Source organism: Rhineura floridana, chromosome 3 (genome assembly GCF_030035675.1).
Source record: "Rhineura floridana isolate rRhiFlo1 chromosome 3, rRhiFlo1.hap2, whole genome shotgun sequence".
In the NCBI taxonomy this organism is placed as follows: Eukaryota; Metazoa; Chordata; class Lepidosauria; order Squamata; family Rhineuridae; genus Rhineura; species Rhineura floridana.
In genome coordinates this window covers 123002050-123122641 of record NC_084482.1, presented here as the reverse complement: position 1 = coordinate 123122641, position 120592 = coordinate 123002050, and the positions used below count along the sequence as shown (strand labels likewise).

The 120592-nt window shown below is 43.5% G+C and overlaps 5 protein-coding genes, 1 long non-coding RNA gene and 1 pseudogene across 9 annotated transcripts; 2 read left to right on the top strand and 5 right to left on the bottom strand.

The window, feature by feature from the left end:
• Nucleotides 1–33057: 33057 nt before the first annotated feature.
• LOC133380414 (rab11 family-interacting protein 2-like) lies at nt 33058–42828 on the top strand. Its single transcript, XM_061617641.1, has 5 exons — nt 33058–33107; nt 34133–34501; nt 36542–36752; nt 38265–38367; nt 42380–42828. The coding sequence occupies exons 1-5, from the start codon at nt 33058–33060 to the stop codon at nt 42826–42828; spliced, it is 1182 nt and encodes a 393-aa protein (XP_061473625.1).
• Nucleotides 41876–51158, bottom strand: B4GALT7 (beta-1,4-galactosyltransferase 7). 2 transcript variants are annotated; one of them, XM_061617643.1, is made up of 6 exons: nt 50934–51158; nt 49384–49734; nt 46397–46622; nt 46035–46118; nt 45733–45837; nt 41887–43994 (listed from the first exon to the last, which is right to left on the bottom strand). In XM_061617643.1, exons 1-6 carry the CDS (start codon nt 50981–50983, stop codon nt 43839–43841), a joined length of 972 nt encoding a protein of 323 aa, XP_061473627.1. In that variant the 5' UTR covers nt 50984–51158; the 3' UTR covers nt 41887–43838. The 2 variants fall into 2 exon arrangements, with proteins under 2 accessions (XP_061473629.1, XP_061473627.1); XM_061617645.1 differs by lacking the exon at nt 50934–51158 and having other exon boundaries at nt 41876–43994; nt 49374–49706.
• A 280-nt stretch (nt 51159–51438) lies between these two features.
• Nucleotides 51439–57318, bottom strand: TMED9 (transmembrane p24 trafficking protein 9). The gene is made up of 5 exons (XM_061617646.1): nt 57069–57318; nt 56039–56139; nt 54983–55108; nt 54702–54848; nt 51439–54199 (listed from the first exon to the last, which is right to left on the bottom strand). Exons 1-5 carry the CDS (start codon nt 57220–57222, stop codon nt 54050–54052), a joined length of 678 nt encoding a protein of 225 aa, XP_061473630.1. The 5' UTR covers nt 57223–57318; the 3' UTR covers nt 51439–54049.
• Nucleotides 57319–65740: 8422 nt separating this feature from the next.
• On the bottom strand, nt 65741–71071 carry LMAN2 (lectin, mannose binding 2). Its single transcript, XM_061617642.1, has 8 exons — nt 70821–71071; nt 70170–70288; nt 69901–70018; nt 68874–68953; nt 68526–68687; nt 68029–68143; nt 67677–67796; nt 65741–66699 (listed from the first exon to the last, which is right to left on the bottom strand). Exons 1-8 carry the CDS (start codon nt 71008–71010, stop codon nt 66539–66541), a joined length of 1065 nt encoding a protein of 354 aa, XP_061473626.1. The 5' UTR covers nt 71011–71071; the 3' UTR covers nt 65741–66538.
• LOC133380420 (uncharacterized) lies at nt 70972–94805 on the top strand. 3 transcript variants are annotated; one of them, XR_009761439.1, is made up of 4 exons: nt 70972–71094; nt 88599–88710; nt 91665–91752; nt 93469–94805. It is a non-coding gene; the product is annotated as an uncharacterized LOC133380420 (long non-coding RNA). The 3 variants fall into 3 exon arrangements; XR_009761440.1 differs by lacking the exon at nt 70972–71094 and adding an exon at nt 71152–71254; XR_009761441.1 differs by lacking the exon at nt 70972–71094 and adding an exon at nt 73865–74025.
• LOC133380418 (ADP-ribosylation factor-like protein 3) lies at nt 74189–87412 on the bottom strand. The gene is made up of 5 exons (XM_061617647.1): nt 87310–87412; nt 86368–86479; nt 79835–79951; nt 77188–77373; nt 74189–77032 (listed from the first exon to the last, which is right to left on the bottom strand). Coding segments are annotated over exons 1-4 (363 nt in total). The 5' UTR covers nt 87312–87412; the 3' UTR covers nt 74189–77032; nt 77188–77241.
• On the bottom strand, nt 91080–116533 carry LOC133380419 (uncharacterized; annotated as a pseudogene).
• Between the last annotated feature and the right edge of the window lie 4059 nt (nt 116534–120592).

Genomic DNA, 120592 nt, shown 5'->3' with positions numbered 1-120592 from the left:
TGTCGGAAAAGGGATGAGAACAAAGAACCCCCAGACAGCTGGCCAAATCACAACCGGAGCGGGACTCCATATAACTTTTCAGATGAGAGCGGCGGCTAGCAGCGACTCACCATGATTGCTGCCTGCATCTTGATCCCGGGCTAGACGGCATTAGACTCCATTCCGCTATCTCCTCTTGCAGCCCCTCAGTTAGATCTTCGTTCCCTCGCTGAGATTTGAAACACCCCACTGTAGGCAAGCAGCCCGGGAGTCTCTGGCTGCGCCGCTGGGGCGGAGACAAAATCCGGTCTGGATTGCCCCAGCATCTGCGCCTACCCACGTATAGTGAAGGAAGCAGCGGCGCTCGCTATGCTGCGGCAAGAGCAATGGCAAAGCGCGGCCTGGACTTCACATCCTTTAACTAGACTCGGGCCTTCCAAATAAAGATGAAGGGAGTTGGGGAGGCTGCATCCTACGGTGTTCAGTGGACATTTACATTGGGTGTAGCCCCACTGAGTCAGGTAAGATTACACCTGCACAAGTGGCTAAATTGTCCCTTGAAAGCAAGAAAAATTACAACTTCTGAGTGCAAAACCATTAAACACAACAGGAAGCAAGTATGGATCTGTGACATCAAAAGCAAACGATTACAGCCAGGACCCATCACTTTGAAAAGATCAGAGGGGTGGTGGTTGTTGCCAACGATAAAGCTCTTTGGGGGGGGCAATTAAAAACTGGAAATTGATCTTCCTAAAATATAAATTATAGCACTTTGAACATAATATGTTTGCAAGGTCGGGTTCAAGGCTGGTTCACTCCAGAAGTTATGTAGTGTGACTGATCTTGCCCTTCATGGTTTTCATTTTTAAAACTGTATGCAACACACAAGAATACAGGTGTTTGATAATATAACACCTATGCAGTATTTAACAAGTGTGGTCCAATAGATAGTATTTAAATTTGAATCTGGGTCCATGAGTGCTTGAAACCATAACTTAAATTATATACTCAAGATAATAAACTTCACCACATTGCTGTTCTGTATCTTCAAGTTCACCATCTGTAAGTTAGGAATAAGGGTAGTTTAATCCTCAGAGTTGTTATAAGTGCTTCTCACTAATCATACTTTGTAATGATAAAGAATATGGTGTCAAAATGCTATATGGGATTTGTTTTGGGTTTGCTTCACTGAACTTTAACAACACTGATCAGATTTATTTCTTTTGAGTTTTTTCCCTTATTTATTTAAATACTGATAAGCTGCCAAGTCCACTCAAGGTAGGTAAACAAAATGCAAGCATAAAAATACAATAAAGCAATATTAAAAAAAATACAACCCTCTAACAATACATTCAAATATAATTCAGCCAGTATAAAAAACAGAGCCACATCTGCCAGAGCCACATCACTTGCCGGAGCCACATCAATAAAACCAACAACAACCCAGCAGTACCCTAACTATCCCTAGGGTTCAGGATATATAACCTTATATTTTAAGAATAAATTTTATAGAGAAGGAGAAAAAACACTGAATGTGGTCAGCTTACAGAGCAATGATCTCTCTCCTACATGACTCAGATCTCCCCATCACCTAAGAGAGGCTGAAGAACACAAAAGAGAAATAACAAAATTAATCAAAAGAAGTAGAAAGACTTGAAAGTATAAGTAGAAATAAGGGGGAACTGTGTGATGAAGGCAGCCATGAGGTAGTTTTTTAAAAAAATCAAAGCATGAAATTAAACTCTATAATCCGTATAAATCTTACAAATACAAGCTGAAATTGCAAAACACTGTCAGTGTTAGTCCTTGTATTAACTTAACCCTAGCCATTAAAATCCAATATGTGCCCTCTCCCCAAAGGTGCTACAACCTCTCTGGAAGATGTTCAGGCCTGGAGAGAGAAATCTGTTCTTGTAGAACAGCCATAATGATGCAGGGGAGGTGGTTGCTTCAGGTGGAAGATTGTGGGGTTCCATGATAAGAAAGCAAACTTACTATATTTAACCACTATAGGGCAGCTTTTAGATCATCTGTATTAAGTACTCCAATGCCTTGGACCACCTCTGAGATCAGAAATGAGACTTCTTCCCGGTTAAACAGGATATTTTCCTTTCCATTCCAGCAAATGTACATTAGTCACAATACCATTGGCACAAATGTCATTGTCAGAGGTACTGACAGCATACTAGCAAGCTACTTTCATGGGCTCCTGTTAGGAGGAAGGGTGGGATAGAAATCTAATCAAATAAATAAATGACTCCCTGAGAATGCTTCTGCATAACACAGAAGAGCCACAATCCATGTCTCTGAGATGCATAATAGCATAGATGTATGGAAATCCACCTTAAACTGGACACACATCAATGCACTTTGGCCAATCTTGGAGTAGCTATACTATCAGAAAATAGGTCCCCCAGTACATTGTTTTGTTGTTGCTGCTGTTTTACCATACATTTTAACTTTGAGCCTCTGAAATGATAAATAAAATCTGAAGTGGATTCCTTAAGACAGACTATACATTGCATGCATGATTGCATTTAATAGATCTGTGGTATTTTTTTTTTAAAAGAGCTGCCATGAGGGGCCAGATTAGAATTAGGACCATGGCACACAAGGAAGGGCTTTAATGTTTTTCCCCTCTCCTGTGCCACAATCCCAATGAAAATTGCCCCCCAAAAGTTGCTACTTGGTCCGGGAGGGAAGATGACAGAGCTGCTGAATGTTTGAACCCTGCTGCAGGCTACTCTTTTTACTGGTGAGTCGGTATATGCAGTGGGGGGGGGGAGGACCTTTGCTGGGCATGACACATTGGTGAGGAGCCATTCTCAGAAGCCAGATTCATCTTTGGTAAGTCTACCCAAGCTGACTCCACTCCTGCATTTGCTGTTGCCCAGCCTGACTTTGTCAGGAAGGCATGTTGTGATTTTAATCTGCACAGCTGAAGCCCAGCTGCCCCCTCCTCCTCAGCCATGAGATCCCACAGTTGTTACCTTTTGACTATAATTCTTTCCTCATTTCCAGCTGTTAAAGCACATTAAAGAGGCTAAAAATATACTAAACACTCCCCTGATGTGACAGCATTGCTTTACATGGAAAAGTAATTGCCACCAGGATGGTATGTGATCATGAGTTGGAGGAGAGGCATCAACTAGATGCTGGCAATCGGAGAACCCCTGCCCTGGAAGCAAAAAGAAAAATGTGGGGAAACTGTATTGTTCTGATAGACAGAATGCCGCAGCTACACTGGGGCTTGTGGGCGATGAGGTAGTTTGAAATTAGAGGGTAAGAAAGTACTGCTATCACCTGATTTAATTATTGTCCTTTGCAGCAAGCAGGATAAATTTTGATACCAGAGCCCAGCCATATCAGCAGTTCCAAAATCTGACAGCCAAATCCACAGGGTTAAGAGGGACTTGGCAACAAAGTGACAGAACACCCACAGAAGTCAAGCTGGATATCCCAAAAGAACCGTGTGCCTTGGCCCCTCTGTAGGCGCCTGCGATTCCCACACATGGTACATGAGGCAAATTTCACAATGGATAATATTACATGCTCCCCACTTTCCTGAACACTGAGAAGTTCAGGACTAGTGTTAACATGCTCTAGTTTCTTTTGGATGAAAGAACACTGGAGGCTTATGGTGTCTTTGTAATAATTGCTTATTTTCAAATATACAGTTGAGCATATTGGAAGTTAATGGGATCATGTCACAAGTAGCACAGTATCTGATCTATCTTGCCTCAGATACCTTTGTTTCTGTCCAAAGGCTATACTCGGCAAAACCTGCTAATTCTCTCTAAATGTAAATGTACTGCCTTCAAGTAAATTCTGACTTATGTTGACCCTAAAACTGCAAAACTGGCTCCAGACTGTTTCTCTGTCCTCTCCTACTAACTGGTATGTGTGACAACCCCCAAACTCTGATTACTATTTCATTCCAAAGGCTGAAAGATTCCCAGCTGAGAAGGAACATTATTATTTTTTTCCAGAGGGGTAGCCATGTTAGTCTCTTGCAGCAAAAACATAAGAGTCTTGCAGCATCTTAAAGACTGACTAGCTCTCTCTCTCTCTCTCTTCTCTCTCTCTCTCTCTCTCTCTTCTCTCTCTCTCTCTCTCTCTCTCTCTCTCTCTCTCTCTCACACACACACACACACACACACACACACACACACACACACACACAGAGAGAGAGAGAGAGGAGAGAGAGAGAGAAAGAGAGAGAGAGAGAGAGAGAGAGAGAGAGAGAGAATACTATAATACATTTGTTACTCTTTAAGGTGCCACAAGATTCTTTTATTATTTTAAGTCCCTTGCTACTCAATTGCTCAATGATAGCCCTATTCACAGTATAATTCAGACTATATATATATCAGCACCATAAAAGAGCACTGAAGTCTCCCATCATATTCTATAGACCAGGAAATATAATTGTCTTTTTAGTTTTTGAAATCTGCCCCCCCCAGATGTCTCTTAAAATAAGGCATAACTCAAAATTCTAAGAGGTGCTAGCCTCTTATTTTTATAGAAAAGACTGTCTCATAATTTGCCTTTTATTATATGTTGCTTATTAAGAACCTAACTACATAAAATGAGCCCTGCTGGATCAAATCAAAGCTCCATCTAGTCCAGCATCCTGTTTTCACTGTGCCCAGCCAAATGCCTGTGGGAAGCCCACAAGCAGGACCCAAGTGGAACAGCAGCTCTCCCCATTTGTGATTCCCAGCAACTGGTATACAGGGGCATACTGTTTATTTTTCCAAAAACACAGCTCTCAGTCCTTTATTCTTCAAAGTGGATAACATGTTTCAATGGGTTTGACACATCCAGAAGCATGTGTACATGTATGTGTTCAAATATTATCATGTAGCCCAATAGCTGTGTGCAGAAATAGATAGTTCCTGACATTTATACCATATTTTAAAATTCCCTCGGAATCGTGGGTTTTGAGAATAGGGTGTTTTGTCTACAGTTATAATAGTCTGGCATTCATAGGGAACAGACTGTCATCAGGCTGAATCAGTGTGGGGGGATTTGCCAAAATTAAGGACAAAGAAAAGGGAACTCCTCTGTCTCTGCCATTGTGATTATGAGTAAGGGCCAAACTAGACATTATCTCAGTGAACGTATGATCCTCCTCTCAACTGCATTTGCTGACATAATGGAGAAATGCACGTGTAAGGAGCATTTATTTACAAGGGAGGATCAGTGGGCAGGAGGAAGGAGTGCTTAACTTCTCCCACACCCACCAAATCTGTCCATAGGAGACTTTTCCCCAGCCTTTCTTCAAAACCCAGCTGAAAGGTGGAGGGGTGGGATGACTAAAAACTGCCAGGGTCAATTTGTTGGGAATCATCTGTAGGCAGAGGAAGGGTAAAGCTCCTCCTTAGCACCCCTCTCCTTAGCTTTACAAGAGCAATATGGGGGTGGGAGCCTCGTGATTCCCTCATAACATCTGGTTTGGCCCTGGTTTGGTTTGAGAGATGCAGTGATAGATCATGGGGGCAGTGGAGATTACATGGTTGAGATCCCTTCCCGCTCCATACTTTTGTGTTTTCACTGAATAAAGATGATGATTGTGGGGCCAGAGGGATCACTGGGTAGAAGTAAAGGAATGCTTCTAGCCCACAGAAAGTACCAATTTCCACTAAGAGATGCAATTATTATTAGGAATGGGATAAAACTTTCTTTCTTCTATACTTCAGTTTTCTGAGCACTTTGCCTTGTACCTTGGTTCTCTTGAGGGGTTCATTCCAGGACAGGTTACTGAGTAAGAGTTAGTCATGGTTCTGCGATGTTGTTCCATGCCCACACAACCAGGATCTCTGCTTCCAGACACAGGGCCAACTGTAAAGGTATGTCCCTGAGTTTACCTACAACAGTATTTGTTTCTAAGTAGGGATGGGCAAATATGTCAGATTTGGTATCAGTTTCTCATCTTCGCACTCTTAAGTTCAGTTTTCCACATTTCTGCAGCAGTTTACAATTTTTTTAAAGTCCTCATGAACATTCATCAGCATTTTAGTGCAAATTTTTCCTAATATACACATTTTTGTATGCAATTTTGTACTAGTATATACATTTCTGCAAGGTAATTTCCCTAAGTTTAGTGTGTCATTTTCATGAATATATGCATTTATATTATTTGGCTGGAGAACTGCATTGCAAAATTCAGAGAAGTGCAAATTTTGAAGGATATCTGTGTTTTCATTTGCACATTGTTTTGGAAAGTGCAAATTATGCAAGTTCACCTTTAAATATGAATTGAATCAAATTTCCCCCATTCCTATTTCTAAGTGGCCAATTTGCAGGCCAGTCTCCCTTATTTCCACTTCAGTGGTCAGAATTACCTTGCCCATCCGTATAGCAATATTATCTGCAATCCACATTGCAATATAATATTTGTTTCCCTGATCCCCAAATCCTCATCCTGTTCCATGCATGTATACAATTTGAAAGCCATAAAATGAACAGCCCAGTCAGAGAGCATAGATCAAATTGTTGCAACAGGGAACATTCTGTTTCTGTATAATTAACCCTTAGAAGAACTGTTGTTCTGTAGATGCTCAGTCCTGCCAGGACTTGCCAGTTACATAGCCCTGCAGCTAACACAACAGCTCCTTAATATATATCACTGAGAGTCAGATTGTGAAACCCACTGAAGTCAATAACAGGAAACAGAATTGGCCAAAGATGAAACATTTTGACTGCGTGAAGCATCCCAAATTCCCAGCCATTTGCAGGTCAGAGTCTGGAAAGTTGCCTGGGATTCCAGCTCTGACTCTCTGATGTAATAGTTCCAGCACTGCTTGAACTGCAGTGTTATTCTGAGCAATTGTAGGCTCAAAATAATGCAACCACAGGGGGCTTCCTGCAGGATTCTTCTCCGCTTCAATAGATTATTCTCTCAACACAAAGCTGAACACTCTTCCCCCCCCCCCCAATCTTGGCCATGGAGAATAAGCGGGTGGGTTGATAACAGCCCTGTAATCCCAATCAGCGGTGGCAGAATCTCAAGATGTCAAGAGGCTTTTCAAATAGCTCTGATACTGCTGCAAAAGGTCAGGCTTTGAAGATTGCCCTCAAATCATTGATTTAAACAGGTGTGCAGGGCTATATCAGGGCCTGCCAGCCCAATATAATTTGCTACTTGAAGTAAAGGGCAAAATGGTATTCTCCCCTTCACTCCAATTCTACATACAGAAAATGACCAGAGTGGCAGTTGAATCTTACTTAACACTGTTAATGGGACATCATCCTTCAGCACACCTTAGGAAAGCAAGCTATCTTCAGAGGACAGGCCATGCAGCACACACAGCACTGTCCCCAAACACTTTGCCACCAAGCAGCCCCTAGCATCTGCTCCCTCAGGTGGCTGCCTCACTCTGTCTAATAGTAGGCCAGGCCCTGGGCTATATCCTAATATTTGCAGGCAGTAATTTCAGGGTGCATTCAGACTGTCATTGTTTTCATGTGGGATTTAGTCGCATACCGGCACGTTTAGGTTGCATAATTATAGTTTGGGAGGTCTTGTGCAACAAACCCAGTTCCCCAAAATACTTTTTATTATAAGAAAGTCACGGGAAAATGCATTGGAAAGTGTGAGATAACACTTGCTTTGACAAAACATTACCTAACCACCCCACAAACAAATCAGAACAAAAAGGCATATTAAATAGTCAGTGTTGTCTAATCTCCTTGCAAACAAATCATAATGGATGTTCAATAAACAGATTGTCTTGAAGCATAAGTGTTTTGCACCAAATAAGACACTTTCAGCCTCCCACATATAAATGGAAAAGTCAGTGATGGCCAGATACAGTGCTTCCTTTGAGAACTATTGTTGGGGATGCTCTAGCCAGGAGTGGCTGGTGGAGTGGGACAATGCTGCAGATCTGGCCTCCTAGCAGCAGCAGTACTGCTGCTAACGGATAGGGCAGGGAAGAGCAGTGTCAAGGTAGTGGTAATGCGGATACACTGGTGGAGTCAATCTGGTGCAGGCTGCTGGTGCACCCATGCCAACCTTACTGCCACCCTGGCTCAGCCCTCTCCATCCTATTAAGTGGCAGCAATGCCACTGCTTGGAGGCCAGCTACACCAAGGTGCACTGCCCCACTGGGCATTCCTAACTCTAACTCTGGACTCCCTGACTAGATGGCCCACAAGTTACTCTCCAATTCTTATTATTATAGTTGTCCTAAAGCAGTGATATTACAACCTAATCCTTTACTCAAAGTGAGTTATTTCAAAATCCATAGTAAATATGCTCACAATTGTTGTTATGCAGCATGATCCAATGCATGTTTACTCTGAAGTAAATCCCACTACTGAGTTCATTGAAACATACTCCCAGGTAGATGTGTCAGATTATAGCCTTACTTTCATTTGTTGGTGTAGTTGGGAAGGACTATGGCACATCAGTTGGCTATGGCCATTGTAACTAGTGTAGGTTCTATTCATATTGGGGTAGTTTATCTACACTAAGAACATAAGAGCATAAGAAGAGCCTGCTGGATCAGGCCAGTGGCCCATCTAGTCCAGCATCCTGTTCTCACAGTGGCCAACCAGGTGCCTGGGGGAAGCCCGCAAGCAGGACCCGAGTGCAAGAACACTCTCCCCTCCTGAGGCTTCCGGCAACTGGTTTTCAGAAGCATGCTGCCTCTGACTAGGGTGGCAGAGCACAGCCATCATGGCTAGTAGCCATTGATAGCCCTGTCCTCCATGAATTTGTCTAATCTTCTTTTAAAGCCGTCCAAGCTGGTGGCCATTACTGCATCTTGTGGGAGCACTCAACCAGATGCATCAAATACTTTTAGATTTTATCAGTTCTTCTTCTCCTATGCAGAGAGCTAGATTCAGGCCAACTATAAGTCCCAGGGAATTTGGAGATCTAAGATCAATACTGTTTAAATGAAAAATAGAAGTAAATCTAATTTGTAAAACTCATTATTTAGAAAAAGAAATAAGTGGGTAGTTTTAGAACTGGAATCACCTGTTCACCACCTGAAGGTACACAAGAATTGCCATGTTTGCGTGCCTATCTGCCAGGTTTGCAATGTGATTCCAAGAACCTAATTCTTCAAAGCACACATATTTGGGCAGACATATAACTAAATTTGACTTGGCAAACCCTTTTCCTGCTCCGCCATTCCATTATGTGAATGAGACATGACACAATTAATGGCTCTGAGTCAGCCTTGCTCCCTCCTAGCCACATTCTGGTTTTAGTTCCTTTCCGTCCCCTCCCCAGCTGTCACAGGCTCATGAAGCTGGGATCGGGGGCGTGTTGTCAGGGAGCCTCCTGGCTGGGTGTGATGGTTACACCTGGGAGGGATGCCAACAACATCGAAGTTCAATTCAAAACAGGAACCCAGGCAAAGCACCTTCTGGCTTAGTAATTACATGCTGTGCTCCTAACACATGCTCTGCATTGGGTGTGTTCTCCTCCAGCTACACATGCTCCAAACCTCTTCTCAACCTTCCCGCATTCCCAGCCCTCCTATGTATTCCCAAGCATACACATCAGCCCTGACCTATAACCCTCCTCCTCATGGGGAAAGGACTGTGGCAGAGCATCTGCTTTTCGTGAAGAAGGTCCCAAGTTCAGTCCACAGCATCTCCAGGTGCAGCAGGGAGAGAGCCCTGCCTGAAACCCCAGAGGGCCACTGCCAGTCACTGGAGACAATACCGAGCGACACAGACTGATGGTCTGACTCAGCATAAGGCAGCTTTGTATATTCCTATTCCTAACCTTCACCCTCCAAAATATAATTTTTTAAACTGTTTTTATTTGTTTTTTAACATGGAATCAGAGGGCATCCACATTATATTTAACAAATGAGAACAGTATTAATGGGGGGGGGACAACAAAAGACAAGAAGATACAAAATAGATTCATGTCCATATATATTGAGGATCCAGCACTGTAAACACAATAGTCACCAAATCAAAGCATTTCCATTAGCCATGTTTGGAGGGGGAGTGGGTTGATCTGCCGATCAGTTGCAAAATCTATTTGAAGCTGAATTCTTTAAAAAGTATGCACTCGAAACTGCTCCCACCAGGTTTTACCGTAAAAAGGGGCAGGATTTGACTAGCATCATGTGCCCCTGTTTTCAGAAGAAAGAGGTGGAGATGCACTGTAACCAGCAGAAGAGTAACTGTGTTTCTACCCCACGTCCAGGCCACAGGTTTACAATGATTTTTTCCCATTTTGTTTTACAGCATTCAACCCAATGTAATCAGCCAAAGCTTCCCATGAGTGGCTAAAGGCTTATGGTTGCCTTCTTTCTTACATGCATAAAAAAATAACACAATACTATGTTTCATGAATTTTTTTGCAAAATACAATCTTAAACCTTTATTCCTTTGAAGTTCCCTTCTGTCATACCAGCTCACTCTTGACTAGTGGTGTCCTTTCCCAACACTGTCCATGTAGGTGGTTTTCTAACAAACACAAGTCCCATGTGGTATCTAACATGGTGCCCTCTCATGTTGGACTCCAACTCCCATCAGTGCCACTCAGTGTGACCAATGGTCAGGGATGGTGGGAGATGTAGTCCAGCAACATCTGGAGGGCATCACTCAACTCTTCTCAATGTAATTTCTATCATATATTTTGGTAACCAATGCTATTATTAACATCTGTGCACTTTTCCCCACATATACACTTTCCCAAATCTTGATGCATAGACAATTTCCTTCTGTCGTGTTACCTTTCTACACTCTCCTTAATCTTCTTAGATTTCCAATAAAAGTTACTAGCTCCATAGATGTGTGCACCTACTCTGGGTGCCACAAATCAAGTCTACAGTAGAAAATATGGTACCACTCCAGTGCATATTGCTACAGGCACAAGCCCTGAGATCTGGTGTAAGTTTACCTCTGATCACCTGAGCACAGAGCAAGAGAGAGAAACAGAAGTGCAGGCCTAGCTCTGGGTCCTTCTCTTCCTGTCCAGCTATAGTACAAACTCCTGTTGGATAGCCATCTAAGCAAGTGGTATAATGAGTTACTATACCGCAAAGCACAGATAAGCCTGGTGCTATGCACTGATAGGAATTAGGAACTTGTGGCTCTCCAGATGTTGCTCGGTTACAACTCCCAGGTGTCATTCACACTGCACATTTATTCCACTATTATTCCACTTGAAACAGCCATGGCTCCCCTCAAATAATCTTAGGAAGTGTAGTTTGTGAAGGGTGCTAAGAGTTGTTAGGAAACTCCTATTCTCCTCACAGAGCTACAATTCCTTGAGTGGTTCAACAATCAATCCACTTTCCCAGGGAACTCTGGGAATTGCAGGCCTGTGAGGTGAACAGGGGTCTCCTAACAACTTTCAGCACCCTTCACAAACTACACTTCCCAGGATTCTTTAGGGGAAGCCATGACTAGGGTTGCCATATTCCAGTTCCACAAATCCAGGCAGGCTGATTTGCATATTATGCAAATTATTTGCATATTAATATTTGGATTGTCCAGTTGTTTTGTTTTTGTGCCTAGGAATTACCACCAAAAACTGGGGAAAGATGTGAGAAATCTTTTTTTAAAAAAAAACTTAACATTTTCAACCTTAAATGCCTAGACTCCAGTTTCCAACACTATGGAATATTGATTGATTGATGAAGAGGATTTATATCCTGCCCTTCTGCTGTTAAAAACAGAGCTCAGGACAGCTTACAAATATAATAACAACAATAAAAATACACAATCAATATAAAAACATAATAAAACCACAAAATAGCAACAAACATAAAGTAAGTCAGGGCAGCAGTACGGTTAACCATTACATATACGATATATTTCACAGATGTGGTGGGTGGAGAAAAACAAGAAGCCAAAATGTTAGGAAAAGGAGTCTTTCACACCACATGCTCAGTTCTAAATACTGTTGCAGCAAGTTTTACAAGTTCCTCCAGTATTCCATTGGTGCAGACACTCAGACATTCAAAGTATCTGTATGTTTCTTAGGTTTTATAAAAGCAGAGCTTTGCTTAACTCAAAATTTCTTCTCCCTTTGATCAACCACATCTACACAGGTTTCACCTCCATACTCAAAATGAAACTGGGCCTGGAAGTGTGCAACAACCCCACACATACCTTGCTAATTAGAGTACCAATGCCAGGATGTCTGTCTTATCGACTACTCTTCTGTTCCCCCCACCACCACCGGGCATCATGAAAGACCCAGTCCTGGGCTCAGAAAGAAAATAAATATCTGGTCCTCTTCAAAGTACTGATAAGACTCTCATTTTAATTAAAATAATAATTATAAGTTCTTGCTCTTATCACAAATGGGAGTTAATTATCTTGCATATGCTGCTGTTGCTTCTATGGCTGTAACGGAGTGAGGTTAAAGATAAGTGAAATGCAATAGGAAAACAACAACATAAAAGGCAGTAACACTTTCCTAAATGTAATACCATACCAACCACAACAAGATTCCTATGAGTAAGGCAGAAGCAAGTCCCAGTGTATTTAGTGGGGCTTACTCAAACAGGGACAGAACTGCAACCTCAAGTGATAAGCAACTTCATTCACACAACCCAAAATTCCGAATCATGCCACTTTACGCTGTTTTGCAACTGTTTATACTTGTTTTTATGGTTATTGGATTTTAAATGGCTTTATTTCTTGTTGTGAGCTTCCTTGGTTTCCAACCCTACCTCACAGGGTTGTTGGAAAGACTACACACACACACTGCAGATGTATAAATACATACAGCCCATATAATAGTTTATTGTCAAACCAGTTGGTCATCGCAGAAAAATCAGTATCAGTTTTTAAAAAATCAGTATTAGTTTCCTACAGAATAAAAACTGTAATACCTAAGTAAGCCCTGCCTACTTGCTTTAAAATAGGACTGGAGGGGGGACAGAAATAGTTAGAACACAAACACAATTCTTTTTTACATTCACTCCAAAGTCCCATTGATTTTCAACACATTCATAACCATGTCTACTCAAAAGTAAGTCCTATTGAATTCAATTTACTCTGGGCATATGGGATTAGCAATGCTTTTACCCCCACAAAAGCAAGTATTGGGAAGGTTTTCAAAACACTGCCCAGGATCTAACTCCTGCACACAAGAGGGGAAAAAACTGAAATGTATATACTTACCCAATTTATGAGATTTTCAGATAAACGGAGGGAAACCACCATTTTCTGGCATTGCAATGAGGTTTTCTAGACACTGCCACAGGTCAACCAAACACTTCACTGATTGGCTGCAATCCTGAATGGGCGGGGTTAAAGCTACGAAGTGCTACAGTAGTTTAAAAAAAGATTTAACAGTCGGGGGGCAGCTGACATTTTTATGTATATCTCGAGAACTGGACCACCTAGAAACTTAATTTTTTTTTAATTAAAGTTGAGAATCCAGGCCACCTAAGGGGCTAACCGGGCGCCAGGTGGCATACAAAGAATCCGGGTAAAATCTGGCTAACCGGGCAATATGGCAACCCTAGCCATGACTGTTTCAAGTGGAATAATAGTGAAATAAATGTACAGTGTGAATGCAACCCCAAAATCTCTGATCACTGGCCATGCCAACTCAGGCTGACAGGAGCTGGGAGTTCCTCCTTTATTTTTTCTTTCCACTCCTACACCAGTCCTGTGTTTGTCCATCTTTTTAGTTTGTAAGCCTGAGAACAACGCCTGACACACACCGTCTTAATTAATGTGAGTCACTTTGGAAAGCAATAATTGTTTGAAAAGCAGTGTAAAAGCATAGTAGCTAAATAAGTATATAGCATCTGGAGGAGAGCCACAGGTTCTCCACCACTGCCTTACAAAAACACCCTGGTTAAAAAGCTGGTTTATGTAGGTCATAACATCCTCACGAAACCTCAGTGCAGAGGCCAGTCAAGGCAAAGGAGTTAATTTGGCTGCAGGCCTGCTGCCTCCCCATGATTCCCAACTGCCAAAATTAAACTTCTATGAGAGCGGAGGTAGCAGAAGCAGCTGCTCATCATCTCACAGTGCACTTGACACATCGGCACAACATGCTTCAGTTTTCACTTCACAGTGACACACAGCGGAAAGAGCTGAATGAGGGAGCCACGGTACTAATGACAAAATGAACCTACACAACCACATCTTTTATTTTTCTGACACAAAGAGCACCATCCCTCCTCTACCTGCCCTCACAAAAGCACTCAGAGAGTCACACCAGTGTTTTCGCCTTGTCTTGCTAGTCTCTCATCACAGTATTCTTAGGATGCCCGATCATTTTGCTGTCTATGTGGTGCAGGTTAGCAGTATCTTCAGTTTCCTCACCAGCTGAGAATCTGGCCATGGATTTCATCTCATGGGATTAAGTAACACAGCCACAGTGTCTTGTGGGGAATTTGAAAGGTGCCTACCTCTGGAAGGAGTATAAGCCCCATCTCTATTAACCTGATGCTATTGGATAATTATGTTAAATCAGAGGTGGGTAGGCTGTGGGCTTTAGGGATCTGCTTTGGGTTTTTACTAGATCCCTAATGTCCACTGACTAGAGCCAGATGCAAAGTGGTGGCTCATGGGGTACAGCTAATTACCTACTACATCTCATGCTGTAATTAACTCTATTTTGCATGTATGAATTGCATTTAAGTTATTATAGAATACAGATCAGTAATTCTAACAGCCTAAATGAGGGGGAGCCTTTTTATTATTTCTGTTTTTAAATAATTGGGAATCAGAAACCCTGGTGAGCAAAGAATGCAAACCTGCTGGCTGCAGGGGTGTATTTCTCCAGCGCATTCCCTAAGGGAACATTCTGGCAAAGCAGTGCCCAGCAGGATTGAACCCTTTGCTCACCAGCTGGTAAGTGGAGGGTTCAGTCCTGCTAGCTGCAGGGGTTTGCTTTGCTAGTGTGTTCCCTGCAGTTCATTCCAAGCTCTAGTCTTTGCACACATTTCCATATGATGTCCTGAACCAGGAGTTACCAACATGGCGCCTGCAGCCAGTATTTCCTATGGTGCTCACAGAAGGTCTCAGTATATATCCCCTGAAAGATCCACAATATATAAGGGACTGTTTACTGTTCCTGCTCAGTTGCTGTTTGCACTGCTTAGCCTCTTCTATACTGAACACCTCCCTTAATCATGCCCACATTTTATTGGATGCCAGAATTGGACAACCACCCTCCTTTCCCTTCTGGACCAGGGAGAAGTGCAAAAAGAGCTTTTATCTGTAAGCGAGTGTGGCAGTAGCTGATATAGATGTCTTTTTTCCATTGTTAGGGGTGGCTGATGGGGTGGGTGGGTGTCCTGACTCTTTTTCTTCTCTTTTAGATGTGAAAGCCTTTTTGTGGGATGCCACACACACACACACCAAGGCAGCCATTTTGTGTTTGGCACCCATGGCACTTTCTGAAAACTCCAGATGTGCCCACTGACCCCAAAAGGTTGGCAACCTGTCTCCTGAACTGTCTTTATTTTTTTCTTTTCTTTTTTAACAGCATCTCTTGGGTCTCCTATTCCTCTTTTCTCAGCTCTTAATTGTACAGTTTTATGGAACAGGTTCTCCAGTGTGTTTAGAGACCAAGTTTTCAGGACATTGATAAATGTTACAAACACACTCTCCAGGGACAGCTACACTCTACTTCAGAAAATATATCATGGGAAGGTGTGCAAAAAAGAGGGCAGTGTCTCCTGCATCCACTCAGTAGCTACTGTGCTTTCATTGTTTTTATCAGCAGCAGTATCTGGTGGCCAGGTGAAAAGGGGATGGGGAGATTCCTGCACCTTGTCATAGTTGTGTAGAACAGGGGATATCAACAGGTGTGCTGTGCATTATAAGCCACGCCTGTCTGAATGCCCTGTTCTACACAGCTGTTAAAGGTGCAGGAATGTCCTCTTTTTCACCTGGCCACCTTAGGTACATCAACAAATCAATCCAAGTGGGTTGTTACTTCTACTCCACAACTTCAGACAGGACTGACTTTGAAGAATATCAGCCACTTCCTATATCTGGGTGGCTTGTTTAGTGCAAACATGCTACTGTTTGGGCATCTAAGCTAACTGAACAGGGCCTACCTGTTTCTGCCATGGTGTCACATGGTTGGGCACAGAAACATCTACTGCATCTTTTTTTATAAATTTCTGTTACTATTAATGTATAATATAAATTCCTTCATAAGCTCAGTTCTTGCTTAGTGTAATGTGATCTACAAAGAAAGAGTTGCCCTTAATATTGCTTAGAGTTGTAGCTGGTGAAGAATGTAGCAGCCTACATCTCAACCATCAGGCTGCTGGGAGCACATTATATCACCAGTGATCTGTAGCCAACATGCTGCTTGTAATCTCCAAAATTCTAAACAAGCATGGGTCCAAAGTTCCTTTGAGGCAGCTTCTTTCCCCAGTTCCACCCATGCACCAGCCTATCATACACTGTGAAGATGAATGAGAGAAGACAAGGAATATGATGTATGCTACCAAACCCTAAAGAGAATGTGGGCTAACAAGGCCAACTCAGATAATTCTGAGGAATATAGTATCAGAGTTAGGCTTGTCTGGTGGTTACAAAGAGAAGATTGCTTTGAGATATTTTATGGGATGCAATTCATAAATAGAATTTGAAAAAACAAGATAGCCACTCTCTGGGACTACAGTGGGGACAAGAGAGGAAGACTGGAAAGGAGTGGTTTGGGTAGAGAAGAGTTTAAGTGAATATAAACAAAACAAAGCATTGGATAACTTTGGAGGGATGTAACCTAATCACAAGCCTTAGGAGAGCTGGACACTGGGCAAGGGGAGGTATGGTGTGGGAAGAGGGGCAGGCCGGGTAAGGGGGACACTGCACAGACAATCGGTGGCTATGCTGCTTGCTGGCCCCTTCACCAGCCTGAGAAATTATGGTGGTCTTATCAGTCAGCCCTCAGGTCTACTACTGCTGCTACTGAATGCCAGGTTGCCTTTAAATAAGATCTCCCTCATCCATAACTTCACTGTGGATGAGGAGGCCATCCTGGTCTGTATTACTGAGACTTGGGTGGATGTGAGGAAGATGGGATTGGTCTCATCCAGCTATGTCCACCTGTGTACTCAGTGTAGCATTGGGGCAGACTCAGGTGTTGGGGAGGAGGAGTTGCTATGGTCTATAGCAGCCTTTCCCAACCAGTGTGCCTCCAGATGTTGTTGGACCACAACTCCCATCAGCCTCAGCCGTCCAACAACATCTGGAGGCACACCGGTTGGGAAAGGCTGGTCTATAGGGATTCCATTTTCCTCCAGATTTCCTATCCACTTGAGTGTGGACCTAGGGTGTTTGTACCTGGTGATGAGTAATTGGGACAGATTAGGGATTCTGTTGGTTTACTGCTCACATCACTGCCCAGCACTCTCCCTGCCTGAGATGGTCTCAGAGGCGGTGTTGAAGACCCCCAGACTGTTAGTTCTGGGGTACTTTAACATCCACGCTGAGGTCATTAATTCTGGGTCACTGTGATGTTCCTGCTTGTAGGGTAAATATGGTAAGTGCTGTTTATATAGAAGACATATGGTAAGTGGAGTGAAAGAGGAGGGGGGAGTACATGAGCAGTAGAATGCTGGATGATTGGCTGAGCGTTTGAGTGGCTGGGAGTATAAATGGAAGAATGACAGTTGAATCTGGGTGGATGTTAGTAGGGTGGAGAAGAAGGTGTTTGGTGGATGGATGTTAGTAGGGTGGAGAAGAAGGTGTTTGGTGGTGGATGTTGGGAGTGTGGAGAAAGATGTGTTTGAGGGTGGATGTTGGGAGTGTGGAGAAAGAGGTGTTTGAGGATGGAGGTCAGGAGTGTGGCGAAAGAGGGAGTTGGAGTTCTGATTAATAATAAGTCAAGTACAAAACAGGAATAGATGAAACCATATGCTTGTGAAACATTCTAAAACTAATCTTGTTATTTCTGATATTTAATAAATACTTATTTGGTTTACCAAAGGCCTGATCCTTGGCTGGGGGATATACATACCAGGGCAAGGTAATTACCAAGGCTGAACAGAAACAGTATCTAATGGTGGCAGCGGTGAAGGGAGGAATAATAACAATTCAAGTATCCAGAGCAACCCAGAGTTGTATGCATTATCTATAAAGATACAAGGGGGTTGGGAACAGCATAAGCACGCAGTCACAAAAGTAACCAGCTAGAGAGAGACTCAGGCAAAGTCTCTGGGAGTATTGGTTATAGGACGTGACTGGTGGTGCTGCCTAGCAGGGGGATCTAGTGACATCTGTGCTAGAGCGGAGTGAGAAACCATATAAAGGACGGTCCGGACTGGTGGTATCCCTGGTGGTGCCTAGTGAAAGACAGTAGCCACAAGCAGGTGGGAACCTGACAGGGAGAACCAGGAAAGGACGTCACAGTCACCTCAGGACTTAATGGCCACAATGACAACCATGGGGCCATCCCAATATGTCATTGGCTCAACAAACATGACAGGTCACACTCTGGATCACGTGTTCTTAACTAGACAGGAAGAGAGAGATCTAAAGATGGGGGATATTAACATCAGTTCTTTTCCATGGTTGGATCATCTCCTGCTGAGTTTTAGGCTTTCAACAGAGGTGGGGTACCTATTAGGATGGTCTGCCCATGGAAACTGGTGGATCCAACTGGTTTCCAAAGGGCTCTAGGGGATTTTCTGGCTGATATGACTAGTGCTCCTGTTGAAGCCCTGGCTGATTTGTTGAATATGCAAATAGCTGAGGTTGTTGACACTATCACTTCCAACTGCCCATTTGGCTCCTTGCTATACATCAGAGCTTAGGGCAATGAAACAAGCTGGGAGACAGCTTGAACGCAAGTAGAGAAGAACTCCAGACAAATACAATTGAATACTGATGAGTGTTTATTGTGAAGCCTACTCAGTGGCTGTGAAGATGGTAAAGAAGGCATACTTTGCTGCCTCCATTACATCAATATGCAGTCCAGCAGAGCTTTTCAGGGCTGAATAAGGACTTTTACTTTCTGACTCACAGGAGGTGGTGAAACCAACAGTGGTTTGCTGTGACTTGTTTGCAAAGCATTTTGTAGGTAAAATCACTTGTATCTGCCAGGACCTTGACTCCACAGTTATAGCGGATGAGTCTTAAGATGTGACCAGAACACTGTCTTGTCCTGTTATGTTGGGTGAGTTTCAGTTAGTAAGGCATGAGAATGTGGACAAGGTGCTTGGCTTAGTTCAGGTAACCATGCTCTTGCCCCTCACCCCTCATGGCTGATAATAACTAGCAGAGAGGGCACAGCTAGCTGCGCAAAACGGAGATGATTAATGCCTCATTGCAAGAGGAGGTGATCCCTGCCTGCTTAAAGGAGGCAGTGGTTAGACCACTCATGGAGAAACCTTTCCTGAACCCAGAAGATTTAACTTACCAATCTCCCCTTTTGGGGCAAGGTCCTTGAGCATGTGGTTGTGGATCAGATCCAAGTTCTCTTGGATGAAAGTGATTTTCTGGATTCATCTCAATCAAGTTTAGGCCAGGTTTTGGAATAGAAACTGCTTTGGTCACCCTATGTGATGACCTATGTTGGGAGAGGGAGGGGGGAGTGATCCTTGATCCTTGATCTCTCAGCAGCTTTTGATACTGTGGTATTCTTCTGGAACGGTTGTCTGAGTTGGGGGTGGGTGGCACTGCTTTGCAGTTGTTCTGGTCCTATTTGGATGGCCATTTCCAGTGGGTGGTGCTTGGGGAACGCTGTTCAGCCCAATGGAACCTCCAGTGTGGGGTCCTGCAGGGTTTGATTCTTATCCTCCATGCTATTTAATATCTACATGAAACCACTGAGTGGGGTCATCCAGAGATTTGGAATACATTGTCAGCAATAGGTTGATGACACATAGCTCTACTTCTCCTTTACATCTGCAGGTGTGGTAGTGGATGTGCTAAATCGGTGTCTTGCCTTGGTAATGGACTGGATAAGAGCCAATAAACTGAAGCTTAATCCAGACAGGACTGTTAGTGGATAGTTCTCTAGACTGGATGGATGGGCTGTGGCCTCTCTGGATGGGGTTACACTCCCTCTGAAGGAGCATGTACGTAGAGTGGGGGTATTCCTAAATCCATTACTGTCACTTGAGGCTCAAGTGGCCTTGGCAGCATGAAGTGCCTTCCATCAGCTTCAACTGGTAGCCCAGCGATGTCCCTATCTGGACAGGGATAGCCTAACTTCTGTTGTCTACACTCTGGTAACCTCTACTGCAATGTGTTATATGTGGGGCTGCCTTTGAAGATGGTCCAGAAACCGCAGCTAGTGCAGAATTTGGTGGCCAGATTATTGACTAGGGTAAGTCAGTCCACACCTGTAACACCAATTTTGGCATGGCTGCACTAGCTACTAATTAGTTTCAGGGCTCAATTCAAAGTGCTGGTTTTGTCCTATAAAGCCTTATGTAGTTCAGGACCTCAATATCTCAAGGACCGCCTCGCCTCGTATAAACTGACCCAGACCCTGAGTTCATAATCAGATAGTTAGACGCAGAGCTTGGAAGATTACTTTTAAAAAGTAATAAATTACAGTTACAACTACATGGCCCAAAAAAGTAGTGATAACTGCCACAGTTACAATTGCTCTGAAAGTAACTGATTACTTTACTTTTCTTCAAAAGTAATCATTACAATTACATTTCAGTTACTTTAAAGAAAAACGCCTACAAGCTGCTGGCCTTGGCTGCTGCACATCTTAGTAGCTTGAAAGAACATTGAAAATAAACACACACATACAGAGGTAGTAGAATAATTCTTTTTATCCATAAGATAGCAATGGTGGTCTCTCCGCTGGTAAGGGAGGTGGGGAGGGAGGCAGAGGCCACTACTCAGATCTTTGCATGTCAAACCAAGTGCAACTCCCTCCCACTCAGCCAGCAAGCATAATCTCTCTCACTTAACCACCTCCCGGACACTGCCCTGCCACCAACTAAGGGACACTCACCCAAGCAAACTTTTTCCCCTGAGATGCAAAAAAATAAAAATACTGCAAATGCAGCACAGTAGCAAGAGAGGTTGGTGGAGGCCAATTTGTGTGCCAAGTGCAAACACAGTATTCGCGTGCGCACACACACACACACTCATCTTTCACCTCTACAGTTCTTTATCTGCATGCTGCTGCTGCCTCCTTCTTCTCCTTTATCCATGTTCTTGCCCTCAGGCTCCTTTTTCCCTCCATTCTTCACCACCATCCATTTTTTTAAACAATTGTTTTCTCCACTCCACCCCATCTCACTCTCCACCTCCTCCCTCATCGCTTCCTACCCACCCACAGAGCATGAGGGAAGAGCGATGCTGCACAGAAGCCCAGTTTGAGGCACATGATTTTCATCCACAAATCAGAGGAGCAGAAGACTTCCCCTGCTCCCCCCCCAAGTAATGCCCAAAAGTAATGCGGGAAACATTACATCCTCAAAAGTAATAAAATTACTCCTCGTTCTATTACAATCAAAGTGTAAAGGAATTACCCACTCGTTCCTCAAAAAAGTAATGAATTACAAGTAACGAATTACTTCCAAGCTCTGGTTAGACGCTTTGTGTGTCTCCTCCACAGGAGGCTTGGAGGGTAGCAACACGAGAATGGGCCTCTTCAGTGGTGGCCTCTTGGCTGTGGAATGCTCTCCCCAGGAAGGTACGCTTGCTGCATTCTTTATCCATCTTTAGGCACCAAGCAAAGACCTTCTTTTCACTTAGGCCTTTGACCCTTGATGTGGGCTGTTTTAGGTATTCCTTCTTATTTGGGTTGTATGTTTTAAAATCTGTTTTATATTGTATGTTATTAAATTTGTTGCAAGTCACCTAGAGACTGTTATGTATGAGGCAACTAACAAATGAAATAAATAATGATAATAACAATTATCAATCAATCAATCAAATACTGAACATACTACTATTCAAATGTTTAGAAGAAGTCATTTCTGATTGTCTGAGCAATTTGAAATAATTGAACCTACCTCAAATCATCAGTGAAATAATTTATGCAAACTCCAGGTTACCAGTTGGCAAGGTTGCTTCCAGCTCACAAACTACACCTTTCAGCCACTTACCCATCATGCGGGGGAAACAAGCAGAATATTGTCTAGAGTTCACTATTAGAGGTAGTGGTCATTTCAGTGTTCAGTGTAGAAATGGTAGAGAAAACAATACCATGTATTATATTTATTGAAAACCATGTTCTCTTATTACCTTGTGTTCCCCCACACACCCCAAAACAAAAGCAAAATGCATTTTGCAGCTTCCCAAACCTTCTTCTTAAACACATAGACTTGAAATTGAAGACAGGACTGAGTGAAGATTATTTGGATAAGGATAGCCCGGCCACAACGATCCATGATGTGTAACCTCCCATTTAGATTACTGAAACATACTGTACATGGATCTACCTCTGAAGATGGTCTGGAAGCTTCAGCTAGTGCAGAATGCTGCCACTCAGTTATTGAGTGATATGCCAAGTCAGACGTGTATTACACCCACTCTTTATGATCTGCACTGGCTACCTATTTGCTTCTGGATCCAACTGATGTTAACTTGAAAAGCTGTAAAAGCTGTAAAGCTTGAAGCCTAAATATTTGGTCTGTAAGCACACTAGTCACCAGTCCAAAGAGTTTCCCTTAGCCACATGAGTTGATCTGCTGATCAGTTGCGAAATCTGAGTGAAGCTGAATTTTTAAAAAACACACTCAGGCTGCTCCCACCAGGTTTTACAGTAAAAAGGGACAAGGTTTGACTAGCGTCATGTGCCCCCGTTTTCAGAAGAGAGAGGTGGAGACACGCTGGAACCGGCAGAACAGTGAGTGTGTTTCTACCCTTGGAAAGATCACCTCCCCCTGTATGTGCCAACACAGCTGCTGAGGTTTGTGTATGGAGTATGTTTCTCATGATCCCGCCAGCAGGTGATACTCAACAAATAGTTACCTGGGATATGCCCCTTTTGTGCTGTGGAACTCCCTGTCACAGGAGGTATGCCAGCTATCATCAGTAAAACCGTTTTGTCGTCAGTTAAAGACACACATATTCAATTAGGCTTTTGGGACCTCCCAATGCCTCAGAGAGATCAGCCTATTACAGTGGTTCCCCAAGTTTTCCCCACAGACAACTTGAAAATTGCTGAAGGTCTTGGCAGACCACTGAATATTTTTTTGCCTGTTACGGCAATTGTAATATGCTGTGCTAGGTGCTGAATTAATTGTATTTTTACTGCTTCTTTTACTTCTTATATATTTTATTGGATTCCACACAATTCAAATTGTAATACAATAAAATGCAACATGAGAAATAAAAAAGCAATTAAAATACAATAGAAATTAATATGAATATTTAATATGATGGATGTGCCATCTCCTGTTTTCAACCACAGTTCCACAGACATGCCACAGAACACCTGAATGAAGCTTGTGGACTACCGGTGGTCCATGGACCACAGTTTGGGATCCCCCAGTCTATTGCATTCTTGTATGTTTCCCCCCCCCCAACTTGTAATGCCTGCTGCTGTTCTTTTTGATCATGAATTGTGGTATTTGTGATTTAAGGTATCTTACTGGTAATTGTTATGATATTGTTGTTTTTGTTGTTGTGTAAACCACTCTGGGATTTTTTTTAATGAAGAGCAGTCCAAAAATAAAAAATGAAATTAGTTAATTAATAATTTATGTGGGTAATTCTGCTTTTGCAAAAAAAATATACATATGCTTATGTACATTTTCCCTTTATGACAGACTAAGCTCCCAGAATATGAACAATCCACTGAAGTTGTGAACACCACTCTGTTTAGGAGAATTCACATAACAGTGACTTTGTCTAATTTAATGAAGTAATCCAAGCAAATTCCCTCCTTTTGCAAGGTTGTCCTCAGAGTTAACGGCTGAGAGCAGGTGCCTTGGGAAAAGGCACCCCAATTCAGTATTGTGAGATCACAAGTGTCTTTCCCCTAAACTCATTGAAAAAATAGTAGCACGTGTACAGTTTCTATGCACAAGGAACACCTAAATAATTTCCTGTGGCTTTTGCCAGTAACGTGTCTTGTCATCCAAACGACTGTTTAATGTGCGAAAGGATCGCTTTGTGTATTTATTATTTTTCCGTGGTCCATATGACTTTGGTAATTTTCTCGGATTTTATCTCCCTAAAATCCGCGTTTGCAGTTACGGGAAAAATGCGATTTGCTTTAGGAAAGCGGGAAGCATTGGCATTACCTTTACAGCGCTCGGATGCAATCGTGCCGACTTTACTGGTGTAGGCGGCCCATGGGCGGTCCCTCCTTCATTCCCAGCCAATTGCATCTTTCTATTTCTGCGCATGTGCCTGAGTCGGGGGGGGGAAGGGGAAGCCCGCGAAAATTAAACGGTTTCTCTTCCACCATCATCACCATGAGGCTGCGGTGATAGTGGAGGCTAGATCCCCGCTGGGAGTGTTGTGTGGCTCCCCCTAAGGTAAGCGGACTTGGGAGAGCGCCAATAGGCTAGCCCTGGCGGTGCTAGGGAACTCCTTGGCCGGGCGCAGCGCCCGCTCCTCCAGAGAGCAGCCTGCCCCACAAGGGCAGTCGGAGCCCAACGGGCGCCTGGACAGGGCCGCTTGCTAGCATTCCTCCTAGGTCTGAATGCCTAAAGTCTGCAAAACTTCAAAGAAGGCTCGGAGGGGGGGAATGATGAGATGCGTGTGAAATCCGGCATTTGCGATGAATGCTCGGCTCTGCCTCCCTTTCGGCTCCACTCCAGGAGCCTGCCGGAGCTTCTCTCTACATTTCCCCCTTCTCTCTTTCCTTCTCCCTTCCCTCCCTCTGCCCGTACTCTCCTCTGTCACCACTGCACTCTCACACCCCCTCATTTCCCCTTCTTCCTCTCCCTCCTTCCCTCCCTCTCTTTCTGTCCTGCTCTTTCTCTCCATCACCATCACCAGGTCACTCCGCCTCCGTCCCTCCTCATTCGCCCTCTCCCTTAACCATTTATTCTCTCCCCCATCCTGGCCCCGCGTGTCTCCTCTCCGGGGCTCTCCCCTCGGATCCTCTCCCGATTGGCTGGTGGCCCCAAGCCCAGCGGGAATAATTTGCATACAGCTTGATCTACCTAACCCTGTGAGACAAGAGTCTGGCAAACCAGACTCTTATAATTTTGGTTATGTAGATTTATTTTCAACACACTCCTCTCTTAGAATACCTAAAGTCTAGGAAAGTAGCTTGTTGATACCACTCCTCGGACTTTTCACTGAACAAGGGGCCGAGTACTCAGTGAGATATCACTCGAAAAGTGTTCTTGCACTCGGGTCCTGCTTGCGGGCTACCCCCAGGCACCTGGTTGGCCACTGTGAGAACAGGATGCTGGACTAGATGGGCCACTGGCCTGATCCAGCAGGCTCTTCTTATGTCCTTATGAAATGTCGAGTGCTATAATGCTCTTTTGAATCAAATATAAAAAAAGGCTGTGCAAGACCTCCAAAGCATTTTTACCTTCAGCACAACCTGAATTTGATGGTATGGGATTGAATCCCACTTGAAAATAGCAGCTGCCTGGAAGTACCCACAGTGTCCTTCCATGTGTATTGTAGGATTGCTTCTATCCAGGGTGATGGTGGTGGTGGTCATAGAAGCATTCAATAGCAGAGTTGGAAGGGGCCTATAACACCATGAAGTACAACCCCCTGTGGTGTTGTCCAAATATTTCTTCTAGGCTGCTTTTCAGAACTGCAGGCTCCCTGGACATCTTGTATCTTTTTCTCAGGAAGTGAAACATACCACCAATGCTTGTAATGGTCTCTCTAAGATCTACCCAAATAGTCAGTGTTGGCTCCATATATGGTGTTTGTGTGCCTTGAGTTTGTTTGTGGCCCCTCCTCCTTGGGTGGGCCACCTTCCTTGGCACTGTCACTACTGCCCACTTGCTTTCGAACTGTGAGCATTCAGTTCCAGTGGGTCTTTTTAAGAACTCTGTAACTAAGGAATAGTGCCTGATATTCTTTTTTTCTCCTCCCTCTCCATCCCCTTTCCTTTCATGCTGTATCTTCTAGACTGCAAGCTGGAGGGAAGGGATGGACTTATCACTGATATATGCAAGCTGTTCTGAGAAGCCCCCTCCCCAAGTTTGGGGCCTGCATGGCCATCCACAGGATGATGGCAAGACAAGTGCAGGCTCCTCCTCCCCTTGTCACTCTTTTCAAGCTTTGAGAAATCCGGTGAACAAGGCACAACTGCAAGGAGGAGGAGGAGGGGCAGCAGTGGGCCCCTTACTTGGGTGTGGATCTTGGCAGATGCCTAGTGGTATTGACACCTGATGTCATCCCCCTGAATAGTACCCTTATTTCATTGTTTTGTTGTCAGTGGTGTAGTGGAGCAGGAATGTCGGAAGCTTCTCTCCAATGTTTTTAAAAGACATTCCGGTGTTCTGCTTTTTGCAGTAAATATATGTTGGAAAAGTTGCTCACTTGTCCTTCGATCTGTTTATAAACAATTAAAAATGAGCCTGACTACCATGAGAAATGGCAGGGCCTGTGTGCAACATGGTACGTTGACATGGTTCAATTTTGTATCCCCTCATCCTTCCTCCATGGAGGATTTGGAGGCACACATAGGTGTGGGTTACCCCTTTTTATCTTCATAATATCACTGGGAGGTAGGGTAGGCTCAGACAGTGATTGGCCCAAGGTTTACAAACTGGTTTAATGTATTTTCATTATTCTCTCGCCATGTCTCCAGAAGGTCGGCAACCGCATTTGAGTGCACCTGAACATGAGGCTGCTGAAGAACCATGGAGAACTTTCGGCAAGTTGTCTTTTGGGGGGATGTTTTGAACTGTGAATGATAGTTACTCGTGAAATAAAAGACTATTTATCCATGCTCAGATTTATGTCATGGATCAATGTGTGCCATCACTGTGAATAATACCTCTAACATGTAATCTTGTACACTGCACAACCCTACAGCCACCCTGTCACCAGCAGCTCGTCTGGCTGAACTGAGACGAAAGAAGCCAAAAGGAGCACGTTCAGAGACACTCCTAAGGTCAATATTGGTTGGACATTTCCTTGTACTGCGGACAGTCCGCAGCAGCTGTGTAGCGCCTGCTCAGTTTGCCATAGTTGCACAATCACAAGCTTCCTTGTGCAACACTGGCAGCTGATGGGCAACAATGCTCCTTTGCACTAGGCTTCTTGCTCAGGTCTGAACTTGTGGCAGGGCACGTAACCATATAGACACTTATTGCGCTGGTTAACTTTAGGCTGGCCCTGCAACCAAGGAGACCTGCGCAGGGGTTAGAAGGCACAGAATGTCCTTCAAGCCATTCTGTCCTCCCAACCGCACTACACACGTGCTGCTTAACGTTGCAATTGTTTGTTGCCTCAATTTATAAATAAAGAGAAACCTTTTTTTGTGTGGGGATGATTGAGGGACGCTGCTTATCCAGATGTTAGGTGTTTCAGGGGTTTTTTCCAAGCGGAAAAAAGGGCATACAGGAGTCATTGTCCTCTTTCTGCCCATGGGAGGGGTCCACAACCAAAGGTTTCACTAATTCCCTACAAAGCATTTTAATGGACCTGCATATATCACTGTTTCCAGAAAGCTGATGTCAACACTGAAGCTGTGTGTATATCTAAGAAAATTTAATATGCAGTAAAGACCCATACATTTGATTTAGCAAAAAAGCAGCAATACAAGCAAACATAAGTGGGGGGATTCTTGGCATAGAAGTCCTTTGAATCGTCCTTTTATCAGAGGGAGAGATGTAAACTGGGGATACAAGAAAGGATTTTGGATAAAAATTTGGAATTAACTATAAAGAAGGAACTCATAGTGCCAAAACAAAATATATAATAACATTGAACATATTACACAGGTGTTAATTGTAGAGCTGTTTCCCAAATTAAAAATGGTTGTCCATTATAAACTGGGCTATAGCAGCTCTATCCTCATTCCCTCAGCATGCACTCCGGTTGTCATTTCTGCAGAACTGCTGCTGGTATGCTGGCAGTTCGGCCTCGTCAGACACATGAAATACTTCAGGCAGAATATGTCCTCTGCTCTCACAAATGTTGTGTAATACCACACAGGAATTTACCACACTAACAAAGTTGTCAGCAACAGGAAGACGAGCAGCTTGACATCTCCATCTAGGTTTTAAACATCCAAATCTACTTTCCATCACATTTCTGCAGTGGTTAAACACTCTATTAAAACCCATCTTGCAGTTGTCCAGCTGTCCGCCATAGGGCTTCATCAGCCACCTGTGCATTGGGTAGGCGCATCAGCAAGGATGAGTATAGCCACCTGAACCCCCCTGATTGTTATTGTGGGGTTCCCAGGTACGAAGACCCCAGCATCGATTGCCTGATAGATTGCTGAATGCCGAAAGACAAAGGAGTAATGATTTCTCCCACTCCAACCAACCTCAATGTTTATGAAATGCCCAGTATGGTCACAAGTCCCTTGCAATAATATTGAATAAAAACCCTTGTGGTTTAAGAATTCCTCACCCTGTCAGGTGCGAGCCATTATCGGAATGTGACATCCATCTAGAACCCCAACAACCTGGGGGAATCCCATGGCCACACAGCCGTCAATTATCTGTAACAGAACAAAATCACATTATTCCTGTTGTGTATCATTGCTGTTGTGCAAATATGATATTTTAATACACTGTAGGGACCCCCCATGACTACAAATCCCCCCCCAATATTTCTGCAGATGCTGTTGGCTCTGGTTTAAGTGCAATAGCAACTACCCTTTAAGAGAAGACGACAGTTGGATAAGAATGTGGCTGGAGGAACAAGAAAAGTATGGTTTTGCTCCTCAGGGTTTGTTGGTGACATGAGAGGAAGGTGATTAAAGAGAGCCAGTGTGGTGTAGAGGTTATAGACTGCTGGAGTAAGGCTGGGTTCAACTCTCCAATCAGCCATGAACCTCCTAGAGTGGCCTCAGGCCAGTCACCTTCTCTCAGCCTATTTATTTATTATTTGATTTATATCCTAACTCCACCTTCCATAATGTCTACAGTGACTAAACCTAGAGCCTTCACCGAATGCACATAACCCTGTTCAGAGGGATGGGATTTCCTTCTGATGGGACTTCTGAAAAGGTATGCATGATATTGTGTTGTAAATGCCTCCAAACTGAAATACAGCTGCAGAATCAGGATTCCATTATTGCATAAACCAATACACAGAAACTGTCACCTGTATTCCTAGCTTCTAATAATGATGGACAGAATTAGTACTGACAAAAAAGTGTTTCCGTCCAGTTTCAATTCACAGTAACAAAGAGCAGGTGTTGAAGCCACTGTGCACAAAGTAAAAAGTAATGCCAAACATTTTTCTGTTCTAGAACTGCCCAGCTGTTTATAGCGGGTGGAGAATTTGTGGTTCTGCAGATGTTGGACTCCCATCATCCCTGACCCTTGGCCGTGTTTGCTGAGGCTGATGGGAGTTAGAATCTAACATCTGCACGGCTAGAGGTTCACTACACCTGATGTATATGGATTGTATAAGGTTGGTACCAAAATCTGCAGATAAAATAACCTTTCTGCTTCTGTGCTGGAATTGCTTTTTAACACGTTTTAAAACTTGTTTAAAAAAATGTTTTTAACCTTTTTTTTAAGATTTCTTCAAAGCTTTTCTAAAAAAGTTTTTAAAGTTGTTTTGTTTTAAAGTCTCTTTTTATGATGTTATAAAGTGTTTTTACTGCTTTTGTTTGCTGCCCTGGGCTCCTGCTGGGAGGAAGAGCGGGATATAAATCAAATAATAAATAAATAAAATGCAGCTGTCTCATGGCCTCGGCAGATAGCCTTAGCTGGCCCCCTCTCCTTCAGTCTCAGCTCCAGGTTGCAAAATGGGGATAATTATACCAGACCAAAAGGGCAGCACAAAGCTGCGGGGGGAGGAACCACACACACTCCCCATTTTGTAAATATGTGGGGTGGGGAGGGAGAAGGGAAAGCTGAGAAAAGAACATCCCCTTCCTGTGCAGGCATGATTTGAACCCAGATCCTCTTCAAAGCCTAGATGCTGAGCTCTTAGATTACACTGAGGCTCTTCAAAGTTGTCATTGATCGATCCTGAAACAAGCTGCTCGCCAGCCCCAGCAGGCATATTACAACTAAAAGAGCTTTCCAAACCCATGAGATCCTCCTAAGGTGTTTATTGGTGTGTATGGAGGCAAGGAGAATCTTCAGTTACACTCCTTTTTTGACAGCAGTGCAGGTGAGACAGGCAACAGGAGCTCTGAGGGAGCAAAATGTTGGCAACTCAAGTACACAGGGGGGAGCCAGCCCAGCTTCTCCAGATTATATATTCACTTCCCCTCAGCCTCCCCCTCCTCCTGGGCTCCTTCCCTCCATTCCCCCCCCCCGCCTCCTTCCCTTCAGCCACCATGTCCTTTTGTGACATCACAGGCAGTCCATTGCTGACAATAACAGCACAACCTCCCTCGGCCTGACAATGGTAAGGACACCTCAGCAGTGATTTATTCATTTATTATTAATATATTTGTAGCCTCATGTATACTTATGGCTTCATGTATAATGATACCAGGGAGGGGCACACTATAACACTCTGAGATTTGATCTCCCATTATCTGTTTTTGAATAAAACAAAGGACTCCACAGGAGATGAATACAAAGAAGCATTTTATTTAGAAACAAAAGCTGGCTTCTTCAAACTTTGCAGTCCTCTTTGTTGCTTTCACAGGTGGTCTCTTCCAAAACCTCGCCAGCTTCAGAGACATCCATGGAAGGAAAAACCACAGACAATGAGGGAGATGACTACCATCCAACAGCCTCACCCAGGCACCTCCACCAGCGTCCGCCTGGCAACTTCATCTGCTAGCTTCCACTTGCCAACATTCACGGGTTTCATCTATTCATGAATATCCACCGGTTTGTCACATTCACACACTTTCACCCCCCCTCGACCACATCCGAAACTCCACTCTCACACACACATACGGCCAGCCGACATCCATGAAGAACGCCAGCGGCAACATCCGCCTCTCTCTCGCCCCCCATCCATTCACATTTGTGCCCTGGCTAAAACCCACAAATATCCACCTTCCGCTAGGTCCATCACTAGACATCAGCCACCTTCAAGCCGCGATCCCACTCAGCAAGTAAACTTGCCTCATTATCGCTCCATGATGGCATCCCGCAGCCAGATGATCATCTCCTTGCATTCGCCAGTTCGCCTCCTCCAAGTGAAAGAAGACCAGGCAATGCTTTTGCCTCAGTCCACTGGCTTTCCACTTGGCCCACCTTTATATCCACTCAGCGGCCATGTGCTTTTGTGATGTCACAGGCAGTCCACAGCCCACAGCAACAGCTGGGGAGGCCTCATCATCATCATCTCTTCACACACCTCACAATTGTGGGTGTAACTCAGCTATGATTTATTTGATTGCTCTTTTAATATTAAAAAGTTGTATAGCCCACCCTTAATCTGTACTCATACTGTGCTGGGGAAGATTGTTCAGCCCAAGGATGGCCTTTCCTTGTGGGCAACGTTCTGGCGACTACATGCCAGAGGGGGGCAGGGCCAGAGACAAAAAGTAGGCATGGCCAAATGCAAGTGTGTGGGTGGAGCAACGGCAGTGACTTATCTTTGTACATTCGGCTCCATTCCAGCTATGCAAAAATCAAAGGTTTCTGCACTTTCCCATCTCTCCAGTCCACTTAAGCAACAGACCTCATCACAGTTCAAGGACACAAAAGCACTTGAGGAGGGTATGGAGCTGGGCCTATGATGGGCATGTCCTGGGAATATTCCTGAGGGCCGGGCAGAACGTGTTGGAGGGCTGCTGAGATTCCCCACATCTGTCATAACATACAATTTGAGATAAATTATATAAATATATGAATATTCATGACTTTATTTTAATGAAAACAGTCTTTGTGGTGCCAGCAGATTAATATTCTTTTAAGAAATTAAGCATTGCTGAAAAGGATTAAGGAAGCGAAGTCTGTAGTTTGATTTCACTAGGCCAGGTTCAATGTTCCTCTGTTGATATACAAAGCCCTGAACAGCTTGGATCCGGCATCATTTATGGACTGCCTGAGCCCTTCTATCCCAACTCCATCGCTGAGTTCCTCCGGAGGAGCGCTGTTAGTTGTCCTCCATGTAACAGAGGCCCTAGAAGTTGGACATTTAGTGGTGCCAGTCCCATTCTGTAGATCCACAGGGCCTTGGTTTTCCCTACAATCTCAGCAATCTTTCACCATCTTCCGATTTATATATAAATTCAGAACTTTAGCGCCCCCTAAAGTAATAGCGGTGTTACTGACAATCTGTGCTTTCACACTATGCATTGCCCCCCCTCCCCACCACCCAAGGGAGAGTAACGAAGAATAATGTGGTGCCTGTTCTTGCCTCCCACGTTCTGTGGGCATTTTATCTCAACAGTGATAATCTATTTATTGAGGATATTGTTACACTGCCTTTAAACAAAATTCAAATGTAACATTTGGATAAAGCATGTACAAACTCTCCAGATACCTGGCGATATATAATGGGTTTTGTTTTGTTTACTTTTTATATTTATTTTGTAAGAAATCATAATGTATGCAAACCAACGACCTCCAAAGCAGCGCATCTCCATTTGAATCAGGGATATTCTCAAACTTCTAAAGAAATATGGACTTTCCTTGGAAAAATCATCCGAATATGCTGGCTTAATTTATTTGTTGATTTTTTTACTTTGTTTCCTCACGTTGACAGATTTACAACTGTTTGATTTTATTATTATTATTTTAAAGATGCAATCAGCATCTCCCAAGGCAGAGACTGGGATATAAACTGTCTCTCTTGATTACTGAGTATCGCGACCAAATACAAAGGTGGACAAGCCTTTCACAACTGAAAAGACAGAAGAAGAAGAAATTTTGGCAGGTGCAGCTTCGCTAAGGTTCTGAGTAGCAAAAGGTCCCTCCACTTTAGTATCACTTTCCTAGTTTCAAAGCAATTCCCTCCGTGAGTTAAACTCCACCCACTGACCAAGAAAAACACCTGGAATCAGTAAGAGTTCTGTGAAAGATAGGGGTGGGGCTAATATTGGCCCCACCCACCCGATTGTCGACTTCAAGTTCCACATTCTTACATAGGAATTCCTTGTTTTACTCTAGATGCCATTCAGGCAGTAGCTTTGATGTCGGCTGAATTGGCTATATGGAGCTGATCGCAAACCAGGGGGTGACAAGGTCCTTGCCAGTGATCGGGTAAAGAGTTGCCCTATTTAGCTAGACAGCTAAATGTAGACTCAGTTTCCCCTCACCCTAAGGAAACCAGCTATTCTTAATTACGCTTGTACTCTAACCTTTCCTCCACCGAGTTCAGGGCAGCTCAAACGGAGTTTCCTCATGTTAACCTCACAGTAACCCTGTGATGTAGGTTAGGAAGAGATATGATCCCAAAGATGTCACACTGAGCTTCCTGTCAGAGCAGGGATTTGAAGCCACCTCTCCCTCCCTCCAAATCTAACACTACACCACACAGGTTGTCTCAGCTTGCTTCTTCTGCCCCCTCCAGAATTTAACTACCCACCCTGATGCTCTTTCCCTGTCTTGCCAGGCAGGGTCTCCCTTAGAGTCCCATTGCTCACATTGCTACTATCATCTGCTCATCGTCGTAGGAAAAAAATTGAAATGGTTTGCCTTCAAGTCGATTCCGACTTAGGGGCGACCCTATGAATAGGGTTTTCATGGTAAGTGGTATTCAGAGGGGGTTTACCATTGCCTTCCTCTGAGGCTGAGAGGCAGTGACTGGCCCAAGGTCACCCAGTGAGCTTCATGGCTGTGTGAGGATTCGAACCCTGGTCCAACACCTTAACCGCTACGCTGCACTGGCTTCTAGCCTATCATCCTAGCCTAACCTCAATTCACCAGGTAGGATAGGGTTGGGAGAGGAAGAACAGGGACAGAGGTAGAACCTTGATGTTCTTGAAGTGTGTGGTTGCTGCCCTAGATCACAAATTGCACACAGCAATGGACTCATAATTTAACCACAGCATTGTATCCACAGCATTCACTTTGTGCCTATCAATGCTTCTTTTGCCGGCTTGATGCTGCAAAAGAGAAAGCTGCCTTGCAACAGTTAGCTGTCTTACGGGCAGTGTATTGCCTTATACAGCTGTCCACCTTCCTCCTCTTCTACAGAGTAATACTACTTCCGAGCTGTTAGCTTGCATCACATGTCACAGAGATTACTCCCCTCCCTACTTTCCCCACACCCTCACTAATAAAAGGATTTGTTTTTGCAGGGTGGATGAGGAGGACACAGAAAAGGAGCAAGCATGGCACCCTACCCACCTGCAGCTGACTGTCCTGCGTGCCTCCTCCCTACGCCCAAAGGGAGCCACTGGCACTAGCAGCCCCTATGTTGTGATTCAGCTACAAAAGCAAAAATTCAGGACATCCGTGGCACTACACAGTCTAAGTCCCGAATGGCACGAAGAGTGTACATTACAGCTGCCCAGTGTGCTGGATGACTCAGAAGAGCATGGCCTCATCCTTACCGTCATGCACCAGTCCTTGCATCACTTCAACCAGTTCCTGGGCAGAGTCTGCTTGCCTCTTGCTCAACTCTTTCAGGACAAAACAAAGAGAAGAAATGAGTGAGCATTGCCAGCTAGCCCTGCATCTGCCTGGTAGTTAAGCCAGGGATAGTCAACATGGTGCATCCAGATATTGTGGACTACAACTCCCCTGCTTAGGACTGATATGAGTTGTAGTTCCAAACATCTAGAGGGCACCATGTTAGCTGTCCCAAAGTTAAGCAGAGGTTAGCTGTCTGAGCCATAGTTTGGCATCAGGCAAGGAATGTAGGAGGATGCAGTCTGGAGGTGATGGCCTTGGGTTCTCCCTGCCGTAGGAAAGCAGACAGTACCATAAGCATGAAAAATGGGGCAAAGTCTTTGAAGTGGTGCATCTTTGTACAGCAAATGTCACCCACACACACATATGATCTTGGAAGAAATCTGACTGCAAACAAAAGCAAAGCAAACACACAGTTCCCTTAAATATTGCACATAGATTAAGGGGCTATATAGAAATGGCTAATTTTGGTAAGGACTGCAATATTAGTAGGTGCTGGAAAGTGAGGTCCACCAGGAAAAACCTTCTAGCAGGCATTTGATGGATTATAATGATTTTACTATCTATTGATGGTATGTTTTTGCTGCTGTTTTATAGGCTGTTCTATGACTTTTATTGTAATGTATTGTTCTTTTGTCTGTATTTATGTTATATTATATTATATATTACACTGCTAAAATGTGTAAGTTACTTGGAGACTTCTTATGGGACAAGTGACTAATAAATAAATAAATAGCTGACTAGCAAAAGGGAGACCCTCCGTGGCGCAGAGGGGTAAGCGGCAGTAACGCAGCCGAAGCTCTGCTCACGGCCAGAGTTCGATTCCAATGGAAGGAGGAAGAGGCCGGGGAAGGAACTGGCAATCCCACCCCATATATACGGTCTGCCTAGTAAATGACGCAAGACGTCACCTTAAGAGTCAGAAACGACTCGCACTATAAGTGCGGGGACACCTTTACCTTTAGCAAAAGGGAGACATTCTGACTTCACAGCTAGCAGGGTAGTTTAGCATATTGACATTTAATAAACTTTAGTCAAGCTATTCGAGATGCCTATTCTGAAAGTATTCTCCTTCAGCAAAACCACTCAGGCACACCACTTTTAACATCTGGAGTGCAGGATAGGGGACATCTAATATGAATAAAGGCAGCTGTTCACCAAATTTTAATCTTCAGTGATGGCCTATAAGCAGGCAGGAAACCGATAGGATGAAACATCCTGCCAAGTTCTGAGAACACTACCACATATCTGCCCCGACTGGAAATTTAGAGGCGTTTCAAACTCAATAGCTAGCAAATGATCAGTTTACAACGTGATTACATTCACGCTGTGGTAAGTTACACTTGGTCAATATTCAGTCTCAATATATGGCAGGGATAGCCAACAAAGTGCCTACAGGTGTTTTGTAATACACCATCCATCTGTGCTACCCAACATGGCCAATGATCAAGGATGATGCACAGTGTAGTCCAGCAACATCTGGAGGACATCATGTTGGCTACACCTACCCTAGGGCAGGTTTCTCCAACCTGGCAGCCATCCAAATGCTTGGTACTAAAACTCCATTAGCCCCAATCAGTCCATGATGGACATTGTTGTTCAAAACAACTGGAGGGTACCAGGTTGGGGAACGCTGCCCTAGAGTGTTACATCGTAAGTGTCAATAAACATAACCTAACATCTATGTTCTACCTCCACTAACAGACGGCATGCCTCTGACTATCAGTTGCTGGAAATCACAAGTAGAAAGAGCGCTATTTCACTCTGGTTCTGCTTGTGGACTTCGCATAGAGATCTGGTTGACCACTGAGAACAGGATGCTGGACTACATGAGCTTTTGGGCTGATCCAGCAGGGTTCTTCTTATGTTCTTCATGGTACCCCACAGGACCAGGGTAGCCAATGTGGTGCCCTGCATATATTTCAGACTATAACTCTGATCATCTTGATCATTGACCAAACTGGCTTGGAACTGAAGTCCACAAGAGCTGGAGGACACCACATTGGCTATCTCTGCAGTAGAAGAACAGCGAGTTAGACCATTGCCTTATCTCTCTGCAGGTGGTTTCTACTGCAATCACGACCTGGCAAGAAGGAGAAAACAAGAGGACAGTTGCAGCTTGACATTCAGTTCTTACAGATCTCATCACAAACCAGTGAGCCAGTGTTAAACTCTCGTGGGCCCTGGGCCTTCTTCAGCAGATTCTGTGGGAGCAAGAAGGGCAGGCGATACAAGGTGTACAAGGAAGCTCCATCTCAGTCATCCAGCTTGGTATGTGAAGCAGGACAGAACCTGTCCCCGGTTTTTGAATTCTCCTGTGCAAGGGCCACAGGCAGTTTTCTGTTGAGCCAGAAGAATCTGGACACTCCTAGGCCATTTTCCACGAGTGCCTTTTAAATCCACTTTGCCTTTCCTAGAAGTATAATCTGAATGAGAAAGCAACACCAGTATACTAATTTTTATTAAATAGTTCTGTTCTGCTAACAGCTTTCAGAACTGACAGTGTTCCTAAAAAGCAAAGGGAGCCCTGTTGGCCCAACAAACACTGAACAACCTACATTAGGGTAATACGTTTATTTGGCTAATCAAAATGTCACAAAATCATGAGCAAGCTTTTCTCTTCTTCAGAACTCTTCATCAAACAGATGGTAAACAGAGCAAATAGTGGGTGGGTGGGATGTGGGGATAAAGGGATAGAGTTGGCTAGTGGCGAAGCCATGTTTGTCTGCATCTTACAAGAGTATTAAGATGAAGTGAGGGATGAGGTAGCAGACTTTCGAACAAGGCTGTGTTAAGTGCTATTTAAGCATCAGGTTGCACTGAGGCCTGTTGGGATGCAGAAACATACAATGGCTGTTCCCGTCTATGGAAACACAAAAAACAGCCATTACCCAGGTCTGTCATTCATCCTTGGATGTAACACATAGGTTCCTTTGTAAGTGTCCAATTAGAGTTCTTAATATTACTTCGGAAAAACATCTTGGTCTACACAAGTCTTAGGCTGCAGCCCTATAACCAGGGGTGTAGTCGTCCAGAGTCTCAGGGGGGTCTTAGACCCCTTATTTGTTTGGAAGCAGGGTCCCAGTAGGATCCCTACTCTCCAGCATCCTTCAAGCCAAACAGCATGAAAGGGTAGTATATTAGCCACTGAGAAGAGTCTTCTAACAAGCTTCCTTGTCCTTTCCTGCTTATTAGAGAACGCATGAATAAGGATCTCATTCTCAACCCAACAGCAAAAAAGGGGGAGGGGTGTGGCTGTGACTATCAGGAAGGGACCCTGCACTTCTGAATTTGCCACTACATTACTGCCTATACCCACTGACTTGGGGGTAAGCCCCAATGGACTCAACTGTGCTCATTACTGCCTATCAGCCTCAGAGGAAGGCAATGTAAATTGTCTCTAAATACCGCTTACCATGAAAACCCTAGTCATAGGGTCGCCATACGTCAGAATTGACTTGAAGGCAGTCCATTCCTCAAATAGAATATTGAGCAAGGCTTCATGAACAGCCACCAAAGCCCACTTTGTCCCCATTTCAAACCGTGACCGACTCTCCTCCCCTTTGCTTCTTATAAAAACTGTTCTCTGATGGGGATGAGAATGATGGAAAGACAGGGAGCATGGCCAATGTAGTACTAGCTCTTTTAAACAGTTTGATCAAACATCTCACTACAACAATCATATCTGGTTGGGATGGTAGAGTGATCCTGGTTAAAAACTACAACTGGTGTGGTTCTCATCAAGGCTGCTGCACTGACTCTGCATGCTTCTCTTTCACACAGACAAACGATGAAGATTCATCTTCCTCTAGTATGACCACTGAGTTGGAGGCCTCATCAATGAAGTCTGGACCCAAATGTGGCAGCTCCCTGCACATGGCAGCAGGTGACTGAATAAGGGAGAGGAGAAAGTGCCTTAGCTACACAAAGCAACACTGCAGACCTCACTAACTAAAGGGGGCTGAAAAAGTCCTTCCTATTATTTACCTTTTCTCGTACCCCCATGTAGACCCTATAGGCAGGAGCAGGCAAAGTGGAGCCATCCAGATGTTGTGGACCCCCATCATCCCTGGCCATTGATCCCTGGCCATTGATCATGCTGGGTGGGCCTGATAAGAGTTGGAATCCAACATCTGGAGGGCACAAGATTGCAGAAAGCTGCACTATGGGATAGTTTATCACAGGCATGCACTGGTTCCAGCCTTGCTTCAAAGAAGGAACAGGTTCAGAGGGAGGTTGCTATGAGGGATGTTCTCGCTAGATGCCAGACCCTTAAAGAAAAAGTCTTGTTCTATTTCTTTTGCATTAAGAGGGGTGGCATGGGGTGATGAAAGAATGCATGAGGGGCCATGTGGGCTAGCTCCACCCCTACTGCAGGCCACACATTGAACAACTGTGCCCCAGGAGGGATTTAATTCTAGGAACGATCTATCGTCCCCCTGATCAAAATGCTCAGGGAGACCTGGAGATGAGATATGAAATTGAGGAAGCATCCAAACTAGGAAATGTGGTAGTAATGGGTGACTTCAACTACCCGGACATAGACTGGCCGCATATGTGTTCCAGTCATGACAAAGAAGCAAAATTTCTAGATATTCTAAATGACTATTCCCTAGACCAGTTGGTCATGGAACCGACCAGAGGGACGGCAACCCTGGACTTAATCCTCAGTGGAGACCGGGACCTGGTGCGAGATGTAAGTGTTGTTGAACCGATTGGGAGCAGTCACCATAGTGCTATTAAATTAAACATACATGTAAATGGCCAATTGCCAAGAAAATCCAACACGGTCACATTTGACTTCAAAAGAGGAAACTTCACAAAAATGAGGGGATTGGTAAAAAGAAAGCTGAAAAACAAAGTCCAGAGGGTCACATCACTCAAAAATGCTTGGAAGTTGTTTAAAAACACTATATTAGAAGCTCAACTGGAGTGCATACCGCAGATCAGAAAAGGTACCGCCAGGGCCAAGAAGATGCCAGCATGGTTAACGAGCAAAGTCAAGGAAGCTCTTAGAGGCAAAAAGTCTTCCTTCAGAAAATGGAAGTCTTGTCCGAATGAAGAAAGTAAAAAAGAACACAAACTCTGGCAAAAGAAATGCAAGAAGACAATAAGGGATGCTAAAAAAGAATTTGAGGAGCACATTGCTAAGAACATAAAAACCAACAACAAAAAATTCTATAAATACATTCAAAGCAGGAGACCATCTAGGGAGACGATTGGACCCTTGGATGATAAGGGAGTCAAAGGTGTACTAAAGAACGATAAGGAGATTGCAGAGAAGCTAAATGAATTCTTTGCATCTGTCTTCACAGTGGAAGATATAGGGCAGATCCCTGAACCTGAACTAACATTTTCAGGAAGGGATTCTGAGGAACTGAGACAAATAGTGGTAACGAGAGAGGAAGTTCTAGGCTTAATGGACAATATAAAAACTGACAAATCACCGGGCCTGGATGGCATCCACCCGAGAGTTCTCAAAGAACTCAAATGTGAAATTGCTGATCTGCTAACTAAAATATGTAACTTGTCCCTCGGGTCCTCCTCCGTGCCTGAGGACTGGAAAGTGGCAAATGTAACGCCAATCTTCAAAAAGGGATCCAGAGGGGATCCCGGAAATTACAGGCCAGTTAGCTTAACTTCTGTCCCTGGAAAACTGGTAGAAAGTATTATTAAAGCTAGATTAACTAAGCACATAGAAGAACAAGCCTTGCTGAAGCAGAGCCAGCATGGCTTCTGCAAGGGAAAGTCCTGTCTCAGTAACCTACTAGAATTCTTTGAGAGTGTCAACAAGCATATAGATAGAGGTGATCCAGTGGACATAGTGTACTTAGACTTTCAAAAAGCGTTTGACAAGGTACCTCACCAAAGACTTCTGAGGAAGCTTAGCAGTCATGGAATAAGAGGAGAGGTCCTCTTGTGGATAAGGAATTGGTTAAGAAGCAGAAAGCAGAGAGTAGGAATAAACGGACAGTTCTCCCAGTGGAGGGCTGAAGAAAGTGGAGTCCCTCAAGGATCGGTATTGGGACCTGTACTTTTCAACTTGTTCATTAATGACCTAGAATTAGGAGTGAGCAGTGAAGTGGCCAAGTTTGCTGACGACACTAAATTGTTCAGGGTTGTCAAAACAAAAAGGGATTGCGAAGAGCTCCAAAAAGACCTCTCCAAACTGAGGGAATGGGCAGAAAAATGGCAAATGCAATTCAATATAAACAAGTGTAAAATTATGCATATTGGAGCAAAAAATCTTAATTTCACATATACGCTCATGGGGTCTGAACTGGCGGTGACAGACCAGGAGGGACACCTCGGGGTTGTAGTGGACAGCACGATGAAAATGTCGACCCAGTGTGCGGCAGCTGTGAAAAAGGCAAATTCCATGCTAGCGATAATTAGGAAAGGTATTGAAAATAAAACAGCTGATATCATAATGCCGTTGTATAAATCTATGGTGCGGCCGCATTTGGAATACTGTGTAAAGTTCTGGTCACCTCATCTCAAAAAGGATGTTATAGAGTTGGAAAAGGTTTAGAAGAGGGCAACCAGAATGATCAAGGGGATGGAGCGACTCCCTTATGAGGAAAGGTTGGAGCGTTTGGGACTTTTTAGTTTAGAGAAAAGGCGGGTCAGAGGAAACATGATAGAAGTGTATAAAATTATGCATGGCATTGAGAAAGTGGATAGAGAAAAGTTCTTCTCCCTCTCTCATAATAATAGAACTCATGGACATTCAAAGAAGCTGAATGTTGGAAGATTCAGGACAGACAAAAGGAAGTACTTCTTTACTCAGCGCATAGTTAAACTATGGAATTTGCTCCCACAAGACGCAGTAATGGCCACCAGCTTGGATGGCTGTAAAAGAAGATTAGACAAATTCATGGAGGACAAGGCTATCAATGGCTACTAGCCATGATGGCTGTGCTCTGCCACCCTAGTCAGAGGCAGCATGCTTCTGAAAACCAGTTGCCGGAAGCCTTAGGAGGGGAGAGTGTTCTTGCACTCGGGTCCTGCTTGCGGGCTTCCCCCAGGCACCTGGTTGGCCACTGTGAGAACAGGATGCTGGACTAGATGGGCCACTGGCCTGATCCAGCAGGCTCTTCTTATGTTCTTATGTTAACTGTGAGAAGGGTCTTGAACACAGCGACTTAGATCTCCTTCCTCCAACAAGGAATTCAGGGCCAATCAGCTCCATGCATGTATGTTGGTAGCAGGGCTAATCTATGCATCCACCTCACATACGCTTTCAACCATTAAAATCTGTACCGGAATAAGGACAAGCCAAGAGTTCCACTGTGCATATTCCACTTTTGCCCTGGTTCTTTTAGCCATAGGTAAGTGTAAATCATACTCTATGCTTACAAGGCAGAGCTCTCTCTCTCTCTCTCTGCATGCAAGTGTGTGTGTTGGTGGGGAAATATGTGCTAAGGGAACTTAGTTTTGGCACTCAGAATAAGTTATACAGATTAGTATTACTTGACTACACAATGGATTGTTTGTAAGATTTAGACAATGACTACATTAGTACAGAAGCAGACAGAGTGGGAGCCAGCACATTTAAAAGGCAAGACATCAGGGGAAGGAACAGGAAGTTGCTGAGGACACAACACTGGAACGCCTGCTGAAAGTTAGTTTTGATTTCCCTGTATCTAATGGAAGAGGGGTGTCTGATTTTAAAAAATTCAGATCCTGCACTGTGTAGTCGATTCAGGAAACAGGTTCCTTAAGACATCCACGTCTTTTATTATGAGATATTTTTTCACACAGTTCTATGATGTCACATGTACTCAAACATCATCTTCTCAGCTGCAAACAATTAAAGTAAGGTTTTGTTAAGCAGAAACTGTCTTTTAGGCCCAAAAAATCACAACTGTGTAACCCTTTGGCTCCTCCCCTTACAGCAATATCTGCTGGGAAAAAAGCTACATCCAAAACTCAGCTGCAAAAGCTCATCTCATGGGACTACAAGGAACTTTTCCCTGATGCTATGAACCTGGCAGCCAATACAGCTTATACCAGTCAGTCTGAACATCCAAGTACCTTGGAACAGTTCAGCAGCATATTTACCCAACAGCCCAAGAAAAAATCTAAGCCTCTGAAAGAGGAGAGGAATCCAGAGGCAGCAGGCATTTCTATGGAGGCTTGGCAAGCATCTCTTCCACCTCTCCATGTTGCAGGGCCCAGTGACATCCCACCACGGGCACAGACCCTTCATATGTCTACCGTGAGCCTTCAGCAGACCACCAGTACTGCCACACCCAGCTCTGCGACCAGGCACTTCCACAGATGCCGGATGCAGCTGCATAGGAGCTATCAGTTCTTTCGTAGGTGTTTTGGCCTGGGTTCCTGATGTTGGGAGTTTGACTTTGTCTCTCTCTCTCTTGATGAAGAAGACTTATTGGAATAGCCAGAGTGTACAAATGCATCATATTCAGACAATATATGGGTATGCATGTGTGGTAAGTTTCTTTAGTGTTAAGAAGGGCCAGGCAAGATCAAAGCTAATCATAGATCAGAATGGGTTTAGAGCTGGATTTTGGATTGCAGAATTAGAAAGTTGCATGGGCAGGAAAAGGGAGAAGCTGCAAATCAAAAAAACCTCCTGCTGCTTACAGCAACACCTATGTGCATGCACTCACATACACATTCTATGATATCCCTCCATGAGCCACTTGTTTTAATAGCTTTATTGGAACAAGCCAACAACTTTTACAGTCCCAAAGAGCCAAACAGCAAGATCCCTTACCTTGATGAGCTTAGGTAAGGCGGTAAGTGATGCTACTCTTTGAGCCAAAGTATGTCCACTTAGCGGGAGAACAGGTCTCTATGCATATTTCAGCATATGAGAGAAGCCAACTTCCAACAATTTCACCAATTACTGATTCTGTAAAGTCCTTTAAGTATCAGTCTGGGCAGAAAGCTCCCTCAAAGAAGTCTATAACTCTAACACACACACACACACACTCCTTTACCACATGGTGTTGCAGCCCTGCCTGATATAGCCAGGATGATTCAGCCACAGATTTGTCTCTTAGTCTCAATTTCCCCCCAGTTTGTTGAGATGTAAGTTGCCAAGTCAACATCCTTCTGAATGGCAGGCAGTGTGAACAGGGACTCAGCCCATTTTACCTTGCCAGCATCTTTGCATTCATTGTCACCTTGACTGTATCCACATGGAGGCAATGCCCTGCATATAACCTGCCACCTGATGTGGATCCTCAGCCCCTTTCTTTTAACCACTGGACCCACAGGCATCTATGCCTTGTTGTTGGTTCCTGCAGAAGAATCTGCCTTTGGAGAGTCTAACCACAATTCTAGTAACCAGCTGATGCAGCAGCGACACTATAGTTTACAGTCAGCTCAGCTGAATGCGCACCAGGGAGTCTCATTGGAGTCACATTCTAGGAAGATGTTGAGGACTGTGCAGGGAGCTCCTGCCACACTCAATCGAGTACGTGACTCCACTCTGTATTGGAGGTTAGTCAAGCCTCCATTACGGTCCACCTTGAACTGCTCCTGTGTGGAAACAAAAATGCCATGTGTCAGACACCAAGATCTACAGGAGAGCAAAATATGCCATCATAAAGAGGGTGTGAGCAAAGTTTGATTAAAAAGCCAGAAGTGAGCAAACAGGGAAGGAGGCTTAGGTGTTGCCAGGGAGCGAGTCACAGACTTAAAGCCCAGTTATTGCAAAAGGTCAGGGATGGGGGGATCTAGATTAATCATAATCAAGGGCTCTAGAATTCTGCAATTTAAAAAATCCAGAATTATGTAGTATCACAACACCAAAACTGCAATCAGAGTAAGTAATGCAAGCCTCCATAAATTCAATGACATTGCACAAATCATATTGCTTTGTTTATGGGAGACTTTTGTTCAGTTCCTTTTATGAAAAACTAGAAAGAAAAGTAGAGACACAGTTGCACCAAGCTGAGTAGGCCTGACCATTGACCAGGAGAATCCTGCCTTAGACCTTGTTTTCAGCAAAATCTGCCATTGTTTCAAAATGTTTCTCTATCACCACATAGATTTTTTTAAAAAGGAGGAAGTAGGGAAGTTGAAATACTCAAGATTCTGCTCTCAGTTCTCAATTGCACAGTCCATGCTCCACATCAATCACAGTCTGCAGATTTCATGATTATATATGATAAATGCAGTGCTTTAAAACCATGTTAAGGCTGAGCTAAAATTGGGAAAGAGAGAGATGGGAGGTATTCTGTCTTCTCTTAACATACACATACCCCTTTTCCAGTTATTATTACTAATTGGAGAGCTTTTGAGGGCATTTTTTTCATTGTAGAGTGTGTGTGCAGGAAGAAAGTGCCTCCTGGCATACGTACCAGCTGCTTGCTTTTACTATGCTATCTGGCAGTGGCTCTGTTGTGAGCTGTAGCTCTGATATCAGTTTTTTGGTCTCCAAATCACATTTCATGTAAGTAAGAGTGACAGCACTGGTTAGCTAGTCAAATTTGATTATGTGATGACAGGAGGACAACTTTAAAAGAAAAAGGTTTCGGCAAATGGATTGTGAACACCAGCAAATAGGTGTGAAAAGGAAAAACATTTGAGCCTCTTTTGTGTGACACATACACTCCCCCAAATGCTTTTTGTGTGTGACTGTAAATGTTTACACACTGGATAAAGGCTACAGTAAATGTTCACTTGCGAACATTTGGCTTAGCCCTTATCTAATACCAGGTTCTCTACAAAATTCTGCAGTTAGAATTGCAGAAATTTGCATAGGTCTACATCATCATCATCATCATTATTATTACATGCTTTGCTCACACTGCATAGGTGGATGTCATTTTTTAAATTTTGTATTTCATTTTATTTGTTGACAATTGTAAGTGAGGGAAAGTAGGAAAACATGTATATTGGGGAGAAACAGATCAGAGATGCGAAGGGGCAGTGATGCTGATTGCAAAAGACACACTCCCTGGTTTCTAATGTTAGCCATAGCCATCAGGGATAGAAATGTGCATTTTAAAGTTCAGTATTTTGAAAAAGTCAACACTGTCTGCATTTTGTAAAAAAAAATTATATTAGACCACGAGTTTCAGGTCATAGATATTTCTATGCCTTCTGATTTAATAGGTAGTCTTGCTCAATACTGTACCTCCAGGTTAAGCAGAAGCAATAATGTAGGACTTACACAGTGCTATATGGTCAGACTCTAAAAAGACAACATCTTTTTAGTTCCAAGCTCCAACTCTTCCCCCTTTCAACCATCTCCCACAGGAGAAACTCCCACCTGCTTCTGAGAAGCAATGCGCTTCTGGTCTCTCTTGCGCCAAGCTGGGTCATGCAGATGTTGGAATGTCTTATATCCACTTGTAATTCCTGAGGGCCGGAAGAGCTGAAATAAAAGAAGTTAGAGTGTGAGCCACCTGTCATTTAGGCCAGAAATCTCTGTTCAACACAGAATTCACACACCATGGCGAAGTAACATTCTTCTTTAGGAGTGAGAAAAGAGGTTTTTAGCAGCTTCAGCTCTCACTAAGAAATGGAGTCCCAAGGTCCCAAACTCCAGTTAAAACCATTCTGCATCCTCACCTGAAGTCCAGCTCCTCTAATGCGGCGATAAAATTCATCATCCTCCCGGCCCCAGCCCCAGAAGCGGTTTGACATTCCATTACACTAAAACAACAGTAAAGACACAGTTAGATCTAAAGTCATTTCCCTCCTACAAGACTTGGGACAGAGACTGTAAAATGTGCCATTATCTTTACTAAGCCATAAGTAATACTATGACCTCAAGACTCTTCATCTTCATGATTAAAGGGGAAAGGCTCATATCGAAAGACAGTTAACAGAGTATCAAGTCTAACCTTCGAAAATAACTAGCAAGGACTTTTTCCTTCTGTGGGCTGTATAAAAAAAATCTGTGAGCCTAGGAGAAATAACTTAGGCCTTACCATTCGGTAGTGCTGCTTGGTGAGCAGCAAGATGCCACCTACATAGGTGCTATAGTGATAGAGAGGGTGCAGCTCAGGCGATGCCACATGGAAAGGGCCAGCAGCTGGGAAGCTGTAGTCCAATTCCTCATTGAGAGGTAGCAAGTCCACATCGTGCATGGCAATGTAGTCTGTGTCATTGCCACTTTCGAGGAAGCCCACGTTGATCAGCGATGCTCTGTTAAACCTGCCCAAGAAACCAATGCAAGCAGATTGGACATAAGCCAGAAAATTCTACCCAGGCATGCGCAGCCACCACTTTCAAAAGTGTTCAGCAGCCCATGCATTCAGCCACTGTTTTATGATCCACACTGTCAATAGTAACTCTTCAACCCATAAGGGGTAGGTAAGGATACTCCCAGCAGGAGAGCAGAAGGAAAAGCCCAAAAGAAACTGTACAGGAAATTACATATGCACAGCAGTTTAGAACTCCACAGTAAGTCTCATGCTCAGATTCTGTAATTAGATCAAGGATGTAAATAGTATACTTATGAACAAATGACCTTATTTGTATAGGGGTGATCTCTCACTCTTACAAAATGAGGGAAATGAAGGAAGTGAGAGACAAGGGGAAGAAGTGCAATTGGTGCATAAAAGCAAAGGGGTGGATCACGGGGAGGAACAGGGAGTTTTGCAGACTGAAGCAGCCCTGCCCCTTGGAAACCCAAATCAGACTCACACTTGTTTCTGATCCTTTATCATGTACTACATATTTTCATTTTGCTATCTGCAATCATAAGGATCTGGTTTTTAAAAACACCCTAAGTATTCAGGATTTCGATGAAGTCATATTTTCTGTTACATAGTTGGGTTCTAAAGCTTAGACCATAACCAGCCTTGGGTCACTTGCACTCTACTTGCACAGTCACCAGCAGCAGGTGGTGTGAAACGCTGCTGGCAAAAACATACTTTTGTTTACTTACCTATGTCTTAGTACTGGCTCAAAGCTAGAAAACTTGAGGAGCTTCATATTGCATGTTGGAGAATGAAAAGGCATTTCTATTAGGCGTTCAACTACACTGTAGTTATTATAAACCAATAAAATAGTTTCATGTTCACATACAAAGCAGTGAGACAAAGGTTTTCTATGCTGCTGCTTTGGGTAACCTTTTCTTCATTACTCATTCCTTCAGCTCTCATATATGAATGTTATGGAGTCAACTTTACAATTAACACTGCTTGGGGAATAATTGAATTGAAAGATCATGCAAGTTTAAAAAAAGAACCATGGTTTAAAAAACTACACTATAACAAAATGTCACATGCACATGTCATTTGCCTATCATTTGCACCTTTTCCTCAGATTATGATCTGTAGAACAAATGTTTGGGAGACTGATGGGTAGAAACATATAATGTGTATATGAACTCATAGAGATGTGTGCATGTGAAGTCACCTTAAAATCTTCCAAAGCCCTGTGCAATTTCTTATTGACCATGCAAGTCTTCACCTGTTCTGTCTGGTCACTCCATCTCATGCTCCCATGACACAGTCTGAAGGCACATGATGCAGCAACCTTGCTAATGGTAAGCAGGTCTAAGTCTGGTCAGTGAGTGCCTAGATAGAAGTCTGCTGAGAATCCAGTGTAAACTGTCTTGAGCTTCACGGAAGAAAGGCAAGATAAGTGTTCCAGGGAATGGTCTGAAGACATGTGAAGCCACCAGCTAGCTTATTGGTCTTCAGCTGGTAAGCCTTGACCCCCTGCCAGGTTGCAGCCTGATCTAAGGTTGGTAGCAACAGCAGCATTACTTTTATGGTAAAGAATGAAGGGTCTCTAAATGCACATTTGGGTGAAAGGTGGGTCTCAGGTCTGAAAAAATTGAAGATTACTGAGCTAGCTGAAGCTAAGCAGGTTTGGGTCTGGTCAGTGATGGGTGACCTCCTGGGAACCACATGTATGCTGCCTTGGGTTCAATGGTGGAAGAAAGGCGGGACATAAATGTACAGAAATTAAAAAATTGCCAGCATCTGTTTACAATACCTGCTGCTAGGGATTGTATGAGGAGGGTGCACCATTCACACTTAGTGAACAGTTACAGTTATACATCTGGATTTGTTGAACAAAAGCTTGCTCCACATTAAGAGCAAGCATTTTGCATGATTGGGTCAGAATCTTGCACCAGTCCTGCATACCTGCCCTTTCTGAACACAGTCTTTCCATTGGAGGCAATCTTTATTTTATTTAGACTTTCAATTTGGCTGGGTGAATTTGCATCTATATATGTAAGTGTCATAGTGCAAATTCAACATTTGTATACATTATACAGTAAAAAAAACACAGCGCATGCAGTGCTGGAGAAGTAGAAGTCTGAAAATAAAAGGATGAGAAAGTGAAATGAGATATGAAATGAGATTTTCTGAGATTTAAGCACACTGAAGCACTCTTCACATCTTGCTTCTTTACGGTTTCAGAAAAGCAAAGTAACACTCTTATGCAAGTATATAAACATGCAAAAAATCTTGCAGTGCACTAGACAGAAAACATCTGTTCTGCTCTGTAGATGAGGAAAGAGGGAAAGCTAGAACAGGGATGGGGAACCTGTGGACCTCCAAATAACAATTCCCATTGACCCTGACCACTAGTCATCCTAGCTAAGGCTGATGGGAGTAGTGGAGGGCCACAGGTTCCTCACCCTGAGCTAGAGGAACCTTGGAAAGTTAGTTCTTATAGAATATTTGCCACTATCCAAGCATTGTTTCACTGAGATATGGATACAAGAGACTTCAGACATGATTTCCAGCTTGCACATCTCCTGGGGTTGGGAGAAATGCAAAAGTTCTATTTCAGACAATACGAAAGCCCCATGTTTCTGTTCCTTCCATATCGATATCATATCCAAAGCCACTCTGAGAAGCAAACATACCAAATCTAGGCTACAGAGTAGGTTGGAACATACAGAGGGAAAAGGAGGACTATGGGATTCACATTCACCCATACCTCACAGTACCTGTAATGATCCACCTGGTTGAGTATGAAGATATGATGGCGAATTTTCTTCCTACTGAGGAAGTGATGTAAGTGGGGCACAAATGCCAGCAGCTCTTCAAAGCGCTCCCGGAAAGGCACCAACACTGCCAGACGGTGGGTTCCCCATGATGGGTCATCAGGAAGCTGAGGTAGAGACTCAAATGTGCAGGGTTTCTGAGGCAGTGTAGCCTCAGCTCTTTGACTTCCAGCCACATCCCCTGAGCAACTATGCTGCAGCCACAACAGGGAGAGAAACCCCAGCAATAGAGCAATGAAAAAGAGTTGAAAGAGAGAGCATTTCCTGGGCAGGATGCCGAGTAGCCAGCAGAACCTGAAGCAAAATCAGAACAGGGCAAATCAACACAATGATAGACTCTCTCAAGCACAAAAGAAGGGAAGACAGATACAAACTACAACACGCTTCTATTGAGTAAGTATCATCTGTCAAGGTAGAGAGCACCACTGTGGTTGGAATTCAAGTCCCTCATTCTGTCCATGCTCCAACAGCAAGAAATTTGGCATAACACCACTACCACAATGTGAGAATAAAGTAAATAAGACTAGATGGACATGGAATGATACTAACAGTAAGCATTTGTTTAGCCCTGTTGAATTTTCGAAGTACTTCATGTACTGTTTCAGCAGTCCTTACAAACAATCCTGTGCAGTAGCTCAGTTTAATTCTTATGATGCAGATGGAGAGGGAGGCTGTTGCTGAGAAATAATGGCTTGACTAAGTTACCTAGCAAGCTTATGGATGAAGCACTTTTTAAGCCAGGAACTTCCAGCTCTTAGGTTGCAATCCTCCTGCAGGTACCTGGCAGTAAGCTCCATTAAATAGTGACGCTTACTACTGAGCAATCATGCATAGGATTAGGCTATTAGCCCGTTACACCAACTTTAAGAGCTCATCCTATCCCCCTCCTATTCATCCGAAATGGGCTCTTTACACAAGGTACATGCAATGCCTCCAAGTTACATTCTCCAACTTGGAAACCCTTTCTCCTAACTGCAAATGTGTTGCAGGTGGCTATGGGACTCTGTTGTATGTCTCAGTACACAGCCTCAGGTACTATGGTTCTAGTAAAAGGCTTGCGAGATTTGATTAGAGGAAGGGTAGGGTGGAAGCAAGGAAAGTATGCAGCCCTCTTATTCTAGGCGTCTCTCCCAGTTCGCTCTCCACAAAACGCCACCGGCACAAGCTCCCTCCCATCTTCGGTGTTCCTCTCTCTGTTCCTCCCATTCATTCCTGTAGGGGAAGTAAACTATTTGTGGAGGAAAAAGTAAGGAGATGTAATGTTACGGAGGAAGAGAAGCTTGTTTCTCATCCATTCTGTCCTAATCTTCATAGCAGCACCATTTGGAATTCAATTTCTCCATCACTGTGACAGAATGCTGGAGGATAAATATTTCAGGACTGAAGCTTAGACAGTGAGCCGTTAGGGTCCCTCGAGTGCTTCTCATCTATCACTGCCTCCGTATCTTCATAGTCCACCTCTCTCACAATTTCTTCCCCATTAGAATACTTACCCACCAACCGCTCGACGATACATAGCAGACTTGCGCCGGGACGGGAACATTCTACTGCCTTGCCGGCAAGACTCCCCACCCAGGCCACCCGGGCCACGTTGGCTTGGACACCAGGTCCGTCGACTAGAGTGCTCCTCCGGAAACGCGCTCCTTACTGGCTGTTCCGTCTAATGTTTGTTCCTAGGCGAGGACAGATACTCGTCTAAAGCTGAGACTCTCCAGTTTCCCGGCGAAAAAGGAAGGCAAGCAGTGGATCTAAGGGGACCTAGGCAGCCTATGGGAAGCTTCTAGACAGTCCAGGTTGAGTGGCTGATTAACAAGATATCCGAATTTGAGTGGGATTAAACATGAAACACACGGCCAGTTTTGGGAAAGCAATTTTATTATTTAAGGTTTAAATCGACTATAAAATCTTGAAATCTTATTACCAAAACTTTTATGTAGGTACCTTTTTGGACTTCTGAAGAAAGTGGAAGATTTTAACATGAAATAAAGCTAGCACTCATTGTTAGGAGCAAATACCATCTTTAATAATGTCTCTCTTGTTTGAATTACAGTAGGAACCAGGGCTTCCAGACAATAAAACAAATATGTGCCACTCATTAAAACTGGTCCCTCGCCCATATAGCTTTAGCCATTTAATCTCCTACTTAAAAGCTTGCAATCCTACTTTTGAGTATTTAAAATTGTTACCCAATTAAACCTTTGTTGTTGGTCACAGTGGACAGTAAGAAACATAATTTCACTTGTGCATAAGTGCATAGTCTGGGTAACTTCAGGGTGGTTGGGCTCTTGGAACTCTTTAACTGGATGGTGTAGTTAGTGACACAAACCCAAGTCATCACATATGCCACATATTTGGAAAACAAATAATAGAAGCCCCCCTTTCCAATAAACCCAGTTCAAATAGAAGCTCACCAGCATTCATTCATATAGTAAGGAATCTTCCTTCAGTCTAGAAAGTGCCTCCCAGTGAAGTTCCTTCCAGTGCTCCAAACTGTTTTGTTTTTAACTTGGCACAGTCATGTAGCTTTATCAACAACACCAGTTTAATGCCCGCAAAAAATTGCTCTGAATAGAATCCAGCACTTCAACATTTAGCAAGTTCTGCTATCCGAAAATCAAGACTCATGGCTTTCAACATGCTGGACTCCAGAGGGATCATAGTCAGATCAGACTGGATATATCCAACTCAAAACTCCTTGGCAACTTGAGGACACTCATAAGCAGTAGTACCCCCACCACCTTTTTGTAAATCCAGTAACACAACATATTCAAAGCACCAAACAAATCCTAAGATTAATTTTAGAAATTGACAGGGTGGTGCCACAGAAGTCACTGTAATTGTTCCTAGCAAGCTATAGCTCGTGCCTCTAGTAAACAATTCTGTGTTCTGCTCTGGCAACAAAAACGTTCCCTTTCACATTTAGGGAAGGGGACATTTGTACCTGCTTTCATATAAAATTAATATATTAATTAGGAAGCCAATGCTGGGCAAACAAAGCGTTAGGGATTTTACCATATCTGCATTTGCCTTGTCTACAATGTGTCAATTCCAGAAAATCCAACTCAGACAGATAACAAGGTGATTATAGGCCAAGGCAACATAGACACTTCTCTAACAGCTTATATGGAAGTAATGTTTACAAACAAAAGACAACAGCAATCAGTAACAGCCCCCTCACTTACAAAGTCAACACACAATGGCCAGGTCAGACATAACAAGCCCACACTTTCCTTACTCCTCCCCTTGGGTGTCCAGACTGATGCTTATATCCTGGCTTGTTAAACCAGCTTCCCATAACATCCAAACTGAGGCTTGTTGTAGCTTACAAGCACAATTTGTTAGAACAAACATCTCACAAAACAGGATATAAGTGTTGAAGCTGGGTGCAATGAAGGAAGGAGAAGAGGGGGAAGTAGGAGAATATGGGCACATAGTTCATTCTTGGGCACAGGGTTCAATCATGGTTTATCTATTAGTTCAAGAGTGGCCTACTTCAAATGTAACATTCTTTTTACTCTCTTCCCTCCCCCAAACTGCAATCCCAATAATTTTGGAGTTATAATCATACCATATGAATCTTTTCAATGTCCACAAATGTATTTAGCAAAACAAACCCCTAGGAGACTTGGGCTGCAAAGTTATTTGGAAGGAATTCTATTGAAATCAATGGGACTCTGAAGCGAGTAAATCAGAGTTAGGATCTGGTTGGTGGAGCAGCAGGAAAGAAGGATGTCTGCACATGTTCCTGTTATAACAGCAGTATTGTAGAACCAAGCTTGCAATCCATTAGCTCACACTAGTGGAAAACGAAGTATTTGATCTGCCAGAAGAGTATCGGCTGCATGTATACAGCAAAATTAAGTTGTTAGAAATTTAATTCTAACAAGCAACAGGAGGAAGACAAGTAAATTTCAGTACTTAGCTATCCCCAATTAGTAGCCCAGTGATTATCACATATCCCAATACAAACACACAGTGTCCCCATATTGCTCCACCAATACCAGAGCAGTTAATCACAAAATCATTCAGCATCCTATTCACATTATGAATATCAGAACAGGAGAATTGCAGGCAAAGCTTCCAAGTTTTCTTATTCAGCACTTTCCTTCTGAACAACATACTAGCGGCATTAAGAAGTCAGAGCTAGTACAAGTACAGCACAGCTGAAAACTGGCATCAGTTTCTTGGCTTTGACATTTGTGATGCTGGCTAGAGAAAAGAGTCCTGAGTGTCCTTGGGAAAAGAGTATTTTTGATGAAGGACACTCTGAGTCAGGAGAAAAGCTGCACACAGCCCCCCCCCCCCACACACAAGCTCCTCAGACAGAGCATGAGAGGCAACAAGGATGGGCAGGTCTCGACTGTCTGGAGAGAGCACAGGGTCTCAAGGGGCTGAGCTGCTGCACTGGAACCACAGCAGTCTGAGATGATTGAGGTGAGGGAGGAGAGGGATACAGGCAGAGAGAGGTAGATGACATTGAGCCCAAACAACAACCAGTCTGGTGGAAAGGACGACTGAAGAGGGAAAAGGGACCAGCGCAGGCACTGAAGGACTGGGAATGGCTTCTGTGGGAGATGCAGGCCTTTTGCTGAGAACACCATCTTTTTTTTTATACCAGCTTCTTGGCCTCAAAGAAACTTTTGAGATGCCTCATCTGCCAGACTCCGATGGCTACAAGAATGAGGGTCTGAACAATGGACCACCAGAGAACTCGTTGGTTTGTGCTCTCACTGGTTTGCCGGAAACGTTCTTCTCGCCACTGAGCAAAAAAAGAAGGGGGGAAAAGGTCAAACTTCTCCCCCTTCCCACTCATAATCAAAAGCGAAGACATTTTCTCCATGGACTGAATTGGAGCATAGCTAAATCTAGAAATCTGAGTATGCTTATCTTCATGAAATAGTAAAACAGTAAGTAATACTGGTGCGGAGGTTTCTCTATAGTATTAAATCTTAGAATGAAGCCCTTTCCCCACAAATCAGAATTGTGAGGTGTGACCATGCAGGCAGACCACATCTCTTCTCTGCTTTATAGCGCAAACAATATTACTGGAGACCTACTGAGAAACATCGGAAGCTGCCTTATGCCAAGAAAGGCTAGTTGTCCATCCAGCCCAGTATTGTCGACTGAGTGGGTGGGGATCTCTTCAGGGTGTCAGGAAGAAAGGTCATACCCATCTTCCGCTGCCTGACCCTTTCAAATGGAGCCACTAGGGACTGCAAAGCAGGTGCTCTGCCACTGAGCTACAGTCCCTCTCTTTTTACCCGCTGGTAGTTCTGCTCTTTCTGGATCTGCTCTATCTGCTCCAGGAGCTGGCGCACACGCAACTGCAGCTCACTCAGCTTGTCCTTGGCTGCAATCTCAGCATAGTCGTTGGCATGCTCCCCAACTTGGATATCAAGGTGGACCCTCTGCAATGAAATTAGAAAGAAGGACAACATTAAAACCTCTGTCCTGAAGATACCCACCAGAGCATGATGCTTCATGAACTGCCTTGTCAAATCAAGTGAGCCCAAACACAAATCCTCCACATGGATCCTCTTACCAGCATGCCTCCTGCAAACAGGGAAAACTTTGTGGAGTTGGAATGCAAGCAGATCTGATGTTCCCCAGGTGTATGTGAAGTGAAGGTGAACCTACCCTCTGAGCCATACTGTCGGGACAACACCACCTATAAAACAGAACAAAAGAGATACAAGTATAGTGCATGAGAAAAACCAGCAACCCAAAGTCATGTTTATGCTGGAGTTCCTGGTTCATATAGCTATAAACAGTTCAAGTAAGAAATATTGGGAATTGGTAGTTCCAGTGCATTGGGTTCAATACACAGGTGTTTCTGGAATTCTCTGATATGAATAACTAAACTTTATTTAGTGATTTTTGCTTTGTACCAGAAATCTTCTGGACACAGTCTTCAGGCTGTGTCTATCCCACCATTAGGTATTGCCAATCTATATACAATGATCTATTAATATGATGCATTATCAGTTCTGCGGGCCATAAAGCCATTATAAAATAAACTATAAATCCACTAAAAGAAGCCACCCTAAACAGGTAGAAGCCACCAGCAGAAAAAGATCTTCACAACCAACATTTATTGGTATTATAGGTGTGTGCCATTGTAACAAAGCAGAGGTTTTCTATGGGCCATGAGAAAAACTAAACAGCATATAGTTTGCAACACACATTATTAAAATTAATCTCTCAACAACCTTGCAACCCAGATTCATCTTTGGGGAGAAAAGAGACAGCCTACAAATAGCTTTTAATTATCCAGACTGTTCCAGAAGCATCCATGAAGTGATTGTACTTATCCTGTTCCCACACAAAAGGGAGTAATAAGAGACCACAAATACAATTCTGCTTCTTCATCTCCAATGGAGTACTTGTGTATCTGCATACAAGATGCCAGTCTATATACTAGCAGACTACAGCCAAAACAAAGGCAGTTATAGCACAACAAATGCTATAATCAAGCATTTAATCAAGGTACTTCTCATGCTCTTAAGGAAGGAAGCTTAACCAAGGTACTTCTCCTTATGCTCTTTAGCAAGAATATGATGCGGCTTCACCATACACCTGGTCCTATATAGCCATATACCTTTTCATCAGGGTCCTTCACTTCCACAAACATGCCCAGGCCTGGAGTAGCAGGAAGGTACTCTTCCCGTTGCTTATCAAACAGCTGCGTCCGGTAATTCCCTGTGATGCAGAACAGAGCAGCATGAAGGGACAGCTGGCTTTGCTTCCCATCATAACCTCCATCACCACCTTCTATATGCACATAACATCTTCTGCAGGGTTCTCATCTCTCACATCATACACTGCTCCATTGCACAGCACTCTTCCCATTCGGTAGTCCTCCTCCCTGAGTTTTTATAATCCACAGCAATCCCAGTTCATTGTACCCCAGAGCCACCTCCCTCCCCTCATTTCTGTCCAGTGCAGGGGTGTTAACCCAGGGGTTTAGTTGTGCTGGATGTGGGGCAGGGGTCTTTGACCCCTTGCTTTTTTGGGAGCAGGTTCTCAGCAGGATCCCTATATCTCCAGCATCCTGTGAGCCAATCAGCATGAAAAGGGAACATGTTAGCCACTGAGAAAAGTCTTCTAACATGCCTCCTTGTCCTTTCCTGTTGATTGGAGCCAATCGGAGAGAAAGGAGATGAGTAAGCCACTGAGAAGACTCTTTTCAGTAGCTAACACTCTCCCTTTTCATGCTTATTCGCTCCTAGGAACTTCTATTGTTAAGATCGTAAGTGGATCAGGCCAGTGGCACATCTAGTCCAGCATCCTGTTGGCACAGTAGTCAACTAGATGTCCATAGGAAGCCTACAAGCAGGACCTGAGCACAAGAGCACTCTCCCCCGCCCTACGGTTTCTGTTATTCAGAAGCACACTACCTCCAACTGTGGAGGCAAAGCCCAGCCATCGTGGCTAGTAGCAGCCGTTGTTGCTGTAGAAGGAGGAATGAACAAGGATGTCATTCTCAACCGAGGAGCAAAAAACGGGGGGGGAGAAGGGGTGTGGCTGTGACTATCATGAAGGGACTCTGCACTTCTGAATTTGCCACACCGCTACTGAATTATACAGATCCTCCCGAGCCCCACTTTCTCCCTCTCCCCCACACGCACCGATGACCATGGTCTCGTCCGGGATCTCCTCGATGAAGCACTTGCGTTCCGTCTCGCCCAGATGGAAGTAGAGACCCCACCCGGGGGAGACGATCCCGGCCACAAGCAGCATCAGATGCAAGAAAAATGTGGGGCTGTACACGGGAGCCGCCATCACGCCGCGCCTGCGTCTCACCTCTACTTCCCTTCTCAAGCCACGTAATCGCTGTAGCAAAGGACTAAGCAACGCACGGTTTCACGCAGTCGGACTACAACTCCCAGCAACCCCCTGAAAGGAAGTGGAGCAAGTATCTGCAGGCCGGGCCGTTTGTTGGAAAACCTCCCCTCCCCTCTCGTACAGTAGTAAGAGGTGCCAGTATGTCATTGGCTATGAGGAGTAGGGACGGAGAACCTGTGGTCTTTCAGATGTTTTGGACTACAACTCCTCCCGTTCCTGATCTGTGGCCGTGTTGGCGGGCGCTGATGGCGTTTGGAGTCCAACATCTGGAAGGTATCGCCTGGCTTATCTGCACCCCCATCTCCCTTGGGACACCCAGCCTCCTTGCTGCCATGAGGAATAAGGTTCTCCCTGCATTCTGGAGCAGAGACTGCAGTACCTTGTGTTAAAACTTTGTGTAGTGTGAGCTTGATTCAGCGTTTCTCAAATTCGTTTGAATACAGGAATCCTGTTCTCACTGAAGAGGTGTAAGAACAGGAAAAGAAAAACCTTTATTTGTAGGGATTATGGAGTAGGAATCCAAGGATGGAGTTGGAGCTGTCTAGCTTTGAAATGGACTGCCTTCAAGTCGATTCCGACTTATGGGCGACCCTATGAATAGGGTTTTCATGGTAAGTGGTATTCAGAGGGGGTTTACCATTGCCTCCCTCTGAGGCTAAGAGGCAGTGACTGGCCCAAGGGCACCCAGGGAGTTTCATGGCTGTGTGGGGATTCGAATCCTGGCCTCCCAGGTCGTAGTCCAACACCTTAACCACTACACCACAAATGCCTGCTTCCTCTCACAGTCCCATCTCATTACATACCAGGTTCTCCTCCGTATTCCACCATTTACCTTGCCCCACTGCCATCACTCAGTTTCCAAAAGTAGAACCCAGTTTGTAGGACTATAGGGAGCTGAAAAATGGAAATGGACTGCCTTCAAGTCGATCCCGTCTTATGGCTACCCTGTGAATAGGGTTTTCATGGTAAGTGGTATTCAGAAGGGGTTTACCACTGCCTCCCTCTGAGACTAGTCCTCCCCAGCTGGCTAGGGCCTGTCCAGCTTGCCACAGCTGCACAAACCAGCCCCTTCCTTGTCTGCAACTGCCAGCTGGGGGCAACTGGGCTTCTTGGGACTATGCAGCTTGCCCATGGCTGCACAGGTGGCAGGGCATGTAACTCCTGAGCCACTCACTGTGGGGTGATCTTTAGCTGGCCCTTTACACCCAGGAGACACAAGCGGGGATTTGAACTTACAAGACTCTGGACTCCCAGCCAGGCTCTCCTCCCCACTGTGATTGGTCCTTCTGGCTCTACAATGACTGGCAGCAACTCTCTGGGTTCCAGACTGGGGTCTCTCCTAGCCCTAGCTGAAGTTACCCAGGATTGAACCTGGGACCTTCCACATGCAAAGCAGATGTTCTGTCACTGAGCTTCAGCCCCTCCCTGAGGCAGATTTGCTAAAGGGCCCTTAGAGTTCATCTGGTTCCTCTGATGGTGACAAGCTGGCCGTACAAGTATCCTAAGTGCACCCCCGTGAGAAAACCACACAGCTGTAGCAACACAGAAATGTGCCATGGTATCAGATATCTCTGCTTCATAGAAGGATGTTATTTTTACGCTTTGGGGCTGCACAGAAGAGAAGCATATCTTCCTGCAACTACTACATACTGTATTGACAACAATCCTGTCAGACTATGTCGCCTGTTTCCCTCAGCTGAGTTTTCTAAGAACTGATGCACAAGAATGCTTTTTCCTTCTCTCCCCCACCCTTTTCCCCTTATGTGTGATTTCTTTTAGATTTTAAGCCTAAACTCAGGGATTGTCTAAAAAGTGCACTGTGCATGCTGGTCTGGAAGCCTTTTTGCTTAAAGAAAATGGTAAAAAAAATATTAAATATACAGTGCTGTGAAAAAGTATTTGCCCCATCTGATTTTCTGCCTTATAGAATCATAGAATAGTAGAGTTGGAAGGGGCCTATAAGGCCATCAAGTCCAACCCCCTGCTCAATGCAGGAATCCAAATCAAAGCATTCCCGACAGATGGCTGTCCAGCTGCCTCTTGAATGTCTCCAGTGTCGGAGAGCCCACTGCCTCTCTAGGTAATTGGCTCCATTGTCATATGGCTCTAACAGTTAGGAAGTTTTTCCTGATGTCCAGTCGAAATCTGGCTTCCTGCAACTTGAGCCCATTATTTCGTGTCCAGCACTCTGGGAGGATCGAGAAGAGATCCCAGCCCTCCTCTATGTGACAACCTTTCATGTACTTGAAGAATGCTATCATATTTCCCCTCAGTCTTCTCTTCTCCAGGCTAAACATGCCCAGTTCTTTCAGTCTCTCCTCATAGGGCTTGGTTTCCAGTCCCCTGATCGTCTTTGTTGCCCTCCTCTGAACCCGTTCCAGTTTGTCTGCATCCTTCTTTTTTTTTTTTACAATAATTTTTATTCAAATTTTCATAAAACATACAAAACAAAATCATAAAACATTCAAAGACAAAAAACAAAACAAAACAAAAATGATTAAACAAAAAAATAAAATGTTGACTTCCCATTTGTTGCAGATCAAATCAGTTGTAGGTCTACAATATATAACAATCCTGTCTCTTAAATTATATTATAAAATCACTTTCCTCCAGTAGTTATCTTAATTAATCATCAAATCTCATAAACATTACTTTATTCTTTCCACAAAAAGTCAAAGAGAGGTTTCAATTCTTTAAGAAATATATCTATCAATTTTTCTCCAAATAAACATGTCGATTAATCCATCTCGTTAATAATAATAATAATCTTATTGTCATAACCATAGTCCAAATAAACATATCGATTAATCCATCTCATCAAAATCTGTTAGGTCCAATAATTTCAATAGCCATTATTCCATTATCCATATTAATTCCATCTTCCATCTTCAATAGTCCTGTTAAGTCCAGTAATTTCAGTGTCCAATCTTCCATTATCAGTATTCCATAATAATCTTGCTGTCATAGCCATAGTCATATAATAAGAGTCTGATGGGAATTTCCTCTATCCCAAATATTTTCTTGCCATCAATTCTGAATAAGTTGCTGAAATATTGTTGTAAAGTCATATCTGTGTTCTTCTTTTTTACAAAATGCACTGGCTCATCTCTTGAGAGTTTTTCCATTGTCACATGGCTGCAGTTAATTCCATAGATTTTCTCTATATCAAGCTCCATCACGTCATTCCAGTCCAGAAGATTATCCAAGCCACTGATAACTTTATCTCTAATATCTTCATTAATTTCTTCAGAGATAACGTTAAATTCCAAACAGTAGATTTTATTTCTAATATCCATAAACTCCAGATCTTTTTCCAATTCCACATTTGTTCCAATCTCCAGGGCTTGTATCTTCCCTTTATTTTTTCTTTTCTCATCTCTGATCTCAGTCTCCTCTCTCACAGGATCCCCTATTTCTTTAAGCTCCTGCGTCATTTTGCTCAGTTCAATTTTCAGCTCCTTACTGCCCTGTCGCAGGGTTTGTTTCGTTATCTCAATCTCATCCATTATTTTCTGAAACATAATTACTTCCAGATTCTCAGCCACTTTCTTGATTGCCATTTTTAAAACCACGAAAACAAAACAAAAATAAAGAAGAACCACTTCTTATTTCAGCAACAATTGGGTTAATATTCCAGGCTTGATGACATCACAGTATAAACAGAGCAGCCTGCCTTATCTCTCTATGTTCAAGAACACAAAACAAATTTAGTTCCCAGCATCAAAACAGTTAGTGGTGTCGTGAAGAAGCAGATTCGTCAAAATAAAATAGACCAAAAAGAGAATAGTCCCAGACAATATAATGTTCCTCGGAATAGAAATCCCTCTTCTGTTTATATCTTTAGAATGCACTTCCAGGACAGCTTTTTGCAATAGAAACAGAGATAAGCTGTTAATTTCGTGAATAACAGAGAAGAGTTATAGCTCACCCAGAAGTTCTTTAAAGCTGATTCATTTGACAAATCTCTTTTTGCTGCAACAATTTAAACCAAGTAAAAAAAATAATAGAAAGAAGGGTGCTTGCCTGTTAGTCCGTTTTCTCTTTGAAGAAAAGATAAACGTATCGCATTAATCAGATAGAGCTTGTTCGGAAGTCCGTCCGGCATTGCTGGCTGGACCTTTTCTCATAAATTAATGAAATCCAATCCTCCCAACAAAAACAGGCTTTTGAGGTTGATCTCTACGTTTCTCCCTGCCCGGGAGAAATTTCATCAGTCAAAAAAAAATGTTCTGACTGATTTATATCTGAATAAGCTTCTTTTGAGGCGGGAGCCCGTCTCAAAAGCAGGCACAAGCGAAGTCACCCTTCCCGGAAGTCCGTCTGCATCCTTCTTGAAGTGCGGAGACCAGAACTGGACGCAGTATTCAAGATGAGGCCTAACCAGTGCTAAATAGAGGGGAACTAGTACTTCACGCGATTTGGAAACTATACTTCTGTTAATGCAGCCTAATATAGCATTTGCCTTTTTTGCAGCCACATTACACTGTTGGCTGATATTCAGCTTGTAATCAACGACAATTCCAAGATCCTTCTCACATGTCGTACTGCTGAGCCAAGTATCTTAGAACTGTATTTGGTTTCTTTTTCCTGAGTGTAGAACTTTGCATTTATCCCTGTTGAATTTCATTCTGTTGTTTTCAGCCCAGTGCTCCAGCCTATCAAGGTCCCTTTGAATTTTCTTTCTGTCTTCCACGGTATTAGCTATGCCCCCCAACTTTGTATCATCTGCAAATTTGATAAGCATGCTTTGTACCTCCTCATCCAAGTCATTAATAAAAATGTTAAAGAGCACTGGGCCCAGGACCGATCCCTGTGGTACCCCACTCGTTACTTCCGCCCAGTTTGAGAAGGAACCATTGATAAGCACTCTTTGAGTACGATTCTGGAGCCAACTGTGGATCCACCTAATAGTTGTTCCATCCAGCCCACATTGAGCTAGCTTGCTAATCAGAATATCATGGGCACTTTGCCAAAAGCTTTGCTGAAGTCGAGATATATTATGTCCACAGCATTCCCACAGTCTACAAGGGAGGTTACCCGATTAAAAAATGAGATGAGTTTAGTTTGGCAGGATTTGTTCTTCATAAATCCATGTTGGCTCCTAGTAATCACTGTGTTGTTTTCAAGGTGCTTACAGATTGACTGCTTTATAATATATTCCAGAGTTTTTCCAGGGATTGATGTTAGGCTGACTGGTCTGTAGTTCCCCGGTTCCTCCTTTTTGCCCTTTTTGAAGATAGGGACAACGTTAGCTCTCCTCCAGTCATCCGGCACTTCACCAGTCCTCCATGATTTCACAAAGATAATAGAGAGCGGTTCTGAGAGTTCTTCAGCCAGTTCCTTCAATACTCTAGGATGCAGTTTATTGGGCCCTGGAGATTTGAACTCGTTCAAAGTGATTAGGTATTCCTTGACCATTTGTCTATCAATCTCAAGCTCCAATCCTGCCCCTTCTACTTCATGTTTCCCGGGAGGGTCATAGACCCTTTTTTGGGAGAAGACTGAGCCAAAGTAGGAATTGAGCACTTCTGCCTTTTCTTTGTCATCTGTTATCATTTTGCCATCCTCATTGAGTAGCTGTGCCACCATTTCTTTTCTCTGTCTTTTACTATGGACATACCTGAAGAAAGCTTTTTTGTTGCTTTTAGCATCCCTTGCTAGCCTCAGCTCATTCTCATCTTTAGCCTTCCTGACACCATCCCGGCAATTCCATGATAGCTGCCTGTACTCTTCCTTTGTGGCCTGGCCTTCTTTCCACTTCTTGTATGTGTCCTTTTTTGTTTTCAGGTCAGCTCTAAGCTTTTTGTGGCTTCTTCTGCTGTTTTCCCCCTTTTTTCCTTGTTGGAATTGCTTGCCATTGCGCTTTTAGAATTTCCTTTTTTAGAAACTCCCATGCATCTTGGACTCCTTTTCTTATTAGGGTGGCTTGCCATGGAACCGTACTTACAATTGTTCTGAGTTTATTAAAATCAGCTTTCCTGAAGTCCAGGGTGCACGTATGGCTACTCTCAGCTTTCGCTTCTGTTAAAATCAAGAATTCAAGTATGGTGTGGTCACTTTCCCCCAGAGTTCCCGTAACTGCCACTTCATCCACCAAATAATCTCTATTGGTTAGAATCAAGTCCAGGATAGCTGATCCTCTGGTCGCTTCCTCCACTTTCTGTAGGATAAAGTTATCTCCAACACAAGTCAGAAATTTCTTGGAGGGGCCATGTTTGGCAGAGTGTCTCCCAACAGATATCAGGATAATTGAAGTCCCCCATTACTACTACATCATGCCTCCTCGAAACATTGTCAATTTGCTTTTCAAAAGTTACATTCTCATCTTCTCCTTGATTGGGTGGTCGGTAGTAGACTCCAAGCATCACACTTCTTGCATATTTTTGGCACTGAACGTTGTCAGATCTTGAAGCAAAACCTAATATTAGATAAAAGGGAACCTGAGTGAACAAACACAAAAATTTGATACTTATTTCATTTATTAAAGAAATTTAAGCAACACCCAATGTCCCTGTGTGAAAAAGTAATTGCCCCCTTAGACTCAAAACCTGGTTACGCCACCTTTAGCAGCAATTACTGCAACCAAACACTTCCTGTAGCACCACACATCTGCTGTGGTAGAATTTTGGCCCACTCCTCCATGCAGAACTGCTTTAACTCAGTGATATTTGTGGGTTTTCGAGCATGAACTGCTCCTTTCAGGTCCTGCCACAACATCTCAATGGGGTTTAGGCCATTCCAAAACTTTAAATTTCTTGTTCCTCAACCATTCTGACGCAGACTTGTGTGTTTTGGACCATTGTCTTGCTACATGACCCAGCTGCACTTCAGCTTTAGCTGACGGACAGATGGCCTGACATTCTGCTGTAGAATTCTCCAAGACAAAGCAGAATTCATGGTTCTTTCAATGATGGCAAGTCGTCTAGGTCCTGATGCAGCAAAGCATCCCCAAACCATGCCTCTGCCACCACCATGCTTGACTATTGGTATGAGGTTCTACATGTGGGATGCAGTGTTTGGTTTTTGCCAGACATAGCGGGGCCCATGTTCCCCAAAAAGTTACATCTTTGATTAATCTGTCAATAGAACATTGTTCCAGAACTCTTGAGGATCATCCAGGTGCTTTCTGGCAAACTCTAGACAAACATTCATGTTTTTCTTAGTGAGCAGTGGTTTCCGCCTTGCTACTCTTCCATGAATCCCATGTTTGCACAATGTCTTTCTGATGGTGGAGTCATGAACACTGACCTTGGCTGAGGTGAGAGAGGCCTGTAGATCCCTGGATGTTGTTCTGGGGTCCTTCATGACTTCCTGGATGATTTTATGCCTTTCTGTTGGAGGGATTTTGGCAGGACGGTCACTCCTGGGGAGATTCACTACTGCCCCAAACCTTCTCTGTGTGGTCAATATGGCTCTGACTGTGGTTCGGTGGAGCCCCAGAGCCTTAGATATGGCTCTGTAACCCTTTCCAAACTGATATGCATCAACAACTGTTTTCCGGAGGTGTTCAGGAATTTCTTGTGATTGTGGCATGATGTGGCTTTGGAACCTGTGTACTAGCAACTTCAATCTAATGGCAAGGGCCAAAGTTAGTCAGATTTATATTGGGCAGGACTGGCCCAAAGCAGGCCTGATTGTTTACCAAGATATTCTGGCCCTAATAATCCCTTTCATTGGATTGAGTTAATAGGGGGGCAATTACTTTTTCACACAGGGACATTAGGTGTTGCCTAACTTTCTTCAATAAATAAATGACATAAGTATCAAAATTTTGTGTTTGTTCACTCAGATTCCCTTTTCTCCAATATTAGGTTTTGGTTCAAGATCTGACAACATTCAGTGCCAAAAATATGCAACTACGCAGAAAATCAGATGGGGCAAATACTTTTCCTGGCCCTGTATCAATGGTAGAGTACACATATGCTCACAAATGCTGATAACCACTTTTTCCTGTGGTACAGAAGGCACTTCTCCTATTAGCATGATGCCATGAGCATAAAAAATTAAGTGCACATTTTTGGGCTGGTAGGTATCCTACTTTCTGGCCAGTGCCTTTAGTACATCCAGGGACCTGTATCCTTCAGTTCTGGGAATTACTCTTTGCAACTGTAGATTAGATAATGTCCCTTAGTAACTTACAGTCCGGTAAGTTTTTCAGTTGTTAAGTATGAATAATGGTTTGCTTGTGTTATTGAGGCGAACTAAAATATTGCAAAACATTCTAAACCTTAAAATGCAGTAAGACATGTGGCTTTCTTCTTATTAAACTCCCTACACACCTACATTTTTAACAGTCACTGAAGAGAATTCACCTTCTGTAGTATAAAAGGATGCATACTGAAGCCCAGCAGCTCAAGCCACAAAAGATACATCATATTAAAGGCCCCATTAGCAGCAAATGCACTTAATCCACCATTCTTAATTTATACTCCATAAAATTAAGACAAACCAGCAGTTGAGGTCAGTTTTCCACTTTTATTTCATACACCCTCTTTTTCACCTATCATCTTGCAGATGCACACACAGCTATGTGCTATGGCAAGGTATGATCCTGTCACCAGAACCACTTATTTTAGATGTTTAATTAGATGGTTCAGAGCAGGATCTGAGTCTCTGAGCAAATTTTGGCATATACTCCACAGTAACGAAAAATCAAGTCCCCACTCTCCCAAACCAATGCAATCACAGATTCCATCACCAAAGGGCGGGGAGGTCACATTTGATGGTCACCAGTTGTTTTGGTGTAAATTAGTCTCACCTGCAGCAATACAGGAAGAGCTGGTACTAAAAGGAAGTTCCAGGGCCAGTGAGACTACAAAATACATTCAGTTCAAAACATCCACCTTGAAATAGGTTTAACAGCCAGGCAAGAAAATTACCCCCAGCAGTTAGCGGGCAACCACCAAGTAGATACTAACTGGCATGCAGAGCCATGTCTCAGAGAAGGAACACTTACCACTTCTAACCGCAGTTTTATTTATTTCTTTTTTTAAAAAGGTGTTAAGAGGGGCTGATGGCTCTGAATAGCATTCAAAAAGAGAGAGAAAAAACAGCTCCCAAGTAGGGCTACACCCTACATTCCTGATTGTTTGACACAGGTTGTCTGGCTTGTGCTGCCGGGTGGGAAAAAAAGGATATGAAAATAATCCATATATTTCTCTGAAAGAGCCTTTTAGAAACCTGAGTCTATACAACTCTCCCTCCCCCATGTAAAAAATATTCCCCAAGCGCCCAGAATCTGGGCTGACTCCAACTAGTAAAATCGCTTGTTCCGCTCCTGTCGTTTCTGGAAGACCACAGCTCCCACCACAGCACAAACAATGATGCCAAGCAGAGAACACAGTAGCAATAGAAACACCTTCCACCCCGTCAAGGGCCCACTGCGGAAGTTTCCCGTTGGGTCATCCACATTATCTAAAGGAGAAAAAAAAGGTAAAAAAGTAGGATTTACAGCACACATCATCCTCTCATGCTAGACAGGGAACAAATTAATACAAACACTACGGATGCACAAAGTCTGTAGTGAGGGGCACAAGCACCACCCCTCTCCCAGCATCAGTCTGCTCTGTCCTCAACTGTCTGTGTTGAGCAGAAAGGACTGAAAGGGGCTGAACACCCTCAGAAGTCTCCCTATGATCAGGTACCCTCATGGTTTCTGATCACAAAAATGCTTCTGTGTATGCTCAGCCAAATGCTGATAAAAGCACCCTTCAGATCTTTCCACTCAATGGGGAATCATCGGAGATGGAGCAGCTGGGGGATCATTGGGGAGGCACATGCATGCCTATGCACATTTTAAAAATATTGTTACCAACTTTTCAAATATGCAACGTAGTACACATCCAAGCAATATGGGGTGTCTTTACAGGACAAAAATTATTTTGACGGCAGGAACAAGGCAACACACTGACAAAATTCTGAGCTGTGGAAGACAGCTTTTGGAGAAGTATTAATGGCACATCACAGAATTATGTCCAAAATACCAACGGGGTATAGATTTTACAAACGTCTGAGTAAACACACTGGTGTGTTTGCACAGCGATCCCAACCTGGGACCTTGGGGCGAAGGGTGGATTCGAAGTGTTCATAAAATATAAATGTTTTCTTAAAGGTTTCATTCAATCGAAGAGGACATACTTACTGGTAAGTATGTTTAGGTTTGCTGCTGCCGTCTTGAACCCCTGCACTTAGATTCCAGAGTGCTCTTTTGTACAGAATACCCAGGGTTTCATACCGGTCCTACTGGTTCAAGCTAAGAGTCAAGTACTGCTCCATCAAAGTGTATGCTGACCATTTAGCATTCCCTGAAGAGATAAGGGGATGCTTGCTCATGTGAATGAGTGATCTCCCATTTGTGGCATACAGCATTCAAAGCAGTACTAGCAACTCACCTTTCGGTGACTTCAGGAGGCTGACACTAGGCTCAATCTTTGTCCAATCAATATTTTCTTCTTCTGGTGGATGTTCTACCATCAGCTGGAACAACTTCATTGAGATGATGTCATGATTGTCTAAGAAACAAAAGGCATCAAGCTGTGATGTGGTTGTACAACCTATTTAAAATTTCATCCCATTGGGGAAGAAGGTCTCTTTAAGACCATTATAGAACTATTAATTCAAGAAGCTGACTTAAGATCCAGTAAATTGAACAGGTTCACTTTACTTAACATTGGCTCTACTTTATCTGGAAAGCCACATCTAGGCAACAGAGCCAGTTCTATCTTAATTGCAAGGAACTCTTACCAGATAGATCTCCTGTACCAGCAGAAGCACCAAAGAAATAGCCAGTGGGCAGCCGGACTCCAGCAACATCAAAGCAATTTTTCCATTCATTTTTGTCCTCCACATCAGTCATCACCTGCAAAATTAGTGTCATCTTGGATGTGAAGAACAACCCAGATTTCACTTTCCTAGCCACCTGAAAAAGCCTACAAGCACCTTATAGCTTCAATCTTGAGAAACAGCAATTGGCCAAGCCATACTATAGTGTCTGGATAGTCACTTCTGCTTTTTGTATCTCATTGGCTTCCCCAACCCAGGCCCCTTTCAAATGTTTTGAAATACAACTTTCATCGTTCATGACCACTTGTCATGTTGGCTGGGGCTAACGGGAGTTGCAACAGCATCTTGCAGCAGCAGTAGCAGTATTTACAATTCAGCCCATTCATACCAACACACCTCAAACCCACCATATGCAACCCATGAAGATACATTCAGTGTAGCGCTCAAGTACAACTTACTGTCAATCGTCCCCGAGAGTAGCGGACAGCCAAAAAAGTATCATGGTTCTGATTACGAATGTCAGCTGTGCAACCTGCCAGCTCCGTCCCACGACCATCCTTACTATGGTCATATGTCAGGGACCCGTTGTTCACCATGGCAGAGATGTACGGGAACACACGCTGCATAATAAAGAACATATGACTTAAAATCTACATGTAGTTCTTATTCTAAATATTCACAAAACAAAGACATATTTGTATATGAAAGTTCCACCTCTGTGTGTGGGACTACATTTTTGCTAGTTAATACTAAACTTGGCTTATAAGTACAAGCTGCCCTCAAAGCACATGCCTGTCATCATTTACCTCTGTAGCTTCATCATTTGGATAAGTGTCCAGGAAAATGGCCAATCCATGGAACTTATCTTTGCTGCCAAAGACAGGGCCTGAGGGAGACAAAGCAGAGTAGGGTGAATAGGGATTTGCATCCTTGCACCTTTGAACAGCCAAATCCAGCTAACCAGAACACAGATCAATCTATAGAAAGCATCATTTCAATAAAGCAAATCTGGCCAGTTTGAAGTACTTGGATGTTGCCAGCCAACACTTCAAGAAGGGAAGTATTCTTTTCAAACATTCTGCACAAATAATATAACCATGGAGAATACGCCCCAGTTTCTGGAACAGCAGTCATTCTACTCTGACATGAACTCCTATAAGAACATGTCTAGTAGATAAGGATTTAGATACAGGTCCACATTTCCCAACTCCCTTTCAAACTCAATTTCACAAACAAAAGGGGAAGATAAATAACCTATTTAAAGTTATTTTGGTGATAATTTTTGGAACAGTTATGGTTCTCTAGCAATAATTAATTGATATACAATTAAAAACTCCCAGAAAGGTGGGAAACCATGCTCATCAAACATTCTTTACTATAACAGCCTAATTATTATTATTATTTATTTATTTATTTCGTTTCATTTCTAGACCACCCATAGCTAGTAGCTCTCTGGGCGGTGTACAAAACTGGATTAAAATACAATAATATAATAAAATCAATAACACATAGCAGCAAATTAACTAACAAAATTAAACGTAAAAACACTTCAGACTGCAGTTAGGAGCTCACGACTGAACGCTTCTTCCCTCCAAATAAGCATGTCTGGCAACAAGCATAAGGCTGCAATTCTATATATACTTATTTGGAAGTAAATCTCATTGAACTCAGTAGGACTTGCTAATAAGTAAACATGCATACAGTTGGGCTGCATGCCATTATATTATGCTGGTTTCAGCAACTTTCAGAAACTGGACTTATAACTGCAGTTAGTGATAGACAGAAATTATGATAGTGTGATACCATCCTGACTACTCAAATCCGCCACAGTACCTGCGGTAAGGCGCTCCTGATTGTACCACAGGGCAAAACCATCCCCGTGCAGATTCTTCTTGCCTGTCCCATGGATCTTGAAGTGGACATGGAGCTCCCAATCCTTTAGAAAGCAGGGCTAGAAAACAAAATACAGTAGCTCTAAACACCTTTGAGAATGATTCGCAAAATCCTTTAACATGGAACACCCATGCATTTGGGTATTGTTAAGTAGGCAATATCACCTCTAGCCTCATCCTACCATTTCATTTTATGTAGAAAACACTCACCACTCTGTTCCAGATAGAGCCCTCCTTGCTGCGCTCATCAGGGGTCAGTCGAACATACTGGCTAGTCAGCATTGTGCTCCCTTGAAAATCCCAGAGGGGCATTGAACTGGAGCCAACCCCTAAAACACAGAAGATGCCATGGAAATCATAAGTTGCAAAGAAAGGCCTGTTAAACTAGGACTGAAACCACTTCACAAAAGAGGTGGGAACGGTGTTCACTTTTTCTCCCGATTCTTTGGCTACCAATCAGCGGAAACGGATCATTTGCAATAACTTGGTGGGAATTAACCCATTGACTGATAACATATTAACCAGGCAACTAGGACTTTCCTCTGAATCTATTAAAGTCTGTATATTACACAAACCAGGGCCTTCCCTCCCACTACTTCTGCTCTTCAAAGTTAAGGTGCTGTCCTGGGCACAGAGAGGTCAGGCCATTTGTCAGATGTCCTTGAGAATGTAAGTGTGCATAAAATGAGCAATACTGTCTCCGTGGTCTTTTAGTTTTCCTCTCTGTTTTGAAACATCAAAACCAAGCCCTCCCCTTAGACTAACATGGTCTGAACGTTAACCAAGTAGACTCAGGATGGAAAAGGGCTCAAGAAAGACATGAGAGAAGGGGTCAGAACAGAAGCGGCCCATTCCTCGCACCCTGGTAAGGCTTGATGAGAGAATGCTCCCTCTTCAAGTGCTCGCTGTTGCCATCTGTCAGCTCTGCAGCTCCTCGTGGCGTGGTCACAGCCAGAAAGAGCTGAAGAAAGAGCAGGGGCGATAGTACCATCCCGGGCAACAGACCCCGTAGACACAACACGGATCCGCCGCCTCCCGGACCCCCTACCATCCTACTCCCTCCTGCCCTTCTTCTTCCTGCTTCCGGTCGACCCTTAACCTGGAGGCAAACATCAAAGAAAGCGAAACCATAGATGTAAGTAACTCTATTTTTTATCTGATCTCTATGACTAAAATTCCGCCTCAAAGGCTATGGAGATAGAAGTTAAGAATAACACATGCCTTTCTGGTGCCTTTTGTTGTGGGATTCTCGCAGCGCAACGTGTCTGTATCTAAGTGGCTGGAGTGGGGTTATTGTAAGTCACTTCTCCTCAACAATTCTAACCTCCCCTGGAAATATTGATATAATACAGTAGTACAGTACAGTACTGGATACAGGTGTCGTGAGTCACTTTTTCTTAACCTCCCCTCCCTATCCCAACTACAATATGTGGATGGTAACAGTAGGCTACATAACAAGTAGGGGGTGGTGGTTGTAAACTGCTCTGTCTCACCCTAAACCCCACCTCGCCTTTGAGTATGGGAATAATAACTCTGAATTCAGAACCATGCTAGGATTGATGGTTCTGAAGGCTGCTGAGAGTTCCAGAAGAATAAGCAAGAATGCACTCCCTCAGTTCATTTCCCAACACAAGTTGTTCACATGGGGTAGCCAAGGCAATTTCTGTCCTAAAGCCAGGTTAGAGAAGCAATAATGAAAAGGGTCTTGATAATCAGTACCATCCAAGAACCCCTGCGTAGCTCAGGTGCCACCATCTTCTCCAACACCCAACGCAAATAAGGAAGATTGGTAGCTAGCTGAACTCTGAATTGGACTCTGTTTTGTTGTTGTTTCTTTAGGAAACAACTCAGTACAATCTCTTTGGGAGCCATGGGGATCCCTCCTTCCCTTAAGGAGGCATTTAACACCTCTGCTGTCATTGCTGAACAAACCAACCCCCACAAAGATCTGGGTCAAAAGTACTAGTAGCAGGCCTCACGTTTTGAGGGACCTTATTTATTAATTTATTGCATTTATATACCGCCCCATAGCCTAAGCTCTCTGGGTGGTTTACAACAATTAAAATGTTAAAAACAAATATACAAATTTTAAAAACACATTTTTAAAAAGCAATTAAAAAAATCTTAACATACTCAGCACATCTAGAATCCTATGAGTAATTGAAAGTAGCATCCAGGTCCAAAGAAATACCAGTAGTTTTATCTGCAAGGTGATCACAGCAGCTTCCTGGGGTTCCACCAATTTTCCTTCATGCCAAAGGCAGCTTCTCTCTCAAATTACAGCTTTTGTCAGGAGCATAGTGTATTAGGAAGAGGTTAACCAAAAAAACCCTCCGCCACAGTCCCAATCTGCTTCTCCCTCCTGGCTGCTATTGAAATTAAAATGACAAAAACAAAACAAAACTATGTAGCGTTAAGGCAAATGTTCCATCAGTGGAAGGATTTCTCCTTCCACAATGGAACTTTCTCTCCCTTTTCTCTCCCTCACCCCCTAAATCTGTTGTGGCTTTTCCCTTAACCCTCCAGAGCAGATTTAGGGAGAGCACAGGGTCCACATGGGAGGTGGAAAGGAAAGGGTGTAAGCCATTGCACTAGTGGTAGTCCTTGTGTGTGCACAACTATTTAGTTGAATACTGCCCCATAAGTTTAATGTAACATATTTTGGCCCTAAGGCCAGTTTTACAAGACAGGTTTAGGATTGCAGCCTAAGCCTAAACCACTGAACACAGTGGAGCTTATTTCCAACAAAATATAACTAGCATTTTGCTGATAGGTGTTTTTTGTATTTTTCACATGTGCATGAAAACTCTCAACCTATCTGTATGACACGTTTAAATGTGAATGCTTCTATGGTATTAGTAAAACTGTTCCCAGCATCTTTACGTGTGTTCATTAGGAATGGAAAGAGCTGTCAGTTTCGGTTCTCTGTTTCTCATTTTTCTAATCTTATATTCAGTTATCTGAATTTCTGCAGCAATTTGCAGTTTTTTAAAAGCTGCTCCAGCATTTTAGTGTGAAATTCTCCTAATGTGCACATTTTTGTCAGCAGTTTTGCCTAATGTACATATGTTTGCAAGCAATTTGTCATCACATAATGAATGTTTAATGTTATTTTCACTCATATTAATTTTTACGCACTTTCCCTAACATATGCATTTTGGTAAACAATGGCTGTGTTTCAGTTCTTATATTGTTTCGGGAAGTGCGAATTTGATAGACATGGCTTGAAATGTGAACTGAATTGGATGTCTTACCCATCTCTCGTGTTGGGGAAGCCGCATGTTCTAGGAAGATAACCTAGGGTGCTTCCAGATGTGGGTTTATTGTGGAATAGGTACTGCTCATGTACACAGGTTTTTCACACTATCCACATGATATCATCAAAATGCCAGCCTGTACTTCTGTTACATTTAATCCTGATGATGTCCACTTACTACAGAAAATCTAGTAAGTAAAAATAACCCATTATATATTGTAATCACTGGTGGTATGGAAGCTTAGCACATTTTTTTGAGGTGGGTTGTTTGTCACATGCGTGGTGATGCTTCGGTGGGTAGTTTATAGCCACACCCCTACTTCCATTTGCTCCTCACCAGAGAAAAACCTAGCCAGGTTTTCAGTAGGCCATGCAACACAAGTGCGCCCATTTCCACCATTTGCTGTATGCTGAAGGCATCCCAGCGTCAACAATCTAGTTCAGAGGAGCTATGCTCTCAAGATTTCAACACATGTGGAGGAATTACCTTGGAGACTGTAATCACAGTACATACATTGGACTTTGTAAAAAAAATAGTAAGTCTTGCCCAAGACCCTCCTTATCAGAATTTTGGTATAGCTAAATATCAGTCTTGGGCAAGACCTCTGTATAAAAAACAACCACAAAATGGGTGCTATCTCCTTCCCCTGAAAGCGCAAGCCTCTGTTTTTTCACATAGTGAAATATGAGAATTAGGAGCTGGTATTTGCTCTTGTGCACTTACTGTGATTTCTTCTATTTTAAAAAAACAAAAAGGTACATACTCTTGGGCTGCAATCCAGTACATGTCCAACATTTGTCTACCCAGAGGTAAGCTCCACTGAGTTCAATGGGACTCCCAGGTAAGTGTGTATTGCAGCCTTAGATGCAGAGTTCATGCCCAGAACAGGAAAAGGAAATGAAGAATGGAGTACTGACTGAGGAGAGAGGCCAGAAAACATAGCACATAAACATTCTGTCAAGGAACACCCACTAGTGTAGTCACGAAAGAGGAGAATGCCTAGCAAAATTCTAAGACTAAAAGTGAGTTTGTGGATGGTTACATGCCAATAATGCACACAGAAAAATCAGATCTGAACAATCACTTTGTGACAGTAAAGTCCCTGTCTGGAAGTACTACTAGATGCAGTGTTGTTCTGTTGCAAAAAAAAAAAAAGAGCAGACAACAAATAATGTGCAACTTTTCAGATCTTGTCTATTTGTGTGAAACACAGAAATTAAATTAAAGAAGATTATTCCAATGAAGGATATTTTTAAAAGACCATTTCCTACACTCCTTATCACATTCACAAGTTCGACATACTTTCTTTTAGCTTTATCCCATGTATGTTTACACAGAATTATCCCACTTAATTCAAGTAAATGTTTGTAGGACATTCCCATGCAGATCTTCAAGTAGAATAGAAATGAATGTGCATCAGAGAACAAGATTGTGCTTGTTGGCCCTATCTCTAACCTCCCAAACAACATGACTTCTAACGCTCAGACATGCGTGACCATGACTCTTTCCTTGTTCCCAGATGATCTTATCCATATGCCTTTCCTTTGGGTAGCTTTGAACTTTCCTCAATTCATTGCCATCCCTTATGTGTGAGTATTAGGGTTGCCAGGCTCAGGGCCTGAGACTGATCCTGTATCTTTAGCAGAAGAGAAAGTTAGCCAAGTGCAGGTGTTCTTGCAACACTGTAATGGGAAAAACCACAAGGTGGAATTCTCCCTTCCCCCTGCACAACTTTTAAAGATATCTTTAGATATCAGTCACAGGCCCTGAGCCTGGCAACCCTAGTGAGTATTTTCTTTTCAACCACAGGTTGCTTCCACACTAGTGTTGCCAAGGCATTACTTTTCTGCAATCAGTTGGAAGCAGAAATAAAAATGATGGTTCCACACAGCACTTAATATATTGTCCATAACAATCTGGCAAAGTTGTACTATATCTTCACTTAGAGGTAAGTCTGATTTAGGAAACATCTTGTTTCCCCTGCAACTATACCTTTAATGAAGAGTTTTCTCCCTGCCCCTTTCTTTTAAAATAGCTAATTAGTTGCTTCTCTAGTAGTTGGGAGACTCCTAATTTAACTTTTAATTAGTTCTTGTTCCCTTGAATGAGTTTAATTGGTTTCCTCTTTGCAGCCAGAGCAATTTCTTCTTCTAATGATTAGTACAACTACAAAATAAAAATTTAAAATGTAACGATCAATTGCTGTGGCCCCAATTAAAGGTCCTCCCCAGGAAACAAGAACTGACTCATTAAAGGCTAACAGTGCAGTCCTAATCATGTCTACTTACAAGTAAGTCCTACTGAATTTAATGGAGTTTACTCCCAGGAATTCCTTGGCCATGAGTGAGTAAGAGCAATTATTTAACCATTTGTAAATTAGCAACTGACTAAATGGATGGTAGCCTTAAAAAACCTCAGTAGCAGTTCTACAGTTGCACTAGAGCAGCAACTGCTTTTTGAGACCAACAAATTCACTATAAATCAGGACTGAAAAAAGATGGGAGGGGTATGCAGAAAACACTGGTGTGCAATGGGCTGGCATCATTGGTGGATACTCCCAAAAGAGCTGAGTTAACAAATGATGTCCAATCAGGCAAAATGGCTGGTGTGGAAGCAACCATAGTCCCTCATTTGATCCATGCATCCCAGTGCTGAAAACAACTCCATCATAGCAGTGTGAAGGATGTCCCAGTTAACCCATCTTTTGATCCACCAGTTCAGAAACTGGTACCAGCCTAGAGGCTACAGGCCACTTTACTGAAACACAACTGCCCCTGTTATGGCTCCACCTCAGGACAGGGCCTGATGGGGTTCCTAGACCAGCAAGAACATATTCATGTTTAGGGGATGCAATCTCTTTCCCTGCTCCCCCCCCCCCCGGGCAAGGATCTTCATAAGTAGAAATGCATCAGCAGGGTGGAGCTTTCATTTTCCAGTCCTGAGAAGTGGACAGCCTAAATTTTCTCTGTCCATTGTAGGTGGTTCAGGAATTGCACACATTTTCACCCCACATTTTCAGGGATTCTTTTCAGCAGCAGCAGCTCCTCTGCATCAGTTTTCCTATTGATTTTCTGGCCCCAGTTAGGAATGAAGGAAATCATATTGCTATTTAGCCTTAGAGAACTTTTACTGTCAGCACTAAATGCAAGAGAGAGTGTAAATGGAAGTGCAAGGCTGGAAGCTTTAAAATGCATTCTTGAAGTCCAGCAATGGCCAAGGGGTAGAAAAAGAGGAAGGCCAAACAAGAGATGGATTGATTCCATAAAGGAAGCCACAGACCTGAACTTACAAGATCTGAACAGGGTGGTTCATGACAGATGCTCTTAGAGGTCACTGATTCATAGGGTCGCCATAAGTCATAATCAGCACAATTTTAGGCACATAACAACAACAACAACAATGAAAGCAGTGGATGCATCTAGCATGATAGTAAGATGAGCTTATGAGAATATTGTTTTTTTGCTTTTAAGTTTGTATGGGGTAAGTTTGTATTTTCATTGTTTTGTATAGGAACATTGTCACAATTATAGATCCTAGATTATTTTCAGCATTCTAGCCTTACATCCCAAATTAGGGTATGTTTGCAGGAGGAGATCGTTGTCTACTGATTAGGTTAGGCATTTCAGAAAGCTCGGGAAATTCTTTCAGAGAAACTTCCTTTCTCATCCTGATGGATCTTCCGCTGTGAACTTTTGTGTACCACTAGGACTGAGCCTGTGGCCTCTGGAAATTCTGTAGAAATGAAACTCCATTCCTGTGCTTAACACTATCATTTTTCCAACTTGTGATCTGGCTGCAAATCCAGTTCATCCCATCCTAGAAAGACAAAAGACAGACAGTGAGCAAGAGCCCTTTGTAGGCTCTGATTCCAGCCACGAGCATCTCAATTTACCATTGTCAATGCTGACTGAAATATCCATAGACCTTTGTGACATGCCTTACTATAAAACACACCACATACCCCTCCATACCTTGACTCCTTCACCAGATAGGGCTGAGCAGGCTTGGATTTGCCATGGCCAGTCTCAATATGTGTGCAGGTTGAGCCCTTCAGCAATCTCTGCTGCAAGGGATGCTGTTGCTAAATCCTGCTTGTTAGCAAACACCAACAAAGGGACACCAGTGAGAGTCTCCTCTTCCACTAGTTCTGACAACTCCTGTGAAAAATAGAGAGAACACAATGGATTCTGAGTAGGCTCATCCAATTAAGTTACGTCGGGACGCACCCAGAGTAGTTTATTTTGGTAGCTGTAGCCATGGCATTCAAGCACAAATTGTCATCACCCCTCCCTTGAACTAGTATGTTTGAAGTACTGTGTTCAGCAAAACTCCTGTTTTGAATTGTAAGCTCCTTGGCATAGGGGTCTGTCATACGAGGGATGTGTCATACCTGTTCTTTATAAAGTGCTATGAACATAGATGGCTGCATAATAACGAGGAGGATAGTAATAATAATACGATGCTTCCATCATCCATACCTCTTGAACCCACTAAGCTGTGGAAGGTAGGGAGATGTAAGATTAAGGCATCAAGCAAGCATTGTAAACACTGGGTTCTACTTCTAGACTGTTATTATTTGACAATACGTTCACCCCTCATCACAACACACATTCCCAGATGTAAGGTGCTTTGCAGTCCAGATTACTGAGTTCCTGCTGTAGGATGGAATTATGGGATGGAAGAATGGGAGCTGTCTATCCTACCTGTTCAGTCTCCTCAAAGCGTTTTTGGTCAGCACTGTCAATAACATAGATCTGCCACAAGAAAAAGAATCACCTACTAGTCCTTGCACTATGATTCCGTTGGTCTCATCCCCTCCTACCAGCTCTTATTGATAGGCAGTGGTGGCTGGTGCCCTTTGTGACTGGTAGGGCAGAAAGCAGGGAGACTGACAGTAGGTGGAGCCAGAGCCAATGATAGGCAGCGCCAGAGCCAATCACAGCAGAGCCACCCATTAGCCTGGTTGTAAATAAGAAGACAGGCAGGTGGGAACTGGCTAAGGGCTGGCAGAGGTTGGTAGGGCAGTGCCCCATTTGCCCTAATGGACTAGCCTCCATTGTTGAGAGACAAGTAATGTTACTGGAGATTAAAGCACTTTGGTTCCTTTAAGACCACCACAGGTATGTTTTCAGACGTATAAAATCCAAATGGCACCATACACACACATTGTGGCTGTAGAAAGTAAATGAATAACTGACAATTTGCTATCCTTTGATGGTACCTTCTAAATCTGCCATCTGAGGCAGATAGTCTTAAACCGCCTAAGGGCTCCTCCAGACTGGCAGGGGTTTTGCATGTGTATTCTGCAGCTCGTCATTGATGCAATAATTGGGATGGATTTATGGAGGAGTATCCATACATCATTCCACTTTATTAGTTGTATTGTGATGCTTGTTCAGTGTTACCATCTGAAAGTGCCTCTTGTGCTATAGCCTAACAAAAGCCGGACAAAAAAACCCTGGAATTCATGGTATGAAAAGTTACAGGATTTCAGGAAGCTACGGAACATGCACAGATTGGAAACAAAGCAGTATACAGTATTTGCCCCAAAATGTTTGTCGATGCAAACAGTGTTGCAAGTGGGATTGCCTATAAATGCCCCAATATCATTATGAGCACAAGTTGTCATGAATGCACAATAGAAAGGATGTCTGGAGGAGCCCTAATACTGGGGCTAGCTTTATCCTAGGTTTCACTGTAGCCTGCTTGGTTCCTGCAGAAAAAAATCTACAAAGGCAGCTTCAGGGGATGAGCCCTGTGATGTCCTTATATGTTAAAAACTGTAAATATGGTAAGTGCGGGTTTATATAGGGAAGTGAATTGAGTAAGAGGGGGGAGTACATGGGCTAGAATGCGGGAGAATGTTGGATGATTATTGGCTGAGGGTTTGAATGGCTGAAGGTATAAAGGAGAGGATGACAGTTGAGTTGGGGAGGTTGGTTGGGAGAGTTGAGAGGAGAGTGATTGGAAAGGAGTTGAAGTGGGAGGCAGTTGGGATTGAGTTGACAGAGTTCTGAGGGAGGTTTGGATTCCATTAGGCTGATATTTGGACAGAATATATATAACTGGAAACATAAGAGTGACACTATATGAAACCATATGCTTGTTAAACATTCCTAAAGTAATCTTATTTCCTAGTGTTATCAAATAAATACTTTTATTGGTTTACCAAAAGCCTGATTGTTGGCTGGGGATATACAGACCAGAAGGGAGGGCAGGGTAATTACCAAGGCTGAAGGGAAACTGTATCATATGGTGGCAGCGGTGAAGGGAGATATTGTAACTACGTCAAGTATCCAGAGCAACCTAGGATTGTATGCTTTACAGACAAAGATACAAGGGGGTTGTGGACAGCAAGGACACCCAGACACAAAGTAACAAGCTATAGAGAGACTGAGACAAAGTCTCTAGCAGTATTGTTTACAGGGAGTGGCTGGTGGTGCTGCCTAGCAGTGGGATCTTGAGAGATCTGTGCTAGAGCGGAGTGAGAAAAAATAAAAACGATGATCCTGACTGGTGGTGTCCTGAGGTGGTGCGTAGTGAAAGGCGGTAGCCACAAGCAGGTGGGAACCTGACAGGTGGAGCCAAAGGTGGGATCGTCACAAGCCCCATGCTCACCAGCATGTCTGTGCTGCGCAGGTATTTCTTCCAGTAGGCCCGGATGGCCCGCTGTCCTCCTATGTCCCAAATGTTGAGCCTGAAGCCATGAGCGTGGACACTTTTGATGTGGAATCCCTGCAAAAGGGAAGTAGAAGGGATTGGTAGGAGAGTGTGTGTGATCATAGTTGTCTGAACCTACTATGAATTGTGTTTCTAATGCTGAGACCTGGTAAAGGAGAGAGAGGGAAAACTATATGCAGACAACAAAGAAGCTCAGAATCTTATAGGTCCCAGCAAGGTTTGTGGAAGCTGCCACTGTGACAAAAATACTAGCTTTATGTAACAGTGAGAATTTTTTCCACCTTTTTTTGCCAGTACATGTGGGTTATTTAGCTCCTTTGTGTCAATGGAGTGGATGGATTCAACAGGCCCAGAGTCTTCCTCTTACCTTTTGAGATAACCAAAGAACTTTCTAATGGTTTTCAGATGGAATCCTCATACACCTAGACTCGTGTAGCTAACACAGGACTTTAAAAATAAGCCTATGCATATTTACTCAGAAATACATCCCGCTGATTTCAATGGGACATATTTCCTAGGAACTCTGCATAGGACTGCAGCCCAACAGTGCAATCCTATGCATGTCTACTCATAAATAAGTCCTATAGAGTTCAGTGGGTCTTACTCCCAGGTAAGCATGTATGAGAATGCAATCTAAGTGTTTTACTCATCCCTAATTACATGTTATATGAACATTAGTAGTACCCTGATTACCAGTTTAAATCAGGAATAGTTGTTTCCGTGGGGCAATTGAAAGCAGAGAAGTGGCAGAGCGCCCTTTGTGTGCACATGCATATACACACACAAACGTCTATATCACTGCTTCTCTGTTCCCAATTGCACCCACCAGAAGCAGCTTTTCCTGATCCAAATGGACCATCAGGGTACTGTTTACATACAGTTCTTTGTAACATGTACAAGACCTTAGTCTGAATACTCAGAAGTAGGACTGAACCAGACGTTACATGAAATAAAACATGTAACAGCCTCCTACAACAGCTGCTGCTGCTTCAAAAAGAAGTTTATGATAGGACAACAATTTGCAGTGGAGAAGTGCTAGAGAACAGGAATGCAGCCTAAATGTGGTGCTTAATAACCCACCCATCTCTCTGCTTCTGTGTTGCAAATTGCAGTGAGTTTGCATGTTATGTAATTTGGCCCTATGGCACAAAGAACTCAGAAAGCGGGCAACATTTTAATCAACTATACCAATATTTAAAACATAAAATTGTCTGCTTATGTCCCCCATGCCAGTGTCCTAGGTACAAGCTTGCCTTCAGAGCACAGGAAATTGGTGGCTTTTTGATAGCCAAGGTGCTATTGCTGGCATTTATTATTTATTTCTTCAATTTATATCCTGCCCTTCCTCCCCAGAAGGAGCCCAGGGTGGCAAGTTCTGAAAGCGTGTCTGAATTCTGCACAGTGAGGATCAGAGGAATGTAACAGCAAGGGCTTGGTTAAGATCCTGCTTGCCAATCTGCTCTTTATGTAACTAGTTATCCAATTCATCCTTGTCGCATGCCTCATCCCCTCCCCTCAGTACCGATCTTCTTTGCCACAGTGTTAACCTGTGTGGGGGTGATGGTGCTGACTGTGATGATCCTCTATTAGTGTATATATGGTAAGTGTTGTTTGTATAGGAGATGCATGGTAAGTGGAATGAGAGAGGAAGGGGGAGTGAATGGGCAGTAGAATGCTGGATGATTGGCTGAATGTTTAAAATGGCTGACAGTATAAAAGGAAGAATGACAGTGGAATCTGGGAGGTGATGAAAGTGGGTGGGTTGCTTTGGTGGGTTTGAGAGAGTTGTTTGTCAGGAGAGCGTGGAGAAGGAGAGGGGTGGAGTTCGGATTAGTATTAGATAAAACCATATGCTTATGTGCCTTATGAAGTAATCTTGTTATCTTTGTTATCTGTGTGATTTAATAAATACTTAATTTGGTTTACCAAAGGCCTGATCCTTGGCTGGGGATGTACAGACCAGAAGGGAGGGTGAGGTAAATAACCAAGGCTGAAGAACTGTAACAAATGGTGGCAGCGGGGAAGGGAAGAATAACACCACAAGAAGTCTGAGTAAATAAAAGGGATTGGAACAGCTTAAGCACGCAGTCACAGAGGTAACCTAATTGAGGGAGTCTCAGGCAGAGTCTCTAGGAATACGGGTTATAGGACGTGACTGGTGGTGCTGCCTAGCAGGGTGATCTGTTGAGATCTGTGCTAGAGCGGGGAGAGAAACCATAAGAGAGAGCGGTCCGGACTGGTGGAGTCCCTGGTGGTGCCTAGAGACAGGCAGTAACCACGAGCAGGTAGTAACCTGACAGGGAGAGCCAGGGAAGGACGCCTCACACGTGGTGTCAGTAGCGGTGGGATACGAACCAAAGAGAGTCCCAAAGACACGTGGTGACAAAGGAGACTACATCACAGGTGTTGGCTGTAGCAGTGAGATACGAATACTGGAGAATCCCTACCAGTGGTGTGGCAAACAGAAATAATAAAACAAGATTATTTGTGAGAGTGACTGGCAAAGAGTGTGTGGCAAAGAGTGAGTGAACTCAAACACCATGGCTGAATATATAAAAATGAAAAGAGAGGAGCTGGTGGAGAAGTGCATAACATTCAATTTACCTCACGAGGGTAAAGGGGTAGATGAATTGAGGGTAGCACTTATAGGATTTGCAACTGCCCAGCAAAAACAACCTGTCAGGGAAGAGACCCCAGAAGGATACTTAAGCAATCCCGCTTATGTAGAGTACTTGAGAGAGAAGTTAAGATGGGAGGCTGAGGAAAAAGATAAACAGCGAGAGTTAGAAACTGAGAGATTGAGGAGGGAGGCTGAGGAAAAAGACAAGCAGAGGGTCTTTGAAACAGCTGAGAAAGATAAGCAGAGGGAGTTGGAAACTGAGAGATTGAGGATGGAAACTGAGAAAATGAGAGTGGATGCGGAATTGCAGGCAGAAAAATTAAAATTGGATAGAGAGAAATTTCGCTCTGAGGAGACAAGGAAAGACAGAGATGGAGCAAAAATAAAAATTACTCCAAAGGACTTTGCTGTCTATGAGCCTGGCCAAGATCCTCAAATTTATCTCACAACCTTTGAAAAGGCAGCTCAGTTGTGGGGGCTACCTGAAGATAAATACATGCAGTATTTATCAAACCTGATTAAAGGGGAATTGGCAGAGGTATACCAATATTTCCCCTCAGACAAGCCCGTCACCTATGCTGAGTTTAAAGACACAGTATACAAAAGGTTCAGACTAGGACCTGACTATTTTAGAAAGTTATTCAGAAACTGTCAGATCCAAGCAGGGAGGTCTTTTGTTGAACTGGGAGAAAAGCTGATGGATATATTTGGAAAGTGGATGAGTAGTGCCAAAGCTCAGTCAGTGGAAGAGGTGAAAAGCCTCATGATACTGGATCAATTATACCATCAGTTACCACCAGAAATAAGGCTCCTGGTCAAAGACCATTCCCCTACATCTGTGCAGGAGGCCGCAGAGATGGCGGATCACTTTGCCTCCAACAGAACTGGCTGGGTGGGGAAAACATCAAGAGAGTTTAAACCCAGACCATATAGTGGTGGCAGAAAGGATGTGGTGCCACAGCGAGTGAGTCCTCCAGTAAAATCTGAAGGGCACAGGACACCCCAGAGTGGATCTGTGTACCCTAAAACAGAGGAGAAATTATGCTACAAATGTGGTAGACCGGGGCACCTACGTTTTCAATGTGAGGTTGCCAACCCCATTAGTAATCCTGCTCAGACAAGAGCAGCGAAAACAGAGCCCAAGGCTTTAGAAACAGCGAAAAAGGTTCAGTTTTGCCAGATAAACTGGACAGAAGTAACAGACCTTGATTCAAGTCTGAGAGAGGAAGTGAGTGTACAAGGGGCAAATTATTGGGCATTGCTTGACACTGGTGCCGCTCAGACGTTACTGAGGCCAGATTTAATAAAATCTGAAGAAATATTACCTCAGGAAACAGTGACTATCCAAGGAGTGAGGGGTCAACCAGAGAGTTTGCCTATGGCCCTAGTGAAAATGGAGTGGAGAGGCCGAGAGGGCGAATATAAAGTGGGTATTAATGCCCAACAACAAGAACCAGTGATACTGGGAAGAGATGTTATGGGAGCGCAAGGGAAAATATATGTAGTGACCAGACAGCAACTTGGCAGAGAAAAAGAAGCCATGTTAAGGGGGGCTGAAGCAAACAGGGTGGAAACTGTTAGCGAGCCTCAGGTTGCCATAACAACCACTAGCAGGCCTGTTGAAGGAGACAAACTGTATCAGCTGGTCTCTGGGGAAGAGACAGAACATTTCAGAGAAGAACTGAATAAGGATACCAGTTTGAATCAAATAAAGGAGCAAGCCCTGACCCAACAGATTCCTTTCACTGCCAAACTGAGGAATCAAGTTGTGTGTGTGAATGGGAAAGTTTTGAGTGAGATCAAAAAGGAGGTGGAAGATATGCTGGAATTAGGAGTGATCAGGGAATCCATCAGTCCCTGGGCCTCAAATATTGTCCTGGTTCCGAAAAAAGATGGAACGACAAGGTTTTGCATTGATTATCGGCTAATCAATAAAATCACGGTCCCAGATGCATATCCCATGCCCAGGGTAGATGCAATGTTAGAGTTGTTGGGGGCAGCAACCATTATCTCTACGTTAGACCTCTGTAAAGGATTTTGGCAAATGGAACTAGACGAGCAATCCAGAGCCAAAACTGCCTTCAGTACACCAGATGGGTTATATGAGTTTGTGACCTTACTCATGGGACTAAGGAACTCACCAAGTTCATTTCAGAGGCTAATCAATACTGTGTTGCGAGGCATGTCAGATTTTGCAGTGGCCTATATTGATGACGTGGCCATATATAGCAAGTCGGTGCCTGAGCATGTCCAACACCTGACAACAGTATTAGAGGCATTAAGAAAGGCAGGGCTCACAATAAAAGCTAAGAAATGCCAGTTTGGGCTAAAGGAAGTAACCTATTTAGGACATAAGGTGGGGAGTGGGAAAATCACCCCCTTATGGAGCAAGGTGGAGGCAATACAAGAGTGGCTTATCCCCTTAACCAAAAAGCAAGTTAGGGCATTTCTAGGTGTGGCTGGTTTTTATAGGAAGTTTGTGCAAAATTTTGGGGAAATAGCAACCCCCTTGCATGAATTAACAAAGAAAAAGTGTTCTGAGCGTGTGGTATGGACAGATGAATGTCAGAAGGCTTTTGATCTGCTGAAGCAAGCCTTGTGCCAAGGACCCATATTAATAGCACCAGACTATGAGCAACCATTCATCGTGGCTACAGATGCGTCGGACCTCGTGCTGGGAGTCGTCTTCCTGCAGGAGAGAGAAGGCACCAGACATCCAGTGGCATATCTGAGTCGCAAGCTGACGCCGAGGGAGAAAAACTATTCGTCGGTCCAAAAGGAGTGCCTAGCGGTCGTGTGGGGACTGAACAGGTTGCGCCCATACGTGTGGGGACGAAGATTCATGGTAACAACGGATCATCGGGCCTTGTTATGGTTGCAGACTATGAAAAATCATAACACTATGCTGCAGAGGTGGTCCTGGGCCCTACAAGACTACCAAGTGGACTTCCAGTTCATAAAAGGCAAGGACAATGTACTGGCCGATGGACTGTCAAGGCAAGTGGCTGGGACTGCAGTGACGTGACCAGACGGAGGAGCAAAGAAAGACATTTTCCCCATAGAGACTTGTTTATATTGTTAATGCGACGTATAAATCCTGGAACAGGAATAATACTCTGCTGTTGTTTAAGGGGGGGGGGGGAAATGTGATGATCCTCTATTAGTGTATATATGGTAAGTGTTGTTTGTATAGGAGATACATGGTAAGTGGAATGAGAGAGGAAGGGGGAGTGAATGGGCAGTAGAATGCTGGATGATTGGCTGAATGTTTAAAATGGCTGACAGTATAAAAGGAAGAATGACAGTGGAATCTGGGAGGTGATGAAAGTGGGTGGGTTGCTTTGGTGGGTTTGAGAGAGTTGTTTGTCAGGAGAGTGTGGAGAAGGAGAGGGGTGGAGTTCGGATTAGTATTAGATAAAACCATATGCTTATGTGCCTTATGAAGTAATCTTGTTATCTTTGTTATCTGTGTGATTTAATAAATACTTAATTTGGTTTACCAAAGGCCTGATCCTTGGCTGGGGATGTACAGACCAGAAGGGAGGGTGAGGTAAATAACCAAGGCTGAAGAACTGTAACAAATGGTGGCAGCGGGGAAGGGAAGAATAACACCACAAGAAGTCTGAGTAAATAAAAGGGATTGGAACAGCTTAAGCACGCAGTCACAGAGGTAACCTAATTGAGGGAGACTCAGGCAGAGTCTCTAGGAATACGGGTTATAGGACGTGACTGGTGATGCTGCCTAGCAGGGGGATCTGGTGGAGTCCCTGGTGGTGCCTAGAGACAGGCAGTAACCACGAGCAGGTAGTAACCTGACAGGGAGAGCCAGGGAAGGACGCCTCACACTGACCTCTTCTGATGCCAGATACTTTAGCAAAGTGGTCTTTCCAGCATTGTCCAGCCCCAGAAGGGCAATCCGCAAGTCCTGCTCTTCAGAGCCTTTGGAAGACTGAGAGAAGCCCCTATGGTGCAAAAGAGATGTTTAATAGCTGGAATCTTTATTGCAGCTGCTGCCTCCTAGAGAGGGCCCACCATGTTTTTATAGCCTTCACCCTTATAATGGCATTTGATTTCTCCCACCAGCCCTCAGAGTTAACCTTGGTGCCTGGCCCCAGCCAATACCAGCCTCAGGGCTACTGGAATGAAACGTATAATTTTTTAGCTGTTATTTGCAACTACACATATTCTGACCACCCTCATTTCCTCTGTTCTCTCATCCGGGAATGGTTCAAGCAACCTGCACCACTGGCACCAGGGTTGTCTTCTGCAGCCTTTGGTTACCATGCCCTCCATTTCTGATGTGAGTGCCGTTGCTCACGTAACCAAAGCAGCACCATCCATAAGCAAGAGGAAGATTATCAGCAGGCTTGGAGGAACCCCAAAGTTTGCAGAAGTACGAGAAATAATTTGGAGGAAAAACTGAGGGGGGAAGTTCCCCGAAACAGCCCAATGAGGACTGACCATGCAGCAGACACAGAATTCAGGCTGACTTTGAGGGTGAGCAGGGAAAAACAGATAAAAGGGGGAATGGAATGGAGTATTACAGAGGAGAGCATGGCGGACTGATTGAAATAGTGAACAGGAGCGCTCCATGCCACAACATTTTGTTGCAAGTCCCACATTATAGTTAATAAGTCTGACTCTCTCATTGTGATGGATCTTTTATCTGAAACTAGTTCTGGGGATCAGATTGATACTAATTCCTGACACATAGTAAATATTGAGAGTCATTCTGTGAATTAAGACCTTTTCCCATTCCATGCTATTTCCTACAGGATCAGAATTTACTCACATTTGGCACTTCACCCATTGTCAGGCTCTCTCCCTCCTCTGCAAAGCCAAATGTGGAAGCTGTCTATGCTGGTGGCTGGGTCCCCACTGCACGACAGACATGCCAGACTCCAGCAGTGAGAAGGAACAGGTTTGGACTCCAGAATTAGCTTGTGTTTCTCCATTTACCCAGGGTGTTTAGTAATGCCCTAGATAAATCCCACCTGCCAGCTGTCGCCCTGGCTTGACCCAGCCAGTCCTCCTCCTGAAGCTCCAGGCAAAAGATTCATGCCTGCCCAACCAAAGTTAAACATGTACCAGTGGCTAGGAAAACCTGCTTGAATATATGTGGTTAGCATCTCTCATCTTACAGAGTTTAGGGGGAAGTTGTCTCCATCCAGGTGACTTGATGATCTGACCAGCTTGGTCGTGGTTCCCACAGATAAGGCCCAGCAGTGGAAGGAAACAGTTTGGGTAGAATCTAGGATCAATTACTATATAGGATTTTCTGCCAGCACTGTGCTCTTTTCTCATCTTGCTTGGAAAAAACAACTCTTGTATATGTTTTGTAATGCTAGTCAGGGCCATTTTCAGGTTTTGGGGGACTCATTTTCTTAGGAGCATTCCTCATAGATGTAATACCAACCTATCATGAGGCTCCTGAGAATAGTGAAAAGCCAAGAAGCAAGACCCACTAGAAGAAAATGTAGTGTTCCACATTTTCCTCAAAGTAATTTTTTGTTTCATGTACCACATGTCCAGTCTTCCGTATCCAGCTACCCCCCAGGGATATCTGAATTCATGTGAAATGTTCTAAGAAGCAGGGAGTCTGGAATCCTACTACTCAACAGAATGCAGTGGCTGGCTACCTGGTATTAGACTTTAAGAAAAACTAGACAGGCCTGGTGGCAACTGATTTTCTGGATCCATTTCAGTCACCTTGATGAATGACTTATGCCAGGAGAAAGGCAGGAGGTGTGCAGCCTTGTTGATTCTTCTTGATAGTTCAGTGGGTTTTGATACCATCAGCCGTGATATCATTTTAGATAGACTGTCTGGATTAAGAATTAGAGGCAACATTTTATGGTGGTTCCATTCCTACCTGGATGATTCATGCCAGAATGTAGTGCTTAGGCATTTATAGATTTCAATCTTGTTCCTTATGCTTTTTGGTATCCACATGAAACCACTGAGTGGGGTCATCCAGCGACTGTGGGTGAGGAGTCATCAATATGAGGATAACCCTCAGCTCCATTTCTCTTTTGCATCTGAGGCAGGAAGTCTAATTTATCTAATTCTGTCGACTTTCAGGAAGTGTTAAACAGGTGCTTGAGCACAGTCACGGACTGGATGCGGGCCAACAAACTGAGGTTCAATCCAGATAAGATTGTGGTGCTCTAGAATGGATGGTTTGTCTACTCAGGTGAGTGGTATTCATCCCATTTCCCCCCCTCTGAAAGGTTCACTGTTTTGGGGTGCTCCTTGACCTATCTGTCACCAGGGACACAAGTTTCCTCCATGGCACAGAGTGCTTTTTTCTACCTTAGGCTGGTTAAACAGCCTGGACAGATACAGTCTGACCTCAGGGATTGAAGCTTTAGTAACCTTCAGGTTAGGGTCAAGTTAGATATGTTTGTCACGTGGTTTGGCCTTCTGTTGCTGATTTTTTGAAAAAAAGCAACTAGGTGCACAGGGGGCAAGTTGGATCAGGGACTGTGGCATAGGAAGGTGGACTAAAACCCTTTGCCCCTACCGTGGTCTTGATCAAAATTCCTCCTTCTCCAACACCTGCCACTCACAATGAGAGCAAAGTTCCCATCAGCACCAATGGAAGGTTTCCTTCCATTGCAAAACCCAGACATGGACTTCCTGATTCTGATCAGGATGATGGTGAGGGCTAAGGGCTAAAGCCCCTCTTTCCCCTTCCATCATACTTATCTTCTTCCCCCATGTGCCAGATATTTGTTTAAAAAAAGAAAGACCCCAATAGGGGGCCAAACCTTGTGAGAAACATCTTGTCTATATTGGTACTAAAACTGTTGTTATATGTGGGGCTACTTCTGGAGGTGGTTTGGAAACTGCAAATAGTTCAGAATACTGATGTTAGACTGCTACCTGGGACAGGGTATCAAGAGCATATTATGGCACTGCTTTGCCACCTGTACTGTTTCTGGGCCCAATTGGAAGTGCTAGGTCTGGAATGTTTTCCTGTGAAGTTTTTCTGGCGTCTTTCTGGAACCAGGTGAAGACTTTTTTTATTGTCACAGACTTTCTAACTTGTTGATCTCTTTTACTTTGATTATTTTTATGCTGCTTTTATAGATTTGCTGTGGGGTTTTTGTTGCTTATTTTATTATATTAGTATTTAATGGTGTTTTTAAATGTTTTATTGTAAGTTGTGAATGGATTGTGAATTGTGAATGGATATAGTCAGGCACAGAGGACTGCTGTATGGTTTAGTAATGGTACAGGAGTACCACCTAAGCTAAAGGCTTTGAAAAACAAATTAGAACTTCTCAGAATGCTGTCATAGGAGGTGTGCCAGTGCTAAAAATTTCTAAAAAGAGAAATGCCAGAGCTCAGGCTTGACATTTACCCTGGATGAAAGCATTGCCCCTTCACTCAAAGTGTGTGAGAATGGGTGGCAGATGCTTAGTGGTGAAGAAAAGGCATGCTCTATATCAGGATTGAGGACGCATGGCCCTCCAGATGTTGTTGAACTCCAACTCTCATCAGCCCCAACCAACATGGCCAATGGTCATGGGTGATGTGTGTGGGAATCCAACAACACTGGGAAGACCACAGGTCTAAATGCTGAAGAGATATTTACTATTCTATATCTTGTTTTAAAAAGGAGAGGGGCAAAGATGCAAATGTAGTACCAAATTAGCATAGTTAAAGGAGTGGCGAGGCTCCATAACCAACAATACAAGTTTTTGGAGTGGGGAATATCCTCCATATACCACTAGGATTTCCCCACGTTGGCAAGTCACTTAATGGTCTGAGTTCCCTGCTTCTAAGCCCCAGACATTTGGATTTATCTTAGCAGCAAGAGATTGTACAACTAGTGAAAGCAGAACAGTAGGTTTATTATATAGCCATAGCACTTTCCAGGTAGAGTCACAAATAGAAGAATTGAGCAAGAAATATAGAATCCCATTTCTCACAAATCTTCGAGAGGCAACGCAAGGGAATCCACTTTTAAGCACTAAAACAATCAGCAGAGATAATGCCAGTATCCATTAACAGTACAGATACATACTCCATTACATGCATCATACTAAGATTTTTATTTTGCGGACAGCATTCCCTGAGCAATTGGCTACCATAGGCATGTAATGTTTCTTGGTTACTTCCATAATCATTGCTGTTCTCAAAATAGCAAGAATGGAAAACTCCCTGATAAGGTTATAGCACTGAAAGCCAGAGAGTAGCCCTCAAAAGTTTTATGTGGTTCTCAAAACAACAGCATGTTGATCCTAATACCACTGGACAGTAGAGCTGATGTCAGGGGGAAAGCACTTGCTGCTTTGGCCTGTATGCCTGTCAATGCCAGCTTGGCATACCCAGGCCTACGCAGGATGCCATTCTGGCACAAGAAATTGTTTTTCTTCTTATACCAGTGCCTAGCAACCAAGAGGGAACTAAAATAGGATTCAAAGAGAGAATTCTACTCCCTTATCCTAGAGGTTGTTCTGCTGAAGCACAGGTTTTAGCTCTGGCCAGTGAATGTTATATGCAGTCTAACTAAAGATGATGCATTCATGCTTCATAACAGGCATTAGTAGCAGCACCTATGCCACTCACAGTGGAAAGTGGCTGTAGCTCACTGGTAGAACACCATGCAAAGGGCCCCAGATTCAATCTCCCACATCTCAGATATGGCTGGAAAAGACCCTAGTCTAAAGCCCTGGAAAGTAATTTTGACTGTGCAATACTGAGTTAGATGGACCAATAATCTGACTCAATACAAATCAGATTTCTAGTATGCGTGTTTCAAATGCTGGGTGAAAGTTTGCCAACAGATATGTAATAAAATTGAGATGAATAGACAGATGCAGTGGGGGAGTTATGTTACCATCACAGGTCAGTAGGTGCTCATGCCATTTGCATAATCACATTCCACTAATAACCACAGTAGCAATGGATGTGCTATCTGGAGGTTGAAATTAATTTTCTCAAAGTACAGCACATGCAGAACAGACTGTGGCATTCTTGCAACTGAAGCACGTTCTGGAGACAAGATGTCTGGATTTTGTGAAGCCAATGGCTAACAACTGCATGTTTAAAAGCTTTGATCATACATCTGGAAAAGAGCTTCAATCGATATGCATCAACATTTAATGCTGTTTTTATTTTTTAACCTTTCCCGGTTAGGCTCCACTATTTCTTAGAATATTCATTGCTGATACAGAGATGACTCACTGACGTGAATGCTTCCTACAAAGCTTCAGGCTGGCTGAAGGTACCTAATCACTGGCTGTATCTTGCCTTTTGAAGTTTTGCATTCTGCCTTAGATGTGCAAACTGTTCATCTCCAGTAAATTCAAATCTAATTGAAGTGCAGCAGGATATGGCCACGGACAGAGGAAAGGACCAAAGCAGAGCTCACAGTTAATTATCACATTGGCTTCTATGTCCTTAGTTAGCACAATTTATTCTCATTACAAATGTTGGATTTTCCCAGAATGTGAATTTTAATTATTTGCGTCAACTATGGTAGCAGTAAAAGAGGAGGAAAGAGCAGCATAGAGGCAGGGACTAGAGATTATGGGGAGGGGACAGGAAGCATCAAAGCACTGAAACCTCACCCTTGACCACTGGAAGCCCCACCCAGCTGTTTTACTAGTTTTTAGCATCTTGCAGACACAACTCGTGTGTTTTCAAACTTTCCTGCATAACCACAAAGGGTGGAAATGTACTCTTCATTAAAATGGAAACAGAGACTGTAGATTCTGGGTAGCACAGCAGCAGAATAAAGTCAGCACCTGTCCTGGGCCTCAAGCTGTTCCCCCTGGCGATAGGCCTTCCATATGCACACTGTGCCATCCAGCGACACTGACACATACTGCAGGGAAGCAGAGAGGAGAACACATCAGGGTCTCGCAGCAGCAGCACTCTGCATGGGGCTTTCATCAGGGATTCAAACTGTTCCTGCAGCACATCAGTTACCCATGGGATTCACCCATGTGGGTCTTCTTAAGCCTGTGTTGGTCTCCCATCCAACTGCATTGCAGAGTAGAATGAGTGGCGCCAGCCTGGGATGCACTATCAGTACAAGTCAAGTTGTGACATCAGTACAGGATTTCCTCCTGCCACACCATACATTTCTGGTGTTTGCATGGGTGTGTATTTCTCCAGAACAGACAGATTTGCATTAAAACAGTGAACTAGGAAGCTGCTTTTTTTAAAAAAATGCTCAGCCTTGTAGAAAATCAGCATGGCCAAAGACCTAACTACCATTTGGTCAGATATCTGTGGGGAGCATAAATCAAGAGAACATACTATAAAGCACTGCTCTTCAACCTTGGGCCCCCAGATTTTGTTAGACTACAGCTCCCATCATCCTTGTCCATTGGCTAGGGGTTGATGGGAGTTGTAAACCGACAACATCTGGGGATGCAAGATTGAAGAACAGTGCTATAAACCATGTCTTATGGCTCTTACGCTATGCTTACGTGTGGAAATTGAGTGTGTGCCCCAGAATCCTTAGCAATATTTCGAGGACCCTGAGAGGCACACTATTAATTTAAGCAGTGATCAACCTATTGTGTACACATCTCCCATGATCTAGTCCAACATCCTGTTCTCACAGTGGTCAACCAAATGCCTATGAGAAGCCCACAAGCAGGATCTGAGTACTTCCTAAGTGAACTGAAAGAGCATCCTAGAATCCTCTCTGATCCTGTAGAAGCTTCTGAGGCTACCCTTGCCTGCCCCACAAAACATGGCTGTTGTTGGCCTAGATACAAACTGGGGTGGGAACAGGCAGATTTCTGCTGTCAGTAAGATCCAGCTTGCTGCTAGCTGTTGTTAATGAAGCCAGACAGATTCAGAAAACAAAATAATCTGTTCAATCCACCCCATTCCTAACTATCATAGATAACATGTATTTGTTTGTTTCTGTTTCTGCTGATGTTTATCTCTGGGTAATGTTATGGTTTAATATTTCTTGTTTTAGGCTCAATCCTATACTGAAGATATAAGAGCATAAGAAGGGCCTGCTGGATCAGGCCAGTGGCACATCTAGTCCAACATCCTGTTCTCACAGATGTCTGTGGGAAGCCTGCAAACAAGACCCAACTGCAAGAGCACTCTCCCCTCCTGCGGTTTCCAGCAACTGGTATTCAGAAACATACTGCCTTCTGACTATGGAGGCAGAGCATAGCCATCATGGCTAGTAGCCACTGATAGCTTTATCCTCCATGAAGCTGCCTAATCTTCTTTTAAAGCTGTCCAAGTTGGTGGCCATCACTGCTTTTTGTGGGTGAATTCCATAAGTTTAACTATGTGATGTGTGAAGAAGTACTTTCAGTACTGTCCTGAATCTTTCCACATTCAGCTTCACTGGATGTCCACAAGTTATGCCAGCTGAGGGGCTGCAGGATATGGTGGAAGCCCTCCTGTACTGACACAGTGTGAGATGTACTACTTCCACAGAGCACAATTCCAGCACAAGTGCTCAGATATGCTGGTGGAATATTCCACTGGAGTATGAAATACTGATGAAGATAAGCTTGTGGAATAGTGGAGTAACTCACCACCACCACCATGATCCTTTTAGAAGATTGCTCAGTTAATGACCTCCTTGTAAGCTGCTCTGAATGACTTCTAAGATATAATAGGATATTTCAATTGCATACATACCAGTTTGGTTATGGGAGAAGTGGAAGCACAATATAATATCCTTATTTATACAGCAAGCGTATTGCATAGGGATAGTCCTTTGCTAGTGCTGCCCTGCTCAAACCTCAATAAATTTCATCAGCTTGTTGCTGGTCTTCTGAACAGGGTGCTGATGGGTACAGATTAGGCACAGTGCCACATGACTCAAATATGCATCATCACAGCATATCCATTGCTTTGTGCTGGTTCAATCATGACTTATACCTAAGAGTGGGAAAATTCCCAGCCCCCAATTTTCCTGATTTCTTTTCCCCAAGACGGTGGTCCCAGTCCCTCATACCTGCTCCATTTCTGGGACATGGAGGAGTCCCTTGATGGAATCTTGATGCCCTGTGTAACTTTGCATCTGCACCCCAGAGTTTGGGTCATAAACCCTGTAAGGAGAAAACGGCAAAGCCATCAGCACATTCAAGGATATGCTATCCTCTTATCCCTCCCGTTTCCACCACCATCTGCATTATCCAATGGCTACCTGATGGTATCATGAACCCCTGCAATAATGCAGCCATTGACCTGGTCAATGCAGAGGCAAGTGATCCCTCTGGGGGCTCTCAGGTCCTGTAAACAGCATCCACTATCTTCACTCTGTGTGTACCATTAAAAAAAAAGTTTCTGTCATCCATACTACTGAAGGAAGACCCCAGTCATTGCCCAGCAAAAGTTTCTGCCTGACCTCTGTAACTCTCTGAAACATTTGTTGGTTAGAAATTCAGCTCAGGTCTTTAGCAGCTAACTCAGAGTTTTCCTACCTCCCTGCAAATCGATACACCTGACATATGAAAATCACCACCTGATTAAGCACTTACCCAGAGCCGAATGGAGCCATCTTCAGCACCACTAACCCACTTGTCTGCTAGCGAGTGCCAGACCAAGGCTACGACAGTGGCTTTATGCCCACAGAGCTCAGCCAGGAGCACCAGATCAGCACAGTGAGGATTGAAAGCACAGATAAAAACTCTGCCAGAGCTAGAAGAGAAAGCAAATTCCCTCCTGCCATGTCCAGGAGGGTGTGGACTGTGAATATGGAGACAGCAAAATCTAATTATCAGCCCTGGGCTCAAAACCAGGAGGGTCTTTGTGCTTTCTGTGCCTGGTTGTTTCCCCTACTACTAAGAACTTATCAGCTCTGTATTTCTATTTCTCCCCCCAGTTGGGAGCCTCAGAAGATAAAAATTAAGAGCATTCCATGGGCTCCCCACTTCTCAAAAAACAGACAGACAGACACACCCACCTCTTTTGGGAGTAGGCCATATCCAGTATGGGCCCATTGTTTCCAGGCAGATTAGAAAAGGCATTTTGCAAGGAGTGGCTGTGTAAGTCCCAAACACACAGCCTTCCATCCCATCCCCCACTCAGCTGCAATGAAATAAAGCAGGGTGAGGTCCTGCTTCACGCTGCTTCCTGCCCCCCCTTCCAGTATCCCCCCCGCCACTCCCCTCTACTCACAGTATATGCCATATGGGCTCTTCCTACAACCACGGCCTGCTTTCTTCCACCCTCTCCTTTACGCCCACCAACAGAGAAGGGGGCTGTCTCATACAATATGACCCAAGTCCATTCTCTGATTCACTTACCAGGTAGGGGATGCAGAATCCAGTGTCGCTGGCCAGGGTGAGTGCTGTCACCATGCCGGTATGCCCACATAGCACAGTTCTGCAGGCGAAGCCTGTTGAAGGCCATTCAGGCATAAGAGGCAGTGGCAGGACGGAAAAAAGAAGGGGAACAAAATCTCTTAAAAACCCAAGAGGCTCCCCCCGAAATGAACCTGAAGTGATTTTTATCCCAGGACAGCCAGCGTAATCCTACTCCCAGAGGAAAAAAGGAGGAAATGCACTAATACTAAAGGAAAATTGAAGGATCAAATAAACTAGAAAAACATTTAATGTCCCGGCATGTTTTGAAGGTAGACTCCTAAGGACACTTGAGTGGACAACACTGCTGGTCTCCTGCTGGGAGGAAGGGTGGGATATAAATCAAATAGTAAATAAATAAATTAGAACACCACATCCTATTGAGCTCTTGTTCATCTGGTCACAGGGCATGTTACAGGCCTGTCAGGATAGCTGCCCCATGTGGTAAACCACTAAACTGCAGTGAAGTATTTAAGGCTCTGGACTGACTCTACCCACTCAGGCTGTCCCTTGGATCCTCCTAGACAGGAACGGGTTTAAGGATTCCTGATCCGGTTGAGCCTTGCTTGAGCAACAAGGTCTTCCTGTGCCCTGAGCAGAGCTTGGAAAAGTTACTTTTTTGAACTATAACTCCCATCATCCCCAGCCAGCATGGCCACTGGATTGGGCTGATGGGAGTTGTAGTTCAAAAAAGTAACTTTTCCAAGCTCTGCGCTGTAGGCTTGGTTGACTTCCTTCTAGACCCTGTCCACAGCTTGTCATTAGCTCTGGCTTATTCTTCAGTCCTAACTATTGGATTGTCTCAGGCTGTCCACCATCAAGCTCTGACAAGTACATCATTTTTTCCATGTAAGGCTGCAGTCCTAACCCCCGTTTACCTGGGAGTAAGTCCCACTGAATTAAACAGAGCTTACTAAACATGGTTAGGATTGTGCTGTAAAGTGCCCCTGAGGAAAAAAACCTTCAAAATGCATTGGGCCATTAAATGTTTATTTTTGTGCACCTTTGAAGCTCCATCCCTTCTTTTTCCCCTCTGATCTTACTCCAGACTACTTTCTTCACCTGCTATACAACTGCTTGAAGGGTCCTGGGCCTTCTCATCTTGGGCACAGCTTGATGCTAGCGTTCTGGAATTTTGGTCCAACACAGGCAGGCATTGCTATAGCATGGGGTAAAAAAATCAAACAGTAAAGGGATCCTCTGAGTCTCCTCCTGCAATAAGCAAGGATCCTGCTTGCCCATTATGCACCTAAGGTATGCCAGTGCTATAAATGTAAAATAAACTTCAAAAACGACTTAACTGCTTGGTTCCCAACCAAGGAACCATGGGAATTGTAGTTCAGCACCTTCACAAAAATTACAATACCCCGGAAGAGTACCTTTAGGAACACTTATGACAGTTAAACTAGTTTCAAAATAGTATATATTTGTAGTTTAGTTGTGGCTCAGACAGAGCTGCTAGTCTCCCTAGGTGATGGGGGTATCTTCCTCTTACACACACACGGGTACACGGGAGACCACAAATTATCATCCTACTCTACCTACTGGCAGAAGTGGTCAGTGGAGCTCACTTAACCTCCCATCACCAGAGTCGCTGAAGATTACTGGAGGGGAGGTGGCGGCAAGCAATCCAGCACTCCCACCAGTGTGTTTGCAACATGCTGACCTTCCCCGTGCCCTGTAAGCTGCAGCAATGCCAGTAATGGGGAATCAGATACGGGCCTCTGCCCCACCAACCACAACTACCTGCTGGTAAGATATTAAAACCCCTGTGTCTGTGCCTTTCTCTAGGAGAAATACCAGCCATATCTTTTCTTTGTAATTCAGGGCTACTAGTAATAAGACAAAGATGTGAATTTTCTGAGCCAAAACCTGTGTGGCTGTGCTGCCCTGGTTACCACACAATCGTTCAAAGGTAGGTACTATCTTTCTAGTTGCTTCAGTTAAAGATATATGGCTGGCTGATGGACCTTTCCTGTCTGGGAGGAGAGAGGCCATTCAGTTCCTGCGAGCACATGACTTCTGCCTTCCTTCTCCAGCAGTGGGAAGGAGGCTTGGATAGCAGTTTGCTCTCACCTGGGGAGAAGGTTCAGCACCTGGGATGAAGCTTTCGAACTCCCAAAGATAAATGTTCCCATCAGTTGCCGACATCACCAGAATATCCAGCTCTTCAGCAAAGAGAGCCCTGGTAAAGGCCCAGGGCTTTGTTACCAAGGCACCAACCATACTCCCACCTTCAGTCTTTGATTTCACAACAAACACATTAAAAGCCCAATTTCTCGATAAACCATACTCTGTTCTGACCAGCTTGGAGAGTGGAGGCACTGGATTCTATCATGTTTCAGCTCTCTTGGAAAATGTCATCTGGCACTCCTGAGTGTCAAGTCTTGGTCCAGGCCTGCACACATGGCCTACTAGTACATATACCTGCATTATGCTCTAGTTCTGTTCCTCTGAGGATCCACATGGCAAGTGCAAAGGAAAAGTAGCCCTAAGGAGCAATATATAAAGCAGGGTTGGGCAACCTGTGGCCTTTCAGATGTTGCTGGACTACAACTCCCATCACATTCAAATGAATGTAATAAGTTGATTAATACATTATCTATATTCCAGAAGGGTAGCCATGTTAGTCTGTTTCAGCGAAACACAAGAGAGTGTCCTGTGACAACTTGCATCCTGACAGTGTTGGGGAATCACTGGCTCTTCAGACATTGGACTGCAACTCCCATCATCCCTGGCCATTAGTCATGCTGGTGGGAGTAGATGGGAGCAGGTAAAAAGATAAAGGTGTCCCTGCACTTGTAGTGCGAGTCGTTTCCAACTCTTAGGGTGACGTCTTGCGATGTTTACTTGGCAGACCGTATATATGGGGTGGGATTGCCAGTTCCTTCCCCAGCCTTTCTTTACCCCCCAGCATATGCCGGGTACTCATTTTACCGACCACGGATGGATGGAAGGCTGAGTGGACCTTGACTCCTTTTACCGGAGATTCGACTTCCTCCTTCTGTTGGAATCGAACTCTGGCTGTGAGCAGAGTTTCAGCTGCGTTACCGCCGCTTACCACTCTGCGCCAGAGAGCAGGAGTCCAACAATATCTGGAGGGCTCCAAGTTGCCCAGCCCTGCAAATGGTGAGGGTCTGCCTGATTCCTGAGGAGGAAGGGGAAGTCTCTTGACCTCTTCAGGATGAATTATGCTGTGGACTCTCTGTTACAGTAGTACACACTCTTGGACAGAGCACAGTGACTTACCTAGTGAAGCCTGTACTTTCTTTTCGTGTGTCTTTGGCTGCACTTCGGAACCTGCTATAGTCACTCTGCTGCCCACTAGAGGCCTTTCCCCATTTTTGAGGGGAATTTGGACGAGGTTGTGGCTTCTCCTTGCAGCCCTCCTCCATCTGCTGTGCCAAGGGGCCTTGTCGTTCCAGATGGGCTTCACTTAGGTGAAAGGACTCCCTGCTGAGTGAAACAGAGACATACAGAGTGGGAGAAGGTGTAGAACTGTTGCGGTGGGCAAGATTGTGTGGGGAATTGGTAAGCTATTGACGAGAAGATTGGGAGCTCACAATGCCACAAGGGCAGATGACTGCATGACTACAGCAGGCAGGGGATGGGGAATAGCAGAAGGCAGATAGCAAAGGTGAATAAAACAGGCAGATCAGGTCACTGCTTGTCTGCAAGCTCCTAGCCTTTGTACAGCAGTACTGAACATGACAGGTTAGAGTCAGATCCCAAAGAAGAACTCTTCAGAAACTAATGCAGAGACGGGACTTCCGGGAAGGGTGACTTCGCTTGTGCCTGCTTTTGAGACGGGCTCCAGCCTCAGAAGAAGCTTATTCAGATATAAATCAGTCAGAACATTTTTTTTTGACTGATGAAATTTCTCCCGGGCAGGGAGAAACGTAGAGATCAACCTCAAAAGCCTGTTTTTGTTGGGAGGACTGGATTTCATTAATTTATGAGAAAAGGTCCAGCCAGCAATGCCGGACGGACTTCCGAACAAGCTCTATCTGATTAATGCGATACGTTTATCTTTTCTTCAAAGAGAAAACGGACTAACAGGCAAGCACCCTTCTTTCTATTATTTTTTTTACTTGGTTTAAATTGTTGCAGCAAAAAGAGATTTGTCAAATGAATCAGCTTTAAAGAACTTCTGGGTGAGCTATAACTCTTCTCTGTTATTCACGAAATTAACAGCTTATCTCTGTTTCTATTGCAAAAAGCTGTCCTGGAAGTGCATTCTAAAGATATAAACAGAAGAGGGATTTCTATTCCGAGGAGAAAAAAATAAAAAATATGAACTTTGGCACATTATATTGTCTGGGACTATTCTCTTTTTGGTCTATTTTATTTTGATGAATCTGCTTCTTCACGACGCCACTGACTGTTTTGATGCTGGGAACTAAATTTGTTTTGTATTCTTGAACATAGAGAGATAAGGCAGGCTGCTCTGTTTATACTGTGATGTCATCAAGCCTGGAATATTAACCCAATTGTTGCTGAAATAAGAAGTGGTTCTTCTTTATTTTTGTTTTGTTTTGTTTTCGTGGTTTTAAAAATGGCAATCAAGAAAGTGGCTGAGAATCTGGAAGTAATTATGTTTCAGAAAATAATGGATGAGATTGAGATAATGAAACAAACCCTGCGACAGGGCAGTAAGGAGCTGAAAATTGAACTGAGCAAAATGACGCAGGAGCTTAAAGAAATAGGGGATCCTGTGAGAGAGGAGAATGAGATCAGAGATGAGAAAAGAAAAAATAAAGGGAAGATACAAGCCCTGGAGATTGGAACAAATGTGGAACTGGAAAAAGATCTGGAGTTTATGGATATTAGAAATAAAATCTACTGTTTGGAATTTAACGTTATCTCTGAAGAAATTAATGAAGATATTAGAGATAAAGTTATCAATGGCTTGGATAATTTTCTGGACTGGAATGACGTGATGGAGCTTGATATAGAGAAAATCTATGGAATTAACTGCAGCCATGTGACAATGGAAAAACTCTCAAGAGATGAGCCAGTGCATTTTGTAAAAAAGAAGAACACAGATATGACTTTACAACAATATTTCAGCAACTTATTCAGAATTGATGGCAAGAAAATATTTGGGATAGAGGAAATTCCCATCAGACTCTTATTATATGACTATGGCTATGACAGCAAGATTATTATGGAATACTGATAATGGAAGATTGGACACTGAAATTACTGGACTTAACAGGACTATTGAAGATGGAAGATGGAATTAATATGGATAATGGAATAATGGCTATTGAAATTATTGGACCTAACAGATTTTGATGAGATGGATTAATCGATATGTTTATTTGGACTATGGTTATGACAATAAGATTATTATTATTATTAACGAGATGGATTAATCGACATGTTTATTTGGAGAAAAATTGATAGATATATTTCTTAAAGAATTGAAACCTCTCTTTGACTTTTTGTGGAAAGAATAAAGTAATGTCTATGAGATTTGATGATTAATTAAGATAACTACTGGAGGAAAGTGATTTTATAATATAATTTAAGAGACAGGATTGTTATATATTGTAGACCTATAACTGATCTGCGACAAATGGGAAGTCAACATTTTATTTTTTTGTTTAATCATTTTTGTTTTGTTTTTTGTCTTTGAATGTTTTATGATTTTGTTTTGTTTGTTTTATGGAAATTTGAATAAAAATTATTGTAAAAAAAAAAAAGAAACTAATGCAGAGACGGGGAACTTGTGACTCACCTGATGTTGTTGGATTCTGTCATTCCCAGCCAGTATGGCCAGTTGACAGGGATGATGAGTGGTGTGACTCAACAAGATCTGGAGGGCCACAGGTTCCCCTTCTGTGACGGGAAGGGACAGATGGCAAGGGAGGCTCCTCCCAGATCGTAGCACTCCTTCAACCTTGTGTCTCTTCCACAAGCAACTTTTCTAATCTATAGGCAGGGATATCATAATGACCAAGGGTAACATGTTTAGTAATTAAGCTCTTCTATTATTCTGGAAACTAGCAGGGAGCTTTTATCTGGGCATCAAATAGTGCACCCCGCTACAGTGTCTCATCTGCTGGGGTTATGCTTCCTTTCCTTATCAACAGCAATCTGCAGCTCTTTGACTAGGTCTGCGGAGATGAAACCTTACCTGTAGATGAAGGAAGATACATAGCTCTTCTCCCACTTCTGCAGGATCCCACTGCTGTCCCCACTGAAGAGCAAAATGGGCTCCTTTTTGGCTGGTGGAGATACATTCAGAAAGTCAAGTAGGGGCAGCTTGGGCTTCAGTAAACCAGACAAAACTTTTATTGCTAGACACATAAAAGTAAAGATCAGCTGCAGCCAGTAGCTGGCTTGTCCCAGCCAGATAAGGCTCTCCTAGCTTTGAACTACTACACCCTGCTCACCTGGTGGAGCTTTTACTTCCCTGATCCATCTGGGGCTGGGCTGGAGCTGTTGCTGAGCTAGAAGTATATGTGGCTGCTTACCATAGGCTAGACACTCTAAGGGGCGTTTGCAAGGCAGCACTGTCAGGCATCCCAACTCACTGTAGCGCCAGACCAACACTTGTTGTGGCTTTGCTATGCCTGGAAGGAGAAGGGAAAGTTATTTTGTTTTTTTTTAAAGATTATTTGGATTGTTCTAAAGCTCTTGCCATCCATCGGGCCTTATAATATTTCCAAGAAGGATGAATGGCAAGGCTGGAAAGCCCCCTGTGTTAGACTTAAATTAGAAAAGTGTGCATAGATCTTACGACACCTCTACTCCTGTTTGTGTGAAAGAGGAATCTCTAATTATCTGGATATAAATTTGAGGCTGTGGTGGGAGCTTGTCTATGCACCAACATGAACATAGGAAGGGCCTGCTGGATCAGACCAAAGGCTCATCCAGTTTAGCACTCTGTTCTCACATTGGCCAACCAAAAGTGCATGGAAACATAAAACAGCTTAGTATCTCCTCTGAGTCTGAATGCAGGCATACTGGCTCACCTAGGTCATGGCCTGAATCTGTGATGATCGTCCTTCTGTCATTCCTTCTGTACTAATTACTGTACTAATTAATCAATTTAATTACATTTATATCCTGACTTTCCTCCAAGGAGTTTGGAGAAGAATGAATAGTTCTCTCTCCCCATATTATCCTCACAACAACCTTGTGGACTGGTTAAACTGAGAGATAATGACTAGCCAAGTATACCCAGCGAGCTTTGTGGCTGAGTGGGGATTTGAACCTTTTGCCACTACACCGTATTGTCCTACTCTCTTCCACAGAGGTTATTTTTTCTGAACTATAGTAGGGCCCCGCTAACACGGCGGGTTAGGGGGTAGGCCCCCACCATAAAGCGGGGCCCCATAGACTACAAAGGGCAGCGTCGCGAAAAAATGACGCCAAAACGTCGCAAAACGGCAAAATCGGCTTTAAAATGGGGAATTTCCCCTGCTTGAAAGCCGCCGCATCAGCGGAACGCCGTAAAGCGGGGCCCTACTGTATATGAAAGGACATGACTTATAGCTAAGAGATGCTGAATCTAACATTGGTGACTGGGAGATCAGGTAGGACCTTGTATTGCAGATGCTGAGGGAGACATTCAAACTCTCCTGAGGGACTCACCTATCACATGCCTAGAATCCGGCAGGCTGAGAAGCTGCTGAAGAACAGGCCCATCTTTCTGTTCACCTTGGAATGTGGATATGAACTGTGAAACCTGAAACAAGATCAGCACAAAGAATCCAGAACAGGTGGACTATTTAATACCAATTTCTTCCCTATAAATGTGGAATTGTATACAAGAGACATCTTTACCTGGGAGGCAGATAAAGATCTAATGAAAAGAGCTGTGGGGGGGGCAATCCCTGTTCAGTGGACTTTGAGCACATGACAGGATTCATGACAAACCTGTGAAATGCTATGGTTAAAATGCAGTTTGATCTGGTATTACTAAGAGCACAAAAGCTACAAAGAAATGTCATATTTGAGTGTGTCTTAAAGGAGTTTGCAGATCCAGGAATACAGTGTTAAAAGCACTAAAGCCTTTTGACACATCCTCCCAAATGGGAATAGCAAATGAAAAACAAATTCAGGAAGCCCCAAGAATGGGAGGATACAACAGCTAAGGAAATGAGAAGAAACAGAATTTAATCTTCAATATATCTGCCATCCAACATTTGAGAGAGGATCAGAGTGATTTTTCAATATAAAATGGCTGTGTATGGTCTTTATGTCATCTGTATCATGCCATTAAACAGGCAAAATGGGTTTGAATTGCCAAGAAGAAGCTTATTACAAGAAATATGCTCCATCAAAGAGTTTTCTCTGTGACAAGTAATTTTTCAGACAATAATAAGTAATGAATCTGATGAATTTTTCTAGCAGTTGAGGCCAACTGACTAAGGATGGGCAATTTGTGAAGGAAATATCATCCTACAGAATAGCCTGAATAGGAACAGAGGAAATTACCTTGCATCACGTCACTCGATTTGTCCAGTTAACCCAGTATTGACTACTCGGACAGGCAGCAGCTCCACTGGATCTCAGGAAGAGATCCCATTACTTACAACTTGAGATTCTTTTAAATGAAGATGCCTGGGACTGAACCCAAGACCTTTTTTTTTTTTGCCAAGCCTCCTGGAGAACTACTAAGCTATGGTCCCTCCCCTCATAAGACACCGGATCCCAAGCATCTTTAGTTGGTACCCACCAATAAGCTTAAGAATGTCATGTGTGGATCACTAGGCTGCCAGGCTGGAACAAGTACAGCCACGATCAGCTAAAAGGTTTTGACTTCCAGGTGTGGAAACGTGTCCCAGACAAACTGGCAGTTTACACATTCTGCAAAATCAATAACGTTTTCCTGAGCTGTTTTCAGACTGCTGTGGGTGGAGGACTGCATGTTTGAATTTGCTACATGCAACTTTTCCACCTGCAACCTGAAAAGGTAACAATCCATGAAAGATTTCACCATATAATTCTGATACCTGTATAAGATGGGTGAGCAACAAGATCCTGCAATTCTTGGTCCCCTTAGTAAAACATTTGACAGCCATTTACACATGACTAAGCCTTTGGCAGCAATTTTCTTCACTGTGATTGTGACTTCGCTGAAAGAAAACTGGGTACTGCTAGTTTATATTGTCTTAATGCAAATGCCTAATATAGCAAGACTGCAAGCAAGTGTGTAAGTTGTTTGGTGCATCTAGCAGTGCATGCAGAGACAATCACCCAGACGATCCCCTTGGCCACAATTCACAAAAACAAAAAGGTAGAGAAAGCACACCGTATCCTTTTGCCATATATTTTCCTGTGCTAGTTGAAGTGGATGCAATGCTAAAACATCACCAGTAGAGGGCTCCTTACAGCAGTAAGTTCATTAATCATTAGGGCAGAGGTGATCAGGTAGGCTGCAGTTGCTGATATAGGGAAATGGCACATTGAGTCACTCACTATTTCCCCCGATTGAGGCTCATAGAGTGTGGGTTGGGATGTGCCACTGGTGATCCAGACAATGCCAACAGATGCCACATAGCATAGTCCAGTAATGTTTCCGGTGAAGGGCCCAAGGCGCTGGATCAGCTTTCCATCCTGGGACCAGATGCCAACAGTCTGGTCAAAAGAACCTGACAGCACCCTGTAGAGGAGACCACAGACCAGAGGAGATCAAGATATGGCAGTGTAGTGGAGGATAAGGGGTTGCACTGGGGTTTCCCAAGCAATACTTTATACCCCATATATACATCCAATTCTGTCTTGCTAGCAGAGCTTGGAAAAGTTACTTTTTTGAACTACAACTCCCATCAGCCCAATCCTGTGGCCATGCTGGCTGGGGCTGATGGGAGTTGTAGTTCAAAAAAGTAACTTTTCCAAGCTCTGCTTGCTAGTTACATTGAAAACAGGAGAAAGGATTCCATCCTTTCCTTTATCAAAGGTTCTTATTTTATACTTCCCAAAGCCCAATACATTCAAAGCCGTTCCTTCCCTGTCAGCAGTTCTACTGACACCCTGCGGCTTCAACTTCCTCTTTGTGGCAAACATCATCCTTCCAAAGCCCTCTAGCTCTGTCTTCATCATAGCCCAACTTCTACAACAAAATCCACTGAGAGAAAGAGGCATCTCTTCTAGCCTCTCCATAAGAACATAAGAAGAGCCTGCTGGATCAGGCCAGTGGCCCATCTAGTCCAGCATCCTGTTCTCACAGTGGCCAACCAGGTGCCTGGGGGAAGCCCGCAAGCAGGACCCGAGTGCAAGAACACTCTCCCCTCCTGAGGCTTCCGGCAACTGGTTTTCAGAAGCATGCTGCCTCTGACTAGGGTGGCAGAGCACAGCCATCATGGCTAGTAGCCATTGATAGCCCTGTCCTCCATGAATTTGTCTAATCTTCTTTTAAAGCCATCCAAGCTGGTGGCCATTACTGCGTCTTGTGGGAGCAAATTCCATAGTTTAACTATGCGCTGAGTAAAGAAGTACTTCCTTTGGTCTGTCCTGAATCTTCCAACGTTCAGCTTCTTTGAATGTTCACGAGTTCTAGTATTATGAGAGGGAGAAAAACTTTTCTCTATCCACTTTCTCAATGCCATGCATAATTTTATACACTTCTATCATGTCTCCTCTGACCCGCCATTTCTCTAAACTAAAAAGCCCCAAATGCTGCAACCTTTCCTCATAAGGGAGTCGCTCCATCCCCTTGATCATTCTGGTTGCCCTCTTCTGAACCTTTTCCAACTCTATAACATCCTTTTTGAGATGAGGCGACCAGAACTGTACACAGTATTCCAAATGTGGCCACACCATAGATTTATACAACGGCATTATATCGGCTGTTTTATTTTCAATACCTTTCCTAATTATCCCGACTTCCGGGAAGGGTGACTTAGCCTGTGCCTGCTTTTGAGACGGGCTCCTGCCTCAAAAGAAGCTTATTCAGATATATCAGTCAGTTTTTTCTTTTTTTTTTGACTGATTAAACTTCTCCCGGGTAGGGAGAAACGAAGAGATTAACCTCAAAGCCTATTTTTGTTGGGACGACCAGATCTCATTAATTTATGGGACGAGGTCCAGCCGACGAAGGTGGGACGGATTTTCAACAGCAAGCTCTATCTGTTAAAGCGAACGTTCATCTTATCTTCTAAGAGAGAACGCACTAACAGGCAAGCACCCTTCTTTCTATATTTTTCTTTTACTTGACTTAAATTGTGGCTGTTTAAAAGAGATTTGCCAGATTGATCGGTTTTTGACATCTCACTGGGGAGCCATAACTTCTCTCTGCTACGCACTAATTAATAGCTTATCTCTGTTTTTGTTGCAAAAAGCTGTCCTGGATTTGCATTCTAAAGATATACACAGAAGAGGGATTTCTATTCCAGATTTTTATTTTGAAGAATATTATACTGTCTGAGACTACTCTCTTTTTTGGTCTATTTTATTTTGACGAATCTGTTTCTTGACGACTGCCATTAATTGTTTCGATCCTGGGAACTGCATTTTGTTTACTTAACTATGGAGAGATAAGGCTGTCTGCTCTGTTTATACTGTGATGTCACCAAGTTTGGAGTATTAACCCAATTGTTGCTGAAATAAGAAGTGGTTTTCCTATATTTTTCTTTTAAAATGGCAATTAAGAAAGTGGCTGAGAATCTGGAAATAACTATGTTTCAGAAAATAATGGATGAGATTGAGATAACGAAACAAAACCTGCGACAGGGTTGTAAGGAGCTGAAAATCGAATTGAGTAAAATGACGCAGGAGATTAAAGATATAGGGGTCCCTGTGAGAGAGGTGACCCTGGAAGGGGTCCCTGTGAGAGAGGAGACCCCGGAGATTGGAACAAACGTGGAACAGGAAAAAGATTTGGAGTCTATGGACTTTAGAAATAAAATCTATTGTTTGGAGACACAGGAGATTAAAGACATAGGGGTCCTTGTGAGAGAGGAGACCCTGGAGACTGGAACAGGGGTCCCTGTGAGAGAGGAGACCCTGGAGACTGGAACAGGGGTCCCTGTGAGAGAGGAGACCCCGGAGATTGGAACAAACGTGGAACAGGAAAAAGATTTGGAGTCTATGGACTTTAGAAATAAAATCTATTGTTTGGAACTCAATGTTATCTCTGAAGAAATTAATGAAGATTCTAGAGATAAAGTTATCAATGGTATGGATAATCTTCTGGACTGGAATGATGTGATGGAGCCCAATATAGAGAAAATTTATGGAATTAACTGCAGCCATGTAACAATGGAAAAACTTTCAAGAGATGACCCAGTGTATTTTGAAAAAAAGAACAGAGATATGATTTTACAGCAGTATTTCAGCAACCTATTCAGAATGGATGGCAAGAAAATATTTGGGATAGAGGTAATTCCCATCAGACTCTTACTATATGACTATGGCTTTGACAGCAAGATTATTATGGAATACTGATAATGGAAGATTGGATACTGAAATTACTGGACTTAACAAGACTACTGAAGATGGAAGATGGAAAATGGAACTAATAGGGATAATAGAACAATGGCTACTGAAATTACTGAACCTAACAGATTCTGATGTGATGGATTAATTGAAATGTTTATTTTGACTATGGTTATGACAATAAGATTATCATAATTAGTAATGAGATGGATTAATTGATATGCTTATCTGGAAAAAAAAAATTGATAGATATATTTCTTAAAGAATTGAAACCTCTCTTTGACTTTTTGTGGAAAGAATAAAGTAATGTTTATGAGATTTGATGATTAAGTAAGATAACTATTGGAGGAAAGTGATTTTATAATATGACTTAAGAGACAGGATTGTTATATATTATAGACTTATAACTGATCTGATCTTTGACAAATGGGAAGTCAATATTTTACTCTTTATTTTTTATTTTTATTTTTATTTTTATTTTTTTTTTTTTGTTTAACTATTTTTGATTTTGTTTTTTGTCTTTGAATGTTTTATGATTTCGTCTTGTATGTTTTATGAAAATTTGAATAAAAATTATTGAAAAAAAAAAAATACCTTTCCTAATTATCCCTAGCATGGAATTTGCCTTTTTCACAGCTGCCGCACACTGGGTCGACATTTTAATCGTGCTGTCCACTACAACCCCGAGGTCTCTCTCCTGGTCGGTCACCGCCAGTTCAGACCCCATGAGCTTATATGTGAAATTAAGATTTTTTGCTCCAATATGCATAATTTTACACTTGTTTATATTAAACTGCATTTGCCATTTTCCCGCCCATTCCCTCAATTTGGAGAGGTCTTTTTGGAGCTCTTCGCAATCTCTTTTTGTTTTAACAACCCTGAACAATTTAGTGTCGTCAGCAAACTTGGCCACTTCACTGCTCACTCCTAATTCTAGGTCATTAATGAACAAGTTGAAAAGTACAGGTCCCAATACCGGTCCTTGAGGGACTCCACTTTCTTCAGCCCTCCATTGGGAGAACTGTCCGTTTATTCCTACTTTCTGCTTCTTAACCAATTCCTTATCCACAAGAGGACCTCTCCTCTTATTCCATGACTGCTAAGCTTCCTCAGAAGTCTTTGGTGACGTACCTTGTCAAAAGCTTTTTGAAAGTCTAAGTACACTATGTCCACTGGATCACCTCTATCTATATGCTTGTTGACACTCTCAAAGAATTCTAATAGGTTACTGAGACAGGACTTTCCCTTGCAGAAGGCATACTGGCTCTGCTTCAGGAAGGCTTGTTTTTCTATGTGCTTAGATAATCTAGCTTTAGTAATACTTTCAACAGTTTTCCAGGGACAGAAGTTAAGCTAACTGGCCTGTAATTTCCGGGATCCCCTCTGGATCCCTTTTTGAATATTGGCGTTACATTTGCCACTTTCCAGTCCTCAGGCATGGAGGAGGACCTGAGGGACAAGTTGCATATTTTAGTTAGCAGATCAGCAATTTCACATTTGAGTTCTTTGAGAACTCTCGGGTGGATGCCATCTGGGCCCGATGATTTGTCAGTTTTTATATTGTCTATTAAGCCTAGAACTTCCTCTCTTGTTACCACTATTTGTCTCAGTTCCTCAGAATCCCTTCCTGAAAATGTTAGTTCAGGTTCAGGGATCTGCTGTATATCTTCCACTGTGAAGACAGATGCAAAAAATTCATTTAGCTTCTCTGCAATCTCCTTATCGTTCTTTAGTACACCTTTGACTCCCTTATCATCCAAGGGTCCAATTGCCTCCCTAGATGGTCTCCTGCTTTGAATGTATTTATAGAATTTTTTGTTGTTGGTTTTTATGTTCTTAGCAATGTGCTCCTCAAATTCTTTTTTAGCATCCCTTATTGTCTTCTTGCATTTCTTTTGCCAGAGTTTGTGTTCCTTTTTATTTTCTTCATTCGGACAAGACTTCCATTTTCTGAAGGAAGACTTTTTGCCTCTAAGAGCTTCCTTGACTTTGCTCGTTAACCATGCTGGCATCTTCTTGGCCCTGGCGGTACCTTTTCTGATCTGCGGTATGCACTCCAGTTGAGCTTCTAATATAGTGTTTTTAAACAACTTCCAAGCATTTTCGAGTGATGTGACCCTCTGGACTTTGTTTTTCAACTTTCTTTTTACCAATCCCCTCATTTTTGTGAAGTTTCCTCTTTTGAAGTCAAATGTGACCGTGTTGGATTTTCTTGGCAATTGGCCATTTACATGTATGTTTAATTTAATAGCACTATGGTCACTGCTCCCAATCGGTTTGCTCCTTTCCTCATCATTGTGACAACTTCTCACAAAGGACAGGAAATTACAAGGGGGATGTAGGGGGGATCAAAAGCCAAATCATAGATAAAAACAAAGAAAAATCACCCCCTCAAATGTGAATCTAATGGGGGCAACTCCTCACTGCTTTCCAGCTCTGCAGTTAATAAGCAGGAATTAAAAACTGTAAGGGCAGAGAATATCTGCAGCACACTTTTTAAAAGGAGCTAGGTGTGCATTCAGTGCACACTGATCCTCACAGTCTACATGTGAGAGCAACCTTAGCCTCACACTTATCCTTCAATTGCCCCAATCCATCCACACCACAGTGGCACTTTCAGGGCTAATGAAGGCCATGTGGTTTGGACAGCAGTATTCACTCTTTTGATGTGAATCAAGGGGGAAACTTGCTTTTTCTACGACAGACTTTGTCCCTTTCCCCTGGTTTTATTCAGGCCTGGCGCCAGCAAGCAAACAGGTTGGACCCCTGTGAGCCTGAAGGGCCCCTCCTTAGGCTGGGAGGGTGGAGCTCCCACTCCATGATCCATGCCAGCATCAGGCTGTGGGACCCAGCAACCCGACACTGCCGCAGATCACAGAGCTGAAACTCCCAGGCACCCCTAACACTCACATGATACAGGCAGCACAGGCTTAAATAAGCCCACCCACCCCACCTACCTCCAGCGTTGGTATGTCAGCGTGCACACCCCACGTGCTGCTCATGCCTGCCTGCCATCACCTAAGATGCCAGCAGAGGCACCCCTAAGGGGCTGTTGCCCCCACTGCCATCTTGGGTGATAGCAGGCATGCACACACAGCACATGGGGTGTGCACACTGATGCACTGACATGGGAGGTAGGTGCAGCGGGGGTGCTGAGGGGTTTGACCCTGTGGGCCTGGGGCAGGCTAGTGCCCAAGGGCCCAGTCATGCTTGGTGCTGGCCCTGGTTCGATTATTTATTTATTCAGTTTGTTTCTTTGGTTTATTTGTATGCCACTTCTCGGCCAAGGCCCCCAAAGCAGTGAACAGAACAATACAAAAGAAAATATAATAAAATTACAGTAAATACCAATTCAAAAACAATAAATCAATATAAATCATAAAATAACAAAAACCCAGAAACACCGTTAATCACACTTCATACATTCATAAGATGCATTTGTGCTCTCACCACAGACACAGCTGCCATCCACAAACGATGGCCCACACGATAAGCTTTCCCTTGGCTCTGCACCAGGAGTAAAGAACCTTTTTCAGCCTGAGGGCAACATTTCCTCATGGGCAACCATCCTGGGGCTGCATGCCAGTGGTGGGTGGGGCCAGAGGCAAAAGTGGGTGGGATCATAGGTATGACTTTTTTACTTCTGTACAATAAAAGTTTCTACATACACCCCCAGCATACACACATCTCTCCATCCACCATTTAGGCAAATAAAAGGCATTCTCACAGTTCAAGAACACATTCCAGCTAGGCAAAAGCACTCAAGGAGGATGGACAGCAGGGCCATTGGGGGGCATACTCTGTGGACAGAGGTGGTGTGTTGGCTAGGAAGAGTCCCAAGGGTCATATAGAGAGGCCTGGAGGTCCACATTCAGCCCTGTGGCCTGAGGTTCCCCAACTCTGTTCTACAGAAATGGGCAGAAGATGAGTGGCATAAGGAAGCTGCAGTGGAAGTAAGACTTAAGTCTATCTTTCAGCACAGAAGCCTCCCTTCAATCAACCCCTGTGGGTGTCTAATTACCTAGTTCCTTCCTGTTTTAGGAAAGGATAGCCAATTAGACACTGGCAGGTCATGAGCCGCATACAGCAGAAGAGCACCTCCTGATAAACCTCGACACCCCCTTTCAGATCCCATCCAGGCCACAGCCAACACGGTCTGCCCTTTGTCCTGTACCGAGCTTGTACCTTGTGGTTTCTTGCTGGCGCACCAGCAACAGATGAGTGATGGCTGCACTGTGGGCACGTGGGATGCAGTGCTTGGTTTTCAGGCTCTTCCTGCCTGGAGTCTGATAGGTGTCAAAGATCAGCAGCCTCTTGTCATACCTGGGAAGGGACATAGATAATTGGATCTAGAGAATTGGATCTACTGCAACTGGAGCTTGAGCTGGACTCAGTAGGATTAGCTTAAACCTCCCAGCAGAGGGTCCAGAGGGAGGGTGGGAGGGAGGGAGCTTGCGTTGCAAAGTGGAGCTGCAGATTCTCTTCTGTTCTCAGGAAAATGTATATGACTCACTGCATTGTTCTTCACAGTCATCCAGAAGCCACATTGTGATTGTCACCTTGCTGAAGACCATCTCATTCCCTTCCAGGACCTGTTTGATAAGGTTCTGCATGACATGAGTACATAAGATAGCAGAATTGCACAAAGCAGTAACATCAGAAGGTATCCAGCTAATCAGTGGCAGTAACCATTACTGGAAGCACAGAGAGTCTATATTTTGAACCCATCTGCAGATGCAGTCCATTCATTATCCCAACCCCACCAACTCACCCTGCTGTGTATATCTGTTTATCTAGGCAGGCAATACAGGACACGATGTCTGTGTGTGTCTGTTCAGAAAATCCCTGGGACATGTTGACCACGTGCCCAGATTCTCTTCTTTCATCCAAGGGGAAGGCCATCAGGCGTCCGTTGCTGCCACACAGCAGGAGATGCCGAGCCAGGCTGATTGCTAAGGTGAAGATCGGGTAGCCTAGCTGGAGAGAAAAAAGGGCTGGCTTGAGCACAAGAAGAGTATGCACAAAAGAGTGGACTTTAGGGACTAAGGGAGGCATTACAGCCTAGCCCTTGTCCTGCAAGTCTCTCTGGAAAAGCCTGTCTTATATAGGTTTTCATGGAATTAGACCTGCAGGGCACCTGAGGCCCTTAAGACAGCCAGATCTAGTCGTGTTTTCAGAAACCATCTCACAGGAAACTTCAAGAGCCCAAATAATATTTAGAAAACTGGCTTATATGAAGCCAGACCATTAGCCCATCTAGCTCAGTATTGTCTACCTCAGGGATGAGGATGCTGTGGCCCTCCAGATGTTGTTGGACTACAGGTCTCATTGTCCCCGAGTCCCTGATCATGGACCATGCTGGCTGGGACTGATGGGACCTAGGGTCCCAACATCTGGAAGGCCACAGGTTAGCCACCCTTAGTCTACATTGACTGGCAGTGGCTTTCCAGGGTCCAAGACAGATGTCTTTTCCAGTCGTATTTGGAGAAGCCTGGAATTGAACCTGGGACTTTCTGCATGCAAAGCATGCATTCTATCCCCACACTACAACCCTTCATGGGAATACTGACAGGGACGAGTTCCCCATTATCCTGGAAGCCTTTGTCACTGGCATAGCAGAGGCAACAAGATGCTGACAAGGGGGTCTCTATCTAAAGCGGAAATGTAGCAACCCAGGAATCCACGGTGCACCCCTTGGTAGCTGCAAACTCCTTGGGCAACAGGAGCTTAGCATGATCACTCTATAATATGTGGCCAATTCTAAGCAATGGCTTACAGTATCAGGAAAAAATCATGAGCTGTTATTATTGGCTTGCCCTGACCCCAGAATGTAATATGATTTGATTCTTACCAGAATGCGGTCAAGCACAGTGCCACCTACAGCCCATACAAGCACGGAGCTATCATTGGAAGCAGAGAAGAGGAGCCGTGCCTGTGCCCAGGACAGGAAGTGGGTGATTCGACCAGCATGCTCTTTGGTGCACAGGGACATACGCCCGCTCTCCATGTCCCACCATTTGATCACTCCATCTATCAGAGCAAGAAGGCTTGTTTGGGTAAGGGCTCATTTCAGGGAGAACCTGCAATTCATCACTTTTCCAGCTTATCTGGAGAGAGGCACCTAAGGAAAGAACTATTGGGTGTTGACTGCTAGCATAACATTCCCCAATGAGCTCAAGCATGCATTCAGAGTTCATACTGGGACATAGGACCATATGCTGAAAATGTGGAGATGGGACAGAGAGCGGGCTCTCGGTAGATGTAGACTTATACTCTGTTGCAGGGATGGAAATGAATCCTGTACTGTAGAAATGTAGCTGCCCAAGATTTGGACATGTTGTATGAAGCAGGGATAGAAGAGGAGTAGAATTTAACCCTGTAATGCTCACAAAGAACTAAGTAAAAATTACCTTTCCAGCTAGGACTCACCTTCAAAGCCAGTGAGGCACTCCCGTCGGGCTGTATGGTAGCCAATGGCTGTAATGGGACGGCGGTGACGTTCCTTCACTCGCAGATGCTCTTGCATAGCCATGGCTAAGATTAAGGCCAGAGAAAGAGAATACAGGAAAACAGAGGGTCACTTCTCTGGCAAATTTCCAGAGCTGTCAATCTCAGGTTTTTAAAACCATTGGTCAGGTTACCTACAGATACAGAGATTAGTTTAGCAATTATTGTATTTAATTTTTTTCCTGAATTGCAATGTGTGCTATCACATAGCAGTAATGTTTTCATGTTGTTTCTCTCCAAGCTGTATTGTGCTTGATTTATTTAACTTGCAAAACATTCATAGAAACCATGGCAGCAGTATAGAAATACCAATGTTCTATAGATGAACATCCTGTTCTGAAGTGAGGGGAAGTACAGCAAGTGTAGGAGCAGCAGAGAGGGCTTCCCTGTCTCTGCTGTAGCCTTGTACAGGGCATATTACCAAAACAAATAACAGAAAATGGATGCAGCCCAACTCAATGCATTCCAGCGGCATTCAGATGGGCAATGTTTCTTTATCTCACCATTCGTGGAGAGTCCCTAAAATCCTCTGTGAAAGCAACCAGTCATTGGGTTTAATGTGTTCCAATGGCCCCTGTGAAATTCATTGTATTCCTACAGTTATTTGAAGGGAACCAATTCATTTCAATGGCCTTTCTCTGTCATTCATTTTTGTACATCTGAGACAAATGATTGAATGGGTATGCTATATCTTTTATTATTATTATTAATGTTTATTTGCAAATGTAACAATGAAAGGAATGAGAAAAAAGGAAAAAATAATAAAATAAACAAAAACGCTGATGATACAAAAAATAAAAAAGTAATTAAATAAATAATAATAATATACAAGTACTAATAATAACAATAAACCACCATCAGTTTACATTATGGATACACAACCCATCAGTACAGGTATTTTGAGTTAAGCATATATATTAATCTAAGCTATCCAGATGTAGAAGTAGTATACACTCAAAACTGATGCCTGTGCTATATCTGAAACTAGGAATCCTTCCTTTCTCTCTTCTATTCTCAGTTTCCCCCAAGTTCTCCTTTGTTCAACATCTTCTCAGGCTTCTTCCAGGTGACTGGTCTGTTGAGAATTTATCCTGATTTGTTTGCAGGGAGATTAGATGATGTTGGCTATTTAATGAGCATTCATTCTGACTTGTTTGCTGGGATGTTCTGTTAAAGCAAGCATTATCCCACACTTTCCAATACATTTCCCCATCACTTTCCCTGTTGCAAAAAGTCTAACCTTTTGGGGAAATGGATTTGTTGTGCAAGACCACCCAATTAACTATAACTGCGCAATCTGAATTTGTCGGTATGAGATTAAATCCCACCAGAAAGTAGAGACAGTTTGGAAGAACCCGCAGTATAACAAGTAACCAGCTTGCTTGCTAATAGTTTCCCATGGAAATTTTCTGTGGACACATCTTGAAAACAATACTTGTCCTATGAGGTTTATATCAGGAAGGAGTGAGAGGACTGAGTGGGAAGGGGGATCAGAGCACAGGAAGACTGGCATCCTGTGCCTTTAACAACAGTGCAGAAAGGGCAATGTCAATGCACAATCACGGTTTTCTTGACTGAGTGAGAAAAGTTGTGTCTCAATTTTTTTCTCCTACCCGATTGTTAAAGGTGCAGAACTCCTGTCCTCGGCATCTGGTCAACCTACATGAGCAAAGTTGAGGGGCTAAGCAGTTGGATTACCCTAAAGGGCTCTGCAGATCCATCCAACTCCTCCTCCGCCACCCTTTCAGTGCCTTTCTGATGAGGGACGGGGGAGAGTTCACACAACTTCCCACTCTTTTCGAAGGTGTTAGGTCATTATTCTTACTGCTTCTTTCGTTGCAGTCTCTGAGGAAGAGAAGAGTGGAGCTCGGCTCGGCCTGTCCCCTCACGTGCAAGCCCCTCCCTACATTTCCCCCCCGAGACTTGCCCGAAAATGTAATGCGCGCCGCTAGGCGATGTGGGACGCAGAATTTCTCTGGAGACTCCGGCTGTGCCCCTGTGGAGAGATAAATCAGATTTCTCGTTTACTTCCTGCTCCTGTCGCCATGGAAATGAAGAGAGGGCGGGAAGGAGCTAATCTCAGAGCTCCAGTCTCGCTCGCTGCTGCATTTTCGAGTCGTGAGAATCCAAAGCATACCCACTACGTCTCACAGAAACAAGATTTGACCTTTGCACGCTGCCTTCCTTAATAGCACAATATGGGTACCATCTTGCAAGGACGTTGCTAGGTACTTCAAGGACTTGGGGCACAGGGATTTTCATTAAAACTTTAATTTAATCAACAAAAACCTGTAAGAGGTTTATGTAGAACAATGTTGTTATTATATCATTTATGAATCACTTCCAATGAAGCATCTCGAAGCAATTTCACAATACAATAAAAGATATATAAATCAATTGCATATGTAAAAACAGTTAAAACCATTTCATGTGTAAAAACTATTTCAAATCCAATACAGATATCAACTAAGATAAAAATCTCCATTTAGTATGCTTGTTGAAAGACGAAAGTGTTCATAGAATCATAGAATAGTAGAGTTGGAAGGGACCTATAAGGCCATCGAGTCCAACCCCTGCTCAATGCAGGAATCCAAATCAAAGCATTCCCCACAGATGGCTGTCCAGCTGCCTCTTGAATGCCTCCAGTGCTGGAGAGCCCACTACCTCTCTAGGTAATTGGTTCCATTGTCGTATGGCTCTGACAGTTAGGGAGTTTTTCCTGATGTCCAGTCAAAATCTGGCTTCCTGCAACTTGAGCCCATTATTCCGTGGGTGCCCAAAAACAATAGAGATGTTTCCTGCCTGATATGTAATGGAAGGGAGTTGCAATGGGTAGGTGCCACCACACTTAAGGCCTGATTCTGACATCATGCAGAATGGATCTCCTGATTGTATGGTATCTACAGGATGCCCTCTCCTGCAGAATGATCGGCTGGATACGTAAGGGATGAGATGTATTGTTTTGGGTATTCTGGTCACAAGTGGTATATAGCTTTGTACAGCCAGTGCAATTCTTTCAACAGTGGCATAATATGATGGTGATATTCTGCCCAGTGAGCAGCAGAGCTGCTATATTTTGCACTAGCTGCAGCTTCCAGCTCAAGGAGAACCCCACACAAAGCACACTGCAGTAACCCAACCTGAAGGTTACTGGTGCATGGATGACAGTGGTCAAGCTATATAAAATATGCATAAGATAAAATAAAGCATTAAAAAGAAGTAGACAGCTCTTTCTGTCTCTTAGAGAAATCACTGGATGCATATGACTTTTTAAAATATCTGTACATTATTTACACATATCCACATTGAGGGAGGGAGGTGGAAGCTTTCAAGCAGTACTAATAATCCCCTAAAACAGTAATACTCCACCCCAGCTTTTCTTTTTTTGCCAACCACCTTACGATGAATAAACACACACTGTCTTGCTGCTCAAGTTCAAACAATCTCTTTTTTTCTTTACTTGGCATATGCTGTCATAGAGCACATTGGTCTGAAACCTCATGCCAGGAGGTAGGGTGCAATCTACATTCAAGGCTCCAGGTCCTCCAACTGGCCATCACTCCTTATTAAGTAAACATCTCTAGCTTTCAAGCTATATACATAGAGGCAGAAATGCAGAGTCACACAGAGCCTGCACTTCTTATATTAAACTGTTCACCATAATTCTTATGATTCTCTACGAATGCAGAGTGCCATTGCTTTGCTCCTTGGCATCTCTGTGGTAAGGCAGAGAGAAAAAACCCAGCTCAGTTTTACATAAGAAGTGCAAATAATGACTGAGATGAGATCATGCCCTCTTGTCTATATAAAACTCTAGAAAGATGATAATGTATTCCCTCTGCATGACACAGCAAGATGGCACTGACAACATTGTCATAGGTTTTGCTATCAGATTTCTTTCAATAGGGCTATTTTATTTATTTATTTATTTATTTGATTTGTTAGATGCCCATCTGGCAGAGGTTAATCTGCCAGTCTGGGCGACGTACAACAAAATACAATACAATCCATGTAAAAACAATTAAAAAAGCAAACAGTATAACAGTTAAAGACTGAATAAACCCCCATGGAACTACCCTCTGCCACCCTAACCCCCTTCCCAAGCCTGGTTAAAGAGCCAGGTTTTCAAGGCCCGACAAAAGCATAACAAGGAAGGGGCCTGACAGAGGTCAGTTGGCAAAGAATTACAAAGTGAGGGAGCCACTACTGAAAAAGCTCTGGACCGTGTCCTCCCCAATCTCGCTGCTTTTGTTGGGGGAATAAGAAGTGAACCATTCAAGGACGATCTTGTAAGCCGGCGCCCCTGGTGCGAGTGGAGGTGACTCTTTAGGAAAAGTGGGCCAGCCTCGTGGAGCGCCTTGAAAGTTAAAGCCAGGATCTTAAATTTGGCCCTAGCAACCACCGGTAGCCAGTGCAGTTCCTTAAGTACTGGGGTAATATGATCACGGAGGCAGCTGCCCTTAATCAGGCGAGCCGCCACATTCTGCACTAGCTGCAGCATACAGACCGTTCTCCAGGGAAGACCCACATATAACGCATTACAATAGTCCAGCCGGGACAGAATGTACCACATTAGGGAGCAGGTGGCTCGGGAGGTAAGGGCGTATCCTATGAATGAGGTGAAGTTGGTAAAGCGCTGCCCAACTAACAGCTGCTACCTGTGCCTCCATGGATAGCTCTGGATGTGGTCTCTTAGGGGCAGTGGTATCCCATTAAGCACCAAATCCGTAATCCCCCGCTTCTCTTTATCACCCACCAACAGAACCTCAGTTTTATTGGGATTCAGTCTAAGTTTACTCCTGCTCATCCAATCCCTCACAGCCTCCAGACAATTAGATAGCCTTTCTATCGCCACCGGTGGGGGGGACTTAAATGAGAGGAAAATAAATAAATGATTTGATGTTCCGTGGAAGATACAATTCAAGTTAATAATAAGAGAACTAAAGACTATGGAAATAAAATATAAAAATGTGGTTGCTGCAGTACTAAAAATGAATGCAGTGCATAACCTAAACACTTGCTGGAATGCCAAGCATGAATACTAAGTACTTGCTTTGAAGTGCTATATATAGATACAATACATAGCCAAGTAGGAAAGAACCACCCACAATCATTGTCCAAACCTTGGAAAATTCAGACAAATTTGTTAGCAAATCCGCTCCTGCTGCCTCTTGCTCCAGTTGCATGAAATTATATAGAAAAGTGTGCACATTTTGTGACAAGTTAAAGGCACAATAGTTGTCCAGATATGACAGGAAGGAGGGGGATGTGGCTCATAGACTTAGCCTTCATCTCACAGAGTCCATCAAAGCTGCAATCATATTATGGTTTAATACATTAATTCACTTTTCTGGTGGGCCACAGTCTTTCTCAAGGAGCTTAGGCACGGTTACCTTTCTGATTGCAATGTAGGGGTGAGGAACCTTTTTCACCTTCTGGCCAACCTTCCAGGGACCACATGCCAATGGTGGTGGGAAAGACAGAATTGGGTGGAGCAATTTATATACATTTTGTTCCACACGCTAGCTTCTATACACACTTGTACACTCTTCTCTATCCTCCACCCAGGCAAGCAAGAAGCATTATTAGAGTTCAAGGGTACATTCCAGCCAGGCAAAAACATTCAAGGAGGGTGCAGAGCTGGTCCAGTGAGGGGTGCGACCAGGGAGAGTTGGTGGCTTGGGGAGAATCAAGAAGGTTAGTCAGAGAAGCCTGGAAGGCCACGTTTGTCCCCTCCTCTGGGACTGAGATTCCCCATGCCAGTGGGGCATTTTTTTATCCATCCATTGATCATTTTGCTTCCTTTGTACCCCCACCCACTCACCCATTGTCCCTGCCTGGTTCGAAAACAGTGATATCTTGAGCCTG

Coding starts and splice junctions, on each gene's coding strand:
- LOC133380414 (XM_061617641.1), top strand. CDS start 33,058: ATGGAGCTGATCGCAAACCAGGGGGTGACAAGGTCCTTGCCAGTGATC. Junction 33,108..34,132: donor AGGTCCTTGCCAGTGATCGG/GTAAAGAGTTGC, acceptor CACTAATAAAAG/GATTTGTTTTTGCAGGGTGG. Junction 34,502..36,541: donor AAAACAAAGAGAAGAAATGA/GTGAGCATTGCC, acceptor ATCTCTCTGCAG/GTGGTTTCTACTGCAATCAC.
- B4GALT7 (XM_061617643.1), bottom strand. CDS start 50,983: ATGTTCCCGTCCCGGCGCAAGTCTGCTATGTATCGTCGAGCGGTTGGT. Junction 46,623..49,383: donor AACCAGGTGGATCATTACAG/GTACTGTGAGGT, acceptor TTTCTTGGGCAG/GTTTAACAGAGCATCGCTGA. Junction 46,119..46,396: donor CCAAGCAGCACTACCGAATG/GTAAGGCCTAAG, acceptor CTGTTGTTTTAG/TGTAATGGAATGTCAAACCG.
- TMED9 (XM_061617646.1), bottom strand. CDS start 57,222: ATGGCGGCTCCCGTGTACAGCCCCACATTTTTCTTGCATCTGATGCTG. Junction 56,140..57,068: donor GGACGAGACCATGGTCATCG/GTGCGTGTGGGG, acceptor TCTGCATCACAG/GGAATTACCGGACGCAGCTG. Junction 54,200..54,701: donor AAGAGCAGAACTACCAGCGG/GTAAAAAGAGAG, acceptor TTTTTTGCTCAG/TGGCGAGAAGAACGTTTCCG.
- LMAN2 (XM_061617642.1), bottom strand. CDS start 71,010: ATGGTAGGGGGTCCGGGAGGCGGCGGATCCGTGTTGTGTCTACGGGGT. Junction 70,019..70,169: donor GCTCTATCTGGAACAGAGTG/GTGAGTGTTTTC, acceptor TTTGTTTTCTAG/CCCTGCTTTCTAAAGGATTG. Junction 68,954..69,900: donor TCAGGAGCGCCTTACCGCAG/GTACTGTGGCGG, acceptor TGTCTCCCTCAG/GCCCTGTCTTTGGCAGCAAA.
- LOC133380418 (XM_061617647.1), bottom strand. Junction 79,952..86,367: donor AGTATCTGGCATCAGAAGAG/GTCAGTGTGAGG, acceptor TCCCTTTTGCAG/GGATTCCACATCAAAAGTGT. Junction 77,374..79,834: donor TGCGCAGCACAGACATGCTG/GTGAGCATGGGG, acceptor TATTTTTCACAG/GAGTTGTCAGAACTAGTGGA.